General features: G+C 37.7%; 2 protein-coding genes across 2 annotated transcripts; one reads left to right on the top strand and one right to left on the bottom strand.

Annotated features, from left to right (window-relative positions):
* The first annotated feature begins 63,455 nt into the window (after positions 1-63,455).
* Positions 63,456-87,534, top strand: LOC149840032 (uncharacterized). The gene is made up of 5 exons (XM_090003005.1): positions 63,456-63,658; positions 64,193-64,304; positions 64,857-64,971; positions 84,863-85,798; positions 86,887-87,534. Exons 1-5 carry the CDS (start codon positions 63,469-63,471, stop codon positions 87,208-87,210), a joined length of 1,677 nt encoding a protein of 558 aa, XP_089859131.1. The 5' UTR covers positions 63,456-63,468; the 3' UTR covers positions 87,211-87,534.
* Positions 87,535-88,762: 1,228 nt separating this feature from the next.
* On the bottom strand, positions 88,763-121,007 carry VLN1 (villin-like 1). The gene is made up of 23 exons (XM_090004977.1): positions 120,890-121,007; positions 120,094-120,166; positions 118,757-118,856; positions 118,423-118,491; positions 118,098-118,334; positions 117,783-117,960; positions 117,558-117,690; positions 117,241-117,403; positions 116,142-116,289; positions 115,963-116,048; positions 115,737-115,886; positions 100,719-100,787; positions 99,825-99,893; positions 99,598-99,735; positions 97,617-97,745; positions 95,845-95,992; positions 95,670-95,680; positions 93,909-94,049; positions 93,548-93,673; positions 93,269-93,331; positions 92,425-92,719; positions 92,113-92,288; positions 88,763-88,986 (listed from the first exon to the last, which is right to left on the bottom strand). Exons 2-23 carry the CDS (start codon positions 120,147-120,149, stop codon positions 88,873-88,875), a joined length of 2,799 nt encoding a protein of 932 aa, XP_089861103.1. The 5' UTR covers positions 120,150-120,166; positions 120,890-121,007; the 3' UTR covers positions 88,763-88,872.
* Positions 121,008-144,179: the final 23,172 nt, after the last annotated feature.

Below are 144,179 nucleotides of genomic sequence, written 5' to 3'. Positions count from 1 at the left end.
GCCTTTGCCGTCTTCCTGCACAGAAGGAGCCACAAATTAAAGGCAAGCAGAGTCATCCCACAGAATAGTAGCCCCACCCACGTACCTCCAAAACTTTCATTAGAGTGCGGTTGGGTTCAGATAATGCAAAACCCTAATCTTTTTTCATACCATCTTAAAGTAAATTATAATATAATGATAATTTTAACAAAACAAAGAAAAGGTCATATAGCATAAGTTTTTGCTTAAACGGAGAATCTCATGAGCTTTACTTCTTCTTTTTAATATGACCATATGCATGTGATTTAATTACATGACTGGTTATATGGGTGCTGGTTATTGAATAATCCGATTATGACATGTAAGCAATTTTTTTATGACTTTAAAAAATGAATGGTTCAGTTTTTTTTTTTTAATATTTAAGTATTTAATAGTCATATTTTTCAACAAAAAGCCACGATCCAACAAGTGATTCCTAGCAAATGGACCATGCCAAACACATTTGCAAGGTTGAATTTACGAAAAAGTGTTGAAAATGCCTAATTCATATGAAGTTAAATATTTTCAGTTCTCATATATATATATATATATATATATATATATATGTGTGTGTGTGTGAGAGAGAGAGTGTTCCAATAACATTGCCAAAACAGAAGATCCCTGGTCCTACGAGAGTTGGACCCAAGACCAGATGAAGAAACAAAGCATAAAAAATCAAAAACAGGAGTTAAGCATAAACAATCGTAGGCTGCAAACCATGCAGCCCCGCACTCCACCAAATGCGAATGACAACAAGAACATCATAGTTGATCTGGTGCACCAGCGGCATCAAGACTACACACCCACCCCTATAAATCACATTGTTTCGTGTAGTCCAAATCACCCGCCACAAGGTAAACAACCATGTTCTCCGGATAAATCTTCATTTTTTTGCTATGCCTTATTTGTAGGGTACTCCGAATGAGATCTCTGAAAATGAAGTCATTTCTGACTTGCACCTCAGGTGATGGGGCAATACCAAAAGAGGTGCTCCATATATTCTTCTTGTGACCCACACAACATGCATTTACGGGCTAATTGAAAGCCCCACTATTTCAGGTTGAGTTGGGTCTGTACATGTTCATGAGAAGCCATACTAAAATCCTAGATAGTAGGCCCCACAGTTGATCCCTCGGAAACCAATTGACTCCAGGAGGTTGCTGCGATCCATAAACCTTAGCAATGGTAACTGCGCCCGATGTGTCCCACTGAATTATCTTTCCACAATTAAATATTGTAGAAAGACAGCAAATATATGTAAAAGAACAAATAAACGAGAGCGGATCAGGTCCGAGGCACCTCTCACGGTAAGGCACCTTTCATAAAAAAAAATGGACACCCATTAAACACTAAATAAGGTTCATTGTGGGCCGTTCTTTTTAAACCATTCAGATGCCACATGAACGACATCAGGAAAAAGGATGGGGCCCATCCAAGTGATGTACATCTCATTGGTACAGGTTTGGATGCAGTTCATCTTGAGATCAAGACATTCAAAAGAGACTCTGACCTGATCCCATCTCCAAAATAAACAAACTCCAAAATGGTATTCTTGTTCCACATAAAAAATTGTGAATTAATTTGGTAGTAAAGGCCATCAAGGTTCAAACTTGTGCATGCGTTTGTATGAACCATGTCTTTCCATGCTGCACGCTCTTCGAAGGTCAGTCCCATGACAAATAATGAAAAATAAAACATTTTCCAATCTACGCTTTTCTTGCCTGCACGGGCCTGTTCTTCACCATCTGCACAAAAAGGGTTTGTAGAGCTTGCTTGGTACTACTGGTTGCACTTGATGATCGATCAAGGTGTATGAGGAGTACAACTAGATATATATGGTACACAAAAGCAATTGGGTTTGAACCTGCTGGATCTCAAGATCAGATCAAGTGGCCAACTTGCTTATGTGAAGGTTTGTAGTCCACCGATCCCACCCATGTTTACAAATAGGTTCGGGCGGGTCATTTGAGTGGCTAGGTCAAGACCATGGTGCCAATTTGATAATCGAACGGGACATCAAAGGCATGTATGTCACCTTCGGATGATTAACCTTACCAAACATTCTTTATTGAAGCCATGACCGGCACCATCAAGATACAAACATGCATGAATGACCAAACCACTGGCCACTACTGCACTGTCCATTGAGCAAGTTGACCCAACTCACAAAACTCTGTAAGCATGAGTAGTGGTCGGTTTTGGTACAATTGGGGACAACATTCAGATAAAAAGAAGTATATCACTAACAATGGTGGCACTCCCACTAACGAGACACGCCAACCAAATCTCCTTTTCACTTTACTTGGCCAGCACGGCAGCATTCATATGCGTCATTAGTTTGTATAGTATCGGTAAAAAGTTTGCGGATTTGATTCCTAAAAAATAGAGATTCGCAACTAACCAAATTCAAATATTTTTTCAAATAAATGAAAGAAAGCTAGAAATTAGTTTTTTAATATTATATATTTTAACATTTTTTATAACATGTGTCATCTGGTTAAAAGTTAGCCGATGGATTCAGTTGAGAATTTGTATCGGCTGATTCACCTGAATCGTTGGCCAAATGATTCGATGTGAACTGATTTCCGAATCCATCGTATAGATGTTCTACTTCTACATGATTGCAGTGGTGCCCTAGTTTAGGGGCAATGGCATAGGGAAGTGAATAAGTGAATATTTTCAATGCTCCTTCCCAATTTCTCACCATGCCTAAATCAATATGATGCAATGCCAGACTACTCAACACATGACGAATAAGTGTCACTTTAGTTGGTTTAGAAAGATATAACCCGTGCCAAGTTTCGATTCTACTACAAACTTTATCTTAAAGGGGAAGCCACATGTCTTGAGAAGGCTTTTTGTCCAGAATTTTTAGGCCCAAGTAATCCAATGTGAGGGACGAGTTTTAACGAGGAGGCACATTTACAACAACTACCTTACACTTCACTAGTTGTAAGCCCAGAAACCATCTCAAAAGCTTTTAGCAGCACCCCGACTATGTACCCCCCCCCCCGGGGCGATTTTGCCTGATGGGATAAGCAAAAAAAAAAAGAGTTGGTTCCCCATTTGGGGAAACCGTCTTCAATAAACCCTAAAGGGGTGATGATAAACCTCACCCCCAAAATCCACGGGAGGGAGGTGAGGGTTATCCTCATCCCTCACCCTGCGTGAGACAGTCACTCTCCCTCCACCACGCAGTGAGCGAATGACAGAGGGAGGGAGATAGAAAGAGCAGAAGAGAGAGAGAGAGAGTGAGGAAAAAAAGTAAGATCAAAGACTTATTGGTGCCGACAACGAGGTACTCCTCCCTCCTCTTCTCCTTCTTCGTCGTCTTCTTCTTTCTTGTTTTTTTCGATGGGTTGAGGGCCGGAAGCCATGACTGCCAACGATTCATAGAGGAAAAAAAAAACCCAAAGGTTATGGGAGAAAGAGGGGGGCGACCGATCAATGCCGGTGGCCGCTCCCCCTCTATCGCAAAAAGGGAGAGAGAGAGAGCCGGCTCTGATGGACAACCCCTCTCTGACAAGAGATGAAGGGGAGACGGAAGGGGGTGATGCCCTTCCGTTCCCTCCTCCTGTTAGGGTTTTATCGGGGGGATCGGGTCAGTCCAGGTGCGACCCGGACCGAACCAGGTTTGTCTGGGCACGATTCAGATCGAAGACCAAACCCGTCGATCTAGGTCGCGCCTAGACTGAGCCAATTAAAAAAGAATGTAGTGAGACCAGGTCGATCTGGGTGCGACCCAAACCAGACCAAGTTGGTCTGGGTCGCACCCAGACCGAACCTGAGGCCGGGACAGATTAAGTTAGGAAAAAATTTTTAGTCAAACCGGTTCTGGCCGAACCGGTTCAGACTCAAATTGGTTCAAGCCTAACCTATTTAGGTTGAGTCGGTTCAGACCAAACCAGTTTGGACCAAATCGGGTTGGATCAAACTGGGTCAAACTGAACTGGTTCGGTCTGACATAGTCTCAGATCCATTTTGATTGGATTTAAACCAGACCAACTCTGGATCCAATTTGATTCAGTCAATCTGGATAGATCTAAGTTGAACACAATCCAAAGAGATCTGAGTCTGGATCCATACCGATTGCTCTGGATCCAGAACAAAACTGGACCTGGTTCGGATCAGTTCTCGATCTAGATCAGAATTTGATCTGATTGGATCAGTTTTGGATCCAGATCAAAACTGGGTTTAAATCCAGTCAGACTGTTTTGGATCCTGTCAGACAACTTTGGATCCAGATCAATATTTGACCTGAGTTAGGTTTAGATTATTTTTGAATTTTTAGAAATGACCAAAATACACTTTTAGGTACCTAAAATCTATTTTGGTAAAATGGGCATAACTTTGCACCCCAAACTCAGAATTGAGTGAGGTTTGGTGCGTTGGACTCGTATCGTAGAGAAAAATCCAATGATTCATTGGTTTTGGTTAAATTAGTGACACACAAATTGAAGTTTCATGAATCAATTCATGAGGAGTATTTTGGTAATTCTATAAGAAGTTTTGTGCATTAATGCAAATATGTTTATATAATGACCAAATTCTACTATCAGAGTACCTTGAGACTCGATTGCATCTAGAGCATAATATTCACATTTAAGGTAAGGGATATTATGAGCAATTTTATATATGAATAAACATTTTTACGTTGCTTGATATTGTAATATTGTAGATGAATATGATTAGTTTTCAAGTGAGACTATAACATGCATAAAGTTTAACATGCTTGAGATTGAGTTGATTTCATATACCTGTTTATTGTAGTATGGTTGTTATTTATGGCATGTCATGCATGTTAGCAAGAGATTAGATTGTGATAGCATGTTTATGTGATTATCATGCATTGTGATGAGACTAAGTAGATTTGAGTCTCATTTATTCTATTCATGTTGTGTGAGTGGATATATTGAGATCAACATTCATAACCCTTTAAATCCCATAAGTGACGACCTGGTTTGCAGCCAGAGTGCAACCACAATGAAAAGTGGGTCATCGGTGATTTAACAATATGGAGACCCTATATCGTTGCATGCTTAGCGAGAGATAGTGTGGGTTCTAATGTCATCATGAGATTAAAGAGTGAGACCTATCGTGATCAGTTTACAACATCACTCGTGAGAGAACAAGTGAATTATGAGTTTGAGAATGTAGTTCAATGTGTTGAACTTAGATATGACTTAGGGTCACACTCACACAGGGTTTGGGACTCTAGAGGACCATGGATGGTTGATAATTATCATGGTTCATATGTAGCATGAATCATACCTAGATTTAAAGCCCGACCTCCCGGTTAGCTAGTGATGGGGTCTCCATGGTGGTTTCACTGTAGTGCCTGGTGGTCCGGGAACCATTGAGAGTGTATGGTTTATTGTCTGACCAAAATGTAGAATTGCGATGTTCTACGAGGTTGCTATGCCCATACACAACTATGACTGATATAACAGACCTAGTGATAGTTATTGTGAGAGAGTGTTGAGAAAGTTAATGGGGGTAATTAAAATATACAAACTTGTGTGGTGTGTTGAAAACTAAATTAAGACTAGGGGCTTAGAGCCCACTATAGTTGTAAGTTAAGTATTTGTTTTCTTATAATTATTCCTTATTGAGTTGTAGACTTTCCCCCATGTTTGATTACAACTGTAGGTTGTAGGCACATTAGTACATGCAGGACTTGACCAACTCCTTCTTCGACAGAGCATTTGGTAGTTTTTATTTTTATGTCATTGAACAATAATGTATTTATTAGTTGCTTTTATTATGAATGATGAACATTGTAAAGAAAGTGAGTTATTGAAATAAGAATAAAGAAAAAAAATTAACCATGTTTCTCTATGTGAACTTTGAATTCATTCTCTCTGAGAAGTAATACCGACCAAACCTCCCGAGGTCCCAGATCGAGGTGTTACAAAGTGGTATCAAAGTCAGGTTCACACAAAGAAGTTTATCATTCATTACAAGTTCAATGACATAGAATATGATTTAAGTCTGTGCTCGATAAGAACACATTAGTAAATAGATTGTTTGTGATTAGGAAATGACTAGCGAACGCAACAACCATGAATACCCTAGAGCACAAGACCCATCAAAGCCACCTGATGTAGGAAGGGATGAGTTTGTTACTGCAATGGTGATGACGACTGCAGTCATGGCAAGCATGGATCAAATAGTTAGAGACCTGACCCCACGACCCCCCACCAATTTATATCATTGTCGAAGAAAGAAACACTTAGCGATAGGGCTACCCTGACACTACTCGATGGCATCAGACACAATCCTACGGGCGATGGATTCATCAGTCCCACCGTCAGAGAGCTCGATCAGTACATGGCTGGATGAGTTGATATTAGACGGTGGCTCGAGGAGGAGTCAAAAGTAGAGCATCCCTTAGCCCCTACTTTGTATCTCGAGGAGGTTCTCGTATGACCTGTGCATGGGGATGACATATGTCCCGAGCCTGTTATACGACTACAATGAGTGCAGCCAATCGAGGAGCATCACAACAGGGGAGTTTATTTTCGAAGAAACTCAGAGGGCGACGATTTAGGCTACTAAAGCAGCATGGAAAGCTATTGAAGCAAGCAGGCGCGGGCCAGGATTAGGGCACAAATAGGCAGCCTTTGTGAGTTTGGAGGAAGGAGGAGAGGATGAAGACCCCACTGATGATCCTGCCTTACCTACCTATACTCTTGTCTCCCCAACCCAGAGTCCTTCCACACCTACATATACCCATGCGTCACCCCAGTATGACCTAAATGTCCTTCTTGCGAATCACCCTCATCAGACATGAAGATGTTCAGGGAGAGAACCAAGCGTTGGATTGATCGAAGAGTAACATGACAACGTTAGGAATAGTTTGCTTATTTATTTAAATTCTATCTTTTTGTCTTGCATTGTTTTTCTTCTTACTTGCTAGTAATAAGTCTTTTATATGTACTGGATTGATTGTTGAAATAAAATAAGATATTTTTTATCAATGAGTATCATAAGCGTTTGCATGTAATATAATTTCATATGAGTATAAATGAACCAAATAATGATAACCTCATTACGTGATAATTTTAACATAGCATATATGGCCACTCGTAGGGGAACATCTTATCTATCTAAGGACACTATGGCCGCTAGGCGAGAGATGAGTCAACTCAACGCAACAACTAGGATTGGAGGGCGCCTTTCTGGACCATCCCGGAGGGCACCTTTATCACCCCTCACGATAGAGGATGCTCAAGATCATCGAGCGCCTTCATCTGTAGGTGCTCTTGAAAGTCAAGCTCCTTGTGAGGATGAAGAGAATAGTATGGAGATCCCACAGGGATCACCAACAGGAAGCTCAGTAGGAGAGAGAATGAAGATACCTCCTAAGTACACCATGAATCAAATCTTATACGAACTCTTGCAAGCGACCCGAGCTCAGCAGAGTCAACCTCAAATGGTTATTTCTGACATCACCTCTTGGGCTGAAAGGTTCAAGAACATGTAACCTCCGGTTTTCTATGGCACTCCTGATAGTATTACAGCGAAAAATTGGCTAATGCAAGTGGAAAAGGCCTTGGATGCCATACAACGTCCAGAAGATCAAAGAGTATGGATAGTTGTGTCAAATTTGACTAGCGATGCAAAGCATTGGTGGAGATCTATTAGGGATACCTTTGAGTAGGACACATATTTGCCTTGTTCTGCCTTCGTGAAAAGATTCCACAGGCAATTCTTTCTGAAGTGCCAGAGAATGGAAAAAGAACAGGAATTCAGAAAGCTGAAGTAGGGCGATATGACTGTAGCTCAATATACAACACTTTTTGACTCTCTTTCTCATTTTTCCAAGTCCTTGGTAGAAAATGAGAAAGAGAAGTGCAAACATTTTGAGAGAAGCTTGAGACCCAAAATTCTGAGGTTTGTCGGCCCACAACAGATAAAGAAATATAATCGTCTCATGGACTACACCTCCAGATATGAGTTCTGAGAGATGAGGATGAAAGAAAAGCTCCAATAAAAGGAAAAGCCTAAGACTGAAGACAAGACCCAACACAATGGTAGTAATATGGTAGAGTCCTCTCGAAGGAAGTTTCAATATAGAGGAAGATTCAAGCGGGACAACAAGAGGCAATATGGAAGTCAAACTTCTAGTCAGAACCAAGGTAAACAAATCAAGAATGCAGGAGGTCAACAAGCGAAAAGCGAAGAGGCAGAAGATTTAGAAGCCATCCCAGTCAGTCACGCATGCAGGACTTGTGGTCTGTAGAGGCACGAGGGCAAATGTGACCTAAGAAATGTCAAGTGCTTCAACTTCCAACAGATGGGTCATTATGCCAACAAATGCCCACAACTGGATTAGAGGAGCAGTGCACCCCCGAAGCAAAAGCCAGTGGTATTCGGTCGCGCTTATGCAACTTCTCTACAAGAAGCTCTTACTAGTCCATGAGTGGTTGAAGGTACACTCTCTATTTTTGGTATTCTAGCACATGTGTTATTTGACTTTGGGGCCACACATAGTTTCATTACTTTAGCCTTTGGGAGACGGTTGCCAGTGGCACCTTCTCGGTTGAATATTTCTTACGTAATAGAAACACTTCTAGGCGAGTCCATCGTTGTGGACACGTTATATAACAATTGTATAGTGAAAATAGAAAATCGTGAGTTGCCTGTGAACTTATTGCAACTCGATTTAAAGGATATAGACATCGTTCTCAACATGAATTGGTTGTCAGACCATCATGCCGCCATTGACTGTAGAAAGAAGAACCCAAGAAAATAGAAATTGAGAAATCACCCAAGTGTGTCACTTTACCAGCTCACTCCCGCCTAAAACTTTTGAATTACTTTATTGGTCTATACTGGTTGAAATTTTGTTTTATCATTGCATAATTGCAGCTCATTCGACGCTTAAGGACAATAGTGAAAAAGACAAGCATACTTATTAAGACCTCCTTTTCCAAGTGTATATGCTTCAATAATGCTGGTTTTCTCTGTCACTGTCTTGCATCAGTGCCACTTCTAGAATGAGGTTACAATGTCGCTCTAAACCAGTCGAATGTTTGCTTTTAACTCCTTTTTAAGTAAAAATATAAGTACTCAACTGTTGATCTATTTATTTTTTTGCATTGTTGAGATTAATTGTGATTGTGGTGGGTCCCCACTCAGACCTCTAGGTAGCTCCATAGAAAGGCTAATGAACTCGTCAATTTGGTGGTGAGCAAAATAAAATTAAGACACAAATTGAGTTGGTTTAACACCTTTTGGTGGGGATTCCTAGTGAGTGGGTGGCATCTCTTAATCTCACGAGGATCCAACCATACCAAGCTGGGATCTATGACCAAACCACAAAACAAACCATGCAATCATAGGCTAAAGGTTGGTGTCAGCTCACACAAGGCGAGAGTACATGCACAAATACTCAGTCATGCAAGATCGGTGTAAAAGCCCTATAGGACAAGCGAGGGTACCAAGACCCGAATAAGTACTAACCCTTTACAAGATCAAGACGACCCACAATTCCTCCAAATGAGATTTAGCCATGTAGGTTCCTGGTGCAATCCTAGGCCTATGGGTGACTATGCGCAGATGCACACCTGCTGCACTGCTCTGGTTAAAAGCAGATCAGATCATGCTGAACTTGAGCATTTTTGCTCATGCCAACATCGTGGTGATCCGATTTGCATTTTAAAAAGCTCAAAAGTCAACAAAACCACATGGCATTTATCCAAAATGCAAACAGACGACCACGATGTCAGCATGAGCAAAAATGCTCATGTTCAGCATGACCTGATCTGCTTCCGCTCTGGTCCCATGCCTGCCTATGACACCTTTGAAGATGTGCATACACATTGTCTGTGTGCGCCCTCTGAGTTGTGCACGCATCTGCCTGTGCATGCCTCCTGAGTGCGTGCCCCTAAAACTGCTGCTCACGCGCGCTATGGGTGCGCATACTGGGCTGACATCGACCGAGTGCACCACCTGTGCACTGAGAGTGGCTCAACCAACCTATTGCAGGTGGCATGCAGCGCCTATGCACAGGCATGTGCACAAACCAAATGGGATGACCTCCGACGTTGACGATCACTGGAAGAGAATCCTCTGGCGGTGTCAGCTTCAATCGACAGAGGAGAAGGGGTTTGCCGGAGGAAGTGGCGGTGGTCGGTCGGAGCACTGGCTGCTTCTATTTGGGTGCATGTCACCTTTCGTGACAGATGTAGTCTGTGCTGGAGTCGGGGCTGAGGTCGTCGACATTTTGGTGGCAGGTTTCTCCAGCGATGGTTCACCGGAATGATCTGCAACCTCAGGTGTGATGCAAACCCAAGTGAAAACCCACTTGGAGAGTCAAGCCGAGTGCGCACCAAAGGGAACCAACAGGGTTCTGTTGAGCATAGGGACACAACAGTCGAGTTAGTTGAGGTCTACCAAGGGTATTTGGTTAGTCCAGTCAAACAGGCAGGGTAAGCATCACCAAGCCCAAGTCAGTCAGTATGGTGTTAGTAGAGAGAATAGGGTCGACGCCAACCAATTTTGAAGTGTGGGCTACCCGGACCTTGGCACCATGTGCAAGGTCAACCTTATAAATAGTGTGGCTTTTGTAAATTGAGCATTATGTAATCTGATCGGATTTTGGGAAATAAAGCTTTTGTTTTCTTTGGCTCCAATTGGAGATGATCTTAATTGAGAATCAGCCTTTCTAAACTCATTCATAAGCTAACAAAGGATTTTACTTTCACATGTTCACTGTTGAAGTTACATAGTAGCTACGAAGAAGAGCTACAGAGTTTCGAAATGGCTGATCGGATCTGCATTCGGCATTCACATCTAGCCACTGCTAGCTGAAGCACTATCCAACATCTGAACCGCGCCTACCGACTGCTGCACAGGCATACTTTGTGCATAGCCTCAGACGACTCATTGAGCCGACAGCTCATGATCTTCTCCTTAACCTTGATAGATGAGTGCAAGCTCAACAGTTGTATGGATACTTTCTTAGTCACATTTAACACACTTCTTTTGTAGTTGTAGTAGCTTTCCTATTACTCATTGGATATGGAGATCACAATAACACTGCGGCAGCTGACTCTAAGTCACACGTATTAAGCATCCAACGACATGAGTATTCACTCATAGCATCAACATAGCATGTTCAGTTAAGTGTAGTAACACTGACACTTTTAAGATCTGAACTACTAGTGCTGCTGAGTTCTATTTTGATTATAGACTTAAACGCATCTGAGCATAACGTACATCTATGAGTCAACACTATTGTGCACGGTCTCGAGCAAGGAGCTGAGATGCTACGACATCCTGCATGAGCATCTATCAGCTTGCGTCTGTGAGCACTGACCTCCATGCTCCTCTGTGCATAGAGAACTCCCTCGCGTTGCACACACCGCAATACCTCCACGCCTGCATGCATTGAATGGCCTACGCTTGCGAGTGCTGAACGCTCTGTGTCTGCATGCATTGAACGCATTGCGCTTGCATGCGCTGATCATCTTATGCCCTACGCCTGCGAGCACTGAATGCTCTACGTCTACATGCGCTGAACGCCCTGCGCTTGCGTGTGCTGATCACCTTGCACCTACGTGCTCTGAAGACAGAGCGCATGTGTGCGTTGATCATCTTATGCCCTATGCCTGCGAGCACTGAATGCTCTGCACCTACATGCGTTGAACGCCCTACACCTGTGTGCACTGATCATCTTGTGCCTGCGTGCATTGAAGACAGAGTACATGTGTGCACCTTGTGTCATACAGCATTTGAGTGAGCTTTCTCAGCCATGTGTTGCAGTCACTTGGCGAATGCTCCCAAGATCTATGTCATTAACGCCTCAATTGCATTTTCACAAACAGTTGATGTGTGTTGTTTGTTTGAAACTTCAAGAATTGGTTGATTGATAATCTTTAACCATGCAATTTTCCTCAAATGATGATCAATCTGTTGTTCAACCATGGCATCATGCTTGGAATGCTTCAGCACTCCAAATGCTTGTCGAGAAGGAGTTGAACTTGTTGGATGCACGCCTACACTTGCTAGAATGTTGATCAGTCACCTCAGCAAGTAAGGAAAGTAGCTCATGAATGAGCTAACTTGTCCAGCCAAAGCACAAGGTTCAATTGGCTTGAGGCTTGAAGCCGTCTACTCTAATTGAGTAGCCTAAGAGAAAGATACTACAAAAAATTTCCAAAATATTATTTCCAAAAGATATTTCCAATATGTCAAAAGCTACCAAACGGAAGACCTTTTGGTCTATTTATAGGCCCAGCTCGTGAGCACCAGTTAAAGGCACCAAACTAGGTTAACTACTGACGTGGCTGGTCAATGTTGGCTCCTCCTGGCTTCCAATCAAAACGCGTCAACTCTGCATGGCCACCTCGCTTGCTAACTCATAGTCCACGTGCGCAGTTTCCTCAGATGTAAATCACATGCATGCCTTCGCACTCTCGTGCACTGCGCTCTCTTGCATCGTGCCCTTGTGCGACCCGCCCGCTCGTCATGCGCATTTGCACTCTCGCTTGCACGATTAGGCGCTTGGTGGGACCTTAGATTTAGGATCCATTTGAGAAGGCAAAAGACCTTGACCAAGGTATCTCAAAACCTTGAGCGCGGAAGATTGATCTTGTTGAGCTATTTTTCTAAGCACTTCTCTCTTCTTTGATCGTGTGTGTGGTGCCACTTGTGAAGTGTGTGCATGTGATTTGAGTTTCACTATGTCACTACACTATTACAAGGTCGAAAGGGGGTTTTGTCTAGCCCGTGGCTAGTTCACAAGTTCTCAAAACAAGATAAAACTTGAACACTCCTCACACACTAATTACAAGGGAGGTTGCCATCTCTTAGGCTACACTCAGTCTTAATACAATTCTCTGCCACACAACTGACATATCACAAGAATACCAACTGAGGGAGGTTCATAGCCTAAAAGACTGTGATATGACTGCAAGTGAACTCTCTACGATAGCGGTAGGATACAATCCCATTCTTGCACTCTGCACACACTAGATAAGGTGCAACTAGGGATTGTGTGTGTTGCAAGAAAATTGTGTAGATGAGGTCGTGTGTGCGGTGCAGCACTAATGCACATTGTTGTGCAATGACGCATGTCACGGGAGGCAATGCATGCGCTGAGTGATGCTGCACAGACTTGCATGAGCGTGCAACTGCAGTAGTGTGTGAGCACTGCATGCGCTACATGAATGCTGAGCATGGTTCCAGATGATGATCCTGGGCCTGTGTTAGCCCTGACTGTGCGTTGCTCAGCTAAAAGAGTGCGTTTGGCAATAGACGTATCTGCGAGGTGATCTGAGCCAAAAAAAACCTTCACTTTAGTAGAACTAGGACGACCTCTGCGGTAAGCAGAGTGAGTACTTCCGAGTGGCAGTCATCAACGATCGTCCACCTCATGAGTCAGCACATGCATTAGACTGTGTATTAGTGTTTGTGTTGAACATGTAGAACACTAAAAGAGCAAGAGGCGTCAAGTACTCACCTATACAAAAAGGTCAGCACTGCAATCTTGACGTCTTCACTACAATGGAAAACTTCAAAAGAATTCGTAATTCGTCGGATGTGCGATGGACTCGATCTAGACACAAAGTGCTTGATCAAGGCTAAATCCAACTCAGTTAGCTTGAAACTAACTGAAATTGGCCCAAGGATGAATGCTGAGCATCAATCCCAAATTTCTCTGATTAAGGGAATCGAATGCACAAGGGACCAAGAGATTTCTCTCTTCCAAAAGACTGAAGTCCCAATTCTATTCAAATGTTTTCAAAAGTACAATTCAATGAAAATAAAGCCTTATTTATAGGCTGAACAAAACCACAAACCAGACTGTATAAACCACGATTGTTTTCTAACTGTCACAAGTGGTCCCAACTGACCATAGCTCCCATATATTGAATCCGATCTGTTGAAGTGGCGCCCAAGGCTCCCATGCGATGAACCTGGTCATTCTAATATGGTGCACTAACAACTGTGCAACTTAAAAGTGCTATAGGATCGATACAACAAGCACTAGAAGGGGGGGGGGGTGAATAGTGCTTTTAGTCTTCGTCTTTAAAATTTTAAGAAATTTGAATATTGAGCAGCAATCACACACAAAGAACATAAGAATTTTATCCTAGTTTGGTCTTTCAGACCTACATCTAGTCCCCAAGCAAAACCCGCTTGAGATTTTCACTATCACAGTGTCACTGTGAGCACCCCAAATTTTTCAAGATTTGCAAAATGACCCTTTTGCCCCTGACTCCATCTTCTGAGAAAATCAAAGCGATTTCAAAGCTAAATTTCAGTCATTCTTCAGATTTTCTGGATTAAAAATCATATTGATCCATTCAGAATTGATTTCGGGTCCGAACCCAGTGTTTTAAATCCAAATCTGAGTCCCGTTGTCTGATTTCCAAATTAAAATTACAAAAATACCAAAAAAATGGTTCTAAATGGCTCGGGCAATTCATCAGGCACTCTGGTAAATCCCTAACCCAATATTTCTCAGTTCGAGGTTGTAAATCTCGAATATTTCCTAAAAATCCAGACATAAATCCACTTTCTGAAGAAATTTCCCCCAAAATCGCCTTGAGTTCTGAGAAAAACTCCCTTGTGTAAATATTTTACAAAAACACAAAAAAATTAGTTTCGACCTTTGGTTTCTCATAAAGCTCTAGGATTTCTTTTAAAAATACAAAAAAATGGAAAAATAGCATAAAAAAAACCAAAAAATGAAAAAATACCAAGAAAAGAACAAAAAAATAACAAAATCGAAAAAGAAAACACAAAAATGGCCTTTTAAAGGCACCTTTTTGAAAATCGAGTTTTGTAAAAACACTTTTTTTGCAAAAATTTGTTAGGGACCCCCTCTTTGTAAAATATTAAAAATAAAAGGGGCCCGTTGCAAAACCTTTTTTAGGGTTTTTCTTTGAACCCTTCGCAAGAAATGAGAGGGCGAGGACAACGCCTCTCTCTCTCACTCACTCTCAGCCTCCCCTCCTGCGCTACCCTCTGGAAGCACCCATCCTCCACCTTCGATCGCCAACCCTTCAACCATCTCTCTTCAGCCGTCCGATTCCCAACGACATTTGCCTCTTCTAGAGCCATCTCCTCCTTCTTTAAAAGAGTGCAAAGGGGAGACTCCAAGACCATCCGTTCTCACCCCTCCATTTTGCATTCTCCTCCTTGCTTCTTTTCGGATTTTTCGATCGATTGAAGAGAACCCAGTACAGAGCCAAGCAAGCCTGGTGCTCTCCTCTCATCGGCTGAAGGAATCAGACCGCCTCTCACCTCTGTATGTTCCCTTCTTCAACTTCTTTGATATGTTTCCACCAACATCCTCCTTCTCCCTGTTTCTCCTGTCCTCTTCTCATTATTTCTTCTTGCTGGCTTCCCCCATTGATGGAAGGAGCTTCAATCCCGAAGCATCAGCCACGGTAAAGATCCCCTCTCTTATCCCTTTTATTGTTGTTTTCCCTTCTCATATTTTTCTTCTCCCATTGACGCACCCACTGTAGCATCGGTTTGCCTATAAGCAAACGCCGATCTGCATATGTCGTGCAACATTAATGGAATATTTATATTTCGACATCCATTTTATCTTCTTTACAATTTCCCTTCTGAATCTCTTTAATTTTTTTTGTATGTTTTTACATAAATTGCAGTTTACCTCTATATATGTGTCTCCTATGTAGCATGCCTCATCTCTGCTTTTTATTTTATTTCATTTTATTCATTTTTTTTATTATCTTAGCATTTCAACGTTTGGATTCAAACTCTGTATATGATTTCCAATTGATGTGACTGATTTGATCCATATTTTGTATTTTTGTTTCATTAATCGTTGTTTTATCTCACTTGTTTATATTTCTCTTGTTATTCATTACGTTTTGGATCTATGGGGGTTCAACATTTCATTATCCTAGATTTAAACCTTTCATGCAACTTCAGTATATCATTTGCATCAGACCGATGTGCAGCAACCCATTCATATGGATATGTTTGTAATACTACCCGACCTGTGTATCCAAATTGTTGGGGTCTCATAGCAGAATATCAATCACTATCCCATCCCTGTACATTCCCATCCTCATTACATTTCAATATGTTGGGTTTATATCTCTATTTCTTGTTTAGTATTACATATCATCTTGTGTCTATCCAACGCAATCACCATTTCAATCATTGTTTCACTACTACATTTACCTTCAGAAGTATATCAGCAGTTCATTGGTTTAGCATTACAGTGTTTATATTCTGCAACTTTATAAATCTACACAGTGTGTCCCACCCACATCTCTTATTATTTCAAGAATGATGAACCAATTAGATATAAAAAATGGCTCTTTCCGTAATGAATGAACTCTAGAATTTTTTTTTTAATTTGCCATTTGATGTGGGTTGATTTGCTTGAAATCTTATGATGCCAGTATTTACATACGTTACATTCTTTTTGCAATAGTTTATATTAATTTCTTGCTGAAAAAGGAAGAATCTATTGACTGATATGCACTTCTGTAATGGGTGTAAAAAAAAGAAAAGAAAAGAAGAAAACAGTACGTAGGTGCCATTCTCCCACAGTTGATCATCCTAAGTTATCTTCCACTATGAATCCTTTTGAGTCATTTTGCTGGATGTTATCCTGTTAATATTGTTGGTAAATTTCAGCTGGGTTTAGCCAACTCTTTATCTAAGATCTCCTGGAAGGTGGGGAATTTTGAATTAAATTTTACAAGTCATGCAATGAAAAGGAGAGGATATCAACTTCACATTCTGTTCAGGCAATCCCATCTTACCCCTGTGTTTGATATGATAAAATCAGGATCTATCATTTCATGTTTTGTTTAGAGAAGCCGTTTCTGTCTAAACCACATATACTTGCAATGTCTATTACATCTCATGCTCATGGTTTGTCTTACGGTTTTCTGCCATTTTTATCCATGTTTGTTCATTTTTTTTATTATTTCCATATCATGCATATGTTCAGGGGAACTCACTTGGCATCAGTCATTTACAGTAAATATAGGTTAAAACAACAAATCTTTTAGAGGCATGTACTAGCAGATTGATCGGTTCTGATTTCTGGACTGTAGAAGAATTTGATGCTGAAACAATTGGTTGAGCCTCATTTAAAGGGATCAAATCTGTGCTGGTTCCTTGGAAGGGATTTATTGCTGCATTAGGAGGTTTTGGACATTTGGCTCGATACCACCATAACAGAAATATGATCTGGAAATCACCATATAGTAACTGAGAGTGACGTTCATTTTAGCAAATCTTCACTCAATCTATCACCTCATCAATCAGATGTGGCATTTGTCTTAAAATCAATGCCCAAACATGGACATTTATACAGGTTCGTGTACATTGGAATTAGCTTCATCAAGGTTTTTATCACCTTGATGAATGTGAAGGCATGAGGAATTGTTTTGAAAATGGCCCAGGAATGAACCAGTTCATTGACTTTCAAACCTGGCACTTGGCTTCTTCTTTTCTTGTTGCTTTTTTTTGTCGTTCTGTAGGTGGATCATTGAACAAGGTTATTCATCCCTGACTGAAGCTTGAACTCGGTGCAAATTGTGTTGGAGTAAGCTCAAAACAGCGGAGGTCAATTGTGGTGTATTTCCATCTTCAAGCGGCTTCTGCTGTGATCACTCTGAGGTCTTGAGTAGTTAGAATTGAGGAGATAGAGATTCAAGGTTTACATCATTTGGTAGCGAGCATTTGAAGAATCTGGCGTTTCTTTACAATCATTCCAGCAATGCAAGCAATCTCATCAATCATGAAATGGCAGATTGTTGTCACCTAGAGAATTTCATCTAAGAGCTGTGAATCTTCAGGAAGAAAACAGAATATGTGATCTTTTCTATGCACTTTGGGTACATGATCTCTTCATGAAGAGGGTTCAGGACAATGAAACATGGTCACTTTTTTGTTCCAATGAGGCTCCCAGCCTAGCTGATTGCTAGGGTGATGAATTTGAAATGCTATATGCCAAGGGCAAGGCAAAGAAGATTGTGCAGGCGCAAAAGCTCCGGTTTGCTATTACAAACAGAGACTTAACACCCTATATGTATATTTTGTCAATTCCGGTACTGAAGCAAATGAACTGGCGATGCTTATGTCTCGGTTTTACAATGGTAATGTTAGCTTGATTGCCTTGAGAAATGCATATCATGGTGGGAATTTAGGTAAGCTGGGTTAGACAACATAAAAAAAAAACATGGAAATACAACAGGTTGCTATTTGGTTCAGGTAGGTAAGCCACAAATGTTTTACTGTTTGCTTCTTTAGTTGAAGACACTGCATGCTAACTTGTAGATTTATTCTCATGTGCTATTTTACCTTTCTCTTTTCCAATATCTTTCTTTCTCGAGAGGCGTGTTGTTTCTCCTTTATCTTTCCTTTTCTTTATGATGGTTGTGCGAGGTGAGTTGATCTTTCCAAATAAAATTTTACTGTCAACAATGTTTCAGACACTGTTCTCTTTAAAAACCTGTTCAATTTTTGGTTTGCATTTGCTTTTCCCTCTGAACATTACAAATGTGAAATTATTGTCCATTAACATAAAGATAAGGTGTCCAGGGTTGGCCCCTATCTCTGTATCAGTATCAGGTGTTGAAGGGGATTTCAAAGAGGAGCTTCTGAAGATCGTCGTGTTATCTTTGTTAGATTTTAATCTATTTCGGCATACAAAATTTCATTATTTCAATTATGACCTGCAAGTGGTTAATTTCTTAACATTCTTCTGCAAATAGCTGCAAACTCACTTAGCCATTTGGTGGCATTGTTTTATTCTCACCACTGACGATGTATATAATAACCCTGCAGATAAATTCCCTTGATGTTCAGATGTTGCAAGTGCCTTGCTGAGAGTTCTTAGCTCCATTTAGATGACTTCTCCTTTTGAGACACTGTTGAGAGTAGATGGGTTTGATATCTTCATTGATTCCTTGAATTCAGTATTGATTCCTTTCAAGATGCTCCTGCTAGGCTAAGGTAAGAGAGGATGTCCATATATGAAGGTCTGCTATATGCTTTTCTTGTGGTTTGATTTAGTTTCTTTTGTTTTCAAAATTTTTTTTTTGAAAGGGTAGAGATGCAGTGAAAGTTCTGATTTTAGTGCACATTCTTTTTATTTGCTTGGAATGTTTTGCATTGTATTCTCCTTTAGCATACTTTCCACTTGAAAGATGGTAACAGTGAAAGTTTATGTGTTAAAATGTTTCGTGGTTCATTTCTTGGAAACTAAAGAGTTTCCTGTTACAAGTAGTGATGGTATATTATAATCAAGTTATTTTTTTTTTCTCTGTCACTTGTTGAAGTACATAATATGTTGAGACTTAGAGCTCCTTACAGGGAGCCAGGTCACTGGTGTTGTTTTGATTGATGCTCCAGCCCACTTGGTTAGATTTCTGCATTATCATCTTTATATTTTAGCAGAACCCTCAACTTGTATTGTATGAAGAACAATGGTGAACCAAAAATGATACCCATGCTTCATAAATTAAAATGTATATAATGAAACATAAGTATATAGGTGCTTTGTATATACTGAACTTGGCTTAACATAAACCTGTGCAGGGGCTTATTTCTTTTTCTTTTACTCATATTGATGTGCAAGACTTATTCCTAAGACTTGACAATAATAAGCTGGCTTCCATCACAGACCAGTTAGTTTCTGAGGCTGTATAGATCAAATTACAAACAAGTTTATATGTTCTGTAAATTATTGTTGACACTTACCTGCTGCACATGTAGCATTGTCCACATTGCTACACCCTTACAGCAACCCACAGCTGCTCCCATCCATCTTATCACCTACCACCTCTTGCAGTCATATCAGCATGCTCCACCCATTGTTATTACACTAACCACATATCCTACATATACACACCTACAACCATACTGTCAACACTATCCCTTTGGGGGTTATATGTTGCATTAAAACTCCCTTTAGAATCTGACATAGCACCCAACGGCTGTAGCTTCTTCTCCTTCACATCAATCCAATAAAGACTGGGGTGTTCCTTTTCACAACACGTCTTTATCACCCCTAGGCAATCATGTATACACATAGATAACACATACATATTTCCTTCTTGGTCTAGGTGTGACATTTAGCATATTGAATATGTATTCTCCATCTAGAGTAAACATGAGCATTCACATTAAAACAGAATGTCTTCCATTACCTTTTCCTTATGCTAATCTTGGTTTTGGAGGAATTAGGTAGAAAGTTTACTTTCCCCTTTGTAGTTTAGAAATTTTTAATTTTCATTCAAAATCAAGATTGTAATAAGTTAGATCTTAAATGAGAATTTACATTTCCAGTTCAAGGGTAGAATGAATGAGAATTGTAAATGTCATGAATTGCTTGTTTTCATGCATTTTTGCCTTTATTTCTTAAATTCTCACAATGGTGAAACACGAATGGCACGTGCACCATTTCGTAAGAGGTAATTAATCCTAAGTTGATGATTTACATCAATGGCCATAGTCAGGATGTAAACAAGACTTAGTGTTTTTATCTTTTACAAAATAACACTGGATACACACTGCATCCTTTTTTACAAAAATTATCATATTTTCTTTAAATATTTTCGTCTTTTATCAGAATTTAATTTACAATTAATTCAACATATATACCAATGGCCATAGTTAGGGTATATTGAGAATTAACTTCATTTTAAATTCTATAAAAGCACCAAAAATGTATTTCTCTCTTCACTTGAATTTAAATGTGGTTATTATATAATATATTCAATGACCATAGTCAGAGATATATTATATCTTCAACCTCATTCTTAATTCACTTAAAGAATGAAATAGCTTTTCAAAAAACAATTCTTTAAATTCATTCATCATTCAGGATAGAATTGCATCATATTTTCAAAATTCCTTTTAAAAACCCAAGTGATTTTTTGAATATCTCTTCTTTAAATTCCTATTTCAATTCTATCTCATTTCTCAAATCCAAACTTTGAAATCAAATTCAAAGTTTAAATCCAACTTGATTCATTTTATAAATTCCAAATTCAAGTTTCAAAATCAAAGTCCAATTTGACTTTGAAATTCATCCTCAAATCAATTTTTGAAATTCCCAAAATCCAAAGTTAGATCCTAATCTCAACTTGGATCCAGATTTTCAAGTATGAATCTAACTTCACTTTGGATCTCAGACTTCAGATCCAAAATCCATTCTAGGATCCAGATCCCCATTCTACTTTGGATCTCAGGCTTAAGATCCAAATTCCACTTAGGATCTAGATCCCAATTCTACATCGGATCTTAGATTATAGATCCAAATTCCATTTAGGATCCAGAATCCAATTGTACTTTGGATCTCAGAATTCACATCCAAAATCCGTTCTAGGATCCAGATTCCAATTCTACTTTGGATCTCAGATTTCATATCCAAAATCCATTCTAGTATTCAGATTCCAATTCAACTTTGGATCTCAGACTTTAGATCCAAATCCATTCTAGGATCTAGAACCCAATTCTACTTTGGATCTCAGACTTCAAATCCAAAATCCGTTCTAGGATCCAGAATCCAATCTCATCTTGGATCTCAGATTTCAGATCCAAAATCCATTTCTAGGCTTCAGTATCCAATTCCATCTCAGATCTCCAATTCTTAAATCCAATTCCATTCAGAATTTCAGATTCAAATTCCATCTTGAATTCCAAATATTCAAATCAATCCCAATTCTATCTTTTCTTCTGATTTCAAACTTCAAAGTTAGAATTCAATTCCATTTTCATCTCTATTCTGATTCAAAGTCCATTTATGATTTTGAAAATTCCTTTTATCTTCTTTTATCTCAAAATTCAAAATCATCTCTTTCCAAATCCAGATTTATTTTTCCTAAACTCTTGATTATTTCCAAAAACTTAGAACTTTAAATCTTAAGTCCTAAGTTAGAAACCATTTCTTCACTATATCATCAGATTCATCTTAGAAACACTTGGGAGTTCTTCAAAACATTTTTTCAAAAAGAGCATACATCTTTGCATTTGCACAAGCATGATTCTTTGTGCATTTAGACTTAGGATAAATTCTTAGATAATTTCTTAGCAAAACAAAAGGCATAAATTCGACCCTTGGTTTGATTACCCTAGGTAAAGGCGCCAGGAACGGTCGAACCTCGTACCGACGAGCGGATCTCGTCTCCCAGTTTCCCCGCAAAATATTTCAAAAACGGAGGCGAGTTATTTTAAATCTTTTCAAATTAAGGTCAAGTGAAACCCCGCAAAAGAGTTCCTCTCTCTTCTCATTTCTCTTCTCTCCTTCTTTCCGTCTTCTATTTTCTCCCTTCAAAAATGAGGACATAGAGGTAGGAAAGGAAAAAGAGAAGGAAGAGAGAGAATATTGAGGAAAAATTTTGCGATGATCACAGTTTTGGCGACCGAGATGGGACACGTCTCCGTCCGGTCGAATTATGCCTTTTTCTTTTGCTTTGATATTATCTAAGTTTTTATTCTATAAATGTCAGCTTCATTTCCATGCAAACCTTAGGGGCCTAGATTTTGTCCTAAGCTGACATCATTGCATATAGGATCTAAGCATGGTTTGGTAGGACCATATTGAGGAGATTATTTCATGCTCACATTAGACTTAGGTCTGAAGTACAACTCTCCTCAATTTTAGGGATTGAATGCAAAACAATGTATGCAAGTGTATGCTTCTCTTCATTTTAATCTATCTCTTTAGGACTTGCATTAGAGCCATCTGATTTCTTGCATGTTGAGCATATTTTGAAAACCTCCTTACCTATATTGTCCTGGTCTTCACGTTGCTGGGCTGTCTCACTGAACCATAGTTCGGGGGAGAGCCTCACAACTGGACCACTTATTTGGGTTCGCGCCCCCCTACCACGTACCTAAGGGCCATAGTCCGAGGTATATCAGTAGGTGCTCAAGGATGTTGGGAAGCCATTACTTTAGAACCGGAAGAATATTTCTATGTCACGTACTTTGAGCTTCGGCTTGAGTATATCGGCGTATCTTGATTGGAATCAGGTGATTTGAACCCTAGAGTTAGGATTATGGTCCTACAAGCCATTTCAAAACATTGCATTTAGAGTCAGCCTTAGGGAGTGCTATTTGTGCATCCTTGTTTGTCTATTTGTGATTGTGTAATATTTTATATCTCCCTTATATATTTTCCTAACAACCCTGAGTATATATTATTTAAAATTTCCTCTTTGTTTTAAAAACCCAGGTGTATTTTCCTTTTCTTCTAAATTCTTTTTTGATCCTGCCTACAATTCTTCAAAATTTTAAAATCTTTGAAACTCTTTTTTCTATTCCTTACCTTCATTTACAATAAAACATCTTTTGTCAGGATATGTCCTTTTCAAAATTAATCTTTGTTCATGTTTTACCTATTCATCCTTTCAGAAAAACAATGCGGTTGTCGCAAATTTTGGTGACAACCCGATCCCTCGTAATGGGATGTTTTCATTTTTAGATTATGATTTCCTCCCTTATTAAAATTTCTTCCTAGATCTCTTCTAAAAACCCCATTTATGCACTACAGAGAGCATCGGCGTTATCAGTTGAGTCGGGCAAAGCTCAGAGATTACACTGCTCTAACATCCCAGTTACAAGCAGAAAGCAAGGAATGAATTCTCAAAAGTCTGTCAGAAAAGGAGTTCAAGACAGCAAGAGTGAGATTGATCCTGCGATATATCAGTTATTCAAAAAGATGATACTGGAGATATTATCCGAGCAAGCTGAAGCCAGTTGCGGAAAAGCTCCCACAGAAGGAAAGGCGCCCATCACCTTCCCCATGAATGAACGCGGCAATATCAGTGCAGAAAATTCCAAAGCCAGCAGGAGCAACAATCAAGGCAACCAGGGCAGCAACTTGAGAGAGCATAAAAGCCAAATTGGGAAATATTGTGAAAAACATGATAGACCTCTTCAATACAGTCCTCAGCAAAAAGGCAAGAAGCAAGAAGAACCAGAGCGCAAGGATTGGAGCAAGGGTAGAGATTTCACTCCTTTGGATGAACCGCTCGACAAAATTCTCGAATACATGTTATCTAGCGGATTACTCAGGCTCCCAAAAGCCGCCAGCCCTTCCACAGTCATGGGAAAATATATAGACCAGTTCTGCAGATACCATCAAGTAACAGGGCATGAGACTGAGCATTGCTTCATCTTCAAGAATATCGTTCAGGATTGCCTTGATAAAAATATCTTTGTCCAAAATGAAGGAGAAAAGCATCCGAATCTCCTAAACATGCAAGCTCAGTCTAGTTGCCAGATAGGGGTCAGTGCTCAGCGGAAGCCAAACAAATAGAAGAAAGCAAAGCATGAAGGATGGGGTTATGATCGTCAGCTTACCCCTCTAGGTCAGCCGATCGAAGAAGTTCTCCAATACCTGCTCGAGAAAGAAATGATCAAGCTCCCAAAGCAGGATGATCCCTCTGTCACCAAAGGGAAATGGAAGAATCACTTTTGCAAGTTTCATCGAGCAAGGGGGCATGACACGGAGCGCTGCTTCGTCCTCAAAAACATTGTGCATGATTACATTGATAAAGAGCTTCTGGTACCAGAGGAAGGAGAAGAGCAGCCTGCAGTTTGAGCCGGACCATTTCCATACTACTCAGAGAGTTGAAAATACCAAGAGTTTTTTGTTTTCATCCCTTTCTATCAGTCGCTTTGTAGGGGCAAGTCAGCTCAGTCTTTGTGACTACTTTTTAGTTAAAATACTTGTAAATATTCAGTTCTATTATCAACTTTTTGCTTATCAATGAAATGTCTATTTTCTTTATATCTTTGGTATTCAATACTTTCTTCTTTTTACTACATTGGGGCATTAAATTTCTTTTTCAAAATGCGGGACAATCCTGACATCATTCATGAGAGAAATGATATTACCTATGAGGGTCTTTCAAAAATCATGAAAATTTTAGTTCAAATATTTTATTACAACCCTTTTCAAAGATCAACCCTTGTGTTGATCATATTTTTCTAACAAATTGATTTCAAATCATTGCATTTCAAAGATCAACCCTTGCGTTGATCATATTTTCTGAAAATTGATTTCAAATTATCGCATTTCAAAGATCAACCCTTGTGTTGATCATATTTTCCAAAGAATTGACTTCGAATCATTACATTCAAAGATCAACCTTTGTGTTGATCATATTTTCTAAGAATTAGTTTCGAACCATTACATTCAAAGATCAACCCTTGTGTTGATCTCATTTTTCAAAATTTGATTTCATTACATTCAAAGATCAACCCTCGTGTTGATCATATTTTTCTACAAATTGATTTCGAATCATTGCATTTCAAAGATCAACCCTTGTGTTGATCTCATTTTCCAAAAATCGATTTGATTATATTCAAACATCAACTCTTGTGTTGATCATATTTTCTAAAAAATTTGATTTTGAATCATTGCATTCAAAGATCAATCCTGGTGTTGATTATGTTTTCTAAAAATTGATATCAAATCATTGCATTCAAAGATCAACCCTTGCGTTGATCATATTTTCTAAAAAAATTGATTTCGAATCATTATATTCAAATATCAACCCTCGTGTTGATCATATTTTCTACAAATTGATTTTCAAATCATTGCTTCAAAAAATTAACCCTCATGATGATCTCTCATGAATGATCCCCTTTCAAAGATTAGCTCTCGTGGTTAAACCTTCTTTCCAAAAATGATTTTCTCATCTTCTTCTCTCATTTTAAAGATCCCACATGCAGGCAGGATCAAACTCTTTTTCTCAACTTTTATCAACCTTTTGTTTATCCATCTTTATCAGTTTTATCAATTTTATTCATTTTTATTATTCATCCATTTTATTAATTCTTCTTAATTCTTATTTCAAAAATTTCCCTTTCAGGTTAAGGGATAAACCTGATGCCTCTTTCCCATGAGGTATTTCTTTTTCCTTCTTCTTCGCCCACCTCCCCCCCCCCTTTTCAGGTTAAGGGATAAACCTGAAACCTCATCCTACGAGGTCCTTCTTTCTTCAGGATAAGGGATAGTCCTGAATGTCTTTCTCTTTTAAAGCTTCATTAATCTCTGTTAAATCTTTTTCTTTATCCAATTTTATCAATTTTATTTCTTAATTAAATTTTAATTCTTCCAATTCTTTGTCAAAGCTTTTCATCAACTTTTGCCTAAATTTTATTTCTTTCCCATTCAGGATAAGGGATAATCCTGAAACCCCTCATAGGAGCAACAATGCTACCTGTGAGAATTCTTTCCATAAAATTTCCTTGATTCTTCTCTTTTGTCAAATCTTCCAACAATTTCTATCTCTTCTCGTCAGTTCTTTCTCAGATCTTATTTCCTCCCCAGTCAAGATAAAGGGGCAATCAGATCACATGCAAATAAATTCAGTCCTCTAAAATGATCATTCTCAATCCCAGGTCCGGTCCTCGCACTGGCAAATTTTCAAAACTCAATCTTTTGATCAAAAACTTTCTGTCAAAAACCCGAGTTCTCACTTGGGCTTCTCCCTTTATTCTTTCATTCGAAGTTCTGAGTTCCGACCAGGACTTCCTTTTGAATCCAATCCTCGCATTGGAAATCAATCATTTCTTTAAAAAATCCGAGTTTCAGCTCGGGCTTTTTCCTCTATTATCTTTCGTTCGAAGTTCCGAGTTCCGACTCAGACTTTCTTTTGAATCCAATCCTCGCATTGGAAATCCATCATTTCTTTAGAAATCTGAGTTCCAGCTCGGGTTTTTCTTCTATTTATTTTTTGTTCGAAGTTCTGAGTTCCGACCAGGACTTTCTTCTAAATCCAATCCTCGCATTGGAAATCCATCATTTCTTTAGAAATCCGAGTTTCAGCTCGGGTTTTTCTTCTATTATTTTCGTTTGAAGTTTTGAGTTCCGACCAGAACTTCCTTCTGAATCCAATCCTCGCATTGGAAATCCATCATTTCTTTAGAAATCCGAGTTCCAGCTCGGGTTTTTCTTCTATTATTTTTGTTCGAAGTTGTGAGTTCCGACCAGGACTTCCTTCTGAATCCAATCATCGCATTGGAAATCCATCATTTCTTAAGAAAACCGAGTTCCAGTTCGGGTTTTTCATCTATTAATTTCGTTTGAAGTTCTGAGTTCCGACCAGGACTTCCTTTTGAATCCAATCCTCGCATTGGAAATCAATCATTTCTTTAAAAAATCCGAGTTTCAGCTCGGGCTTTTTCCTCTATTATCTTTCGTTCGAAGTTCCGAGTTCCGACTCAGACTTCCTTTTGAATCCAATCCTCGCATTGGAAATCCATTATTTCTTTAGAAATCTGAGTTCCAGCTCGGGTTTTTCTTCTATTTATTTTTTGTTCGAAGTTCTGAGTTCCGACCAGGACTTTCTTCTAAATCCAATCCTCGCATTGGAAATCCATCATTTCTTTAGAAATCCGAGTTTCAGCTCGGGTTTTTCTTCTATTATTTTCGTTTGAAGTTTTGAGTTCCGACCAGAACTTCCTTCTGAATCCAATCCTCGCATTGGAAATCCATCATTTCTTTAGAAATCCGAGTTCCAGCTCGGGTTTTTCTTCTATTATTTTTGTTCGAAGTTGTGAGTTCCGACCAGGACTTCCTTCTGAATCCAATCATCGCATTGGAAATCCATCATTTCTTAAGAAAACCGAGTTCCAGTTCGGTTTTTTCATCTATTAATTTCGTTTGAAGTTCTGAGTTCCGACCAGGACTTCCTTTTGAATCCAATCCTCGTATTGGAAATCAATCATTTCTTTAGAAAATCGAGTTTCAAACTCGGGTTTTTCTTCTATTATTATTCGTTCGAAGTTCTGAGTTCCGACCAGGACTTCCTTTTGAATCCAATCCTCGCATTGGAAATCAATCATTTCTTTAAAAAACCAAGTTTCAGCTCGGGTTTTTCATCTATTAATTTCGTTTGAAGTTCCGAGTCCCGACTCAGACTTCCTTTTGAATCCAATCCTCGCATTGGAAAACAATTGTTCTTTAAAAATTTAAGTTTTCAAAACTCGGGTTTCTCTTTATCTTTTATTTTCTGAAGATTCGAGTCCCAACTCGGACTCTCTTCTTTTTCAAAAAAAAAATCCCAACTGCCAGGCGGGACATTATTCCAAAATCCAGCCTTCCGGCTAATCCATTTCAAATTTCAAAAATCCAGGTTTATTCTCTTTAAAAATCCTTCTGTGTCCCCTTCAGGTTAAGGGATAAACCTGATGCCTCCTGCTAACGAGGTATTTCTTTCTTTCCTTCCCAGTTTAGGATAAGGAGATAGATCCTGAAAACAGACCACACACAGTTAGGGTGTGACGGTCCATTGAATTCAGAATCTCTCATCAAATTTTACTTTCCTAGCTCATCTTCACAACCCAGTCCTCGCACTGGTTATTTCTCAAAATTTTCAATCATATGTTGAGCTCATTTAGAAAATCCGGTCCTCACATCGGTAACCTTCTAAATTCAGTGTTCTGATCAAATTCTTTCTTACAAAATTCAAGTTCTGACTTAAATATGATGTATTTCCAAAAGATCCAGCAACTCGTTGGTCATGTATTTCCAAAAGATCCAACTTTCGTTGGTCATGTATTTCCAAAAGACCCAGCTTTTGCTGGTCATGTATTTCAAATGTTCCAGCTTTTGCTGGTCATGTATTTCAAATGTCCCAGCCTTTTGATGGTCAGGTATTTCAAACGTTTCAGCTTTTGCTGGTCAGGTATTTCCAAAAGATCCAACACTCGTTGGTCATGTATTTCAAATGTTCCGGCTTTTGCTGGTCAGGTATTTCAAACGTTCCAGTCTCACTGGTCATGTATTTCAAACGTTTCAGCTTCTGCTGGTCATGTATTTCGAAGGTTCCAGCTTTTGCTGGTCATGTATTTTCAAAATCAAAAGATTGCAACTCAAGGTCTCATCAAAATCTATATTGAGTGATTATTTCACAAAGAATTCATGAAAACTTTGCCAATTTGCTAAAAGCATTTGTTGATTCTCAATATTCTTACTCCACAAAAAGAATTTTCTCAGATTACCTCCTGTATTTCCTTCAAAAGGTGAATTTTTTTGCGAAAAAGAGGTAAAATTCAAATCTTTTCCTGTTGATCAACCAAAAGGATGTAAGAAATGTCCTCGATATGATCAATGAAAGAAATCTTCAATGATGTTGAAAAGCCAGAAGCAAATTGATATTGATCTTGGCTATGACGCATGTTTTAAAATGACTTTCTGGCAATCAGGCAGTGGAAATATCCTAAGCTACAAAAGAATCTACTTAATCCATATCTTCTCATTTTCTAAGCTGCAATCAAATATCCGCAAAAGGGATCTCTCAATTGTCGTCAAGATGAAGGCAAATTAAGCGAGTAGACCCCCGGGGCCAAAGAAGATTTGAAACATCTCCAAGATGACGGAGTTTGTGACGGATCCTTCCAGGGAAAGTTCGGATCACCGTCGAGATTAAGGCGGATGTGATGGGCCTACCGACAAACCCTAAAAGAGATTTGATTCCAGCTATCATCTAAAGACCTTTTAAGCCAATATCATATATAATCCCTGAGAGAAAGAAGGATCAGAGCATCTCCAAGATGAAGGAGTTTGCGACATACCCTTCCCTGAAAAGAGGAAAAGGTCAGGACATCCAAAAGAAGGATGATGTGAAAAACCGAGAAAGTCCAATGACTCGAAAAGAGTGCAAAAAGATCATCGTAGGGAAAACACCCAGATATCAAACTGCCAAAGTTGCCAAAAGTCATCTTTTCTCATGCAAAATTCTTTTATCAATATCTCTTCATTTTCTGCTTTTATGAAATTAAGAATATTTCTTCTACTTCTTATATCAGGGAAATGGATAGCTTCCTTGAAGAAAATCATCAGCGCTAAAAATTTGAATCTGACTCTTAGAACTGAGGAGTTAACCTCATTTGGGGGAAATACTCTAGGTGAAAAAGAGAATATCTTTTGCACATACATGCACATTTCCAAGTGTTTGAATCAGCTATAATTTTACTTTATTGGCAAAATTTTCTAGCTATTCCAAGAATTAAATAAACATTCAATATTCATTTTTGATGCAACCTAGCGTTGTTTATATCTCCCAAAAAGAGTTGCCTCTGAAGGAAGTATCTCTTCATGTCCCATCGCGATTTTCTCATTAAAGAATTTCGTAGGGACGACCCACTCAGGATAAGGGTCAAACCTGAACCATTTACGAAAGATCATAGATTTCAAAAGCTATTTCAGTCTCAGCAATGAGACACCCAATTTCTTCTCCCTTTTCAAAAGCTTTAGGGACCCTACATTTCCTCCTTTCGGAAAAACCCCTCTCAGATTTGTTCGTCCAAATTCCGAAGGTCCCATCATGCTTTCTCCATTTTTGAGAAACCTGTATGGTAGATTTCTCCCACTCAGGATAAGGGTCAAAAATCTGAACCATTTGCAAAAGATCATATGATTTCAAAAGCTATTTCAATCTCAGCAATGAGACGTCCAATTTCTTCTCCCTTTTCAAAAGCTTTAGGGACCCTATATTTTCTCCTTTCGCAAAAACCCCTTTCGGATTTGTTCATCCAAATTCCAAAGGTCCCATTATGGTTTCTCCATTTTTGAGAAACCTGTATGGTAGATTTCCCCCACTCAAGATAAGAGTCAAACCTGAATCCCCTGCGAGAGATCATAGATTTCAAAAGCTATTTCAGTCTCAGCAATGAGACACCCAAATTCTTCCCCTTTTCAAAGCTTTAGGGAACCCTATATTTTTCTTCTCTCGTAAAACCCCTCTCGGATTTGTTCGTCCAAATTCCGAAGGTCCCATTATGGAAACAGAGCAAAATCGATCCCACTTTCAGCAACAACTCTGTTGAAAGCAAACTTCTCCTTAAAACCAATGAAATTTCCTTTTATAGAAAAATTGAAATAACTAACTTACAATCAACCTACGAGCCTTTCTTATGAATGTAAATGAAGTAGAATAGGCTTCTAAGGCTGCTAAAATGCTCAACTCACAATTTCACTAACTCACAAAAAGAATTGGAGTGAAAAATTAGAGTGAAAATATTCAGTGAGTGAGAAAAAGAATACTTGAATGAATATGAGTGAAAAACAAAGAATTCGATCTTTTAAATCAATGTAATTCGATTCAATTCAATTATTTTAAGTGTAAATCATACTCTGATTTATAACTAAGGAATTCCATATGTTGGAGGTACGAAAGGGTGTTAAAATAGTTACTTTTGAACAGTTAAATCATTTAAAAATTTAAAAACTTGCACCTTTTAAAAGTTTCAGAAAATGGCTATATTGGTCAACTGGAATAGTTATTAGTCGACTGAAATTAAATATTAGCAGACTGAAAGTTAAAGTCAGTCGACTACTGTAACTAGCCGAACAAATTTAAATTTTTGCTTTTAAAACTTAGTCGACTAAGGAAAAGTTAGTTGACTGATGAAAATCATTAGTAGACTGAAACAACTTTCAGTCGACTCCTGCTAAATTTTTTAGAAATCGAACATTATGTCCGGTCAACTAAGGGTCGATTAGTTGACTAATCAGAAAGTTGGTATTTTGCTTTAAAAAATTGGCGCAAAAAAATCAGTCGACTGATGAGTCTATTGGTCGACTAATAAACCTGAAAATGTGAGTAAAGATCTTTCTAAAATGATTTTTGCCAAGGGTTCTTTTAGAAAAGTTTTTCTTAAGTATTTTTAGGTGAAATGCAAGTAAGATATGCAATCAAGGTAAGGCTCTTATAAGAATCTAAGACTTTTAAAGCAATTTATATTTACACACTTGTCTTCACAGATTCTTCAATGAGTTCTTTAATTCTTTTCATCTTTCTTTATTGCCTTAGCTGAAATTCAGTTGTTCTAGTTGTTCATTATCAAAATCTTGTACTTGATTTATCGTGTACAACTTCCTTGTCTTAACAATCTCCCTTTTTTTTATGATGACAAACTAGTCACAGATAGAGCATTGATAAGCAGATAGAAAACTTAAACTTACTCTCCCTATCAATATGTTGTCAAAATATAAGAAGTTAGCATAATATTAAACACATTCATCAAACACATTCTTCTCATGCATATTGACGTTCTTCTCTCCCTTTATCAGGATCAAAAGGAGTAGGTGAAGTCAGCTTTGTCAGGATCAAAAGGAGTAGGTGAAGTCAGAGTATAAAAAAATACAGATACAAGTTCAAAATATTACAACCCAAACAAAATGTTATCAAAGCAATATCAGTAAACAAAGTTCAAGAGAATTGTTGCTTGAGCATCTCTTTAATTTCAGCTATATCAGACTGAATAGATGAAAGTTGTTGAGTAACATCTTCACAAAATGTATGTTGTTGAAGTTCTAAAGCTTTAATGTGTTTCAGAATTTCATCATCATCTTTTCCAGTAGAGAATCTCTTTCTTTTGCCTTGAGATGGAGGCAATATAAGAGATGGTGATGGTTCAGGAGATATAGGAGATCCAGAGGATGAAGGTATTAGATAGGAAAGTTTTATGCATTTAAGAACAATTTCATCAAAGATTTATTTTTGAGTAACAGACTTTTCAGTATCCAGAGGCACTTTGAAATATTTAAAGATTCAAGTAAGGATTAAGCCATATGGAAGAAAAGGTTTTTGCTTCCATAAAGTAGTAAAGAAGACATGTGCTCAGTTTGCAGATATATTTCCAAATAAGACATATAGAGAAATAGAAAGATCAGTGGAAAAATAATCAAAAGATCTTATCTTTGGAAGAACATTGTGAGAAAGAATTCTTCCTGTAATTCATGCGCGAGGTTGAAGGTCTGTATTTTTGAAAGAAGGACAATGAGGAGCGTTTGAAAGTAGTATTTGGTCAAAAAAAATTTCATCCTTAAGTTCAATGGAATTAAAAAGAGTGCCAAAAGATGAAACATTAAGAATCTTTTCAAGATGTTTGTAATCAAATTCGATTTCAACATCTCTAACGAGAGAGAAAAGAAAATGGGTATCGTGATCTATTTACAATTTGTGTAAAACAAATGGATCAATAAAGAATAATAATCACGATCGAAAGAAGCATAAAAAAGATGTGAAATCCCTATAAACAATGCCTTGAGATTATATCGTTCATAGACATGATCAAGAACGTTTCGACTGGGTAAAATCAGAAGGGCAGATATAGATTCAAACCTATCATACATAAGAGGAATTTGAAGAAGGCTAAAAGAGAATCCATATCGAGCCTTGGATGTGGGTGTGGATGAGGAAAAGGAAGCATGTCCAAAGGTTGTTTTCTAACGAGGCATCATTGTCAAGAAAGAGGAAAATAAACTGGAACATGTCAAAGATGGTGTTGCCACATTGAAAACATCAACAGTGAAGCGGCAAAATCAAGTGAGAGGGGACAACATCGGGCCAACTGAGTTCAAGGATTAGGATGAGCATCGGATAGTGTAACAGTTGGGCACGTGCAACGAGTGAACAGGGCCAAATGGTTCCACCAACCAGTTTAAGGTTGACACCAACAGAGTTTGATACTTGTGCCGCTGTCTCAAAGTGGCGCCATTTCATTTTCAACTTATAAATAGTTGAGTCCTTTGTAAATAAGGCATTTAGTCATTTTTGAGATTTAGTGATTTTTTATAAATTTGGAACTTGAAATAAATAAAGTTCAAGTTTCTTTGGCTCCAAACTGGAGAGGCCTCGAAAGAGGATTCTGGCCTCACTAGATCATCCACGTCTAGTGAAGGATTCACTGCAACTTATAATTGCAATCTAGCATGACTCCTGGTTCTTCCTTCTACATTCAGACGAATCTTGAGAGGATTAATTTACCAGTCAAAATGTAATTGAAGTTGCAACTGACGTTGAACAAAAGAAGCCTTTAGCACATGCTGTAGCAAAATCAAGCTTAGTGTTCTAATGAGCTCAACGCTCGTTGACACCTTGAATCTTTTAATAGCTAAGTGCATTAGCACTTGACTTCTTAAGCAGGCACTGCAGGACCTCTAGCAGTATCCGCAATCCTCGAGCAATAATCTGATCTGAAGGTCTTAAATTTTTGGCGACTTCAGCAATCAGCTTAAGCATCGTCAACTCAGAGCTATACTGGCAGAGGAAACACAAGATCCAACAAGCAAATTGCTCGATCAAGCTATCAGTGACTTGCAATTATTCGGTGATCTGTAATCATAAGTTTGCAATTCTGTATTTAAGCAGATTCTGTGTGCGCTAGCCTCAGATCTTGTGTGAGATTCGGTCCATTTGCCTGTGCGCGAGAGAGCTGTAAAGTGCTATTGTGTGTGCTCTATTCATTCACAAAATAATCGTGTCTGCGAATTCGATCTATCAGGAGGCGACAATCGATCCTTAGTGAAGGGCCTATCAACTGGTATCAAAGCCGATGCCGCTGAAGACTCCGTTTAAGGAAGATCTACTAGAAAATTTATAGCAGAGGTTCGACGAGAAGAATGAACAGATTGTGTTACGTGCTACTACGATAGAAACAAAGCTAGAACAGTTGGACACTCGGATGACGACATATCAACAAGATGTGTTCGATAAGTTTGCAGAGATAATGCTACAACTCCACGTCGGCGAGAAACAAAAGCAACCACAAGGAGAGTTAGCAGCAGTTCGATCCCCGACGGGGCAGGTTAAGGTGTGCGAGCCTTCTTTAAGCCACATACGGGAAGTGTTGGAAAGGGAGGATGCAGAGACGCATGTCGCAGCCTATGCACAGACCGATGATGTGCTAGAGACGCGCGATGTGCATGGCGAACGGCAAGTCAGCTATGCACGAAAGCATCATGATGCTTACTACGTTCGCGGGTGGTGCGAGCCGCATGATGCGCGCGATGAGTGCTATGCACGCGGGCCGCATGACGCGCACAATGAGTGTTACATGCATGAGGAGCATTGTGTATGCAAGCTGCGTGACATGCACGATGAGCGCGATGATTGCTACACGCGCGGCCTATGTGACTCACGCGAGAGGGGTTGTGCGTACAAATTGCGTAACATGCAGGAAGAGTGCTATGTGCACGGTTTACGCGATGCACAAGATGAGGGCTATGTGCATGGATCACACGAGGCATAGGAAGGGCAAGGCGTGTGTGGGCCATGCTATGCTCTGCACGGGCACTATGAGCGTGGGGTGCATGACGTGCTGACCATGCGCCATGAGGCAGATGGAAATTTATTGCGCGAGAGGGTGCCAACCGGGGCCAATTTTGTGAATCCAAATGAGTGTGTGCAAAATTATCCGTTTGGGGCAAATTCTTCAAATGATGCACATAACGAAAATGAGTTCATGCATGATTGCGAGGATATGGATGACAATTATAATTTCATGAGAAAACAGGAATATGATGACAATCGCTTTGAGATGAATTTCCCAAGAATGGTGAAGATACTCTTTCCAACTTTTTCGGGAAAAGACCCTGAAGAATGGATCTACAAAGCACATCAATTCTTCATAAGCCATAATGTGAAGTATGAGCACAAAGTAAGATGCACTATTATGAGCTTTGAAGGAGAAGCTCTTAGGTGGTTCCGTTGGAGGGAACAAAGAAGTGGTTTTCCCACTTGGGATATTCTTGAGGAAGAAATTATCAAAAGGTTTGGCCCTACACCTTACATCAACCATGGGGTTGAAATGAAATAACTCCGCCAAGTGGGCAATGTGCAAGAATATCAAGCTCAATTTGAAGACTTATGTTTTTTGTGTGAGCAGTACAATGAAGGAGCTCTCTTGAGTTTTTTCATTGGAGGAATTAAAGATGAGATTCGACATGAGCTCCTACCTCAAAATCCCACTACACTTGAAGAGTGCTATCTTCAAGCTCGAATTATTGAAGAAAAACATAATAGGATGCATGGGACACACAAGGGTTCATGGAATTCAAATTCCAATTTCAAATTTTCTCAAAAACCCCCAATTAACAAGGGAAGAAAGTTTAGAGATTCTCCCAAATCCAGGGTGGATTGTATCTCTAGAGAAGAGATCGATGAATTACGCAAGAAGGGGCTATGCTTTAATTGCAAAAGCAATTGGATGCCCGGTCACAAATGCAAGGCACTTAAGTGTTTGTTTGTAGCCCCACAAGAAGAAGAGAGTGACTTAGAAGATGATTCCCTAGAAGAAGTGAACCAAAAGGAAATTGACGAAAGTCAAGGACTAATTGGCCATTGCTATGCCTTAGGAAGCAAAGTCGCTCCTAACTCTATGAGAGTTTTCAATATTCTTATTGGCAAGAAAGTTGAAGTGCTCATAGACGCAGGGTCTACCCACAATTTTGTAAGAGATGACTTAGTGTCTAAACTTAAGTTCAAACCTCATGAACATCCGAAGTTTGATGTGATGGTTGGAGATGGGAGCCATCTCAAGTGTGGGCACCTTTGCACGGATGTTGAGATTAACCTCCAAGGCTCTCATTTCAAGCTTGACTTGTTTGTCTTGCCTATTCATGGAGTCGATGTGGTGCTTGGAATATGTTGGCTACGCTCACTTGGAAGTGTCATGTGGAATTTCACTAGTATAGAAATGACATTTGCCAAAGCGAGAAAGCCTACGAGCTTAAAAGCTAATAACACTTTGGATGGAAAACTTGTCGATAGCCAAGAGGCATTAAAAATTTTCTGAGCTACTCATATAGCTTTTATATGTTTGGCCCAACCACTTCCATCTAAAAAAGATCCTAAGTTAGAAGAACAAGTTTCGCCAGAAATGAATGATTTACTGGAGTCATTCCAAGATGTATTTGGAGAACCTAAAGGGTTGCCTCCTTCCCGATACCAAGATCATCACATTCTTCTTGTGAAAAGACAAGGGCCTATAAGTGTAAGACCATACCGGTATGCTTTTTCACAAAAAGATGAAATTGAAAAATTAGTGCAAGAGATGCTTGAGAGTGGCATCGTTCGCCCAAGTTCAAGTGCTTACTCCTCACTGGTTCTCTTTGTGCGCAAGAAGGACAACACATGGCACTTTTGTATCGATTATAGAGCGCTTAATGAGGTGACTTACAAAGACAAGCACCCAATTCTGATCATCGATGAATTGTTAGATGAATTGTATGGTGCCAAATATTTTTCAAAGCTTGACTTAAGAGCCGGTTATCACCAAATTAGAATGGCAAAGGAAGACATTCATAAGACCGCCTTTCACACTCATGATGGTCATTATGAATTCTTAGTCATGCCATTTGGGTTGACTAATGCTCTGGCTACCTTCCAAAGAACCATGAATGACATATTCCGGCCATTATTAAGGATGTTTGTATTGGTCTTCTTCGACGACATTTTGGTTTATAGTGAAAGTTGGGAGGACCATCTCAAACATGTGGGAGTTGTGTTAAAGATTTTAAGGGAACATACTTTCTTGGCCAAGCGAAGCAAATGTAGCTTTGAACAAGTAAGTGTATCATACCTTGGATACATGGTTGGAAGTGAAGGAGTTAGTGCCGATTAAAAAAAAATTAAAGCAATGGAAAATTGGCCAACTCCACACACCATTAAGGCTTTGAGAGGGTTCTTAGGCCTTACCGGATATTATTGCCGATTTATTAGACATTATGGTGTCATTGCTCAACCTCTTATGGCCTTGTTAAAAACGAATGCTTGGGGATAGAATAGTAAAGCGAAACAAGCTTTCATTAAGCTAAAACAAGCTATGGTAGAGGCACCGGTTCTTGCCTTACCCAATTTTGACAAAGTTCTTGTCTTAGAAATCGATGCTTGTGACATTGGGATTGGAGCCGTGCTCATGCAAGAACAACATCCCTTGGCTTATTTGAGTAAATCCATTTCCGGGAGGAGCAAGAGCCTTTCGACTTATGAAAAAGAACTTGTTATTGTCTTGGCCTTAGAAAAATAGAGGCCTTACTTACTTGGAAGGTATTTCCTAATTCAAACGGATCACCAAAGCCTTAAATACCTTTTGCAACAAAGAATTTCTACTCCTCTCCAACAAAAGTGGCTTAATAAGCTTATGGGTTATGATTTTGAAATCAAGTATAAAAAAGGGGTGAAAAATGTGGTTGTTGATGCTTTTTCAAGAAGAATGGAAGATGGCGCTCTCTTGGTCATCTCTAATGTTGCTTGTTCTTTCGTGAGAAAAATTAGTCAAGTGCAAATAGAGAATGAAGAGATCCAATGTATCATACATGAGTTGCGAGAAGACCCAACGAGTCATCCTTCTTTCATGGTAAAGGGAGACACTATTTTTCAAGGATAAAATTGTTATATCTTGTGACTCTTCCCTTATCAAAGAGGTATTAAAACATTTTCATGACTCAAGAGTGGGAGGTCACGAAGGAGTTCATAAGACTTGGAAAAGGGTGAAAAATGAACTATATTGGGCCGGAAGGAAAAAAAACATAAAAAATTATGTGAAAGAGTGTCAAATATGTCAAGCGAGCAAATATGAAAGGATTAGACCCCCGATCTACTTCAACCTCTTCCTATACCTTCACATACTTGGACAGAATTGAGTATAGATTTTATTGAAAAGTTACCTTCTTCACAAAAGAAAGAAGTAATTCTTGTGGTAGTGGATCGCCTTTCCAAGAGTGCTCATTTTATACCTTTACCAAGTACTTATATAGTGAAAATGGTGGCAAAAGTTTTTTTGCAAAATGTGGCTAGGCTATATGGAATGCCTAAGACCATAACTTGTGATAGAGATCCGGCCTTCCTTAGTAGGTTTTGAAAGGAGTACTTCACGTTGATGGGCACCAAAATATGTTTTAGTACGGCAAGTCATCCTCAAACGGATGGGCAAACTAAGGTAATCAATAGAACTCTTGAAACTTACTTGAGATGTTTCACAAGTGAGAAATTAGAAGATTGGATGGAATATCTACCATGGTCAGAATGGTGCTACAATACCTCCTTTCACACCACTACGAGAATGACACCTTATGAAGCAGTGTATGGAAGACCTCATCCTCAAACTCTTTTGTACGAAGAAGGGATGACCAATATACCTTTAATTGACAAGCAGTTGAGGGCAAGAGATGAGATTCTAAGGATCTTAAAAAGAAATATTGAGAATGCTAAAAATAGAATGAAACAAGTTTATAATAAGCAAAGAGAGGATAGGGAATTTCAAATTGGTGATTGAGTATAGCTTAAGCAAATCCCTCATGGACAATTCTCATTAAGCAAAAACCCCATAACTAAGTTTTCACCTAAGTACTTTGGTCCTTAGCAAGTTGTGGCAAGAATTTGAGAGGTAGCCTATAAGTTGAAATTACCTCCAAGTGTGCACATTCATATGGTATTTCATGTTTCTCGATTGAAGCAATATCATGGGCATCCTCCAAATGAAGAAGTGATAGAACCTATCACAAGGAAATTGTTGCGAAAAGGAATAAGGAGAATTCAAAAAATTTTAATCAAATGGGACAATGAAGGTGAAGCATCTGCCACTTGGGAATGAGATTATAATATGAAGAACAAGTATCTAGACTTTCATCCTAGAGAACTAGGAAAGTTTCAAGGAGGGATTGATACGAGCCACATTGAAAACGTCAACAGTGAAGCGGCAAAATCAAGTGAGAGGGGACAACATCGCGCCAACCGAGTTCAAGGATTAGGATGAGCATGAGACAGTGTAACAGTTGGAAACGTGCAAAGAGTGAACAAAACCAAATGGTTCCACCAACCAGTTTAAGGTTGACACCAACAAGGTTTGATACTTGAGCCACCTGTCTCAAAGTGGCGCCATTTCATTTTCAACTTATAATTAGCTGAGTCCTTTGTAAATAAAGCATTAAGTCATTTTTGAGATTCAACAATTTTTTATAAATCTGGAACTTAAAATCAATAAAGTTCAAGTTTCTTTGGCTCCTGATCATGCATAATTTCTACACATAAAATCATATATTTTTCATGCATGATCATGTCAATAATTGCTTAAAAAATGCTTGTTTGCGAAGGTTTTCAAAGTTTTTTATCAGATATTAAATTGAGCAATGTGAACCCTTTCTAAACCTTTTTGAGAAATTAATTAAGTTTTTGGAAAATACTTTCAAAAAAATGAAGTTGTTTGAAATATTTGAAAAATATACAGACTCCTTTTGAATTTTTTTTCCCAAAACCTAATTAAAACATTATAAATTAGATGTTTGAGAGAAGAAAAGGGTCTCTCCCTTTGAAACTCACGCCCCCCCCCCCCCCCCTTTCCCTCTCTCTCTCTCTCTTTCTCTCTCTCTCCTTCCAGCCAGTTTCTTTTTTTTTTTCCTTCTTCTTCTTCTTCTTCTTCTTTATTCTACGTCTTTCCTCCCTTCCTCTACCCTTTTTCTTCACCAGCATCTTCTTCATCGTCTACCATCAAGGGGTGCAGCATGACAGGCATAGATCGTGAGAGGCCGCTCTTTCCTCAACCCATCCAGCTGCTCAGGTAAACTTCTTTTCCTCCATCTCCGTAGCGTAAAGTGTTCTTGGCTTTAATTTTTCTTTTATCGTTTTAGATAGTAGATGAAAAGAATAGATTTTCTTAGTGATGTTCTGCATTTTTGTCGTTACTTTGTTCAACCAGTGGCTACATGTTTTTTTTTTGTCATAGGTTTATTTGAGTCGTTCATGATCTAGTAGAGGTCTAGGTTTTTACAAAAGAAAAATTACAGCGTTTCAAGTTGTAGAAAAAAAAAACTTGTTTACCTAACAGCGTCAACCACACATACAACGTGTGATTGACGCTGCTGGACATACAATAGCGTTATTTGATTTTTGTGCTGGGCATACATTAGTTGTTCTGTTTTGTTTTATTGCATTGACGTAGCTGCATTAGTCAGTCATTGTTTAAATGTTGCATTAGTTTTTTTTCTGGATTCATTTTATTAATTCATCATCATGTTAGTTCATTATTTGCTAAAGGCATTAGTTATTTATTAGTACATTGGGTTAGTGTTCCTGTCCACCATTGTTGACAATCAACGTGATAGACGCATGTTACAGTTTTCTTATTTCTTTGTTCAGCTGGTGTAGTCTTTTACATGTAGCATTGTTTTTGTTAATAAATTTTTGATTATTATTAGTCGGTCTTTGCATATAGGATCTTAAATTGTTTTAGTTTTCTTGAATCAACGTCCTTTGCTTTGGTATTTCTGTGTTATTTAGTCGTTGTTCCACATATCAGTTTCACAACTCATTGCATTTAGCGTTTATTCTGTTTGCATTAATCTTAGTGTATTAAATTTTTAGTAGCATATGGCATTAGACTTAGTTGTCAATTTGATTAAGTTGTTAAGTTTTGGTTAATAGTCCACATATATTTCATTAACTAGTTATTATCCTAGTTAGTTCACTCACTGTAGTTAGACATTAGTCATCTCATTGCATTAGATGTAAATTTGATTAGTTTTCTAACTTAGTACTATTAGCATACAGAGTCACGTAAATATAGTATATTCATGGTAAGTCATGTTCCTATTCATTAGTCGTGAGTGATTTCTCCAAACGTTTAGTGTTTCCACCGTATAGGTTCACTGTTAACTTCTTTATGTTGCTGTAGGTAACGTTTAGTTTGTTCTTCCATTGTGTCTTTTAGGGTACTTGTTATAATTAGTATTATAGTTAGTTCGTGTTATTCATTTATATTTTTGTGATTTTTGGCATGTCCTGTTGATATTTTTCGTAGATTTCTTGTTTCTGCTTCGCGTTTGTTTTGTGTTTTGCAAGGAAGTGGGTAAACGTGCGAGAAAAGTGATTTTGACTCTCAGAAGTGCCCTTAGGGAGCCCTCGGAAAAGCAAAAGTTTAAGAAAACATACATTACCTCAAGAAGGGACAAGAAGATTCGAAGCACTGAAGCCTTTTCTTTTCTTTTTAGATTAGGGTGTTATTTCATTTTATTAATTGGGTTTGTAATAAAACCATTTAATTATTTTGTTAAGCCCTCTGCGTAGGGTCGTACTCTCTTAGTTAAGTTAGTTATTTAATTAATTCTTTTTATTTTGGCAATAAAGAGTAGTTTAGCTTGTGTTTGAATACAAGTATTTCTCGTTCCCTGAGATCGACCCGGACACCACCACTTGTGTGAGCCGGTTTTTATTATTTGGTGTCTGGCCTTCACACTTGTTTTTATTAAAAATATTGTTTTAAAAAGCAGTTTTCAAAATTCACACCAGCTCCAATCTGGAGAGGCCTCGAAAGAGGATTCTGGCCTCACTAGATCATCCACGTCTAGTGAAGGATTCACTGCAACTTATAATTGCAATCTAGCATGACTCCTGGTTCTTCCTTCTACATTCAGACTGATGCAATTGAAGTTGCAACTGATGTTGAACAACAAAAGCCTTCAATGCACGTTATAGCAAAATTGAGCTTGGTGTTCTAATGAGCTCAACGCTTGTTGACACCTTGAATCTTTCAACAGCTAAGTGCATTAGCACTTGATTCCCTAATTCCGGTTATATAAACATTAAGTTGTTTGGAATTGACTTCTTAAGCAGGCACTGCATGACCTCCAACAGTATCCGCAATCCTCGAGCAATAATCTGATCAAAAGGTCTAAAATTTTTTATGACTTCAGCAATCAGCGTAAGCATCGTCAACTCAGAGCTAGACTGGCAGAGGAAATGCAAGATTCAACAAGCAAATTGCTTGATCAAGCTATCAGTGACTCCTGCAATTATTCGACGACCTGTAATCATAAGTTTGCAATTCTATATTTGAGCAGATTCCGCGTGCGCTAGCCTGAGATCTTGTGTGAGATCCGGTCCATTGGCCTATGCGTGACAGAGCTATAAAGTGCTATTGTGTGCACTCTATTCATTCACATAATAATCATGTCTGCAAACACGATCTATCAGAAGGCGACGATCGATCCTTAGTGAGGAGCCTATCACTAGTGTTGTCACAATAAATAGTTGTTGTGAAATAATTCAGACCAAAATCTCTTAAGGTTTGCTTCATCCAAAGTACTTCTGAACATGCTAAACTAGTCGCTATATATTTTGCTTCAGTAGTTGAGAGTGATACTGAATTTTGCTTTTTACTAAAGCAAGAGACTAAGGAATGTCCTAAGAAGTGACAAGTTCTACTAGTACTCTTGCAATCAGAGTTGCTTCCAGCAAAATTTGCATCACTATATGAAACTAAATCGAAGGAAGATTATTTTTGGTAAAACAAACCAAAGTTTGAAGTATCTTTCAAGTATCGAAGAATTTGTTTTACAACAATTAAGTGAGATTCCTTCAGATTAGCTTGAAATCTAGCATATATATAAACACTAAACATTATATCAGGTCGACTAGCAGTTAAGTATAATAGAGATCCAATCATATCTCTATAGAGCTTAGTATCTACAATTTTACTGTTTTCATCTTTATCAAGAGAGGTAGTTGTGCTTATATGATTTCTTCTTGATTTAGATGAGTCCATGCCAAATCTTTTAAGAAGTTCTTTTGTATACTTGGCTTGGTTAATGAAGATTCCTTCTTCAGTTTGCTTTATTTGAAGTCTAAGGAAGTAGTTCAATTAGCCCATCAAGCTGATTTCAAACTCCTCCTGCATAGCTTTAGCAAAATCTTTGCAAAGAGAATCATTAGTAGAATCAAATATTATATCATTAACATAAATTTGCACAATAAGAATATATGAATTTAGATTTTGAATAAATAGAGTGAAGTCTACCCGACCGATGGAAAAAACAGATTTTTCTAGAAAACTTCATAGTTTTTCATACCATGTTCTTGGTGCTTGTTTGAGTCCGTACAAAACTCTTTTTAATTTGTAGACTCTTTATGGGTATTTCTCATTTTCAAGGCCTGAAGGTTGTCCTACATAATCTTCTTCATTGATGTATCCATTCAAAAATACACTCTTAACATCAATTTGGTATAACTTAAAATTCATGTAGCTAGCAAAATCAGGCATCATTCGAATTGATTCCAATTGAGCCACTGGTGCAAAGGTTTCATCAAAATCTATGCCTTCTTCTTGGTTATAGCCTTGTACTACTAGCCTTGCTTTGTTTCGAATGACTTCGTTGTTCTCGTCTAGCATGTTCCGAAAGACCCATCTCGTTCCAATTACTGGATGATCTTTTGGTCTATAAACTAGATCCCATAATTCATTCTGAGTGAATTGGTTAAATTCTTCAGACATGACCAAAAGCCAAAATTCATCATCACAAGCTTCATTGATATTCTTTGGTTCTATTTTTGATATGAAAGCAAAATTTGTAATATATTCTTTTAATTGCCTTCTAGTTTGGACACCACACTTTATTTCTCCAATAATCTACTTATGTGGATGATTAAGAAGTTCTTTTCAAACCGGTGGAAGATTTTGAAGAATGTTTTCTTGTGAAGCGCTTTCTATCAAAGGTTCTTTTTGAGGTGTAACTTCTTCTCCATCGCTTAGAGGTATAATCTGCTCACAATTCTCATCAAATACAATATGTAGAGACTCTTCAATGCAAGAAGTTCTTTTATTAAAAACAAGATAAGCTTTGCTTCTAGAAGAATATCCAAGAAATATTGTTTTGTCTGATTTTGAATCAAACTTATCAAGATTATCTTTGGTATTTAACAAGAAGCATTTACTACCAAATTTTTTGAAATATGAGATCTTTGGTATACGATCATAATACAATTCAAAACATGTTTTATGTAAAAATGGTCGAATAAGAACGTGGTTTAAAATATAACATGTTGTATTTACTGCTTCAACCCAAAAGTATTTTGGTAAATTTTTATCTTGAAGCATGGTTCCAGCACATTCTTGCAATGTTCTATTCTTTCTTTCAACAATTCCATTTTGGGGAGTTGTTCTAGAAAAAGAGAAGTTTAGAGACATTCCATGTAAATTAGAGAACTTTAGAAAAGATTCATTTTCAAATTCTCCTCCATGAGCACTACGAATAATAATAATAGAGGTAGATTTTTCATTTGTAATTCTTCTACAGAGTTTAAAAAATTCAGAAAAAGCATCATTTTTGTTTTTTTAGAAAAATCACCCAAGTGAAACGAGAATAATCATCTACTATAACAAAAGCATATTTACTACCATTCAAACTTTGAATTCTAGATGGTCCAAATAGATCTAAATATAAAAGTTCGAGAGGACGATTTGTTGAAACTATATCTTTTACTTTGAAAGAACTCTTGATTTGTTCACCCATTTGGCAAGCATCACATAAATGATTTTTTTATATGATATTCTAGGTAAGACTCTAACAAGATCATTCTTGGATAACTTAGAAATTAATTTGAAGTTAACATGTCCAAGTCTCTTGTGCCATAACCATTGAATTTCATTTGAAGCAATAAAACATTTTTCATTGAAGGTGAGTAACTAATCAAGATAAAGTTCATATACATTGTTCATTCTTTTTTCTTTAAAGATGATCGTTTTAGAATAAAAATCAGAAATTAAGTATAAATGAAGTTCAAAAGAAACGAAAAACCTTTGTCACATAATTGACTAATAGATAACAAATTATACATTAATCTATCTACTAAAAGAACATTTTCTAGTAAGAAAATTTTTGGATTACTAATATTACCAATACCGATTACTTTTCTCTTACTATTGTCACCAAAGGTGACAGTTCCTCCATCCTTACTTTAAAGAGTGAAAAATAACTTTGGCCTTCCAGTCATATGTTTGGAACAACCGCTGTCCAAGATTCACGTGTTCCTTATTTTGTGTACCTACAACAAAATTGAAATTAAAGCATTTGACCTTTTTTTATTTTCGGGTCCATGAGAGTTAGTCTTAGGAACCCAAATCCATTTGGATATTGGTTTCCTTTGAAAATAATCACTCTTTCTAATATAAAATGTTTTAGCATTTTTAGAATAATAAGATGGATAATCATGTTTAGGCTTATATGCATTGGAAGTATCATGATGTGATATATTTTTACCATGATATACAAGTCTAGAAAATTGAGTTCTTTGAACTAATGATTGAAAATTTTGACTTTGATTATTTACCATATAGTTTGGTCTATTTTGAGTATCAAAGAAACTATATCCTAATTCAGTTTTGTTAACCGAGCATCTTTGAGAACCAAGAAGTTTTTCTAGATTTTCTTGACCATTAGTGAACTTAGTCACTATAAAGAGAAGATCGTTAGATTTTTCTTTCAAACTAGATATCTCTTCTTGTATGACATTGGTTCTAATGTCAATTTCTTTTATCTTAGATGCTTGAGAAAAGTTTTCTTTCTTGAGATCTTCCATTTCTTGAAGTAATAAATTGTTCTTAGAGTCAAGAGTCAAATTGTCTATTTTCAACTATTTATTTTTAGAATTTAGACTCTTAAATTTAGCATATAAATAATTAAAAGCTTCTAATAAATCATTATAATCAAATTAACTTACCGAGTCTTTTTGTGCTACAAAGCACATGTTGGCGACTTCTTTATTTGATTCTTCATCGGAAGAAGAGTCACTTTCATCCCAACTTGCTTGAAATGCTTTTTTCTTCTTAAATTGGTTCTTAGGCTTGATTTTGAGAAAAGGACAATCTCTTTTGATATGTTCAGCCTTTTTACAGTTGAAACTCTTGACTTCATCATGACTTAATTATTCAATTTTCTTCACCTTTCTTTAGAATCTTTCCTTTTTAATGAATCTTTTGAATTGCCTAGTGATAAGGGCAATATCTTCATCTTCATCTGAATCTTTAGAGTCTGAAGTAACTTTGAATGTAAGAGATTTCTTCTTTGATTCTTCTTCTTGTCTATCTTGAAGTTGAACTTGATATGTCATCAAATTACCAACTAAATCTTTAAGAGAAAGGGTGATTTAATCATTGGCTTCCTCTATTGCTGTGGTCTTTCTCTCCTATTCAGGAGTTAAACACCTTAGGACTTTTCTAACTAAATCCACTTACAAATATTCTTTCCCAAGGGATTTGAGAGTATTAGTAATATCAGTCATTTTAGTTATCATGTCAGAAATTGACTCATTTTGCTTCATTTTAAATAACTCAAATTTATGAACTAAAGGCAATTTTAGATTTCTTTACCTTTGGCGTACCTTCATGAGTCACAAGAAGAGTATGCCAAATTTTATTTGTAGTAGAATATTGAGAGATACAATTGAACTCTACTTTGTCAACGACACAATATAGTGCATTCATAGCTTTGGCATTGAGTGAAGCAGTCTTTTTTGCTTCATCGGTCCATAGGCTAAAATCAGATGATGGTGCATGTTACTTTTCTGAAACGACTCTTCAAATTTTAAGATCCATGGATTGTAGGAATATTATCATTCTTACTTTCCAATAGCCATAGTTTGTTCCATCAAAGATAGGAGGACGAGCTAAGGAGCATCCTTCTTTGTGCTGAGAAGACGATGTTGTTTCCATGCTAGATGATGATAAGATCAAAAGATAAAAACCTTGCTCTGATACCAAATGAAAGTGTTGTAAGATCGATGCAACGAGCACTAAATGAGGGGTGAATAGTGCTTTTAATCTTTGCCTTAGAAATTTTAAGGAATTTGAATACTGCAAAGCAATCACACACAAATAACACAAAATTTTATCCTGGTTCGGTCTTCCAGACATACATCTAGTCCCCAAGCAAAACTCGCTTGAAATTTTTACTATCACACTTGTGTCACCACAAGTTCAAACAGACCAAAACTGGTCCCACTTTCAACAACAACTGTGCTGAAAACAAACTTCTCCTTTAAACCAATGAGACTATTTTCTTTTGCAGAAAAATTGAAATAACCAACTTACAATCAACCTACAAGCCTTTTTTATGAATGCAAATGGAGTAAAATAGGCTTCTAAGGCTGCTGAAATACTCAACTCACAATTTTACTAACTCACAGAAAGAATTGGAGTGAAAAACCAGAGTGAAAATACTCAGTGAGTGAGAAAAAGAATACTTGAATGAATAGGAGTGAAAAAAAAGAATTTGATCTTTCAAATCAATGTAATTTGATTCGATTCAATTATTTTGAGTATAGATCACACTCTTATTTATAGCTGAGGAGTTCCATACGTTGAAGGTACAAAAGAGTATCAAAATAGTCAGTTTTGAATGGTCAAATCATTTGAAAAATTGAAAAGACACATCTTTTAAAAGTTTCAGAAAATGGCTATATTAGTCGAGTGAATACAAATATTAGCAGACTGACAGTTAAAATCAGTCAACTACTGTAACTTGCCGAACAAATTTAAATTATGGTTTTTCAAACTTAGTCGACTAAAGAAAAGTTAGTCGACTGATGAAAATCATCAGTAGACTGAAACAACTTTCAGTCGACTCCTGCTAAATTTTTCAGAAATTGAACATTCTGTTCGGTTGACTAAGAGTCGATTAGTCAACTAATCAGAAAGTTGACATTTTGTTTTGAAAAACTAGCACAAAAAAATCGATCGACTATTGAGTCTATTGGTCGACTGATAAACCTAAAAATGTGAGTAAAGATCTTTCTAAAGTTGATTTTCGCCAAGGGTTCTTTTAGAAAAGTTTTTCTTAAGTATTTTTAGGTAAAATGCAAGTAAGATATGCAATCAAAGTAAGGATCTTACAAGAATCTAAGACTTTTAAAGAGATTTATATTTGCACACTTGTCTTCACAGATTCTTCAACGAATTTTTTAATTCTTTTCATCTTTCTTCATTGCCTTAGCTGAAATTCAGTTGTTCCAGTTGTTCATCATCAAAATCTTGTACTTGATTTATCGTGTACAACTTCCTTGTCTTAACATAATTGACTGGCCATGGACTACCGACTGATGTGGCATGCTGTGCTGGCCGCCTGCTATGTACAAATGAAAAAACCCATGCTAGTAAGTGTTGTCTTCAACTGCGTCGTTGCGCTATGCGTGGCTGCGATGTCTGATACAACCGCTCATCTCAGACCCGCATGGTTTCACTGTGGGTCGCATCAGTCCACCATGCTCTGCCTATCCTTTGTTCTCAAAGTTATACTTGTCTCCATTATGATTTTCTTCCCCCATGCACGATAGTGCATCTGTTACCTTGTTGCATGACCCCTTCTTATATTCAATCTCAAAATCATAACTTTGCAACTTTACAATCCACCTATGTTGGCTGACTGTGGTTATCCATTGCTCTATAAGGTACTTGAGGCTGTGGTGATCAGTTTGTACCTTGAATCTTATCCCAAGTATGTAAGGTCTCCATTTTTCAATTGCTAATACTATAGCAAGCATTTCTCTGTCATAAGCACTTATGGTGTTCACTTTCTTTGGTATAGCTTTGCTCATAAATGCTATAGGATGTTCATTTTGTAAGAGAATTGCCCCAATTCCATAGTCACTGGCGTCAGTTTTAATTAAAAATTCATTTGAGAAATTCGGTAATGACAAAACTGGAGCATTAGTCATGGTTTCTTTAAGTAATATGAATGCTTGATTTGCTTTTTTGTTTCATTCAAAAGCATTCTTTTTTAACAATTGTGTGAGGGAAGCAACAATCATTCCATAACCTTTGATGAACCTTCTATAATACCTTGTTAGTCCAAGAAACCCCCTCAACATTTTGATGGTCTTTAGCACATGCCATTCTTTCATATTCTTTATCTTATCGGGATCCGACATCACTCCACCCTTTGAAACAATGTGTCCAAGGTACATGACTTGAGGTAAAACAAACTCACATTTAGACCTTTTCACATATAAGGTGTTTTCTTTTAGGATTCTCAAGGCTTCCTTGACATGTCGTAGATGTTCTTTCCAACTTCTACTATAGATGGGAATATCGTCAAAGAAAACCAAAATGTATCTTCGCAAGAATAGTCTAATAATTCCACTTTCCAACATTTCTTTCACCATCTCTTCCATGACTTTTTTCTGAGTGACAACATAATGGTATGGCCAGACACTTATAGGTTTGAAATTTTTATTCAACACAATGTGATGATCTTGTGACCTTTTGTGGGGGGCAATTCCTTATGTTCTTGGAACACCATATGGAATTCCTCAAACACTAAAGCCAAATCACTTGGAATGTTTGTTTGGTTTGGTAATCTTTTGTTTCTATTTTTTTAACCAAACATAAAACAACACTCTTGGATGTTTTCATTATTTGAAGTACATTGTTTTCAACCTCTGTTGAATTACTTGCTTTGAGAATGCCACATTCATTCCCTTTGTTATAACTCAACTCCGTGTTTCCGAAATCCCAAGAAACTTTTCCCAATTGCTTAAGCCATGGGATTTCTAAGACCATATCCATTCCTTGAATAGGAAGTAAATAAAGATCTACCAAGAATTTGGATTTGTTGAACATGAGTAAAACATCTTGACAAACTTGAGAGCATTATAAACTTTCTCTATTGTCGATGAAGACTTAGAACATTGGGTGTTCCTTAATTTGACAACCCATTTTCAACGCCATTTTTTTTTCAATAAAATTGTGTGTTGCCCTGGTATTTACCAACGCTTGAACCTTATGGCCATTAAGCTTGCCTTCAAGCTTCATCGAATTTAGACTTGTGTTTTCAGATAATGCATGATCACTTACTTCTAGTGTTTCCTCTTCAGATTCATCACTCTCCTCCTCCTCTTGGATTTAGAGAATTTTTAGACTTTTACATTTGTGGCTTGGATTCCACAATTCACCGCATCGAAAACACTCCGTTTTTTTTATTTTTTCATCAAGTTGTGCTTGTGTCATAAACTCGGTTTTAGGCTTTGTCAAGCCTCTTTTTCTTCCTTCTTCTCTTGGATTTGATTTGGTATATTTGGAATTATCTTTTCCCTTCCAGTTTTGAATTGAAGTACTTAACCTCATTTTTTCTTCAAAAAGCTTAGCTACTTTGTAGGCCTCTCGAGTTGTGTGCATATTTGTCGTGAGTACTTCTATCCTTAGCTCGTCTTTTTATCCTCCTACATACAAACCAAACAAGGTTTCTTGATCCAATGGTGGGAGCATCGAACTCACTTTGATACTCATCTAGTGTTCCCTTTTGTTTGAGTTGTTTAAGGGTTACACTATAGTTCACCATCAATGTAGGGCCAAATATTTCCATTATCGCTTGTTGGAAGGTTTGCCAATCCGACTTTCCATACATGATGTTGTACCAAGAGTACCATCTTAATGTGTTCTCCTCTAACCTTGATATAACTTCATCAACCTTTCGGTCATTAGGAGTTTGATGGCATGTAAAATAGTGAATGACTTTAAACAACCATTCTCTAGAGTTTTCTCCCTTAAAAGTAGGTAGCTTTACCTTTATCTTTGCTTTTTGAACATAATTCCAAGGTGAAATCTCATTACCCCTTTCATCACCTCTAAACTGTGTTTCATGCTCTTGAATTGGAGTCACTTGCTCTTTTCCTCTCACCATGTTATTGACATTTTAAGTGAGTTAAAATATGAGTGTTTCAAACTTTCTCCATGCATGAAATGGATTTCTCATCTCTTTGAGTGAGTTTTTTCATGAATTCAGTTTGAGTTTCAACATAAAATGATCTAATCAATTCTTCTCCCGCCAAACAAGAGCTATAACCTTCATCTATTCTATGACCTTCATTGGCTTTTTTAAAATTTTTTGCGACCATGATAGGATATTGTACTTTTTAAAAAAATTTGTAGCTAGAATTGCATTGCAGGGAGATTTTGAGCCCTAACAAGCCCAAAATCTCTGTCTTTCAGTTTTTTGTCTATGTTCGGATGATAAACCCTATTTTGTCATTCACTGGGCTTTGATCATCCACATATAGCATCGTCTATAGTAGTGTTGTTCATAGGCCCTCATGTTTGCACGTTCTATCATCTGACAAATAGCGTCAACTGCAACACTGTCGTTCACAGACCCTCATGTCTGCGGGTTCTGCTATTAGATAGATAGTGTTGTCTACAGACCCTCATGTCTGCAGGTTCTACCATATGATAGACAATGTCGTCTGCAACAATGCCATCTGCAGACCCTCGTGTCTATAAGTTTTACTGTCTGACATATATCATCATCCACAGAAGTGTCGTCCGCAGACCCTCATGTCTATAGGTTTTGCTATTTGACAGATAGCATCATCTGCAGAAGTGTCGTTCACAGACTCTCGTATCTGCAAGTTCTATCATCTAATAGACATCATCTGCAACAGTGTCCTCCACAGATCTGTGTCTGCAGGTTCTATCATCTGACAAACAGTGTTGTCTACAGACCCTCATGTTTTTAAGTTCTATCATCTGCTAATAGCATTGTTTGGAGATAATGTTGTTTGTTGTGCCTATAATCTCAACAACTTCTACCATTCGTTAGATCCTTTAATATGACATATTGGTCCTTCCGCAGGTTTTTTCCACCCGAATGACTGACGTTTATGCAATGTGGTATAGATCACCGCTACTTTCTTTTGCTTCTTTTCATTAGATCTCTTGTTTATTTTTTTAGTTGATTTATCTCGTGAATAGATTGTTTTGCATTATATTCATGCATCAACATTAGGTTTAGGCTTAATATATTTTAAAAACCCTTGTTGAAGATTTTTTTTGTCACATAGAAAATAGAAAAGCACAACCTCCAACAAGTTAGGGTTTGTTTGTGACATTGCTTGATCTCATTGTGTGCTCTTTGTTTTTTTATCTTCCTTCATCTTAGGAAAATAATCCTCCTTTTATTATGAATTTTAAAAAAATCTCTTATCCTATCATTTGGATTTTTGGATTCTCCCACGAGTGTCCTTAATTTTTTTTGCTTGGGTATATCGGTGGTGGTACCATTGGAGCAAGATCATTAACATTAGTACCCTTAAGTTGTTAGATTGGGTATATCGGTATGGACCCGAAAGGGAACCTTGAAACCTTAGAACCCAAAGAGACCTCACGGATCAGTGGATACAACTTTCTAGTACCCATTATTTTGAAAATCTCTTATTGCTTGTTGTGGGCTATATGAACCAATTGCTTGAGGAATAATGAATACATAATCCAAAACCTGAAAACTTCAAATTCAATCAATCACAGAGGAACCACCCCTAGAGAATCCCATGTACGGGATGCTACTCCATAGGATGCCAAACATCATATTCGATGAGAATCCAAAATAAATGACCCATACTGACATTCCTAATAAGTCTATGAACAATCGAAAAAGGGGAAGGACCCTGATGTTCTCTGAGTATAACTCACATTGATATCTTCATCAGACTCATAAAGTCCCTCATGTGGGTTACAAGGCGACTAGTTCTAGCACAGATGAGTTTACCAAAAGATGAATTCATAGGATCTCTCATTTCAAATCTTAGTCCGAAGAATGACACACTCACCAGTCTCAAAAAGTCCCTCATGCGGGTTACAAGCTAAATAGTTCTAGCACAAGTGAGTCCACCAAGAGATGAATCCCTTGGACCTCACATTTCAAAGTCTAGTCAAAAGAATTAGATGTCCTAGCATAAGCCAGATAAAACATGGAAAGGATGGAAGAAAAAAAATAAGAGATACAAGATCAATTGGGGCAAAAACATGCATAAGCTAAAAGAAGAGCTCACAAATCAAAATATAAAAAGGCTCGAGCCTATAGAGAGACCAGAACAAGGATCGGATGGGACTCCAAAGCTATAAGAGGACAGAAAGTATAATCAGTGGGGAGAGTCTCAAGTGTTTGATGTGGAGAGGATAGTCCATAGATCTAGGCTGACCCGTCTAGTTTGAACCATGTCATCTAAATCAGACAAAAAATAAATAAATTACTAGAAGACATAGTCTAGAGCCTAACCTCGAGAATGAGACATATGAACATGAATTAGAGAGAATACTCCATGGATGCCTTCCTGCCCGAGGAATACGATGATGAAAACGATAAGACCCCTCTAAAATTCTTAAAGTTCAGCGAAAAGGAAGACTCAAAGACTCACTTGTCTTTATTCATAGGAAGTATGGTCAAATATCAAAACAATGATAAGAGTCTAATTAATTGGTTCCCTAGAAGCATAAAGGGAACACCATTGGAATTGTTTGTCACCTTGAACCTTCAAAATATCAGAGAATTTAGGTAGCTCATCAACTTATTCATGAAGAAGTTCAGATTTAATGTTAAGACCCTCCCTGCCATAAGCCAACTTTATGACCTAAAACAAAAGAAGGTGGAAAGCACCCATGAATCCATCAACAGCTAGCGATCCATGGCCACTAGGATAAAGGAGTCGATCTTAGACTACCATACACTGGTCATCCTGATGGACAATTTCTCTCAACTTGTATGAAGCCTCATCAACATGGCTCATGTTGAAATCTATGCCAAACTCATAAAAAAGCCTAACGCCTTTGAGATAGGCATCAAGAGAGGAATATATAATGGGTTCCTGAAGAACAACAAAGACAACAATATATACATGAAGTCAGATCCATTTAAAGGCCAAGTCAACACAGTGCAAAACACAGAACAAAAGGTCAAGAAAAATGATAGTAAGAAGCAGAAGGCAAATAACCAGAAGGGCTTCCCAAAGAAGCTGAATGAGAACAAATATGGGGGCAATCCCAAGTAGACTATAGATTGAACATTCACCAAGTTCGAGCAACCTCAATCACAGATCCTAGATCTACTATTATAGAATGGCCTAGTCAAGCTACCTGAGGTGTTAGATCTGTCATAGATAAAGGCTAAAGACTCAACCAAATACTACAAATATCATAAAGTTGTGGGTCACAACACCGAAGACTGCTTTATCCTGAAGCATGTCATCCAAGACTATATAGACAATGAGGAATTATTGGTAAATGAAGAACAACTAGAGTCAAGCAACAATAACCGTACCACAGAAGAAGAAGTTTGGTCTTATGAAACAAGAGAGAACTGGTTCTTGGAGAAAGTTATAAAGCAAGAACCATATGATAACTTAATGTTTTGTGCTCCATGCACCCTTATCTATAGTAATTGTTCCTTCTTGATGCCTCTAGTACCCTAGATTTGTTATCAAGGAGAGTGAAAGGTCTAAGAAAGAGGAATTTCATAGGAGAACCAAGAAGCCAGTCAGATAAACATGATTAATTTGGGCCCACCAGACAACAATCATACCAAGGTTCCTCCCCCAGCATCCCAGCACAAAAAGTCTATTATAGAAAAGGAAGGCCTCTCTGTACAACCCATATTGTTCAAACCCGAGGGACAAACAGACACATCAACTATTTGGTTAAAAGAGAAAACAACCTCATCATCTAGCCTAATCATGAATGTGGCGTTATCCAGTTCAGGCCAAGTGTCAGTCATAAACCTCTCTAAAAGGCCCAAGGTCATAAGAGAGCATCTTCTAGCCGCACCCAGAATGAGAACCTAGGGTCTCGGTTACAAATGGCCTCCAACGAAGTAGTGGCCAAAAGATCTTACATGTGTCTTGAAGGACCATTTCACGAAAAGGGCAAACATCATAAGCTCAGTGAAAGGACCAAGCATGACAAATAGCACAGGATTGACTCTTCCCCTATAAGGACTCAACGTAGGATATAAAAAGCTACAAGGTAGCCTAGACTCCTTCGTCTCTCCTTTAGGAAAAGGAAGACATCATCCTCAAAACATGGAGACAAAAAGTCAAGGTAGAATCACAATGATATGAATCTTGTAAAATATACTTTTGAAAAAAAAATCAAAAGAGTCAAAAATCTCAAAAAATAGAAAAGTTTTTAAAAACAAAAAAAAATGAAATATTCAAAAAATTCAAAAAATTAAGAAATGCCAAGAAAATAAAAAAAATTCTTTCTAGGGTCCAAGTTATCTTCTTCGTTGTAGGATCATACTATTCTTGTTGACAAGACTAATAAAGCTTCTGTCAAACCCTTATTTTGTTTTTGAAATATTCTCAATGATGTGTTTCTATCAAAATCACGTGGGGGCATGTCAAAGGAGTCTGAATCTATGCAAAACCTAGGGATAGGACATTGTAAAGTTATCCAAAGTTCAAATTTCTTAGGCATGAATGAACCTCTAGCAACCAAGCATACAAATCTCAAATTGGCTCAGCTTCGTTTGGCGAGACCCAAATGGACTTGAAAGTCTGGTTTACATCTGAATACTGGTATGACCTCGTTCGACGAGACTCACAATGGTCTCTATATTCTAGTTATTATGGACATTGATTCAAACTCATTCAGCGAGACCACCAAATAATTTTCATATCCCAATTGTCTTGAATTGGTCCAATCGTATTCGACAGGACCCATAATAGTCGTGACAGTCCAGTTCACCTTGACTTTCATAGTCATAGTTAAAGGATATAGATTCATCATGATGTCAGGCATTTTATTGAAAGATCATTAAAGGTCACAAATCTTCTCCCAACACGATTTTAGCTCACTTTAAAATGGTCATGCTCTCAAGTATGTGCCTACACTCGAGAGTCCACCACATAAGACATCAAAGTCTCAAGGAAAGATAAGGAAGTGATACAATAACACTAAGGTACTTCAATCTAATGATTCTAGCTCATGAGCATATAAAGATGAATTATAAGGGCATGAAATCATTATCAATGCATAAGTATAGAGCCTGTGGAACCCACCTAGGCAACTGATTCTCCAGAAAAAATGGTTGGGTGTTGAATACCTTCAATGCTAATCTGCATTGAAGGTAGAGGTTAAAATAAAAAAGTGTGTGAAAGAAGAAAGCCAATACTTACTTCTAGACCTATGACAATGTGGCAGGCTCCAATCATATGGCCTTTGACAATGTGGTAGGTTGGCCTCCCTGAGGAGTCTTTTTCATTTATCTCGATAGGGAAAAATATTGAAAAGCATAAAAAAAGAGAAAAAGAAAGCAAAGCAAAAAAAAAGTAGTGCATTTAGGCTAACACCTATTCCGAGTTCATGACGAGGTGGCAGGCTCCGGCCATGAGACTACCTTAAGGCTAGAGATTAAAATAAAAAAGTGTGTGATAGAAGAAAGCCAATACTTATCTATATACCTATGACAATGTGGCAAGCTCCAGTCATATGGCTTTTAAAGGTAGAGTTGGTTAGCTGAGGGCATTCTTCCTAGACCGAAAAGCCATGAGACTTATGGTTATCAGGCATCGGGTCAAAGGATGGCAAAAGTGAAGAATAAAACCCTCTCAAGTTAAAATTAAAGACTCTAAAGAGCTCACGAAAAAACAGATGGTGTGATTGAACATATTTTCATCAAGCCCTAGTCCTTCAGAGTCCAAGCCTTAGTGGGGATAATCAAACCTACCAGAAATGTCCTAAAATTTAATCTCATATCCCTATAATTTGTGGCTTGAAACCAAGACAGAATTTGATAAAAAAAATACTAGTGAAACTGAGTGTCGCAATTTTATATCAGCCTAAGAAAAAGAAAATCTAAAGTGTAGGAATCTCAAGTGCAGGATCCAACTTATTTTAAGGGTTCTAATTTAAAAAAAAAAAGAGCAAAAAATTTATGACCTTATATGATCAGTCATTCATAGCTATCATAGGCTATCCACTCTATTACAAATCCATAAGTCACATTGTATATCCTAAAAGTTCATGTTATGCATCATAATGGACCAAAGCATCTAGTCATAGGGATCCTGAGTCTGAGGAGTACATAAAGAGCATTGTTCTTGTTCCCGGTGCCACTTGACCAAAGTATGCCTGACTCTTTTCACTAGCGGCAAAAAGTCTCATGTCTAAATTGATCATCATACGAAGGGCACATCTGCCCTAAGGCCTTACTAAGACAATTCCATCATATTTAAGACCTTATTGGAGCAGTTCTACCCTATTTATGAACCCACTAGAGTTATTGGGCTCTTGATGTTTGCCCCGTAAATTCTTAAAAGAAAATCACCAAAAGGTATAAAAAATTGAAATGGACGTAAAAGGCATGCAAGGGAGCCACATTTCTCTTGTGTTATCCCTCCCTAAACCTTAATCTTTTCTCTCTCTACTACAAAGAAAGTGGTTCTTGAATTGGTCCGACCTCATTCGGCGATACTCATAGCGGTCTCCACATCTCAGTTCTTTTCCTTTTTGACACTAACACCGATCTCCCTCGACAAGATCACTAAATGGGCTTAGCAATCCAGTTGTCCCTACATTGGCACCAACCTCATTCGGCGAGACCAATCACCATCTTGGCAACCCAGTTTTTCTTCAAACACTAGCCTGACCTTGTTCGACATGACTGAATTTAGTCTCAACATCCTAGTATTTCAAGCCTTGAGTATCTACTTCTTTATCATAAATTGAGTCACATTCGATTAATAACAAAGAGAGGCATTTGTAAACGCCAAAATTTTATGATGTCCAATTGCTAATATCTTTTGGAGATAAGTGTTTGTAGGTACTCAGCGAGAATTGGACACTCTCACATCGAATGGCAGAACAAACCATCGTCTATTACTAAATGGTAGAATGAAATGTCATCCATTATGGGACAGCATAACAGAACCCCATCCACTATGGGATGACACAAAAGCTTCATCGTCCGCTATACTAAATGTGTGGATAAGCCAAATGACTCATCCCTATCTCTTTTCAATGCCCTGCATGTCTTTCAAGGTGGGAACTCTTGGAAGAGCTTCCTTTTGAGAAGTCTCACTTGGATAGGCCTTATCCTCGTCCAAGATAGACCTAGATCTATTTGGGGTTGGATCCAGACCTAAAAAAATTAGTAATCCATATCCTATTCTGAACTCTATAAATAAGGGCTTACCACTATAGCCTGATCATCTGAAAATCACATACCCAAGTGTTGGCCCTGCAAGAACAAGTGTACTCAATCCCTGCTGACATTCTGTCCTGACGCCATTGAAAAAGATTCATACCTACGTGGAGGTGCTAATAGACAAAAATGAGCCTAAAAGCTAAACAAACCCCCAAGTTCGAAAGAGGTATTTTTCAGATCCCTTATCTGCTTATTTCAATAATATTTTGATTGGGTGTTTATATACATTTTTGTATTTGTTTGCATACTTGAATCTGCGATAGTGTGATTTGAGCTATGGAGATCGAAAAACCTGCCCCATTTTTATCTTTCCATCAAGCAAAGGATGGTCGAAGCTTGCAAATGACATCCCCCACACTTATAAAAAAGATTTTGCGTAATCCAGGTAGTCCCATCATTCCCAAACATTCAAATTTTTATCAACACTACTACAAGAAAATGAACCATTTAATATCCAAATGGATCATTTTCCCTTAAAACAAAGCGTGCATCTATTTCACCAGATAACATGAAAAACAACGACCACTTCCCTATGAAAGTGGAGGGGACTGGCTCAAACAAATGTGCTAATAAGGACATGGTGGGTCCATAAATCTAAAACCACTTTTTTCATATGAAAATGGGGCCTGTGAGTTTTTAAAGAGCTTCAAATCTGAATATGTTAAGGAAGAAAAGGGAGAGATAGAGGAGTTAGGAAATCTTTTGGGGATGTTCCTCTATTCTTTCATACATAAGAGGACGTTCTTAGGTTTTTTTTTATATAGAAAAACAATATAAGAAGTTGAGTTACACTGGGACTGTTTTATAAGAATTTGTGACCAAAATTGGTCCAACAATATGACTAAAATACCCTCAACTAGGATGATGTTTGTAATATGAGATTTCAGGGCCTGAATGACTAGAATACCCTCACATGTCTATCCTTAACACTCCCCCTCAAACTGTGTAAGGGTCGTGACCACGAATAGATGCTTTTAAGCATCCAATGATGAAGGAAGGGCAATGGTTTAGTGAAGAGGTCAACCACTTGATGTTCTCCTTAAATAAAGTGTGGTTGTACTTCCTTATCTTCTACTCGTTCATGAATAAAATGTTGATCCAACTTACCGTGTTTTATCTTTTCATGTTGAACGAGATTAGTTTCAACAACCACTTCACTTAGATTATCATAATATATGAGAGATTTATCTATCTGTTGTCGCAAACTCAAGAGAAGATGATGAAGCCATAAAATTGCAGGCGTGACAATAGCAATGGATCTATATTCAGGTTTTGTGCTTGATCTTGCCACTATTCTTTGTCTCTTGCTTGACCATGCAACCAAATGCCTTCCCAAAAATACTCCATAACCTGTAACTGACCTCCTAGTGGAGGGATCAGCTGTCGAATTTGCATATGAATACACAACCACCATAAGGCGCATTGAATATGTACAATTTGTTGTTGTTTTAGAGTATACAAGACCTTCAGTAATCGTGCCTTTGATATTTTTAAAGATTCTTTTCATAGTGTTCATATGGCTTTTCCTAGGAGCATGCATGACTTAAGATACCTTGTTAACAACATAAGCCAGATATGGTCTTGTAAATGTGAGGTATTGAAGGGCTCCCAGTATGCTTTTGAACTTTTTCAGAGAGTCCAACACACCATCATTTTTAAATATCTCCATGCAATTTTGTATTTAATGTCATTGGCATTTTAGCAGCTTTACATTCAGCCAAACCACTACGTTATAGGAGTGCTTGGGCATATTTACTTTGTGAAAGAGCCAAAGAAGTAGGTGTTTTGTCCACTTGTACTCCAAGGAAATACCGAAGAACACCAAGATCCTTCATGAGAAACTTGTGATGTAGGAAGGTCTTGAGATCTTGAATATGTGACTGACTACTCACTATGATAATTATATCATCAACATAAACAAGAATCAATGTCATATCATAATTACCAATACGAGTAAGAAGAGATTTTTTCAGTTATCACATATCTTGCCTGAAGAGAGGGATGAGTGAGACATCCGACGAGCGCTAGTTATCTTCCATCAAGAAAGAGGAAGGAGGTAGACTGGTAAGAAGGTTGTCAGTAAATCGGCAAACTTAGTCTTAATCTGAGGCTTCCACATCCCCCTACATTTCTTCTTCACTCAAGCTATCATTTTCCTCCCGCCCACTTATTGCACACGGCCTGGTAGCAGCAAAGAGGGTAGGAAATGAGAATGATCAATATGCAGAGTAATCTCATTGATTACATGGGAAGCCAATAGATGAAACTGTTGTACTGAATGTCTCAAACCATGCCCTGGATGCCTGCTTGAGCCCATAAATAGCCTTTCTTAAACTCAAGGTTGACTTTGCAATATCACCTTTGGGATACTTGAGAGGATGCTCCATATATACTTCTTCATATAACTTTCTGTGAAGGAATACATAACCTAACCTACGATGCCACATCTCAACATCATTGACAAGATGAGTTACTTCATATAGAAGTAACAAACAACCAGAAGTAGTAGGAGACAAGCAAAAATTCGATGATGGAGATATTTCATTCACTACATAAAGACCATCACATCGCTTTCCTTCAACGAGCATTCACTTCGTAAGAATATCCTTCACAAAAACAAAAGATGAAGAAAATGAGACATGAAAATTCATTTGATCGGACAATTGAGAAACATAAGATTATGCTTAATACCAGGAGAAAGAAGAGTGTTGAACAAATAAAGAGGATCAAAGCTGGTAGGAATCAAGACAATGCCTATATAAGTGATGGGGGTGATGATTACTATCTCCTGTACTAAAGCAACACAATCTATGATAAGGCATAGTATGGACAAATTTACCTGATGTGCTACCCTCAAATCCAAATACCGAGTATTATGAGAGGAAGAAGGAGCCTGAGAAGAGGAAGTAACAATCTGTCCTTTAACATTGTGATGTTCATGTGACCCTACAGTCCACAAATTCATTGATTGGGGTTGTTGCAAGTTAAGCAGGCTGAATGCGGTGCTAAGAGTATCATGATTCTGCCATGATGCAACTGATGTAGGATACAAAGAGGGTGCTATAAAAGATGATGGAGGCTTTGGACGTCCGAAAGGAACACCTGAGAGTGCACAAAAACATGTTAGGGGGTGAGTTTCGCTTGAAACCCACTTCGCAAGGGGGTGCTTGAAACAAACGCCCCCAATGGTTGCAACTTGAAAGGTGAGGAACAAGAAGGCGCTCTGGTATGAAAAGTGCCCGAATTTCTAACAAAGTTGACAAATTCAATGTTTGGTTTGATTCAACATCTGGAATATGCTATTGTAGCAATTTCAAGAGTGTCAAAATTCCATTTTTGAGACACTAAGTTTGAGCCCAATGGGTCAGGTTCAACAACATTTTTAGGGCTCACTGAGATCCATCTCAGGATTCATTTTATATGTTTCTGTTAGAATATCTAATGAGATAGATAACAAAATTACAAGTTTACAAGAGGCTGCCACCGGATGCTGGGCGTCTTCTATTTTATTCAAAAAGCTTGGGGGTCGTACTAATAGAGCAAAACTCTCCACCAATGGTGGAGTTAAAGAATTTAATGTCCTAAGATTCTTGGTAAAGTTTGAGGTCAATGCAGACATATGTGGACTGTTGATAATATTGAATTACATGTGTCATATGCACTACAAATAAAGCAAATTTAGAGAATAAAAAACTAAACCAGTAGATCTCAGTCAAGCTCAAGTAACGTCACTTATTTTTTAAGACAGTAAATATCATCCACTATAGTGCAAAAAATTCGATGCTCTATCCCTGTAATACTATGAGCAGTAATTTCACTTCTAAGACAAAACCGAGAATGAAGATGCGATTGATACTTGTATTGAATCCATGAAATATGTCGCAGGCTGCAGTAACTTGTATTCCATACTATGTATTGTACACCATATCTTCTTTTACAAGTCCTTGAACAGAGTACCAATGGGGGCTCTGATTGTGTGGCAGGAGCAGTTAGTGCACGTCACCTTGTATTGGGGCGTTGCAAGTTCGAATCCCAATGGTAGAGTAGGGGTCTGCCTAACCCCAGCTTTATCTGTCGGAAAAAAAAGTCCTTAAAAAGAGTTTCAAAGTAGTTGTAAAAAGGAGGACACCTATAATGAATTAATCATTTTGAAATGTGTTACAGTATTTATTAGTAAAATGGCTCTTATTTTCAAATAAGGCCCACTTGAAAACAAACTTGTTCATGAAGGGTTGGTTGAATTGAGCACTTTATAGATGGATTAGTAGAGTGGCAATTGGGGAATAAAAATTTACCCACTAGAAAACCTACTAAACCTATTCACTAAGAAACATTTTATCAGATTTCCTGTGTTTTTTTCTAAATTTTGATGAAATTGACACATGAATCATAAATTTTGAATGAAAAAAATGATATTTAAAACCTCTAAAATTTATGAAAATGATAGGCATTTGATTTTTGAAACCTTATAAAAACCTATCCATGCATCAAATCAAATGCTAGAAGAACTGATTTCTATGAAAACAAGTGCATAGATCACATCTCATAAAAACACCAAAAATCTGATGATAAAATGTTTTTTAGTGGTAGTTTTTTTTAGCCTCGAGTGGCAATATCTTTGCTTAGGAGTCGAAATTTCCAACTTTTTTTTTTGGGGCTCTTCGGTCGTAAAGAGATCACGCAGCGGTATGCCTGTACGATATCTCAACAGTTCCACAAACGGAGGGCAGAGGGACGCGCTCGGTCATCATGTTGTGAAAAGGAAGCCGTGGGTGGGACTGGGACTGGGACTGGGACGCGGACGTTTTGATCGCTTCGAGTCCACCCAGCGGCTTGTTTAACACTTCTGGTTCGTGCTCATCTTCCTCTCGGATCTATCTCCGTGTCGCTTCCTCTAATGCACAAAATGGATATGGGCTTTAGGATTTTCTAGCGGATCACCACCCATGAATCGGAGTTTTAGGTCTCCAGACTCGAAAATGCAGGCGTCGCTGCATCAGAGACCGGGGGCGAAGCTCCGCAGCGTCATGAAGGAGAAGGAAGAAGAGCTCTCCTTGTTCTTCGAGATGCGCAAACGCGAGAAGGAGAGGAGCAACCTGCTTCTTCACATCACGGATGGGTTCGATCTTCCTTTAGGCAAGCTAGATTTTGCTCTCTCTCTTTACCTCCATTCCCTTTTTTTTTCTCCTCCCTTTCCTTACGCTGAGAAATGCGGAAACTTTTGCTGGTTTTTCTTTTTTCTTTTCTGCTGTTTTGAGCTTCAATCGGATGTCTGATAATCTAGATATGGTCTGCGAATTCTATAAGGATGAAACTCCTAGATTATTACCTTGTGTTATTTTGAGATAGAGTTATGTTTTCGGCTTGCATTTTTCATTTTTGACCTGATTTGAAGTTTCGAGAGTTTATCCGACTCAATGATTTCTTGTTCAGGTTTGAACAGTTGCTTTACATTCTTGCATTTTTTTGGTTTGAGATGTTTTACCTTTTTCATCTTGGTTTTGATCTCTGTGATTGTAATTTCGCACTAGTTTGGATGCCGCCGCCTCACTCTTTGGAGCTTGCTTGAGAAGTTGTTGTTTTCTCTTCGACCGTTAGATTGATGTGCCTCTGCTCTCTCTGTGCGGTTCTCGTGAATGTTCAAATGTGCTGCCTGTTTGCTTTTCGCAGTCTCAAAGCCCGGCACTTCACCCATTTTCAAGATAGCAACATCAACAGCTTCACGCAAGATTGGGCCTGATGATTTCCTCAACTCGGATGGAGATAAGAACGATTATGATTGGTAATGGCTATACACTTGAGATCCTTGGCGAAACATTTCGGTATTTGTTACACAATTTACATGGTTTAATATCTTGAATCTGTGGTCATCCCCTTGTAATTTTATCTGTCACCAGCATTGATCAATGTTCGTTTTATATGGGGTAGTCTTCCTCCCTGCACAAGAGAGAATATTTCACAATCTTCTTGTTCCACTTAATAGCAGGCTAGCTATCTGTAGCGTGATACCTTTCCTGAAGCAAGCAATTTGGGTTTTTGCTTGATGGAAACCGTTACAGCCTTCCAAAATTTACTTTTTCTTTCCTTGAATTTACTCAATTTCATAATTCAAGCATGACATGATATTGCTCAGTCTACCTGAAGGAACTGTCTTGGTCGGTGTTTTCACAATGTGGTTCTCATTTATGGATTTTTTTTTGTCATCCTCTGTAAGCTGTTGTATACTGAGCTTTGCAATCTAGATGGTTTCAGCTGCATGTTTTAATAATTTCTTGATTATATTTCCCTTTGAGATGTTGCTTTTGAATTATGAAGGGTCCTTTTCTTCCCACAGGCTTCTTACACCACCTGGAACACCTCTTTTTCCTTCATTGGAAAAGGAATTGCATGGGTCTGCAGTTGGTCAGCTTGGGACACCTAAAGTTCATCCAACTGTGCTTAAATCAAGAGTACGTGCTCGTTCTAGTCTCATCCCTGATGCTCTTTTTCCTGAAAATTTAAAGTTCTATGTTCTGTTGCAAAAATACTGAGGGAAATTTGTTATTAAATATAATGGCCACACTTCTAGTTAAGACCTTCTGCTTATTAATTGTAATATTAATGGCTAACTCTAGGCAAAAGCTTTACTTGAAAATATCATTGGAATGATCTACTTCCAGCATATGATCATAATGTCATGTAAATCACACTAGTTCTCTAAGTTGTGACCTCAAGTCCTTTGTTGAATGAAATTCATGTGTGCTTATCCATTTCTATTTCTTGGACTTAGTCATACTAGAAAGTAAGAAGGTTTCCACAAACCTTCCTGGACACAGTCCTATCTTTCTTCGTATCTTTACCTTTTCATAAGTCTACATGTTGTTTGGCTGCATGGTTATTTGACCACATGGCACATTTGCACATTTTCTAAGTCAATTCTGCTGTTGTAACTTATGTTTTCTTTATCGAACTGGCTGTGATCTTTACCATCTGTCTTAGGCAGTCAATCTGAATATGGATTTCAAGTTTTCAACATTTATTGGGTCATAAACGACCCAAAAAGAGGTTTATGTAACAATCTTCCTGCATGTGACTGTGTGTGTGTGTGCCCACACAGGTGCGTGCATGCACATGTGAGATATGTGCAAAGCTGGTAATTGCTTTGTGATAAAGATGTCAATAACTTGGTCCATTTTTTTCTTGGTTTCACACACTATTATCTTCCCTCATTCTTCTTACAGACCAGTAAATAGAATAGCTATAATTTTAATGTGTCTCCAAAAATTAACTTGATGAATTATGCAGTTGGTATTAGAATCAAAAGAAACATATGCAAGCAATGCTATGGATGTGAGTTGCTTTTGAATTACCTTAAAAATATGGAATTGCTACCAAAATTCATGTGATGGCAATTTGTTTCTCATTTATGTCTTTTTTTGGTCAATCGTGTACAATGTCAGCAATTTAGATCTCCCTTTGTTTTTAGGGGTGGGCAACCGGCCCGGCGACCCGATGGGCCAAGCCGACCATGGCCCACCATGGGCCGGTTTTGGGCCATGATTTTAGGCCCGGGCCCGTTAGGTACTAGGCCGAAACCCAGCCCGTTATATACGTGGGCTAGGCTCGGGCCGGCCCGTAGGCTATTGGGTTGGCTCGATGGGCTTGAGTTATTTATTAATTTTTTAATAATATAAAATTTTTAAAATTTAACTATTACATAATAACTTGAATAACTATTATTATTTACCTAATTAGTTGCACTAATTAGGAATTAGTTGCATGGAAACTCGCTATTCTCTCATTAACCGACAACTTCACTCAAGCATTTATGCATTTTAGGATTGGGCCACCATCCGGGCCGGACCCGGCCCGCTTCTCATTTGCCCGTTGGGCCAATGGGCTGGGCCATGGACTTCTCTTTAAACCCGAGCCCGTTACGAACCGGGCCAATACTGCCGAGTCAGCCTGGTCGGCCCAGTCCATTAGCAGGCCGGACCGGGCTGGGCCGACCCGATGCCCACCCCTATTTGTTTGGGAGAACATTGGTCTAGAACAAGCACTTCATTTAATGTACCTTGGTTGGTCAGGTCATCTGGTCAGCTGTGCTTTTAAAAGTCATCTAGCCTCACAACTTTAGAGAGTTTTAAGCAATTTGAAGTCATATATGGATTCTTACTTCAGTTTGCATCTTCTAATGAAGGAAGAGTCACTTCTCAACTCCAAGACTTCAAGTGTGGACCGACACACTTGAAGTGCTTGAACTGTTAAAAAAAAAAAAAAAAATATATATATATATATATATATATATATATATATATATATATATATATATATATATACAACAAACAACAACAACAACAACTACGCCTTCATCCCAAAACAATTGGGGTCGGCGATATGAACCAAAAAAGAAAATCATTCTGGGTCTTCCACATTAATCCTTCTCCTCCAATCATTTCTATCCAATGCCATGTCCTCGGTGAGGTTCAAAGCATTCATATCCTTTCCTATCATCTCCATCCAAGTCTTCTTAGTCCTACCCCGACCTCTTTTAACTAATATATTTTCCCATTTCTCCATCCTTCTAACTGGAGCATCATTAGGCCTTCGCCGAATATGTCCAAATCAGTGTTTTAAAACTCGCTGAGTCAACTCGTTGACTCGGCTCGCCCCTCTAGAGAGTTAACCCGGCAAGGCAAACTCGGTTTGCCAAAACTCGGGCTTGACTCGGCCTGACTCGGGCGAGTTTTGGGATGTTTGAAATTTGTTTTTTGAGTTTCAAATTACAGTTTCGAAATATATAAGTACATATATTTTAACAAGGGTTACCCCCAGATTTTGTATAAAAAGAAAATAAAAATCATTTAAAGATAAAAAAGCATTTAAATCCATAGAATAAAATCGCCATGTTGTTCGAACTACTGTTCACCCTGTGTTATCAACTTATTCTAGCAAAATATTTTAAAGAAATGATTCTCACTATATATGGCGGGTCAACTGTGCCTATGGGAAGTCACATTTAGGTTTCATCATCCATTTGTTATGTGAAGTGTGAACAAGCATTGTACATATTCAAATATTAGTAGTCTTTTTATAGTTGTGCCATTAATATATTTCCTGCATAGTTTTATACATGAGAAAATTGCTTATTTATGTTGATATTGGACATTCTGTAAACTTTCAATATGCACATATATCCCTGTTTTACATTTATGGATTTGTTAGAGAGGGAATTAAAACTTTTAAAACAAGCTAGCATATATGATTGGCCATTTTAGGAACCTTAGGTAGTAGCAGACTGAACTCATGGTGACCAAATCCTCTAATTCAAGTCATGAATTAGTCAAAGTGCTTGTATAGATATCAAATTCAATTATTCAAGCAAACCTCTATAGCTCTTTGCAGTTGTTTTTATATTCTTACAGACATTTGGAGACTATGTTTACTCAAAAACATGGTTTCAGACAAATTATATATTGTTTTTCTTTTAAAATCAAAAGTTAACAAAACCCGGTCCGAGTCACCGAGTTGACCCGCCGAGTCACGAGTCAATAAAGAACGAGTCGAGTTCCGAGTCACGGGTTTTAAAACCTTGGTCCAAACCACCGTAAACGATTCTCTCTCATCTTATTTTCAATGGATGCAACACCTACCTTTTTACGTATCTCCTCATTTCGAATCTTATCTTTTATTGTATTTCCACACATCCATCTAAGCATACGCATCTCAGCTACACTCATTTTTTGAATATGATGTCTCTTGACAGCCCAACATTCTCTACCATATAGTAAAGTGTGCCTAATTGTCGTCCTATAAAACTTTTCCTTCAACCGCAATGACATTCTACGATCGCACAACACTCCAGTTGCACTTTTCCATTTCATCCACCCAACCTTTAACCAAGGGTATTTTTGTAATTTTGCCCAATAGGGGCATTTTAATCTTTTCACTGTTTTTCTTCTTTTTCTTTTCCCTTTATTATTTTTCTTTTTCTTTTTATTTTTATTGTACATGCATTCAATGCATGTTGCATTGGGGGTCCCAACCAAGAGTCATTGGACCCTCAACGGTCACAAATGTGACCGTTGGGGGCCCAACGACTCCTTGTTGGGCCCCCAATGCCCACTCCTCCCTTTTTCTCTCTCTCTTGCCTATAAATAAAGGGTTAGACCCCTTTGCATTGTAAGGCTTCTTAAAGCCCATTTCTTGCTTTTATAACTTTTTTACGTTTGCAAGCCATTTGTGACTTGTGTAGGTCCATTGTGGACTTAATCTTTGCATTCTATGTGTGAATGTCCATTATAAGACATTGTGTTTATTTTCGCGTATTTTATTACATGGTATCAGAGCAAGGTTTATGCTCTTGATTCTTGCTATAGCTAGTTGATTAGTTATAGTTTGCATATTGTATTTTTCTTTCTTGGTTTGTCATCCTTTCTTGAGTTATAATGGAAGGAGAACAAAAGATCGATCTCTCCTTCAAACTTAATGGTACCAACTACATGATGTGGGCCGCCACCACGGAGAACAACCTCAAAGGTAAAAAACTTTGGGGATATGTTATGGGCTCTATTTCGGAACCACAACTCCAACTCACAAAGATGGACGGTGATCAAGAAAAAACACTTGAAGGAAATGCTCGCATGAAGGCCATTGAAGATCGCCAATCTAAAGTTGAAGATTGTGAAAGCAAACATGCAAAGATTCTTGCATGGTTCATGAACAATGTGAAGCTTAAAATTTGTGTCAACATTGCAAAATTTCGAATGGCAAACGAAGCATGGTTCTTTATGAAAGGTATGTATACTCAAAAGGACCTTGCTAGACAATTCTTCCTCCAAGAGAAAATTCGTACTATTAAGCAAGGGAAAATGGGTCTAAGAGATTACTTTAGCACCCTTGGACCCTTATGGGATGAACTATCTCTACTAGAACCAAAATGGGTTTCTAGTGAAGATGTTGAACTACAAAGAGAACAAATGGAAAAAGAACATTTTTTCCAATTTTTACATAGGCTTAGGCCCGAATATGAACAAGTTAGATCTTCTCTACTTCATAGATCTAAGCCTCTTCTGTTAGAAGAGGCCATAGCCGAGATATGCCAAGAAGAAACTCGTCTTGGCATGATTAAAGGAGGAGATGAAGTTTTGGCCGTGTCTAAACACGACAATCATGTGAAAGCTTACAAACCTCCACACTTTGGAAGGCAAAATAACTATAATGGCAACTATAGAAAAGCTATTTGCCATCATTGCCAAGAACGAGGTCACATAAGACCTAATTGCCCTAAGCTAAATGAAGCTCCCAAAAGTAAGGTTGCTTTCGTTAAAGAACCTACTCAAAAGAAGGAAGAGACCATCAAAGGGAAGGATTCCTTCTCTCTTGCTCAACTATCGGAGGCATTTCAAATTCTACTCAAATCACCATCAACTTCGGGTGCCGCCATCGCTTCCTCTTCTCCTCCAGGTATGTCCTCTTGGATCCTTGATTCCGGAGCATCCTTTCATATGACACCTCTTGAGAATGGGCTATATGACTTATGTAATAACTCAAAAACCTCTTACGTTTACAAGTCAAAAGTTTTGGAACGTTAAGTTTTTCCAAAGTTTTGGAACGTTAAGTTTTTCCAAAGTTTTTTTTGTGCCAAATGTAAGGGTGGTATCTAAGCTTAATTTAAACCTTCTATCTGTTTCTCAATTATGTGATCATAGATGCAAAATCTCCTTCTCAACTAAAGGTTGCTCTATATAGGATCTCCAGTCCGGGAAGCAGATTGAGCAAGGCCATAGGAGGAGAGATCTCTATTACATGAACAACTTGAAAATTCCACCCAACTCTTTTTGTAACCATGTCCAAGATAAAAATATTGAAACTTGGCACCAAAGACTTGGACATCTAAGTTTCTTAAAAATGTACTCCTTTCTCTTTGGAAAGAAATTTTGTAATGAGAAACATTTGTTTGCAAGAGTTGCATTTTGGGAAAAATGAAATCTACTCCTTTTCCAAATGGAACCTTTGTGCTGGTCATATCGAAAGAAGAATACTCCTATTATGTTACATTCATTGATGACTACACTAGATATGTGTGGATTTATTTTCTCAACCTAAAATTTGATGTCTTTGCCTTTTTTAAGAAATTTCATATGATAGTCAAAAAACAATTTTTAAGTAATATCTCTACTCTTAGATCCAATTCGGGTGGAGAGTACCTATCAAATGAATTTCAAAATTATTTAGAATTAAATGAAATTTATCATAAAAAATCTTGTCCTACAACTCCTCAACAAAATGGTTTAGTCGAAAGAAAGCATAGACACATTTTGGAAACCACTAGGACACTTCTTATTTCCAAAGAAATTTCAAAAAGCTATTGGGCCGAAGCCGCTTTAACATCAACCTACTTGATAAATAGAATGATATCTTCATCCTTACAAAATACATCTCCTTATGAAAAACTATTTGAAAGAACACCCGATTTTAATAGATTAAGAATTTTTGGGTGCAAATGCTTTGTTCTTTCACATAAAAGAGATAAATTATCTCCTAAAGCTATTGAATGTGTTTTCTTAAAATATGGAGAAAATAAAAAAGGTTTTAGATGCTTTGACCTCAAAAGCAACAAACTATATGTTTCTAAAGATGTAACCTTCCTAGAAAATGAAAATGATTTTGAGAAAACAAAAGATATTGATGAAAGCGAATATGCTTTCTTGTTTGATCTTCTTCCTCAAGAAGATGTGACTCCTCAAGAAGAGGTAATTTCTAATGATTTTGTTGAATGACCAAGAGGATATTCCTCTTAACAATGTTGAAAATGAAAGTGATGTCATTGAAAGTAGACCAATTCAAACCTATGTTAGGCGTGGTCAACAAGCTCCCATAAGTGCCTTAGAAAAATACTCTCAAGGTTCTAACATAGAAGAAACCTCTTTAAGAAAATCTAACCGAATCTCTAATCCTCCTAATAGGTTTGTTTTTTATGAGTCTCTAACACCAAAATATAGGGCGTGTCTAATTGTGTTACACTCGTTTCATGAACCATCTCATTATAATGAAGCCAAAAATATTCTCCAGTGGGTTGAAGCCATGAACTTAGAACTTAGTGCCCTTGAAAAGGCAAAAACTTGGGAAATAACCTCATTACCTACTGAAAAGAAATCTATTAGATGAAGATGAGTCTTCAAAATCAAAACTAAAAGTGATGGGTCATTAAAACGCTATAAAGCCCGGTTGGTAGCCAAATGATACGCCCAAGAATACAACATTGACTATGAAGAAACTTTCGCTTTTGTAGCTAGAATGACTAGTGTTAGGACTCTTATTGCGGTTGCTTCAGTTAAAAAATGACCTATTTATCAATTAGATGTTAAGAATGCATTCCTAAATGGTGAATTACATGAAGAGGTCTATATAGATACTCCACCAAGAATATCTATTGGTAAAAATAAAATTCTCAAACTTAACAAAGCATTATATGGATTAAAACAAGCTCCAAAGGCTTGGCATGATAGATTTAGCAATGTAATGATTATACTAACACTGCTTTGTTTGTGAAAAATGCAAGGTCTTCAGTAGTTATTCTACTGCTTTATGTTGATGATATGATCATCACTGGAAGTGATAAGCAAGAAATTAATGATATTAAGAAAGTTTTAAAAGAAAATTTTGACATGTCTGATCTTGGCTTCTTAAGATATTTTTTAGGTACTGAAGTAGCATACTCTCTACGAGGGTACATTTTATCTCAGATGAAACTTGCTGCTGACATTTGTTCAAAGTCTAGCATTTTAGATGACAAGAAAATAGAAACCCCTGAAGTTATTAATACAAAGTTGTGGTTGAAAGATGAAACTCTTCTCGAAGAGCTCAATCCCTACCGCCGACTCGTTGGGTCGTTGACATACTTATCCATCAGTCGGCCATAGTTCATGTAGTCCACTTAGTCAGTCAGTTTCAACATGCATTTACAACCGTACACATGAGTGCAGTCTTAAGAATCATAAGATACATTAAAAATACTATAACTAAGGGAGTTTTTCTTTTCTCTTCTTTATCACTTGATTTAATTGCTTATACTGATGTTGATTGGGGAGAAAATCCCAATGATAGAGTCTCAACTACTGGTTTCTGTGTATTCTTAGGTGACTCTATGATTTCCTGGAGATGCATGAAGCAACACAAAGTATCGTTGTCCTCAACGGAAACAAAATATCGTGTAATGGCCACTATAACCATGGAGCTTGTGTGACTTATAAGTCTCTTGAGTGATATGGGCATAATCATCTCTACACCTTCGAAGATGTGCTGTGACAATAAAAGTGCCATTTACATCGCAAGCAACTACACCTTCCATGAGCGTACTAAACATATTGAGATGAACTGTCACTATGTTTGTGATGAATATCTAAGAGGGACAATAGCTTTGCCGTATGTTACATATGAGTACTAGTTGGCAGACTTCTTCACCAAGGCTCTTGCTGCTCCTCGTTTTATGTTCCTTCTCAATAAGCTTTCGGTCATGTCCCCGTAAAGCTTGAGGGAGTGTGTGTGTGTGTATATATATATATATCATCATACTCGACCAAGGATATTTCTGTAATTCTACCCAATAGGGGTATTTTAGTTTTTTCACTATTTTCTTCTTTTTCTTTTTCCTTTATTTATTTTTCTTTTTTTATTTTTATTGTACATGCATGTTGCATTGGGGGTCCCAACCAAGAGTCGTTGGACCCCCAACGGTCACATTTGTGACCATTGGGGGCCCAACGACTCCTTGTTGGCCCCCCTAATGCCCACTCCCTTTTTCTCCCACTTTCTCTCTCACTTTCTTGCCTATAAATAAAGGGGTTGACCCCTTTGCATTGTAAGGCTTCTTAAAGCCCATTTCTTGCTTTTATAACATTTTTATGTTTGCAAGCCATTTGTGACTTTTGTGTAAGTCCATTGTGGACTTGATCTTTTCATTCTATGTGTGAATGTCCATTATAGGACATTGTGTTTATTTCCGCGTATTTCATTACATGAACAACTTTTAGATGTTTCCAGTATACCATTTTGAGGCCCTAGCTTCGTAATGTAGAAATGGAATACTTATGGTTGAATGGTGTAGATTCCATTTGTGCAAGTGTTGAAACCCACTTCATCCCTTATTCTCAATGTTTGTGCCTTAAACCATTTTTCCTTGTTTGTTGGAAGGTTATGAATATGAATGACAAGTTGGTATCCATGGTTATGATGATTTCTTCCATTTAGAGTTCTAGTTGGTTCACTAACGTTAGGCTCTATTTGGGAGCTGCGAGGGCGTCAGAGACGGTTACATGACGTGTATGGGTCCAAACCTATGTCACACGGACTCGGCTAGGGAGGCGCTGCACCCGAGTCGACACGCCCCAACACGGGTGCGGCTTCGGACACGGCCCGGACTCGGTCAACGCCGAGTCAGACTCGGTCAACGAGTTGAGGCCGAGTCCGTCCACATTTTGGACTCGGTCAATGTTGACTGAGTCCAAAAAAGTCCATTTTTAAGGTAAAAAACAAAAAAAAATGATCTTTTTATAGAACTTGTAAAGTTAAAAGTCCAAAAATCCAGGACTTGTAACTTTATAGAAAAGTTTAGAAAGCTTTGAAATCATACAATAATCAGAGTTTAATTAATACTTCAGCGGAAAATGATATTTTTAAAACCACAAGTCAATGGACCTTGAGCACATTACAGCGTAAACTTTCCTTTTTGTCAAATCCCGCACAACCATTGAAATCAAATGGTTTAGAAACGGAGTTTCAATAATTGAGAATTTGTTTGTTGAAATCAAGAAGAAGCTTACTAAAACAGTTTTATTAACTCACGGTTTAATAAAAGAGAAATTTTGAAACACACTTTATACCAAATTTACCAACATGTCCTCAGGAGCGAAACGTCAGGGAAAGAGCTGTATCTTGACCTCATCACGCCATCGTGCCATCGCAGACTGTATCATCTATCCAAAACCTGCCCATAAAATGGGTCAGTTTCACTAAAAACCGGTAGGTGCACAGACAGGACAATATAGAACATAATTAAGCAGAATAATTTAATATGTCAAGTAGACAGGCAATTAAATAACAATTTGCTTTTAGCAGTCATAGAGCAAACTATCATGAGCATAATGCTAAAATTATTAGCAGCATTTTACTGGCACAAGCTAACTATTACAAGCAAAGCACTGCACAAGAAAGTTAACTAGCAAAATACAATGCTTCATCAACCACACATACAATTCCATAAGTATTGAACTGGTTGTATCCTATAACTTTCATACGTGCATAACTGAACACATTGTGTGATCGGATTTAAATTATGTTTCGATATTAACTGGCCAAGCGGGTACGCACAAGGCACGACTCTAGAAACAGCCTAGACTGATCCGGGGGTTTATTATGCTATGTGTTTTATGATAACCCGGATAGCTGACTGAGTCCGCACCTAAGGGGACGGTCGGTGACCAAGAGAGAAATCCCCAAAGCAGCATAAACAATGGATGCATCCCAAACATGGAGAGCTACCACCTAGGATAAATATGGTAGTCCCATTCCCCTAACTCCGATGACTGGGGAAGCCGAGTCTTTTGCTCGTAACTGCCATTAATGGCCTGTCCATCGAAGTTTTGTACCTTCCTGTCCTCTCTCCTGACAGGAGTCAGCGATTCGAATGAGTACATCAGGGGTAGTTAACTGAAGACCCATTCTACATACTCTGGTCTTTCGACCAACTCGAGTATCTTGCCGGTGAAGGCGAAAACATCACTTATTTAGGTGATCACAACATTTTGTTATTTTCACTCATCGAGGTTGTCACAACCTACTCATCCAATCATCGCAACGTAAGAAGACGTACTTGTCAAAAAGTACGGTCGTACTTGTCAAAAGTACGACTACGATGAAAAGGAAATGGTTCCACAAAAGAAACCCCAACAGATATTATCTGCAAAAGAATTGATACAACACAGCCTGGCAAGATAAGTTTTGAATTCACTTCAACAACATTTTTCATATTTCATGATGCAAGGTCATCTCGGATCTCTCGTCCGATCAACAAAGTACTTAACATGTTGTGCATGTCTAAAAGTACGCTATATTGAACAAGGGAGGTCTGTGGGCTTCTCAAAAGGAATACCCAACACACAACTTCATAACCATTCAAAGCATATAGGAGTGCTCATTTGGCATGATTAATCCTTAAAAGCCATAATGCCACATTAAGTCATTCACACAAGACACAACACTATCAATCTTACATTAAAAATTTATCTTAGTATCAACATGTGACCCTAGATTGATACATAAAGAATGGGTCCTTCAACAGAACCCCACTCATTCATATGCTCATGCCCCTAATCGGGGTTATTCAAATTGAGCCGCAACTTGAATCAAGGTTATAAAACATTTCTCCCAAGTGTGTGGACTTGGGAGGGCCAAACGTGACTTCGCAATCCTGCGAGACTTAATCATACTTTGCAAAAGTTGTGCATTTTGAAGAGCACCAGGTTCGCAGAAGGAAACTCGTTTTTAGAGAACTGAAATGCACAAACACAACTTCTAGTGTTTTGAAAACAAGTGAAATCATGATGGGCACAAGACTACATTTATGTAGGTACATATTTACCATAAGTGTCAACATATGCAGGTTATAACATGACGACAAACAACTCTCGGCTTGCGATGCCGCACATCGAGGGAAAAGCACATAAGTAATACACGAGGTACCAAAACCATACATTGACCACTTAGACAGGCAAACACATAAGGTCATAAGTAATACACGAGACACAAAGTCGTACCTCACTCAAAGGAAACGTGCAGGCAAAAATGGATGCAAGCAAACAAGGGCATATGTATTTCAAGAAATACGAAACCACACCTCATCTCGTAATCAACTTATGCAAAATAATGATCGAAGAATAAAATTGTACATTGATCCATAGGAACGAACAGGCAAGCATATATGCAAGCAATTAAGGCATAAGTATTGCAAAAAGTACGAAACCACCTTCAACCACATAAGCAAATATGCAAATTAATATTCAAAGAGTAAAATCATACATCGACTCATAAATATGCAGTCAAGAAAATATGCAACGCAGAAGAAATATAAATCTAAGCATATCTAGCATGGGCATCTTAATTGTTTCAACTTAAATACGTTCATCAATTGCCCTTTTGTGCGACTTTACCCTACCTTGGGATGTCGTGCAGCTGCGTACGCCTACGCGTGAGGATAATACGAGGGTTGAGCAGTGGAGCACGATCGGGACCTGTTGCGTAAATAGGCAAGAGTGTTAAATATTCAATTTTGCTAATATAATTAATGGTGCGACGAGGACATGGGTAGGATTAGGCGACAGGGACGAGCCACTCCCGAAAACAGCAAGATGGCAGAGAAAGAGCCATTGCCAAACATAGCGAGGCGGCAGGGGGGCGAGCCCCTGCAGACAGCACTGAAGCGGCAGGGGTCGCACCCTTGCCGACAGCAGCGAAGTGGCAGGGGTGCTAGCCACTGCCGACAACAACGAATCGGCAGGGGGCTAGCCCTTACCGTTCACACCAAAGCGGCAGGGGTCGCACCCCTGCCGACGGCAGCGAAGCGGCAGGGGGCTAGCCCTTGCCGACAGCAACGAATCGGCAGGGGTCGCTCCCCTGCCGACCACACTGAAACGGCAGGGGTCGCACCCATGCCGACGACAGCGAATCGGCAGGGGGCTACCTCCTGCCGACAGCAACGAATCGGCAGGGGTCGCACCCCTGCCGACCACATTGAAACGGCAGGGGGTCGCACCCCTGCCGACGACTGCGAATCAGCAGGGGGCTAGCCCCTGCTGACAGAAATGAATCGGCAGGGGTCGCTCCCCTGCCGATTACACTGAAACGGCAGGGGGTCGCACCCCTGCCGACGACTGCTAATCGGCAGGGGCTAGCCCCTGCCGACAGCAGCGAATCGGCAGGGGTCGCTCCCCTGCGGACAACACAGAGACGACAGGGGGTCGCTCCCCTGCCGACAACACAGAGACGGCAGGGGGTCGCACCCCTGCCGACGACAGCGAATCGGCAGGGGCCGAGCCCCTGCCGTCCGGCGAAAGGACGATGGCAGGGGGACAAACCCTTGCCGAAGTGAGACAGAGAGAGAGATCGGGGCGAAGGGGTGTCGCAGGGGCCCTTGGCCCCCCTGCCGACACTTCGACGAACCCCCAAAAGAGGGAAGGGGACGACAGGGGCCCTGTAGGCCCCCTGTCGGGTCTCCAAAGGCAAGGAGGAAGGTGGGAGGGCGCAGCAGGGGCCGTGTGCCGCCTGCCGGCGTCCTGGTGAGGTGACAGAGAGGGAGATGGGAGGGGGAGAAGAGGGAGGAGGAGACCGAGGTAGAGGGCATACCTGGAAGGGGAGGAGGCGAGGTGGTTGGCGATCGACGGCGTGCGCAGGGAAGGAGGAGGCGTCGGTCGTGGTTGCCGCCTGCAGGGAACGAGAAGGGGGGGCGGGGCATCGTTCCTCCCCTCCCGCAATGCTCTTAAAGAGCTCGGGGAGGGGCGACAAAAGGGGAAACCCCGATGGGTTTCCCTATCGGGCCGAAGGCGCGGTGGGGGGTGCGGCGCACAGGGGGGTTTTGTTTTAAACAAAACCTCTCCTGCGTCGGGTTATGAAACCCTATCGCAGGCGGGCCCGGGTCGGGTCCAGACCCGACCCGGCCTGGGTCCGATAAAATAAATTTTTTTTTTTTGAAAAACGTGGGTTTTACATTGAAAGGGTTACTTATACTTCCAAACAATAGAGGGAATCTATAACTCCTTTGAAATCCATTTTCCTTGAAGTCCAATTTTTGTATTTCCCCGAACTCCTTGTAAATCCCACAGAGCCTTAGATTCTTTGTATTTACTATTTAGAGCTGTTATTGTCTTGTAAGACTTTCTATTTACATGTTATCTTCTTACTATGTCAATTTTCATATGAACATTTAGAGGCTTATTTGCCTGTTCTTTTAGTTTGTCAATCTATATCGTCTCATTTCTGGGTTTAGTGGATGGAATCTCCTTCACAGCGAAGGCTTCCACTTCCAGATTATATACCCATCAGTTATTCATGCACCCTTTGTTGCTCAGTCATTCCTAGCTAGTACCCACCAGGATAATCAACAATGTAAACATGGTCAGAGAACAAGACATCACAAACCCTTTAAAATAAGAGTGCTGATAGACCTGCTTGGCCTCGCCAAATCGCTCTGTTAGAACTGTGAACTTACATCTGAGTTAGGATTCCGCCCTTCTTCTTGACTGTATCTTTTTAGTTTGAGAGTTTTCCAAAATGTTGATTAGGAGTCATCACCAGAAAATTGAAGCAACTGAACTGTGTTGCTAGTTAATAGATTTTAGCCATTTCTTTGAGCTGGTCGTATCCATGGCAAGATGGTTCCAAATCATGAATGATTTATATGAACTATGAAACACACATCCTATTGCACCAGCATGTGGATAGAGTACGAGGTATTAGGTCTCCTCAAAGTTGCAAATATCTATATCTATTGTGGAACGTGAAATAGTTCACGGAGAATAGCCCCCCATGTCAAAGATTCCCAGTTCTGGGCACTTGCAACAATTGTGCCAAGTAGTATTTGTATAGCTGCTCTCTTGGGTACCATCCAATGTCTTTCTGCCAAGGTGTAGCTAGGCATGGATATAAGAACTGTCCCTCTACCAAATAGGTGTAGGCTGGTCTTGCTGGTGCACTTGAGAGAAACATTGTGATGCCATGTATGCCAATTGTCTTTGGTGAGGTTTTGGGTTGGGTCCAAAACTCAGTAGACCCATGCCCAGTATGAGGGCCTGGTAGAGGTAGAGGTCCCCATGTTACATAGGTAAACCTAGTTCCTGCCACCACCCATGGTCATGTCTACTTAATAAAATATGCGAAAATACAAAATGCGGACCTCTAAGGGCTTACAAGATCATAAACATAAAGTGCTCATGCACATACATAAGTCCGACTAAGGGATAATACAAGAGCACAAAGGCACAACGCAAGCGCATTCAAGACATTAAAGAACTAAAGAGAAGAACACGATATAAAAAATATTGATATTATTGAGCATGAATTCTTAAGAGAAGCATTAACCAATGAGGGAGAACAAAACCCCTATTTATACACATCACAAGAGAAAGAGAGACCACATGGAGCTCTCAATAGAGTCGGTCATATTTATGACCGTTGGAGAGCCCCCAACAACTCTATGGTCAAAAGACCATAGAGCTCTTGCTTAAAAGGGCAAAATACAAAATAAATAAAAAAGAAAAAGAAAAATTGTTCCTAATGAACAATCCCTATTACATGAGTAAAATGATGAAAATACCCCTAGAGAATATTTACCTATTACATCATTATAAATAATATATATGTATATATGTACAATATGAAACAAATATATATGTATGACAATATATATAGAGAGAAATGTGTAGGTGCAAAATTGATACATGCTAAATTGTAATATCGTGTGTTTTTTTATACTATTAAATTCTGAAACTTCATAAAATTTGGCTAAGTGTTTCATAAAGTCGATAGAAATCTTCGATTTCAGGTGGCGTCAATTGAGTTTGGGTTTGGCTCAGGTCTCATTGACAAGACCTAAACAAGCCAACTAAGATGTGGTAAAACTTCTTATTTTTGACCTTTAAAATCAAGCAAAATTCGAGTTAAATTCAGACGAAATTCGGAGGCGAAATTCAGATCATATATCATTAGATGCGCCTCAAAATTTTGAAAACACCGATATTTTATTTTTATGAATTCGGGCTACGGTTGGCCCGAAAATTGCATTCTTTTAAAAAAGGTCCACTTCGATGTGATTGGGTCTGGATTGGATCAAACGAGATCCCAGATCCGATCCATATGATCCAAGTTAATATGGATTTGGACCCAGTCCAAGACCCATATTAATTGGGATCTAGTCCAGACTGAGATCCATATAGATATTGGATATGGATCTTGGATTCAAATCCAGATCCCAAATCCACTTACAACCAATCTAAAGTTTTAAATTTAATGTAAAGGTTAAATTGAATGAAATTTGAAGTTAAAAAGACTCCCAGAGGGGTGAGATACCCTTTGAAACTTTCTGAAAAATTATTATTTAATAAATAATAATTAATTAATTAGTCATTAAAAATGTATTTATTCCAAAAATTCTTTTATATAGGACAACTACCTCCTATGTAGGGATTCTAGAAGAGCCCAAATGAGGTTAAAGTAAAATAGTAAAACAAAATAAAATACTAAATAGATAAAAAAGTAGTTAAAAAGAAAATAGGAGATTAGAGATAGAGTTCTACATTAGAAGAACTCTATCTCATAGCCAAATGGGTGAGAATCTCGAGAAGGATGTCACCTTCTCTCTAGAAGACAAAAAAAATTATAAAAGGGTCCAACTCACCCCTCTCTCTAGATTTCATTTTCCAGAGAGAGAGAAGGAAAAAGAAAGAAAAGAAAGAAAGAAAAAAAAGAGAGAAGGAAAAGAGGAGGAAGAAGAAGGAGAGAGATCTCCTTTCGTTTCGGGCATCCGACATATATTTTCGGTCTTTTTCCATCTCTGATTGAAGGTACGGATCCCTCTATCGATTTGAACAAGAAGAAATAGCTTAAGTTAAATTTATGTAATGTTTTTGGTGGAAAAATAAAAAAAAAGTAAAGAAAAGGGGGAAATCTATTTTTTTTATTCGAATATATATACATATAGCTTCAAATTAGCTATTAAGGTTAAAAGAGAGTGTTATAGAAATCTAAGTAAGAGTCGTGATAATGAGAATTTGGAGAAGTATATGATAGCAAAGAAGGAAGCTAAAAAAGTAGTTCAAAATGCGAGGGCTAAGGTATATAAGGAGGTTTATGACAAGCTGGATACCAAAGAAGGCGAGAAGGATATTTATAGGCTTGCAAAGATGAGAGATAGGAAATCGAGGGATTTGGGTATGGTTAGATGTATCAAAGATGAAACGCAAAGGGTTTTAGTCAAAGATGAGGCGATTAAGGAGAGATGGAAAGATTATTTTGATAAGCTATTTAATGATAGTCATGCTCAAGATCTTGGAGACTTCTCCATTCCTTTTCATGAGATAAATCGTGACTTCATGCGCAAGATTCAAAAGAAAGAAATTGCAGAGGCTTTGAAGAAAATGAAATCAAGAAGGGCAGTTGGCCCATATGGTATACCTATCGAGGCTTGGAAATGCTTGAGAGAGAAAGGTTTAGAATGGTTGACAAATCTTTTTAACTTGATTTGGCGAACAAATAAGATGCCTAATGAGTGGAGGAAGAGTACTTTGGTGCCTTTATATAAGAATAAGGGTGATATACAAGATTGCACAAACTATCGTGGTATAAAACTCATGAGTCATATTATGAAACTTTGGGAGAGGGTGATTGAGTCTAGGTTGAGGAAGGTTGTCATGATATCGGAGAATCAATTTGGTTTTATGCCTGGGAGATCAACTATGGAAGCTATACATCTTCTTAGACAACTTATTGAAAGATATAGAGAGAGGAACAAAGATTTGCATATGGTTTTTATTGATTTAGAGAAGGCATACGATAAAGTACCTAGGGACGTTCTCTGGTGGACAATGATGAAGAAAGGTGTTTCTCTCAAGTACATTAGTATAATTAAAGATATGTATGAAGGAGTAGTAACCAATGTCCGCACTTGTGGAGGGGTGACAACCAATTTTCCGATAACGGTTGGGTTACATCAAGGATCTGCTTTAAGCCCTTTCCTATTTGCGATAGTGATGGATGAGCTTACGAGATCAATTCAAGAAAATGTACCGTGGTGTATGTTGTTTGCTGATGATATTGTTTTGATTGATGAGTCTAGAGCTGGGGTTAATGCTAAGTTAAATTTATGGAGACAGACATTGGAAGCTAGAGGTTTTAAGTTGAGTAAGAGTAAGACTGAATATATGGAATGTCGGTTTAGTAAGCAACGAAGTAGTGATGGGAGTGTAGTGAAGCTTGGTGAGCAAAAAATACCGGTGAATGATTATTTCAAATATTTGGGATCCATCATTCAAAAGTATGGGGAAATTGATGGAGATGTAAATCATAGGATAAAGGTTGGGTGAATGAAATGGAAAAGTGCAACTGGAGTGCTGTGCGATCGTAGAATGCCATTGCGGTTGAAGGGAAAGTTTTATAGGACGACTATTAGACCCGCTTTACTATATGGTACGGAATGTTGGGCTGCCAAGAGACATCATATTCAAAAAATGAGTGTAGCTGAGATGCGGATGCTTAGATGGATGTGTGGAAATACAATAAAAGATAAGATTCGGAACGAGGAGATACGTAAGAAGGTAGGCGTTGCACCCATTGAAAATAAGATGCGAGAGAATCGTTTACGGTGGTTTGGACATATTCGGCGAAGGCCTAATGATGCTCCAGTTAGAAGGTTGGAGAAATGGGAAAATATATTAGTTAAAAGAGGTCGGGGTAGGCCTAGGAAGACTTGGATGGAGATGATAGGAAAGGATATGAATGCTTTGAACCTCACCGAGGACATGGCATTAGATAGAAATGAATGGAGGAGAAGGATATATAAGGGGGTCCGGGGGTTCCCCCGACACGGGTCGGGGGTCCAATTTTTTTTGCTGGTGTGTTTGTTTGAAGACTCGTTACCCACGTTCTGCTTGTTGTGTACTTTGAGGCAACGGGACAAAATTGATGAAACAAAAGGATTGGCAATCTGATCAACCCAGCTTGTTGCGTTCTGCTGACTGTCATGATTCAATCATGTCTGAAACTCCCTGGTATTCACGAAAAAAAATATAAGCCCAAGGTTTAATGTGGTTTGTTGGAGAGAGATTCTTCTTGAGGCCTACGACTCCATTGCCACACCATAGGATTCTTCAAATTTCATTTTATATACAGTTGCACGACAGCTAAAAGAAATTTATTGGATTGGACATGTGGAAAAGAGAGGTCTACACAAGGCTACAGCTAGAGCACCCATCTCGTCAGGAGAACAGTGAATACTAATAGCCAGCAAGGCTACCACCATCATTATCATTTATTATGGAGACAGAAAATCCTTTACGAAAAAGAAGGATCTGGATTGAAAAGGCTCTTTAATTTTAGATGGTTTTAAAAGTGCCCCTTTATAAAACAAGAGCAGCAGCAGCAAGCAGCTGTCAGCAGAATTTTTTTTTTAAAAATTCCACAGCCCATTTTATAGGGCAAATTTTTTAAAAAAAAAATCCCCCCAAAAAATGGACCTAAATGATCCTGGGTGCGGTCAACGCACCCAGGATCGGGTTGACCGCACCCGGTGCCGCACCTGCGTCGAGTCGCGTCGACGCGGGTGCGGCACCCTGCTAGCCGAATCCCTGTGACATAGCAAAATTATAAACATAAAGTGCACATGCACATACATAAGTCCAATTAAGTGACAATACAGGAGCACAAACGCACAACACAAGCACTAAGTGCATTCAAGACATTAAAGAACTAAAGAGAACACAAAATATAAAAAAACATTTATATTATTGAGCATGAATGCTTAAGAGAGAAGCATTAAACACTGAGGGGGAACAAAACCTCTATTTATACACGTTACAAGAGAGAGACCAAATGGGAGTTCCCAATAGTTGTTGGGAGCTCCCAACGGTCATATTTATGACCGTTGGAGAGCCCCCCAATGAATTTATGGTCAAAATACCATAACACCCTTGCTTAAAAAGACAAAATACAAAATAAAAGAAAAATAAATAAAAAGTAAAAAACTGTTTATAATGAACAGTCCCTATTACATGAGTAAAATGATGAAAATACCCTTAGAGGATATTTACCTAATATATATATATATATATATATATATATATATATATATATATATATATATATATATATGCACAACTTAACAGTCTAAGGTAAGCTTGAGTCATATATATATTGATGCAAGTTTCTTTTTGAGTCATATACATGTGCTGCTACCCAGCCCCATCCATTACTTCCTGAACTAGACAAAGCAGCAAGGCCTTGTCTATGCTTTGCTATGACTTGTTGGTGAGACTGCAAACAAAAAGTTCACCCATATGTATTTCGTTTTGAATTTTAACGGCACTTTGTTTTTGCAGTTAATTGTTTGAACAGTTTTGTGAAATTGGCAGCTTGATTGGAATTTTTTGTTTTTGCTGAGGATGGCGGATATATTTGCTCAGATTGCTAATATTTATATAGTACTGTTGATTTTTGTATTTAAAATTTTGAATGAAGACTTGAACTTGCTTTTCTCATACGTTTTAAGTTTCTTCTGTTGTGCCTATGCTGTCAGCTTATGTTTCCTATTGGATGCAGTTATCTGTTCCTCAACCTGAATCAGCTCCAAGAGGAAATCTCGTATCAAGGCAACCAATGTCAATGTCTGCCTTGAACACATCAAGCACTGGTCTGCGCAGGACCTCTTCATCAGCAACCACAAGTTCAACAGCATCTAGACCATCAACACCAACCAGACGGTCTACACTGCCAGCAGCTTCTATGCCCTCTAGGTCTTCCACTCCAACCTCAAGGCCAACCTTACCTTCAACGAAACCAGTGACTACTTCTGCAAGACCTTCCACACCTTCTGCTAGATCATCCACACCAACAGCCAGGCCTCTTCCTGCTTCTAAGTCATCCTCAAGGCCATCTACCCCAACAAGACGACCATCAACACCATCCACTGTATGCAGTAATTCGGGTCCACCTGGTCAATCATCTTCAGTTACCAAGTCCAACTGTACAGCATCAAGAAATCCTGTGACCTCGCGTGGTACTTCTACAGTTAGATCCAGACCCTGTCAGCCTTCAGAGATGCCTGGTTTCTCGCTGGACGCTCCGCCAAATTTAAGGACATCAGTGCCTGAAAGGCCAGTTTCAGCCTCTAGAGGTAGACCTGGTGCGCCAAGTGCCCTCAGATCTGGTTTCTCTGAGTCTAATTCAAATGGTAGACCAAGAAGGCAGTCATGCTCCCCTACTGGTTTGAGAGGGAGGGCTCCAAACACTAGTAGTCAGAGCAACGGAAGTTTAACCAAATCAAGTCGATTACATTCCAATGATAGTGATAATGTCAGCCCAGTTGTAATTGGGAGCAAGATGGTTGAGAGGGTGATAAATTTACGGAGATTGGCACCTCCTAGGGATGAGCAACGATCTTCCCAACATAACCCCTTTGGAAAATCTTCTCCAGATAGCACAGGCTTTGGTAGGACACTTTCAAAGAAGTCGTTGGACATGGCATTGAGGCACATGGTAGATCTCTCTATCCTTTTATTTCTTTTTCTCATTTATCATAATTAGTTTCTCTGTGTTAGAAATTAGTGATGCATTTGCAATATTGTCCAGGTACTAGTTATAGCTTCAGACAGTATTATTAAGCATACACTCATTTTCTTCTTTATTGTAATTGTTTTCTCAATTTTAACGTTGCATTTTTCATATTTTTCAGTTACTAGAAATAAATTCATATAGTATTGTCCCATACCTGGCTTCTAATGAGAATATTTCCACGCTCAATTTCTGTAGCATTTTTTGTTCACTTCCATTAAAATGTTTTCAGAAGCTATGTATAATTCTTGGTCGTTTTCATGGAAATATTGCTTTCATCATGCTGTTTCAGGATCTTCTTGTTTTTTGTATTAGGGTGTAACTTATTTATTATATCCATGTTTTCTGATATGTTCGAGCTGCTTAAAAGAAAAGTCAGACAAATTATTAATGTAGTATACCAGTGCATTCTGTTGTAGTGTGGTTCTCGTGCTGGCTTGACACACCGTAGGTGGCGTCCAAGATGTCAGCATTCTCTCATTGTTTCTAATATCATTCTATCACAATATCATAATGGGGCGGTGGGTGTGTGGGACAATTTGACTTATCAAGTTCAAGAAAGTATTGCTGTCCTTACCTGATAAACTTGGTATCTTCATGTTGTCTAGGAAGTTTAGACCAAAACTAGTATATCCAATTTTGGCATGATATTTCGAGGGCAGGCCCATGTTTTCTGAGGACTCATCTTTTAAAAGAAAATGTCAAATTGGGACTCAAGTCTGATCGACTCAGGTTGTCACTAAATTGAGCCCTACTGTATACGAACATATGCTAAACAGACCTTTCCAAGGCATGTTTAGAAAATATGTTTCATATGCATTTTAATCCTGAAATTCGCTTCAAGTCCTTATTTGACAAAATCAATAAAAAGATAAGAGAGCTAAAAGGTCGTTTCTGAGGACATGGGTCTTCAAGTGGGAACTCCTTAAAGAGATGGTGAGATGGTGCGTGTATTAGTTTCCATTTCCCTCCAATCATATGTGACCCCAATTAATGCACTTTTTGTTTTGCAGGATATACGCCGCAGCATCCCTGGGAGCTTGAGACCTCTTATGACAAATGTTCCTGCATCCTCTATATACAGCATCAGATCTGGGCCTGCAAGAAGCAAGCCCGTCAGCATTTCAGATTCTCCTCTTGCTACAAGCAGCAATGCTAGTTCAGAACAGAGCGTTAACTTTTGCTTGGATGTAAGTGAAATTGAAGATGACGATTTAGGCAGTGAAAAAGGGAGTTATTCTTCCCCAGCAGGTCAGCCTGAAAGTGCACCTGGGAAGAGCAGCAATTGGAGTGCTAATTGGCTTCACAATCCAGAAATCAGAGAAAACCATGTCTAATATCATCCCTGACCCCCTCAAAACATGTGAGATTCTCTGCATTGTTGAGAGGTACCTTGTTTAGGTTCAGAAGGTGATGTGTATCTGCATGTTCAGCATTATATGGGTTCTTTTTGTCTGTATAGGAAAAGATGGGTGCTACTTTATGTTTACAGCCCCTTATTTAATGCTGCGCTACTGGGATCTTTCATCATGGATTATGCGTTCATCATTTCTTCAGGAGGGTAACTAAAAACAGGGGTTTACACGTATTATCATATATTGTAACTTGAAAATTTTGGGCATGTCATCTTACTAATCTTTTTAATGCCCCTTAATTGGTTCGTAAATTCTGAAGAAAGATGTGTTATGACTGGCGTTTTAGTGTACAATGATTCATTTGCCTCATAATATTATGATCCCCTTCCAATATCTTGTTTGATAAATTTGTGGGGATTGACATGGACCATGGCACAGCAGTAGCTTTCCCAAAGGAAATATTTATGGTTTGAGTGGGATCTCCGAGCCATGCATTCATTGGGAGTTTCATTGTTGGAAATCCTAGAAGATCCACGTATGTCTCTCCTCTCTCTCTAGTTCTTTTCTGATGGTCGATCTAGGGGTTCCGGTGTGATTAGAAACTCTCTTTCGGTTAAGATAGTACAACTCTAACCGCCCCAGCTATCATATGTGGCTCTCTATGTTAAAGAGAACATATAGAAAATTCTTGCTGCCCCTTCTGCTGTAGAATATTGTTTGCGTTTTTTTACTACACTCCATTTTATGCTTAATATCGCCCCTGTACTTGTATGGAAAACTCGATACTTGGTCCCATTCGCATGCGTGCCTGCCTCTTTTCCTTGCTAAACGCTCCCGTCCACCTACTTGTACGTTGTATGGGGTTTTTCCTGCTGGGGGTTTAAGAGCACGACCCTGTGTCGGGGCCAACTAATTAATGCTTAATATAGGATAATGTACAGCTCAATTGAGGTGCCTGACATCGTAAGGCAACATTGGCTGTCTTTTTTTTTTTATGAGGAACCCTCACCAAGAATCTGACCGCTTAATGGGCCTGCCTCGCTGAGAGGTAAACCCTGGGTGGGGTAACACCGAAGCCCTTATGGATCCCACCAGTTAAAGGCACCCGCACAGCCAGTGGGAGTTGAACCTGGGATGAAGGGGTTAGCACTTTCACCCAAGCCCGCTGCCACTCGGGCAACCCAGGTGGGTGCTAGGCAACATTGGCTGTCAAAACTCCCAACTCCTTTTAACGAGTGATTTCACCTTTACCAGATCATCAACAAACCACTAAAATCTGGGTTCTAATATTTACCAAGAGCTCAAAAGCCAGTCGGCAGTAACGTGGACTGGACCAAGAGCATGATACCCGAAAAGTCATAAAAGTAGAGAGAGAGAGAGAGAGAGAGAGAGAGAGTTATCTTCATAAACCCAACGGATTGATGGCAACACAGAAAAAATGGATTATTCATCAATAGGGTGCCAGCTCATTTGCATAAATCAAATTTTCAAATACAAATGAAAGGAGTGTCCTCAAAAGGTACACATATCCATAGCTTGACGAAGTTCAAATAGGAAAAAACAACTTTCACACGCGCGCGCAAAAAACAGGTACACGCCCATCCTGGCCCATGTACTTTGGATATCGAACAAACTAACTACGGCCTAGAAAAGATCGTGCTGCATCTTAAGCTTGTTCTGCCTCCACTTGGGTAGATTGTAAAATGCTTCTTTGGTCATTCCAAATATTCTCCAGAACTCCTCAGTGGACAAATATGCCTACAGGCATAAAATAGGAAATTGTTGGTGCACGAAATTGCGACACCCAAAAGTAATACATATCATTCACAACTTTCAATCACAAGCAGCACATAATGTTTAATATAAAAAGGTAAACGGAAACCAACATCACCAAGTTACTAGTAAAACTTAGACCACCACCTTCTCCACATCAGACAGTTTAATGTTCCTACGGAACACATTGCTGTAAATTACTCAATTGTTTTTGTTTAATTATTTGCAGAAAAAGTAAAAGATCTTGTTAGATATTGAAACATCAAAGATATCATGCTGCTCTTATGCTTTATGAGAGTTTATTTATAAGATCAAAATTTTCAAATTTGTTCAATACTTGGTCCATGGTTTGCATATGGTTTTTATTGATTTGGAGAAGGCATACGATAGAGCACTTAGGGATGTTCACTGGTGGACAATGATGAAGAAAGGTGTTTCTCTCAAGTACATTAGTATAATTAAAGATATGTACGAAGGAGTAGTAACCAATGTTCGCACTTGTGGAGGGGTGACAACCAATTTTCCTATAACGGTTGGGTTACATCAAGGATCTGCATTAAGCCCTTTCCTATTTGCTATAGTGATGGATGAGCTTACGAGATCAATTCAAGAAAATGTGCCGTGGTGTATGTTGTTTGCTGATGATATTGTTTTGATTGATGAGTCTAGAGCAAGGTTGCCAAACTAGGAAGCGGAAGCGGGAAACGATATGGAAAGCGGAAGCGAGAAACGAGGCATTTTAAAATTTATACAAAGCGGGAAGCCAAGTTTCAATTTAAAAACGAAATATGAATAAAAAATGAAGCAATATGGAATCAAACAATAAACAAATAAAAACTAAAATAAAATTGATCATTCTTATATTTCATGATTTTTCTATAAAAGAGTTAAATTTTTGTTAAAATCTAACAATGATGGTTACCAATTTAAAGGAGATATATGGAAAGTGAGTAAAAGCATGAGAGAAAATACATGAAAAAGATGAAAAGAAAGGTGAGAAAAGTATATACTATGCATAGACCATGTGTATGAGAAGCATAAAAGAAGCGTGGGGGAATCGAGCTTCCCATGAAGTTTCGGAAGCGAGGAGTATCGCGCTTCCGAAGCGAGTTTTCGGAAAGCGAGCTTCCCACCTACCTAAGAAGCTTCCGGTAACTCTGGTCTAGAGTTGGGGTTAATGCTAAGTTAAAATTATGGAGACAGACATTGGAAGCAAGAGGTTTTAAGTTGAGTAAGAGTAAGACAGTATATATGAAATGTCGGTTTAGTAAGCAACGAAGTAGTGATGGGAGTGTAGTGAAACTTGGTAAGCAAGAAATACCGGTGGATGATTGTTTTAAATATTTGAGATCTATCATTCAAAAGTATGGAGATATTGATGGAGATGTAAATCATAGGATAAAGATTGGATAGATGAAATGGAAAAGTGCAACTGGAGTGTTGTGCGATCGTAGAATGCCATTGCGGTTGAAGGAAAAGTTTTATAGGACGACAATTAGGCCCGCTTTACTATATGGTACGGAATGTTGGGCTGCCAAGAGACATCATATTCAAAAAATGAGTGTAGCTGAGATGCGTATGCTTAGATGGATGTGTGAAAATACAATAAAAGATAAGATTTGGAACGAAAAGATACGTAAGAAGGTAGGCGTTGCATCCATTGAAAATAAGATGAGAGAGAATCATTTACGGTGGTTTGAACATATTCGGTGAAGGCCTAATGATGCTCCAGTTAGAAGGATGGAGAAATGGGAAAATATATTAGTTAAAAGAGGTCGGGGTAGGCCTAAGAAGACTTGGATGGAGATGATAGGAAAGGATATGAATGCTTTGAACCTCACCGAGGACATGACATTGGATAAAAATGATTGGAGAATGATTCATGTGGAAGACCCAGAATGATTTTCTTTTTTGGTTCATATCGCCGACCCCAATTGTTTTGGGATGAAGGCGTAGTAGTTGTTGTTGTTGTTTAATGCTTGGTACTTAAAAATTCCCATATTTTCCAGCTATTTTTCCCAAGAGAAACCATAAAAAGGCTCACATGAAATCACATTAGTCAATTATCGCCATACAAATATTGATGACCATGATCAAAAGTAAAACACACATTTAGGGAATCTTAATTTCCAAGAGAAAGGAGGCCATACTTGCCCTATTTCAATTGGGTGCTAGCAATAAATTTATTAGAGCACAACAAGAATGTTTTGTTTAACTCAAGCTTTTTGAGGAATTTATTTTTCAAAAACAAGAAAAAGTAAATGTGTTCAACATAATTTTTATAATAAATATATGTATATTATTGCATACATGTAACTCATCAATGTTATGTCAAAAGTTCATGTACTTGCTCCTTGCTAGTTATTTATGATATCTGATTATTAGCGAGTAATGAATCTTTGCATCACAATATTTTCAAAATATCATGGTTTTATCACGAAATCAAACACATTTTTTAAATTCTTGTATTTTATTTTTAAGTTTCATATATATTTTTAAAATTCAAATCTTATATATGTTTATATTTTCCCAGAATTTCCCCCCAAAACAAATTTTTTTAATCTATCACAACTCACAAGATTTTCCTTTCCACTAAAATCTGAATTACTGAGATTTGTGACAGTGATCTTAAGTGGCTTTCACTTTCAAATATGACCAGGAACTATTACCAGGTTCATCATCTGTGGACAATAATAAACAGAAAAAGCTGATAAAGCCATTCTTCACATATGAGTGCTTACATTTGCATAGTTGATCCTCACAGCATATACTCCACTGCATGAGCACCATGAATATGTGCCCATTTGTGTGTGTGTGTGCCTGCACGTGCATATGCGTGTGCATGCAGAGAGGTCGATAGACAGCAAAAACTACATACAAACCATGCTTTCATTAAAAAGGTAATGGTCAACGCGCGGTTACCAAGGAAGAAGAAAAGAGGGAATCAACAAACAAATATTTGGCACCAAAATGCTACTTATAAAAATGCCTATCCAACCCAAAGATTATCTTCATAGGCAAGGTTTTTGTCATAATAGCATTGCTGGGACGTTTTTTTAAGTTTCTAACATAAAGAGTAACAACATATTTTGAGTTATGCAGTTAGAGTACCTCTCGTTTGGTTATATCGACACCTGTTATTTGTTCATTGCTGGAAACTCTTAGGTTTTCATAAGGGTATATTTTCAAGCCAGCCGCAAAGGTTTCCTTGCCATTCGCCAGGACACCACTTTCTGTTGAGGCTGCACTTGCCTCTTCTTTTGCTGGAACAGGATACAAGACCCCCTCTGCACAATGCATGTATATATGAATACAAGTTATACAAAATGACTTATCAAAAAATAAAGTTTTAAAGAAGGTAACAACACCTCGGGGTGAGTTTATTGACTCGATAAGCAGACGTACGCTAAAAAGTGAGATTACCGTTTGATCGTTTCACTTCATAAAACTGGGAGCCTTCATTTCTTGGTGAAATCTTGGAAGCCTTCTCATAGAAGGTTTTGTCTTCAGAAGATCTAACAAAGAGGTTCCTAACAACTGGAGGTGGAGTGGACAATTGATGGTCAATTGAAGCCTCAAATCTTGAGGTCATTGCACTAAATGCTGGGGATCTGCTTCTTGGCACTATCCTGTCAGAACTGGTGGACTTGCTTCTTGAGCGGTCTGATGAATTTTCAGTGTCAAATGCCCGATATGCTCTGAGACTTCTTTTAGGTGTCTGTCTAGAAGCACTAAAAGTTATTACATCATTTACAGTGTTTCCATTTTGTAACAGGAGAAGCGTCCATCTTTCTGATACTTTAATGAACATTGTAAAAGAACCACAGAATATTAATCAAACAATCTTAGTTTAGGGCTCAGAGAAAAAAATCACTATTTAAAATTTAAACTTCTTAAAAGGATCAAAATCGGGCTACATGCAGTTAGAACCAAGGTCGAACGCTTTTCTTTCTTCTAGATGATTTATATATGGAGAATGCCTGGACCCAGAGTAATCCAAATACACACTCATGATGTGCATTATGGAGCTAGATTTGTACAGGCATTCTAAACTAATGCTGTCAAAAGGAAAAACAAATGGCTGTGACAATTTTCCATTTGAAGAATTAGAAGTTGACTTTCTATGCTATATTTGGCTGGTGATTGAGAGGTGAAAATCTTGCCTTATGTGCCTTTTCAATGTCATTATTTTTGTCAATATCAACTTCAATTGTCACAAAAGAAAGTATTGTTAATCACCACAAATAAGATTCAGTCAATGGCTTACTTCCAACTTTGGACTGAGCCCCTTCACGAGTGCCAGCTTTCTCTCAAATGAGTTCCCATGCATCTGCATAAGTGAAAAAAAAAGCAGAAATTTATTTAACAAAACATAAACATGAAACATTTCAATCTGCAAGTCATTTCCAAGGAACAAAAAATTACTTTGCGATGCCTGCACTAATGAACTGAGATACAACCTCAAGGCATTTAAAGATACAGGACATGCAAATCACTTCCCAAGTAATGGGTTAGCAGTGACAGGAGATAAAGATAACATACTTACAGATGCCTTTGAAGCATCCCATGAAAAGAAACGAGTGAAGAATTTTGGCTCATATCCTTCAGTAACAATATGTATTGCAGTCTCCAAGGACATTCCCTCTAGGAGAATGCCATGATCAATAAATTTCTGTCAGTTGCAGGAAGCAATAGAACATAAGTAGACAGTGGAAGAATGAGACATTCATAAAATGCCAGAAAAGATTTTTAAGTGCGAAATATTTCAGGTACGAACTTTTATGGAAATTTATGCATTAAAATAGAAGACACAAAGATATCACCTTCGCTATTGAGAAGGCTTGTTCTTTTGAAATAATTTTTTTATGGAAATTTATCCATTAAAATAGAAGACACAAAGATATCACCTTCGCTATTGAGAAGGCTTGTTCTTTTGATCTAATTTTCGCATGCTGCCCTATCCATACATAGATTTCAGTGTGGCAATTAAGTATCAACACATCCTCAGTATTTAAGTCATCCTGAGTGAAGTTAAATATTTCTTTGACCTGCAACGTTGCCATTATATTGTCAGCTTTCCCCCAGCATCAGATGAGCACACTTCAGAACGAAATCACAATTAACCCAACAAGGCAATGATATAAAATTGCAAGTAAATTGCGAAAAGAATATGTCACAAATATCGCCAAGATTTTGAAAATCTTGCAATATTTTCATAATATAATACAAAACCATAACAATTCTGATAATATCATGAGATTTTCAAACTATCGCTTCTTTTGAAAAAAAACATGATATTATTGCACTAATATCGCTATATTGACGTGATAGCAGGCATACTTTTTATTAAACAGGGCATTGTGGTAAACTAACCATCTTTAAATTCAAACAGATTTTAAATGAGGCTTACGTGGATAATTCCGCGTGAAGCACTCTTTTCAATGTGAAAAGGGAAGGAGCATGGAGCCCCTGAAATAGAAATGAGAGGTGAAGTTTTCTGCCCTTTTGAGTGATATGGGACTATTAGTTTGTCCCTACTTTCAACCTATGTGAAAATGTGTAAATAACTTAACCATGATATTATTATGTATTTATTTATAAATATTTATTTTGTCTAATATCTTTCTCATATTCAAAGGTGTAATTGTACTATCAATATTATGTATTACTTGTTAAGTTGTACATGTATATATATGTATTTTCATACATATATATTTTTGGTTCATATTGTACATATATACATATATATTCATATATATATTATTTATAAATAATGTAATAGGTAAATACCCATTAAGGGTATTTTGGTCATTTCAGTTCTTGTAATAGACTGTGCCCATTAGGGGCGAACTAGTACTTTATTTTATTCTTTTATTTTTGTGTTTTTCTGTTTTTATAGGAACTATATGGTCAAATACCAAATATAGTTGTTAGGTTCTTTTTTGACTAGTCAACGTAGAGTTGACTAGTCAATAAAGTTGTTGGAATAGTCCAACAGCTCTATTGAGGTCTCTATGTGTATAAATAGGGGCTTTTATCCCCTTTCATTTTTCAATGCTTCTCTTAAGCATTTATGCTCAATAAAGATAAATATTTTTATGTTGTGTTTTTCTATTTAGTTCTTTAATGTTTTATATGCACTTAGTGCTTTTGTTGTTGCCCTTTGTTGGTTATTGTATTGTCCCATAGTGGACTTGTGCTTGTGCACATTGTGATTGTGACCTTGTAAGCCCTTAGTGGCATTGGTTTGTGCTTGTGCACTTTTGTGATTGTGATCTTGTAAGCTCTTAGTGGCATTGTTTTTGCATTTTCCGCTATTTCATTACATTACTAAGATCTTTATAATATTTACTATAAATTTTTAATAACCGATATTTTCCTGAGAATTTCTTAAGAAAAACATGAATTTTTAAAATCTCCTGAGATTTTCTCTTGCTGAAAAATTTCTGAGGACGTTATTTGTGACTATGGTATAAATATAAATTGTGACTTGAAAAAGGAGCAGGGAAACACTGCATGGAACCCATTTATTCGGTTATGGGATGAAATCTCAGAAATTATATCATGAAGGCACTACAGCAATTAACGTGCAGATGACCATCTATAATATTAGTGAACAAAATATTATGTGACTATGAAATCAACAGAAAGAAAGATAATACAAGTACCTCAAGATCACCTGGAAATGGAGAGACCCCGGAGATCCCGGTTGGCAAGCAAAAAGAACCATAATCTTTGTTAGATTCTCCTTGCTCATTTATAATAGGAACAATTCTGAGACAAGGAATTACCATATCATCCATAACAAAGAGGAAACTTCACAATCAAAAGAACCAAGCTAACCTTCTATACCAATACAGACAAACAAATTTGGATCTTCCGCAACTTCTTTCACATCCTTCTCCTTTGGATATTCCATCTTTACACCAATTGCATTCCAAAAGGTATCTGGTTCACTACCCTCCTTCACTTGTATAGGTTGTTTTTTAGGCTGTTGAGGATCACAGACAACAGTTAAAAGTTACAATGCAAATGACAAACTAAAGCATCTTACTATTTATAAAAATCTTTATGAGCCACAAAAAATTTGGTGTCTAAGCATAGATACTGCGAATCAAGAAGTCTCAATCTAATGAGCTTATTACAACAATTTGTCAAATCACTGACCAGAGACAACAAGATAAGATGACAAGATTTGTACTCCAGAATGTATATAAGAACTGATTTCAAGAAAGGAATGATCATTACAACATCAAACTGCAGGTCATAAATTCATTTGTATGAGAACAAATCAATCAAGTAAAATGTTCCATTCCTCTGTTGCCAAATGTATTGCATACATTAAATTGTATTCTCTTTCCCTTTTTTCTCTCTCTAACCTAACATGGTTTCCACAATAAATGCATTTCAACATAAATATCCAGAATAACATACTTTGTTTGCCACAGATTGAGTGAACCAAGACAAGTGTGATCCAAGAGGAGTGACTTCAGGCAGTTGAAAGCATATCAAGATACATCAAAGGTATCTCCAAGAGTAATACTGCTACTTCAAATGGAAACATGTGGTGATTCATATTTGTCTTTGCCTTTACAGATGCAGATTGAATCAGAGATCCTACTTGCTACTATCCAAAAGTCTACTGTAGGCTTTTATCAAAGTTCTTAGCCATGTTAATCAAATTACTAATAGTAGATACAAACATATTCAATATTCATAGTCATCATTACTTCTTAAGACTAAGAGAAAAGGTTCAATAAGTAAAACTGGTGTCGAATTTTATGAGAATCAAGAGTCAAGTTGTCTACATTTTCATCAAGTGACGATCAACCCAATTTTTCTAAGAGCAAGCTGAGCTTGAGAGAAAAATGAAAAAAGAGGCCAACCAAACTAGCAAGTCACCCTGCCACATTGGCATATTGCTGGTAACATCACATCAACATAGCATCTAATGATGGAACCCGTCTTCCCACTCCTTTCTACCATTGTTGTGCTAACATCGTCTCAGTTCATTCATTATACAATGTTTTATTCTTTGTATATTTTATGCATAAGAGCATTTACAGAAACCAGCTTATGATTCCTAAACAATGTTTTGTCTTGTTTCATTCAACCTACAATGTTTTATTCTTTGTATTCATGTCTTGTCCATAAATGCATCTACAGAAAGCTGCTTAAGATTATTAAAGTGACTTGCATATTTTCAGCAATCATGCTACCGTTCTCACTTTACTCAAGAACCTTAATTATTCCTTGCCTTGAACTATCATTGCACTAGGAGGCTTCTCAGTTTATCTATGTGTTGCTTCTATCTATTTGAAATAGGCCTCTAACCAAGTCTTATGTTGTGTCCGGCGTTAATATAAATGTCGTATCATGCAACTGCCGGTAATACAAAATATATTCTGAGTGACGTAGGTTGACAAGATATCCATACTGTCACAGACTCACAGGTTAATTCGCTATGCTATTTTTCTATAGATTTACTACACAATGAGAACAAGATGACAAAATTCTCCTTACCAAACATCCACATATATCAATAATAGCATGCACCAAATTTATACAACCTGCCAATAGCAATCCCAACATAAATTTCCAACTTAAAAACATACATTAACATGGTCCAGCATTCTGTCAACAATATCATGGTCTTTTGAAGAAGAAAGGTTCCCGGTCCAAACGAACATAAATGTTCCCGACTCCAGAATATAACAGAATGATGAATTCAGTGAACTTGAGACCTGAAATTCATGATGACAATACCCTCACAAGTCATAATCTTATGTATGTATAATGTATGCATGCATTTCTCTCTCTCTCTCTCTCTCTCTCTCTCTCTCTCTCTCTCTCTCTCTCTATATATATATATATATATATATATATATATATATATATATATATATATATTCGTGGGTGAACCCCCCAGTAAGGAACTGTAATTTTACAAAAATTCTTGTTGTTTTATATCTGACCCGCCAGATGTGATCTACATGTTTTGTTTGGTAGAAAACAACCTTTAAATCATGCCTGTGTGATGTGTATGTGGGATTTTTAAGGGTTGGAAATCGACGGCCTACAATGTACTGAATTTTCAACCCTCAAAAAATCATATTTCTATGTCAAAAATATGATCCAAGGGCCCAGTCCTGCTATTTTGACCACGCTGAACACATCCATGGGGTTAGATTTGCCCAAAACAACTTCCCCCTATGAGTTCTAATTAGGGGTTTCCTTACCCAGGAGGGTAGCAAATGCTTTCCCTATATATATATATATATATATATATATATATATATATGTGTGTGTGTGTGTGTGTGTGTGTGTGTGTGTGTGTGCATTTGGTCATCTTTGATCACCAAACAGAAAACCCCAAGATTTGCACAAAAGATCATTTTATAAATCCAATAAATTAGCGGATGAGACAAAACCCAACGAGATAAATGCAGAACACAATTGGTGAGACCATCATCAGTGTCATGGAAAAAATTTGCATTCAGTGCAAACTGTAAGATAACCCGCCTATCACTGCCTTCTAGATTTGTAGGTCACTTATTCTCCTGAAGGTGGAATAACAACTTTTAAAATTAAAAAAGGATATTAGGTAACAATTTAGTATGGGATTTATTGTCAAGTGGTATTTTCTTTGGATTTTCATGTGAAAAAACTTTCATGTCCTGAGAACTCAAATATCAAAAAAGGAAACTTTTACTATCCTTTGGTGGGGTCCTTCGTGTGCCCTTTAGTTCCGCGCCTTACATTGTATTTTAAAAAGTCACTGAGGTCACTAAGGTAACTTAGCAAGTTCATGTGGACTCAGACAAAGCCACAAGGAATCCATCCAGATGTTAGGGTTTTGCAGCTTAAGGTAAAACAAGTTTTAAGTCAATTAAAGACTTAAAGGTATAGTCTAACTTAAATATGACTAATATTCTCTGTCCCACATCCATAACTTTATTGAACATTATAATAAGCCAGCACCTTTCAGATTAATAACAGCATGAATCTTTTTTAGAATAATACGAGGAGATTATCCTCTTGTTAGATTTTTTTTGTAAAACAACCAACTCTATTGGAAAATAAGTGAAAATTTCTATTAATTTTAACCAGATAAGTTCAAATTACATCTTAGATTTCAAAATTTAGAACAAGATCATAGATCAGGAAGATACATTTTGCCAGGCTTTGTTTGCGGTAGATTTCATACTCTTATCATAAAATTCATAATACCAGGAGATTATTTTATTGTTTAGCTTGTGCTTGAAGTTCAGTTCCATATATACAGTACATGTCTTCAGCACAGAAACAAATGCTTCAGGATAACTCAAAATGGGACACTGGATCTCATTTGTTTACATATGATGCACTGGCAGCATTTGGTTCATGGAATCGACAAAATTTGTAAGAGAAAATTCAAAACTTTATCCCTACAATAATTCTATTCATGAAGTATACTCACATCAAAATTTATGGCATTAGTTGCTTGAACTTTATTTTGTTCAGCAATTATTATGTCATACTGTTTGGTGCCATTACTGTCTTCCTATTACTAAGCAGTTAATACTTTCCCTATGGAAACTCAGAATTACAACATACCGGATTAACTTGGATGGCTTGCATGTTGTGAGGATCTGTACCTTGAACTCTAAAAAGAGCAATTGAATCCTCATGATATGTTTCATCAGGAATTCCACTTTCTTCAACGTACCTCTTATATCCAGAACTCAGCCCACCCTGCACAGTATGTTAGAGATCATGAAAGTAGAAAATGATGCCCATATCATGCACATTTTGTGTATTGTGTGTGTGCTTCTTATGCATACCTTGTAAATGATCAATGTCTGAAATATGCAAAAGAATTGGACTGTCTCCTTGCCTTCAAAAAGCCAAGCCTAAAATAAGATGGTGTCATCACAATCAATAATAAGCACTTTTCTTATGTTTCATATGTTCCACAAAAGAACAAATTTGACTTATGTGCAGCAAGGAATCGATATGAGCTTATATTCAATATGAATGTTCATTGGTAACATGACAAGAAAATTTAAAAAGAAAAAAAAGGACAGGAGAAAAAGAGATCAGTTGTTGTCCAATGCCTAAGTAGACTTTAAAAATCGGAATAAGCAAACACCTCATAAGTCATAACCAACCCTCATGATACCAATCATGCATTCAATACATCAGCTTGCATATCAGCACGAGCAACCTGCATGGAACTGTCACATAGGTGTGGGTGTTGGTACATGATGCAACAGGGTTACAGCTGTTTCGGCACAAATGTTTTCCAAAATAAGAATACCAGGATGTGGCTGGGGTGTCAATATTGCACATGTACACATATATAACATGCATCAAATATATATTGCAAAGAGAGATCCCTAATGAAATATAAATAAAAAGTATAGAATATAAATCCATCTTATTTGAAAACAATTAACCTATTGCATTTTTATAAGAAATCAAGTAGTTTTTTGGAACACTGACAATTAAGCACTAACATTACCAAACATTGCAAAAGATGCCAAGAAAAATCAAACATATCAATCAGGTAATATCATCAGATGGTAGTATGAGGGACACAAAATTAATATTTTATAGCCATTTTTGTGGCCACATGATAAGAAAGCTGCCTAGGCAGTCAACTAAAATCCTAGTTTAACTTAGAGCATTTGTGATGCATAAACATAGATAAACAAAAAACATGAATAGAGACCAACCATAACTGGCTGACCGCTGACTGAATTAACCTTTGAACACATAAGAGAGACAGCATCAACTCTATCTTCCTGCAGAAAAGTGATTTATTTCAATTAATCACATAACCTAAAAAGCAAAACAGTTATGAGGAACATTTAAACAAATATATTTTCTTTTTCCAATAGGCAAGCTTGTGGTTAACCTCCATGAGGTTCAAACTCGATACCCTCAGTTTGATAGTGTGCCCTTACCAGAGATGAATTGGACATGTCCAAGATAAACACTACTACTTTAAGTCAGTGAAAAGTTCAAAAGAATCTAAAAATAGTAAAATGCAAGCATATGGAAATTAAGTATTGAATAGGCAGTCCATGTGCAATTTAGAAATCAAAAGTTGGATGGGGAAAGACATAGCATATAATATGTGATTTTCAACTGTTGCGACTTCTTATATTGCAGATTTTATAATGTTTCTGTTGATCTGCATCCATGGCTACACATGGTTAGGGAAACTAAAAACTCGATGTTGTTCGCATACTTGGAAAAATTTCACCTTTTATACCTTTGAATGCATATTCAAATATTTTTCTTCATATTTCTCATACCTTTCATCCCACAAATAGTATCTCAATCCAATTTGATTTGTTTGAGCCCCACTTGAGTATCTTCTCCACTCTGTAATCCTAAACCTACTGTTGCTTGCTTTCATGAGACAGATTTTAAAAGTATAGCTTTGGTTTGGATCAACCACACCCTATTGCCAGGATTACTTTGAGATCTAACATAGCTACATATTTTTTGTGATTTCTATGGTACAAAATTCCACTCAGCCTCCAATAGTTAACTATGAGATTACTAAGTTTTGATTTAGTTCAATTAGAAGCTGATGGGTGTTAGTCTTACATTAAAAGCTGTGGAAGGGTGATACAAGTGCAAGCTATGGAACTAGGCAGTAGCACTTGCTAAATTATACAAATTTTATGAATGGAAGTTCCTTTATTCATTTATGCTATGGTTGTTAACTCATACCTTACACATCTTGAAAGTCATCCAATACAGCATTTTTGTTTGCAAAGCATGTCTTGCACATCTTTGTGCCCTTGCAAGCCCTTTTTGCTTATTAAGCAATGAAAGAGTATTTTGTTTCAATATAATACTCTTGCAAAATTTATCATCCGAATCTGTGCACTGAATTGTTAAACATACTTGTCTTATGCAAGAATTGGTTGTAGTTTTTTTATTGGCAAGCTGGGGTTAGGCAGACCCCTACCAGTTACAGATTAGCAGAATCAGACATCACAAATTATATATGGTGGGAAACCAATATGGTGGTTTGTCTTTCCACACCATGCCTCGGTCAAGGAACCCCATATGAGCCAAATTACATGCCCAGAAATTACAATGTTTATCAACATGCACACATTGAACTCAATCAAATCCTAGCAGCCCCATTCTCAACACCATTGAACTCGATCAAATCCTAGCCTTGGAAAACTACCAAGCTGTTAGCAGCTCCGGGCAGCATAGTAGAATCATGGCTAAGGCCATAACTTGTGTTTGGGGCTGTCAACGGGTCGGGTCGGGGTTGACCCAGATCTGCCCATATAACTAATATTTGGGTTTGGCTAATTGTCGGGTCAGGAATTAAAAGCCATATCCGACTAAATGACATTTTTCAAAATCCCAAACCCGGTTAATTTATTAATGGGTCGAGTTGATTTCAAAATATACGTTTAGAAAGTTTAGATTTTTTTTTCACAACAATGGCAACAAAGGAACCTTGGTGTGTTGGCTAGCGCTCTGAGACTGTCTTAATTGGTTGGGGGATCAAATCCCCTTGGAACCATCTACGTTTTATGTAAAATCAAACTTGAACTGTATGCTAGGCGGGTTGGATACCCGATCCGGTGCTTCTTCCACCAGGTCGGGTACCCGATCCAATGCTTTAAAATAAAAACCAAACCCGGACCTGAATTGGGTCGGGTTTTAAAAAACAAAACCAAATCCGCTTAAAATTAAAACTGGCTTCAAATTTTTTGATCAAACCCGGTAATATAGACCCTGGGTCAGGTCGGGTCTCAGAAACAAACACGACTTGTTGACAGCCTAAGTCACAGGGATTCGGCCAACCAGGTGCCGCACCCGCGTCGACGCGACGCGATGCAGGTGCAACACCCAGTGCGGTCAACCTGACCCTGGGTGCGGTCAATGCACCCAGGGTCATTTTTATCCAGTTTTTAGACTTTAAAAAAAAATTGCCTGATGAAAAGGGTTGTGAAGTGGAGGATTAGGGCAATTTTTTTTGCCCTAATACTCCCTTCCTCTCCTCCTGAAGCTGATCGACCTCTTCACCGGACCCCACCGCCGCCGACGACCGCTCCGCCGGACCTCTCCTCCTCAGGTACTCTCTCTCACTCGACTCCCTCTGCTCTCCTTTCCGACTTCCCTCTCTCCCTCTTAGAATGTCGGGGAGGGGCCCCCTGCGCTCTAAGTTGGGAGAGGAACGTCGTTTCCCCTCCCCGTTCCCTCTCTCAGAGGTTGGGGAGGGATGCAACCCCCTCCCTCTTAGAATGTCGAGGAGGGGCCCCCTGCGCTCTAAGTTGGGGGAGGGACGTCGTTTTCCCTCCCCGTTCCCTCTCTCAGAGGTTGGGGAGGGATGCAACCCGCGCTCGAGTTGCGAGGGAGGGGTGTCATCCAGTGAAGATTAGCTCTTCGATCAACAGATTTTTTATATCTAAATAGGTTTTTTCAGTAATCAAGAATTCAACAGCTGCAATTTTTTTGGCTTAAAAAATTTAGTTTTTGTCAAAAACAAATTTGACCTAAGGGCCGATATTCACTAAATAAAACATGTAGATTATATCTACAGTGTCAGATTGAGTCGAAACATATTTTTTAGAAAAAGAAAAGAAAAAGAAAAGGTAAATATTGTGGTTCTAAAAAATATTTTATTCCTGAAGAATATTATCGATATTTAGGATCGACAATTTTAATCAAATGCAGGTGGTCCTATATATGCATTGTTTAGTTAACTCTATAATTATAATAAAGCAGGTAATGGTTAATGAGTTCTTTCTTATTTTGAGTACACTGAATGTTATATATTTTTCTTATACCTTTCAGTATTTATTTATATATACTACTACTATATTTTTTAGAACTTATTGTATATGTTATTGCCTTTGCACTCAATATTATAAATCTTGATTGTGTGCATAATTGATTTTAATATAATTTTTTTTTTTGTGTTTTCAGGACAAAAATGATGGATAAAAGAAAAGTATTTGCGTCATCCTCGTCCCCACATGTGAGTTCTGGTTCTGCTGCTACTGTTGCTGATAATTGTAGTGGGATGATATGGGGCCACTATGGGTACATGTAGATAAGCATGCAAAAACTGGAGAAGGAAGTAGTGGAAATAAGAGATTTCGATGCATGCTATGTGAAAGATTTTGTTGGGTGTTACACAAGAGTTAAGGCTCATTTGTTGAAGATACCAGGACATGGCATTTCAGGATGCAAAAGAGTTGATGAAGCAATGCAAAACCAATACAAGAAAATACAAGAAGAATATGAGAAGAGGAAGACAATGAGTGATTCTTGGGCAATTAGTGTGTCATTTTTAAGCCACCAAGAAGATGCTGAAAAAGAAAAGAAAAGTGAATGTAGGAGGTAGAAGAAAAGGAACGATACAAGCATCATTCAATACATATGGAAGGGAGGAGATAGATAGAAAAGTAATGAGGTATTTTTATTGAAAGTATTTAGTTACTTCTTTGGCAAATTGTAATTTGAGTGGCTATGTACCTCCGAGCTCAGAAAAAATACGAACCACACTTCTTGCAGAAAAGATGGCAAATGTTAAGAGATTGCTAAAAATTAAAAAATATTCATGGGAGCAAAATAGAGTTTTTATTGTTTCTGATAGGTGGACAAATATTCAAAGGCGTCCACTAATCAATTTCATTGCTTCTTCGCTTAGCGACCCAGTATTTTTTAAAGCAGTTGATGCATCAGCAGAATATAAAAATGTTGAGTATTTGAAAGAGTTGTTTATAGAAGTAATAAAAGAAGTGAGTGATCAGAAAGTAGTACAAATCATCACAGACAATGCTCTAGTTTGTAAAAGTGCAACATTGAGTTTGGAAAGTAAATATCCTCATATTTTTTAGACTCCATGTGTAGCGCATGGCTTGAATTTGGCCCTCAAGAGCATCTGCAACCCCAAAGAAGAAAATTCACCAACATATGCTCTATGTTCATGGATTGAAGAATTTAAAAAAATGTCAAAAGCATTAAGAATTTTGTTGTCAACCATTATCATGCTAATGCTATATTTAATAAGCATTCTGACCTGAAATTGTTGAAGGTCACTGAAACACGTTTTGCGTCCATCATTGTGATGGTGAAGGTGATTAAGAAAATGAAGAATGCTTTTGTTAGCATGGTGACTGATGAGAATTGGACATTCTATCGTGCTGATGATGATGTCAAGGCTCAAGAAATTAAGAAATTTATTGTTGATGATGAGTTTTAACTCCGCCTGTGTAGTTATACACTGCCGGTCCCAAGCCCGGATAAAGGAGGAGGGTTGCGGTAGGCCTGTGACAGCCAGCATAAAAACTTTGTCATATCCTATGAAAATGAACCAATATGAGAATTTCGTTGGGGCGTTCCCTACTGAGCGACGCGCTGTACTCTCTAGGCCCGAAGGCAGTGATAAATGTGCAAGGGTTGCTAGGTCGTCGCCCGGAAGCGACGCGTCACACCGGCGCCCGGGTGTGGTGTCAAATAGGCAAGGGTTCCCTCACTTTGTTGGACGGGTGGGGGTAAAGAAGTTAGTCCAAGACCATAAAATTAGGTTAGCCACTTGGAACATAGGGTCTTTAACTGGTAAGTTGGTAGAGTTAGTAGATGTTATGTGTAGGAGAAAGATTGATATTTTATGTCTTCAAGAGACCAAATGGGTAGGTGAGAAAGCTAAAGTGATAGAACCTTGGGGATATAAGATTTGGTATACAGGAATAAATAGGAATAGGAATGGAGTAGGGATTGTTATGAGTCGTCAGTTTATAGATAATGTAGTTGAGGTCCGTAGGAAGGGTGATAGAATTTTACTTATTAAATTAGTATTAGGTACGGATATTATTAATATTATTAGTGTTTATGCACCTCAAGTAGGTTTAGATGATTCCATTAAGCATCAATTTTGGGAAGATTTAGATGGAGTAGTACAAGAGACATCTTATGGAGAAAAGCTTTTCATCGGCGGTGACCTTAATGGACATGTAGGCATTAGTAGGGATGGATTTGAGAATATCCATGGAGGCTATGGTATAGGAGAAAGAAATGAAAGTGGAGAAAGGATTTTAGATTTTTGTTTGTCCTATGATATGATCTTAGCAAACACTTGGTTTAGGAAGAGGGAGTCTCACCTAGTAACATTTAAAAGTGGGGTTAATACGAGTCAGATAGATTTTTTCCTACTTAGAAAGAGAGATAGGGGTTGTTGCATCGATTGTAAGGTTATACCAGGAGAAAGTGTAGCTACACAACATAGAGTCTTAATTTTAGATCTTAGAATTAGACAATGCCGCAAAAGGGATAGACATAGGATAGATCCTAGAATTAAGTGGTGGGCACTGAAAGGAGCTAAACAAGGAATGTTTGTAGAGCAGGTAGTTAAGGAAGTTGATTGGTGTCTCGAGGAGGATTCAGAATCAATGTGAAATAAGATAGCGGGTGGTATGAGAAAAGTAGCTAAGGAGGTATTGGGTGAGTCTAAAGGCGGTGCACCACTAGGTAAGGATACATCATGGTGGAACGAGGATGTCAAATTAGCTATTAAGGTTAAAAGAGAGTGTTATAGAAATCTAAGTAAGAGTCGTGATAGTGAGAATTTGGAGAAGTATATGATAGCAAAGAAGGAAGCTAAAAAAGTTGTTCGAAACGCGAGGGCTAAGGTATATAAGGAGGTTTATGACAAGTTGGATACCAAAGAAGGCGAGAAGGATATTTATAGGCTTGCAAAGATGAGAGATAGGAAATCGAAGGATTTGGGTATGGTTAGATGTATCAAAGATGAAACGCAAAGGGTTTTAGTCAAAGATGAGGAGATTAAGGAGAGATGGAAAGATTATTTTGATAAGCTATTTAATGATAGTCATGCTCAAGATCTTGGAGACTTCTCCATTCCTTTTCATGAGATAAATCGTGACTTCATGCGCAAGATTCAAAAGAAAGAAATTGCAGAGGCTTTGAAGAAAATGAAATCAAGAAGGGCAGTTGGCCCAGATGGTATACCTATCGAGGCTTGGAAATGCTTGGGAGAGAAAGGTTTAGAATGGTTGACAAATCTTTTTAACTTGATTTGGCGAACAAATAAGATGCCTAATGAGTGGAGGAAGAGTACTGTGGTGCCTTTATATAAGAATAAGGGTGATATACAAGATTGCACAAACTATCGTGGTATAAAACTCATGAGTCATACTATGAAACTTTGGGAGAGGGTGATTGAGTCTAGGTTGAGGAAGGTTGTCATGATATCGGAGAATCAATTTGGTTTTATGCCTGGAAGATCAACTATGGAAGCTATACATCTTCTTAGACAACTTATTGAAAGATATAGAGAGAGGAACAAAGATTTGCATATGGTTTTTATTGATTTAGAGAAGGCATACGATAGAGTACCTAGGGACGTTCTCTGGTGGACAATGATGAAGAAAGGTGTTTCTCTCAAGTACATTAGTATAATTAAAGATATGTATGAAGGAGTAGTAACCAATGTCCGCACTTGTGGAGGGGTGACAACCAATTTTCCGATAACGGTTGGGTTACATCAAGGATCTGCTTTAAGCCCTTTCCTATTTGCGATAGTGATGGATGAGCTTACGAGATCAATTCAAGAAAATGTACCGTGGTGTATGTTGTTTGCTGATGATATTGTTTTGATTGATGAGTCTAGAGCTGGGGTTAATGCTAAGTTAGAATTATGGAGACAGACATTGGAAGCTAGAGGTTTTAAGTTGAGTAAGAGTAAGACTGAATATATGGAATGTCGGTTTAGTAAGCAACGAAGTAGTGATGGGAGTGTAGTGAAGCTTGGTGAGCAAGATATACCGGTGAATGATTATTTCAAATATTTGGGATCCATCATTCAAAAGTATGGAGAAATTGATGGAGATGTAAATCATAGGATAAAGGTTGGGTGGATGAAATGGAAAAGTGCTACTGGAGTGCTGTGCGATCGTAGAATGCCATTGCGGTTGAAGGGAAAGTTTTATAGGACGACTATTAGACCCACTTTACTATATGGTACGGAATGTTGGGCTGCCAAGAGACATCATATTCAAAAAATGAGTGTAGCTGAGATGCGGATGCTTAGATGGATGTGTGGAAATACAATAAAAGATAAGATTCGGAACGAAGAGATACGTAAGAAGGTAGGTGTTGCACCCATTGATAATAAGATGCGAGAGAATCGTTTACGGTGGTTTGGACATATTCGGCGAAGGCCTAATGATGCTCCAGTTAGAAGGTTGGAGAAATGGGAAAATATATTAGTTAAAAGAGGTCGGGGTAGGCCTAGGAAGACTTGGATGGAGATGATAGGAAAGGATATGAATGCTTTGAACCTCACCGAGGACATGGCATTGGATAGAAATGATTGGAGGATAAGGATTCATGTGGAAGACCCAAAATGAATTTCTTTTTTGGTTCATATCGCTGACCCCAATTGTTTTGGGATGAAGGCGTAGTTGTTGTTGTTGTTGTTGTATTGTTGATGATGAGTTTTGGGACATGGTCGTATATTTTCTTTATTTTACTCAACCTATTTGGGAAATGTTGGGAGAAGTTGATAAAGATGAGCCCATGCTTCACAAAGTTTATGAAATGTGGGATAATATGATTGAAAAAATACAAGTTGTAGTTTTCAAGCATGAAGGAAAAATCCTGCATTAAATGATTTAGAACTTTTTAACCATATTCATTCAGTTTTAGTCAGAAGATGAGATAAGAGCAACACTCATTTGCATTGCATGTCACATTCTCTTAATCCAAAATATTATGCAAAAAAGTGGCAGGAAGGTGGTATTGGTCGTGTCCCTCTAAATTTAGACACAGAGCTATCAAGGCATAGAAATATGTGTATGACATGACTTTATCCAGAATCACATATTCTAAATCAAGTCACACAAGAGTTTGAAAATTTTGCATCTTCAAGATTATACAGACAAACATTACTCGCGAGAAAGGATGATAATATAGATCCTATTACATGGTGGTCAATATTTGGATCAGAAACACCTCTTCTCCAATGTCTTGCATTGAGATTGTTATCTCAGTCTGCTAGTTCATCATGTTGTGAAAGAAATTGGAGCACATATTCTTAAATCCACAACATAAAGAGAAATAAACTCACCAGCAAGCGTGCAGAGGATTTAGTATATGTTCATTCAAATCTTTGACTAATTTCGCGAACCAATGATGAATACAGGTACTAATTTGATCTCTTAGTTATTTAACTATTTTTTAGTTTTTTCATTTAAATATACTTGTATTTAACATTTTCAAATTGGGTTTGTAACGCAGACAAGGATCATCCAAATTTTGGGATGTAAACCCAAAAGAGTGTGACTTAGAGGGAGAGCATGATTTCAACATTACAAACACTGATTTATCTGAGCTCAATCTTCCTTCTTACAATGCATTTGATGACGAAGAAGAAAATTATTAGGATTCATTACCTCATCGTCATATACATTGTGTAGGATATACTTTTGGTATGTAATTATGCATTTTTTGTTAGTATACTATATAATTTATTTCTTTTCTGCTTTACTTATTTGATTGTTTTTATAATTGTGGTGTTGGTTTTTATGACGTAGAATAAAATTGTAGATTGTTAATTTGATTTATTGCATGCATGATGATGAATTGATTTGATGATATTGCGATAACTGTTTTTTATTTCATTAGTGTTAATGTTGTTAACTGTTAAAACTTAAAAATTATATATATATATATTTTTTTTTTTGCCGCACCCCCGCACCCTCACCCATGTGACATAGTTGACAGCCGTACTTGTGTTTTGCAACACTTCCACTATTTTCCTCTCCTTAGAGGGACGACCAGAGCCTGGTCCCACAGGTTTCTCCATCTGAAGACCAGGTAGCTCCATATTCTCTCCATGACCAGGTGAACTACTAGAATCGTGGATCCTATTTTCTAAGGCTGAAACTATCCGACTAACATTGGGCTGAGTCTTCCTCCTCCTATCCAATCTAGATTCAATTTTGCGATTGGATCCTGTAGGTTATATATAATTACACATACTAGCCATTTAGTACAGAATCGAGGATTTAACAGGATATATGTGTGGCAGCATGTGATCATGAGATTAATGAGCTGAACTTTCAACTTCCAGTTATACAGAATGTTATCTGTTCACTAGTGTAGACAGGAACACAAAGGAACAAGTGGCCTCAACGTTCCCTCATGTAGTAGACCTCCACATTAATATCCATAATTTAGTCTTATACACATTTTAGGCGTTAGATCCGACCTTTCAACAGCAGAGCTCCCTAGTGGTGGAGCCAGGTTTTTCACTAGGGAAGAAACAGTGCTTCGATTTGGGTCAGATCTTTTAGGCTCCAATCAGGGTCTTATGGCTATTGTCATTAACTACATCGCATTCTATTTAATTTAGTTCATTCTATATTTAGCTTAATAAAGGACTCTGACCATATTAATTATAAAACTATCATATAACATTTTTAATTGTAAACATTGCTTGATATGGATATGGCCTTAGAAAAGACTAAATGATGGAACATCAGCAACATATTAAAATTGAAATTGCTGAAAGAATATTAATTTTTACACTAAATTTTCTGATATCTACATAAATCACTATTTAATTAACAGGCACAAAATAACTATAGGGTTAAGCAACAAAATAGTTGTTTTCTTATTACATTCTAAGCTTTTAGAAAAGAAATGTATGAGATTACTAATAAGAAGTCTAAAATAAGTAACTTCAGAATTTACTCATATAATTAAAAGACGAGAAAATCCAATAATTCTCAGGATTCCCATGAATCTTATGTAATAAAATCAAAATATTTTATTTTTTTCTGAGTTCTCAAATCTATTTATTTATTTATTTAATACTTAAATATTGCTGAGATTTTGTTGAGAAAAAGAAAATGTTTTAAAATTCTTCCAAGAAATTGCCTTGTTGATGCTGCCCAGATATGGATATGTAATTCGGTTAGTGTCAAAATACATACGCAAAAGTTTTGAGGAGAGCATATGTGAAAATACCAAAGCTTTTAGTGCCACTGAAAGTTCATAAATATTCCACTTGATGCTTTGAGAAACATAATAAGCTAGCCCATGCAATATGCATTAGAAATTATCTCAACCAGTATGTACAAGTGGAAAAAGCTTATTACATGCATACATGATTGCTAGGATGAAGCATACTGTAGATAAAGAAAACATTATGTTATTAAAAGTGTAAAAATAGCATTGGGTGAAAAACATACAGTAAGAAGAGGATAAGGTCTACATTCATTCAAGAAAGCTCATGAATAGGCAATTGAAAATTTTCTGAGTCATGGTTTTGGAGATCCATGACAGCTGAGATTTCTTTATTTGAGGGTACGACTGATGAGTTGGCCATTTAAATCTTTTGTCCCATACTAATTCAACTGTGAGAAATCCGAAGTATCAATATTTTTTAATTTCTCACTGTAAACTGCCTTTAATAAATCTCTCTTGAACTCCTTGCAAAAATATCACAAGTACTCAAAACTCAGAGATAACGGCTGCTGTGGTTTTTCATGTGCACCACGCAGCTTCTACATTGTAATTGGTTAAACCTATGTTAGCTTCTTAACATATATCTAGTCCAACAGCATCCTCTTTGCATTATTTGGATTAAAAGAATTGAAGATGCAGCTGCACACAGATAAACATGAGCTCTTGTTGATCCAGTTGCAATACAGAAACCCACACTAATACTGCATTTGTAGTTTTCAGACAAGGCCACAAGACAATAATCAAGGAATCTAACACAGCAATTTTCAATGTTCCAGCTAAAAAGATGAAATTGATCGGAAAAGAAAAACAGCCAATCAAAGTATGGAAAAGAAGAACCATTGCAAGGATGCGCAAGGCAAAGAAGAAAACTATTTTTGGGGAAGATGGATGCAAGGGTAATCAGATTTTGGCTATGTCACAGGGATTCGGCTAGGAGGGTGCCGCACCCGCGTCGACGCGACTCGACGCGGGTGCGGGTGCGGTCAACCCGATCCTGGGTGCGTTGACCGCACCCAGGATCATTACGGTCCATTTTAAAAAAAAAAAAATTGCCCAAATGGGCTTACGATTTTTTTTTTTTTAAAAATTATGCAGCTGACAGGATCATTAAGGTCCATTAATGCTGTCAGCAGCTGTGCTGACAGCTGCTGACAGCTGCTGACAGCAGCTGTCTGTCAGCAGCTGTGCTGACAGCAGCTGTCTCTCAGCTCCTGACAGCAGCTGTGCTGACAGCAGCTGACAGCTGCAAAAAAAAAAAAACCCGCCTATTCCCCTGACCCCCTTTATTTATTTATATATATATATATATATATATATATATATATATATATATTACATTTTTGCCCCTGTCGCACCCCCGCACCCGGGTGTTTTGGAAGTGCAGAATCCCCGCACCCGCACCCATGTGACATAGGATTTTGGCCTTACCCCTGTTCATTGTGGTAGCAGCAGTGCCATTTATCTCTCAAGGATCATAAGCTTAACCAGCACAACATAACATATTGAAGTGAATTTTGTCTACATAGAGAACCTTATATCCTTAACTTGCATGCCTTCTTTTTCCCATCTCATCGACTTGTTGCCAGTGCCACTTATCAACGTTTGAGTTTGATTCCATATCTTCATTATTTGGGAATGGATTCTGGCGTGAAGTTATAAAAATTATATACTACACATGAAGGATGCACTGTGCTAAGGACATGCCCATGAGTAATTTCAGGTCATGGATTGTGGATCGCCAAGTGTCCTAGTACTGTAGCATGCTTAGTTAGGAACACACGCACAGCAGCAGCAGCAGTGTGCACTTCTGCTGTGGAGACACACACACACAGGGAAATGTGCATTTTTTCTTGGCTTTATATTTGTCTAGTTATAGTTAAATGCAGTGAAATATCATCCTACAGATTACAAATGAATGTACATATAAATGCACATGCGCTTGTGTGTTCAAGTAACAGGTCACATTGTTTGTTGGATATGGAGAAAATTACCATAATGGAGACCTATAGTCGAAGGCACAGAGATGCGGGCCACATGTACCCTGAAGTAGGGAACACTGTAGCCATAGTTGTGGAAAAAATTGGTTCTTAACTTCTTATACTATGATGTCTTATATAGTATAACAGTGTGGAGTGTGCCTTTTTGCTATTCATGGATAACATACAGCTACTAATTCGAGTAAATTTAAAGAATAAAGCAGTTTACAGTTCACTCCCTAGTTCATAAATCATAGGAACTGATTGTTTTTACATGATACAATGATTCAAAGCAGTGTTGTGAAAAGCGTTGAGGCGTAGCGAGGCGCTCCACCAAAATCTGAGGCGAGGCGTAAAGTGTAAGCCTCAAAGTTTTTTTTTTAAAAACTTAAAAAAACTATAAAAAAATATCTAAAATTATAAATAAATAAGATTCTTTATTGATGAAGCAACAACCAACAAGAAATAAAAAAATCTCAAATAAATACTGAAAAAATATGAGATTAACATGTAAAAATAACATTAATGCAACAACTTGATCTATGTAAGTATCTAAGAAATAAAACATGAGCATTCATTAAATAAAAAATTAACATTAACAACGAAATGCATATTAGCATTAACAATATCATGTCATAATTAGAAAATGCATTTTAGCATTAACAACCAAATGTTAATATATATATATATATATTAGAAAATGCATGTTTTCATTTCCATATATATATAGGGTTGTGACTGCATGTAATTGCATGACTTGATTTTGCCACTAAAAGGGTTTAACGTCACATTCTAGAAGAGATTATTGCTCCTACGAAATTGAATACATTGAACAAGTTGACACGGTGATATTAATTTTCTGTGAAACGAAGCAACTAATCTCAATGACTTCATTAACGTGGTTGCTTTGAGTGTCTATTAGACTGCGAATTGGTGAACCTGCTACTAAGGGTGTCAATGGATTGGGTATGACCCGATCCTGACCCATATTGGATCTTATAGGGCCAAGGTTTGGTTGCAAAGAAGGGATTCTGATTAATTATTCAGGTTGGACCCATGAGGTTCGATTATTATATGGGTTGAGTATGGTTTATAAAATTTTATACCAAACCAGGTCTCACCGGAGTTTCGGTTAAGATTCTCAAATTTTCAATGTAAAATAATTAAAAATTTTATTTTGCCAAGTATGTGATGAGTTGTAGAGTCTGATTCAGAGTTTTTGCCCTTGCAGAAAAGGGGGGCAAGGGGTTCCCCGCCCCCCCCCCCCCCCGACAGAAGAATTTTTTTTTCTTGGGCTTATGTTTGAGACCTGGTTTCTTATGGATCAGACCCGATCTTAGAGATAATGATGAAGACACTCTATAATATCATCCATTGAGTGAATTTAGTGCATAGGAATTTTTACCTGAACATTGCGTATGTAAGTTCGACTCCACAATGGCTCAAAAACAAGATTGAAAAATCTCAGAACGGTAAGATTTTCAATGATGTTTCTTCCCAGTAGATGGTCGATTCTGAAATAAGTTGGGAAAGGAATGAAAACATACTACATATATTTTAGCTTTTGTTTAATAAGGCTCCAGTTAATTCAAGCAATAATCTAATAGAGAGAAGATGAATAGGCACACTTGAAATAATAACAAGCCAACATGATATAGACCTGTATATCTGCTTCTCTTCAAAATTTGAAAGAAGGGACTATGTCAACACAAAGGAAGACTGCAAATCAAAGCCAAAAGGCTTCTCAATTATTACTTTGTTCCAACCTCTTCCAGTTTGAGCATTCTCAGCCAACGATGACGCAACATCCAGAAGTGCCTCTTGTGGAACAGATAGGTAAAATATCTGATTGGCTTCAGAGTGACCCTAGAAAGCAAAGAATAAACAAAATTCCAAAATTCGAGACGTGTACGCCTTGGCTTGAGGCGCGCCTCACCTCGAGGCGTGCGCCTCAAGACGTATGAGGGGCACGCCTCGGGGCTTTTGCACTTTGTACATGCGCCTCAAGGCATAAAGCCCCTCGCCTTAAGGCGAGGCGTGCTTTTTGCGCCATGAGGCGTGTTTTTAATAACACTGATTCAAAGCATAGTTCGTAGAGTCAGTGGCTCACGACTCAACTCATTCAGTCTTGATTTGGGACTCGGTCAAGACAACCCAGTGACTGGGAAAGGTTTTATCAACTCTCTCTCTCTCTATATATATATATATAGAGAGAGAGAGAGAGGTAAAGCTAAGTGATACATAGTAATGAAACTAGTATCTAAGCATCAAAAAATGTAAATCATGCTTAATAGATCCATCATATTTATGTCACTAAACAAGTATATCAAGCATCACAATCAACTAATCACTACCATGCGTAAATTATCCAACATCAAGCTCATTGTGAACTTGTGGTATTTGTAAAATAATCAAGACTTTCAATGTGCAAACATTATCTTGAATTTAAACAGCAAACAATAGTAGTTAGAAGAGCTAGAATATAGAATCTTAATGAAGGTTAACATGACACTAGGCTCTTGTACAAATCAAACAAATGAAATCACATATCTATCATCACAATACCCACAAATGGTGTTAATCAGTGCAGCTTAAACCTAAAAAACTGAAAACGTAAAAGTAGATACATAAGGGCCAGGGGTTGGCTCAGCTAACACAAAATCACATGGTTAACCTGCCAGGCTTTTAAACTATAATTTCAAAATACTGCATTGCTCAAAAGCAAGAATAACATACTGCTGTGCTGTTTTTCCCAAGCCAGGCGTAAAATATGTTCTCTTCATTTTGATCTCCAAGGTACGTGTACTGCACAATATAACAGTCCCCATTGAAAAGCTTGCCTATTTCAGCAACAGGGACAATTGTGTGACATGTAACTTGCCAGACCTAAATCAAGCAAAGAACTTGTGCATCAAAAACTGCAAGTCATTATCATAATGTTGAAATTGCTTATATTACCTACTTTTAGGCTGCCAGTGCAATCTATACACGGTTCACAATCTTCTGATGGAAGTTCCTTCACATCAAAGCCATGCTGCTTAAACATTGCTGTGAACAAAGGAAACACATATTCAAGTCCAACAGATCTCTGAAAAAACAAGCCATTTTATCCATAAAATTGTAGCTCATGTAGAAACTTACCTGCAACTTTTCCTTTTCCTTCCTCATACAGGCTTTGCAAAACTTGAGGCCAACCATCAAAATAAGATGTAAATTTGGCAGTCTCAGAACCTTCTGTCAAAAAAGTCACATTGGTGCTTTTTGACCTGCCTTGAGAACGGACACTATCCTGAAAAGCAAGAAGACAAAATAAAAATGATTGCAAAGAAGAAGGAAACATGAAAAAGGTTTGCACACATCAAGGTTGTGCACAGCTATTATTTTTTATTTGAATAAAAGATCCATTTTTATAAAAGATAAAACATATCATAAAGCTTGATAAAATATATTACATGTTACTATAAAAACAATAAATATTAATGTTTTACTAGAAGATGTTATGACATAAAAGAACATGTAATGGAAACATCTTACAGTAAGGACATACAGACAATTGCGTTCTGTATAAAAAATGTATAGGAACAATTTCAATGTTTCTCAACATAAAAAGATGCGAAATCACAATGATAACCTTTAGAGTGAAAGCAAAACATAATTATAAAGCATATTAAAACATATCAATATGCTTACTAGCAGATCTTTTTCTAGCAAACACAAACATGTTAAATATTTTTTAGTGAATCTATAGAAACATCAGTTTTTTCCTTCAAGGCATAATAGGAAAAGCATAGGAGCAATTATTGGCCCTACTGTTTATTTCAGACATAAAGAGGAGACAAATCATAATTATGCCTTGAGGAAAGATCTAAACCCAAGTCAGGCTTCCTTGCATCCATGAGAACTAGGCAAGATCATATCTGATCATGACTAGGCACTCGCTTAGCTGAACCATATCGGTGCCTAGCTTGAACTCTGGACCAGCACAAGGCTAGAAGACGGACCACCACCTGCATTGGCCTTGTCACTTAGTCAACCCATTTAAGCACCTATAATAATAATTATACGCCTCTTCCGCAACATGTGCATTGTGAAAAATAACAGCATTATGCCTTTTCTACATATGAATCTTAATATAGACAACGTATGAAAGCTTGGACAGGCACTTCCTGATACATTCAGTAAGAATACATCCAAATTAACAACTTAACAACGTATGCATCCATTAAGAATGCTATCTTACCTCAATAGTTATAATAGATTCCTTTCTTTCAGTCAGTGAGGTATTCCTTCCCATCCAAACAAAAATCTCCCTATCACAATCTAACATATAACATTTGTCTGAGCAAAGTGATTCTCTCTTTAATAAATTGTCTCCAATGTGGCACATTTTTTCATGAGTTATCCTGTGAGAAAAGAAAACACATGCCTGTCTAAGTAAAACATAATAAGAATATACATTTCATAAGGTTTAACTTTCAAGATCAAGCTTCAAGTGGTTGCACACAGGACTGTTCTAGAATCAAAATAAGATGTGCGGTTAGCATAACGAAGTCTCACCAAAATAGCTTCACTGAAGAACTTTCAGGTTCTACATTATTCACACAAGCTGAAGCCTTGGTAATGGGAGCATAACCACCAAAAAAACTCCAAAATTCTCCAACATCTGAATCACCAACGAATTTCCCATCCTCTACACAAGACAGTCAAATAATTCCGATCATCTATATATGTATAACGGAATCCGACAATATTACAACCCTGAAAAACTACAACTGAACCAACCGATTGTTGCAACATCACATTTTCCACTGTGATTATTATCTTTGATATATTGAACAACCTCCAATGCTTTGGCTCGCTCTTGTATGATGGAATTGCATCCACTAAAGAGATATATTTTTGACTCTGTGTCCAGTATAAAAACATCATTGTGATTCAAGGAAGACCGTGAGCAAGGCACCTGTTTGTGATGCAAATCAAATCCAATACAAATGATTAGCGAGATAAGTCATGAAGCTTGAAAAAAAGAATCTGAAGATCCTAAAATCGGAACAAATTTTGCTTTTCTGAAACTTTGATTGTTTAAGCAATTCATACTTCATTGACACGGACAACATGATCTCCTTTGCACACAAACAAGGTGACTTGGTAAGTTCCACTGTCAGACCGCCCGGTTTTTGAAGAAAACACTCCTTCAAGAGGTATGATACAAGGTTTAAAATATGACAAGAATTTTTCACTTTCGTGACCTTGAACTTCTCTATACTGAACAGCATGGTAGCCTAGAGCTGCATCTAGTTCAATTGCCTTATCAGATGCCATGATGGAGTCATCCTGCCAGATTGAGAAACACTTGTTAGGCAGTAGCAACACCAAAAACTGAGTTTTCAGGAGATAATGATAATGGGGAGTTGAAACACACCGCTTTGGCATCCTTTCCAAGCCAGTAATGAATATCATGATGAGGAAGACCATTTTTAAGAAAAGTTGTCTGTTAAGATCAGGCAAAATAAGATTAAAGTGGGGAAATGACCAGAACTGAGACATAAAATTATGACTTAAAAGTAGATCCCAACCTGCCCCGTGCTGATACAAAACATTCCACCTCAAAAAAAAGGAAAGAAAATATAGAAAGAAAACTGTCCTGATTTGTGGAAGAACAACAATTTTAATCATGTTACACATTATGCAACAATTTTTAAGAGAGGAGATAAAAACTCAAGGAATAGCTTAGCTGATGAGTGCGGATGACTTACATTCAAGATTATGTATGAGCTTCCACAAAAGAATTTCCCATGAGAAGATTTAGGTACTGGAACTAACTGAAGATTTTCTATACACCAAATTTCCAAGCCACTAAGAACAAGCAAGGTTAAGGGTACAAGCGCTGTCAACTATATGAAAGAAAATACCATATATATATATATATATATATATATATATATATATATAGAGAGAGAGAGAGAGAGAGAGTAATGCAAACATGTGAAATGGGTTTTCAGGCTTTTCCAGTGCTTCTTTTGCAATTCTGACCCTGTAGATGTGTTTGGCATGGACAATTTACTAGGAATTGGCACCCAAAACATGTGTTTTCAATGAAAAAAAATGATATTTGGAGCCTCAAAATTTTATAAAGATTTTTTACCATTGATTTTTCAAACCTTATAAAAAACCACCCATGTGTCGGAATCAAATGCTCCAAGAGCTGATCCCTATAAAATTGAGTACTTAGATCACATCTGTATGGTCAGAATTTAAAAATAAAAAGGCCCAGAAAAAACATTTAACATGTTTCATTTAGCATATTTCACACACACACACACACACACACACACACACACACACACACACACACACACACACACACACACATATATATATATATATATATATATGAGAGGCCTGTAACACTGGATGTACAAAGTGTCCACTGTTAGTGGATGCTTCTCCGCCGCTGATCCGCGGGGATCAGCAGCTACATTTTTTTAAAACGTAAAACGTGAATTACCAGTGGTCACGACTGCCACTAATTCACGATTTTCGCACCAGAGCATTAGTGGCACTCGTGACCACTGCTAATGCTCTAGATTACACTAAATCAGATGTGATTTGCCCATCCCCGATTACAGACTTCTCTCTCTCTCTCTCTCTCTCTCTCTCTCTCTCTCTCTCTCTCTCTCTCTCTATATATATATATATATATATATATATATAACAGTTCTTGGAGCATTTGATTCCAATGCATGGATAGGTTTTTATATGCTTCAAAAATCAACGATGTATAATTTTCATAAATTTTCGAGGCTCCAAATACCATTTTTCTATCCAAATTTCATGAACCAAGTGTTGATTTCTAGTAAATCAAGCATGCTGAACACATCTGTATAGTCATAATTTTGAAAAAAAAAACACCAAAAAATTTCCATTGTGTAGCTTTGGCATGTTTTTTAGTGGGTAGGTTTTCATTCCTATATATATATATATATATATATATATAGAGAGAGAGAGAGAGAGAGAACGGATTAGTAAGAAAAGCAAGGCTCCAAAGCATGAACACGGAAATTTTGCATTAAAAGAAATAATCAAAGGATACGCCTTCGTCCCTGCCCCCTGAAAAGCCACATCCACCTCCTTATCACGAAGCGACATTCTTCAAGAGAATTTATCTTCAAACATCATACGTGAATTAGATATGCATACACTTGCCTCACTCATATGCCTAAGATCGACAATAACAGTTTAATTAGCTTCAGCTGAAACTTTAAAGAATTTCAACACAATGCCATGGCAAAAGGTAGATGAAGAATTAACTGTATTCAAATGCACCAACACAGCGACAATGCCCCATTTCCCATCAGACCAAAACCCCGCATCATTTTAAGAAACTAGAATGATGTATCACCGCAATGGAATCGCTAATTGAAGAGCCCATGCATTTCGTTTGGATGGTCTTCTAATAATTATGTGACTCGCGCAATAAAAGCCCACAGAGACATGTCAGATATCTTCCTTCCGGAGTTCAAAACTCTCTGTTTCGCCCTTCCACGTCTACGATGAACACAATCACCACCCTTTGCCCTCAGCAGAGCAAGTAATATGCACCACACAGTTCGTATCCTTCCCCAAAAAGTCTGCTTCCGTTCAACTACTTCCTATAATTTCAGGAACACGAAGTTCCCTCCGTATATGTTTCGCCTCCTTAGATCCTCGAGGCTTCACCTTGATGATTATTAGTCGGTTCCGCTTCTAAGGCTCGAGGACGCAACTGAAGGATTGTATGAACTCATCCGACGCTATAGAAGCATCGGTTTTGGGAAGAAATGAATGGAGACGAAACAAAATCAAAACATACAAGAGGACGAAAGCACCGAGAAATGATAGATACCTACCTTCTCAACCGCCCGATCTCCCACGTATCGTCTTGATGGTGGGTGGTAGAGTAGATGGGACGCCAGAAACTTACACCAAAACGTAATCCAGATGCCGAAACGGAAGGAAGGAGACGAGAGAAGCGGAAATCGAGAAATGCAGAGAGGACAATGGGAGACGTACGGAGGTTGCAGAGAGGAAGAGGGGAGGACTGGGAGGCGATGGTCGATTAAAGAAATGAAGGGGTGTGACGGAGACGGGTCGCACGGAGGCCAGCATGCGGTGTTGTTCGGTGGCCATCGACGGACCCCACCACTGCCACTGCCTGAAAAGAGAAAAAAAGCGCGGGAGGTGCCGAACAGGTGCCTGCTATGCGAGGGAAGATCAGGTGCAATGCGAGTGCACATTTTTGGTGTGCTGCTCACCTGATCACCCTTCATATAATAGTGTTGGCCCCACAGCTGACAGAATTCTTTGAAGTGTGAATTGGTGTGGGCATCGAGCAGGCTCGGCCCTTTTACTAACCGGCTAGGTTTTGGCCCCGGTTTTAACGGGCTCGGGTTTGAAGATAAAGCCCATGGCCCGGCCCATTGGCTGCCAATGTGCCGGCACAATCTTAAAATATATAAATGCTTGATTGAAATTATAGGTTAATAAGAGAATAGCAAGTTTTCATGCAACTAATTCTTAATTGGTGTAACTAATTAGGTAAATAGTAATAACTAACAAATAATAAATTTCCATGCAACTAATTAAGTAAATAATACTAGTTATTCAAGTTATGTAATAATTAATTTTTAAAATTTTAATAAATAACTCAGGCCAGCCCAAGCCCAAGCCCGGCCCACGTGTATAATGGGTCAAGTTTTGACCCGGTACCTAAACTCAACCCATGGCTGGCCAGGTCAGCGTGGCTCATAGAGCTGCCCCAATACCGTCAAAAGTTAAAAACAACAAAATAATCAGCAGTCAAAAATTTGGGAGATTATAAATTTTTCATAAATCTTGTATTTTATTTTGGCAAAATCTTGACAATAAAAAATAAATTTAAAAATATAAAAAAATACTATTTATAAGAAAATATAAATAAAACACATTTAAAAATAAAAATCTCAAAGGTTTTCATGATAAATATCTGCTAAAAACAAAATTATTAAGATATTTGTCACGGTTTAAAAATCTCACGAGAAATTGCTGTTTTAAACTTTCAGGCAATTTCTCACGATATCATCGCGACGTGATATTTGTCACAGAGGCTGCCCCTTAAAGGTGAGGTGAATGCAATTTACGTTATATCCTTTATATACGGTTGTGGTTAGAAAACTTGTTCTTTAGCGATCGATCGTGTATAAGGTGGGGTCACCGACACCCAAGCCCTTAGAAAGCCCACCAGCTACAGGCACATACACCTTGATGCATAATCTAAGAGGTGCAATGTGTGGCTTTCCCTGATCATTACTGGTATTGTGCCAAACCGCTCTCAAGAACAAAGACCTAACCACGCTGGCTTTGCCGGTAGTACGGGCTTAGAAGCGAAGGCCCCCGTAACGCAGCTTCGGGGCGGTCCGAAACACTGTCATTGCAGCGTAAAAACTCCGAAGGCTTACTCGTTGCCCCTGGAGAGTCGTCATGTTTCAGCTTGCATAAGGGGTGATGCCCATGAGATTTGAACCTAGACCGCCTGCTTAGCGGCCTAGGCCCCATCCCACTAAGCCAAACCCCTTTGAGGAGAGCTGCTTTATTTAAAAAAAACAATAAGAGACAATGGCTTTTCTCTCACACACACATTTTTTGTGATTTATATGTAAAGCTCCTTCCTCAATTATTTAATAGGAGTTGATGAGTTTCCAGCTCTCTCATATTTCAACTTGGTTATAAAAATGGATCCTACTTCTAGATCCATTTAATCCAGATATTAAAAAAATCTCGACTCCGCCTAGGTGTCATAGATATTGGACTTGAACTGGATCATGCTTGATCCAAAAGCAAATTAGTATTTTTGTGCGGTGGGTCTCAATATGAGCTTGAGTCCTAGAGAATTTAGATAACGAAGCATGGTAAAATCCAGTAGAAAATATATAGCTAATAGTGGAGCCTATATAAGAAAAATTGACAAGCTTTTGCATGTAATTAATGAGATTTGATCTGAACTCGAAGATCTAGTATAAAATATTGATCCGAATCAGACTTGACTAAGAGAATAATCTGTCTACCCAATCCAATTGGATTCAAGCCTTCTTCATCGGATCTCATTTGGATCCAAGCTCATATAGGAAAAGAAAAAAAATTCATTTTTTTTTTGTGGTCAGCAAAAAACCGGACCCCCTGGTTTTTTATGAAACTTGCATATCTCCCTCTATTTGCAATCGGACAAAATTCACCATAGAGACAATGACACGTAATCCTAGGTTTTCTTTCTTTTAACGCTACATGACTAATTGAGAGTGGAATTGTACAGCTCAAACCATTGCTTGAGATCCAAATAAATCTCCTTCTCCCATGTGAGATCTCATTGAGATGGTTCATTGCCATGTTGTAATTATATACCACCACGTGAAAAAGGAAGATGTTGGAATGCAGACAATTAGGGCTGGTAAACGAGCTGAAAGAGATGAGCTCGAAGTGTTCAAGTTGGGCTCATTCTTGTGGCAAGCCAAGTCGAGTTCGAGCTCATAGTAAGTCCGAGTTGAGCTGGCTTGTTTGCGAAAAAACGCCCTCTTATGTGAGAACGATGGCTTTCAAGCCTTATGATATTGAACTTATTTTGTTCACCTTTTCAAACAAAGGTGATGCAAATTGTTTGGCAAAATGCCCATGACAGCAAAGAAAGGTAGTATGATCGCTGCGCCTAGCTGGGGTTCCGCAGTTAGTGGACGTCACCTTGTGTTGGGACGTTACAAGTTCAAATCTCAATAGTATCGTTGTATAACTGGTAGGGGTCTTGCCTTTAAAAAAAAAAAAACAGACCACCCTGACTGTTGTTGTCATGTTTTGAGGTGCCCTTGCAACAAGCCAAAAAGGAAAAACCCCAAGTTGAAGGCTGACAGCCTGGCAAAGATCTTTTAAATGAGTCTGACGTGGAGAGTTCCATTGAAAGCATATCTGCCAAATCACTTTAAAAAAGTGATCTGACACCCTCACCATCCATTGCTTCGACCCCTTATTCAAGTTGTGGGTCCACCAAAAATTAAATAATAATGTCATTATTGGCATTCATAATGTGACCATGTATCACCGTAGCCGGCGGTGAGAAAATCAAATCAATTTCTCAAAGTGATTTGGCATATCATAATCAACCCTTCCATGATTCCATCCCAAATTTGAAATTCAGACCTTGGCTTGAGCTCGAGCCAAACTCAACCTTAGCTCAGGCTGCTGCATCCTAAGCTTGAACAGCTTAAGCTCAGACACAGCTCAGCTATTGTGCAACGAGTCCTGCTGGTTGCAGACGATTTCAACCCGATTATATAATGTAGGAAAATTGGTTCCTCCTAACTGTTTATAAAGTGTGGATATTGTTGGATTTTGACGTGTCAGGCCATGTTTGGTAAATCTGACCTTATAGGTGGCCATGTTTGGTAAATCTGACATTATAGATGTGTTCAACATGTTCCATTTGCTAGGGACCAGATATTAGATCATGTTTTTTCAATAAAAAAATATATGCTTTTATGAGTTTTTTCAGCAACAACAACAACTACAACTACGCCTTCATCCCAAAACAATTGGGGTCGGCGATATGAACCAATAAAGAAAATCATTTTTGGGTCTTCCACATGAATCCTTCTCCTCCAATCATTTTTATCCAATGCCATGTCATCGGTGAGGTTCAAAGCATTCATATCATTTCCCTCCAAGTCTTCCTAGGCCTACTCCGGTCTCTTTTAACTAATATATTTTCCCATTTATCCATCCTTCTAACTGGAGCATCATTAGGCCTTCGCCAAATATGTCCAAACCACCGTAAACGATTCTCTCTTATCTTATATTCAATGGGTGCAACGCCTACCTTCTTACGTATCTCCTCGTTCCGAATCTTATCTTTTATTGTATTTTCACACATCCATCTAAGCATACGCATCTCATCTGCACTCATTTTTTGAATATGATGTCTCTTGGCAGCCCAACATTCTGTACCATATAGTAAAGTGGGCCTAATAGTCGTCTTATAAAACTTTTCCTTCAACCACAATGGCATTCTACGATCGCACAACACTCCAGTTGCACTTTTCCATTTCATCCACCCAATCTTTATCCTATGATTTACATCTCCATCAATTTCTCCATACTTTTGGATAATAGATCTCAAATATTTGAAACAATCATCCACCGGTATTTCTTGCTCACCAATCTTCACTATACTCCCATCACTACTTCGTTGCTTACTAAACCGACATTCCATATATTCTGTCTTACTCTTACTCAACTTAAAACCTCTTGCTTCCAATGTTTGTCTCCATAATTCTAACTTAGCATTAACCCCAGCTCTAGACTCATCAATCAAAACAATATCATCAGCAAACAACATACACCATGAAACATTTTCTTGAATTAATCTCGTAAGCTCATCCATCACTATAGCAAATAGGAAAGGGCTTAAAGCAGATCCTTGATGTAACCCAACCATTATAGGAAAATTGGTTGTCACCCCTCCACAAGTGCGGACATTGGTTACTACTCCTTCATACATATCATTAATTATGCTAATGTACTTGAGAGTAACACATTTCTTCATCATTGTCCACCAGAGAACGTCTCTAGGTAGTCTATCGTATGCCTTCTCCAAATCAATAAAAACCATATGCAAATCTTTGTTTCTCTCTCTATTTCTCTCAATAAGTTGTATAAGAATATGTATAGCTTCCATAGTTGATCTTCCAGGCATAAAACCAAATTGATTCTCCGATATCATGACAACCTTCCTCAACCTAGACTCAATCACCCTCTCCCAAAGTTTCATAGTATGACTCATGAGTTTTATACCACGATAGTTTGTGCAATCTTGTATATCACCCTTATTCTTATATAGAGGCACCAAAGTACTCTTCCTCCACTCATTAGGCATCTTATTTGTCCGTCAAATCTTGTTAAAAAGATTTGTCAACCATTCTAAACCTTTCTCCCCAAGCATTTCCAAGCCTCAATAGGTATACCATCTGGGCCAACTGCCCTTCTTGATTTCATTTTCTTCAAAGCCTCTGCAATTTCTTTCTTTTGAATCTTGCGCATGAAGTCACGATTCATCTCATGAAAAGGAATGGAAAAGTCTCCAAGATCCTGAGCATGACTTTCATTAAATAGCTTATCAAAATAATCTTTCCATCTCTCCTTAATCTCCTCATCTTTGACTAAAACCCTTTGCGTTTCATCTTTGATACATCTAACCATACTGAGATCCCTTGATTTCCTATCTCTCATCTTTGCAAGCCTATAAATATCCTTCTCGCTTTCTTTGGTATCCAACTTGTCATAAACCTCCTTATATACCTTATCTCTCGCGTTCTGAACTACTTTTTTAGCTTCCTTCTTTGCTATCATATACTTCTCCAAATTCTCATTATCACGACTTTTACTTTGATTTCTATAACACTCTCTTTTAACCTTAATAACTAATTTGACGTCCTCGTTCCACCACAATGTATCCTTACCTAGCGGTGCACCGCCTTTAGACTCACCCAATACCTCCTTAGCCATCTTTCTCATGCCACTCGCTATCTTATTCCACATAGATTCTGAATCCTCCTCGAGACACCTATCAACTTCCTTAACTACCCGCTCTACAAACATTCCTTGTTTAGCTCCTTTCAGTGCCCACCACTTAATTCTAGGATCTATCCTATGTCTATCCCTTTTGTGGCATAGTCTAATTCTAAGATCTAAAATTAAGACTCTATGTTGTGTAGCTACACTTTCTCCCAGTATAACCTTACAATCGATGCAACAACCCCTATATCTCTTTCTAAGTAAGAAAAAATCTATCTGACTCGTATTAACCCCACTTTTAAATGTTACCAGGTGAGACTCCCTCTTCCTAAACCAAATGTTTGCTAAGATCATATCATAGGAAAAACCAAAATCTAAAATCCTTTCTCCACTTTCGTTTCTTTCTCCTATACCATAGCCTCCTTGGATACTCTCAAATCCATCCCTACTAATGCCTACATGTCCATTAAGGTCACCGTCGATGAAAAGCTTTTCTCCATAAGATATCCCTTGTACTACTCCATCCAAATCTTCCCAAAATTGACGCTTAATGGAATCATCTAAACCTACTTGAGGTGCATAAACACTAATAATATTAACAATATATGTACCTAATACTAATTTAATAAGTAAAATCCTATCACCCTTCCTACGGACCTCAACTACACTATCTATAAACTCACGACTCATAATAATCCCTACTCCATTCCTATTTCTATTTATTCCTGTATACCAAATCTTATATCTCCAAGGTTCTATCACTTTTGCCTTCTCACCTACCCATTTGGTCTCTTGTAGACATAAAATATCAATCTTTCTCCTACACATAACATATACTAACTCTACCAACTTACCAGTTAAAGACCCTATGTTCCAAGTGGCTAACCTAATTTTATGGTCTTGGACTAACTTATTTACCCCCACCCGTCCAACAAAGTGAGGTAACCCTTGCCTATTTGACACCACACCCGGGCGCCGGTGTGACGCGTCGCTTCCGGGTGATGACCTAGCAACCCTTGCCTATTTATCACTGCCTCTGGGCCTATAGAGTACAACGCGTCACTCAGTAGGGAACACCCCAACAAAATTCTCATATTGGTTCATATTCATAGGGTATGACTAAGTTTTTATGCTGGCTGTCACTGGCCTACCACAACCCTCCTCCTTTATCTGGGCTTGGGACCGGCAGTTTATAACTAAACATTTATACACAGGCGGAGTTGATTTTATGAGTTTTTTAAATTTATAAAAATTCTAAGACGGAGATTTTTAAACCCTTATAAATACATAATCACATGTAATAATCAAATGATTCAAACGCCTATTTCTATTAAAAGAGTATATAAATTACGTTAAATTCACAATGAAAAAAGCAAAAAGGTTGAAAATTAAGACGATCTATACCCTCCTACTCTTAAGAAGAACCAATCACTTATATAATGTAAAACAAATTATCTTGAAAGGTGACCATTAAACAAATTATGTAATGTAAAAAAAATTGGGTGATTGCTACTCAAGGACGAAGCTACATTAAGGGCAGGGTGGGCATGTGCCCACCCTGACCCATAAAAATATCTTAAGAGGATATGATTCAGAGTGGGTAGTGCCCACCCAGACTGGGTCAAGGTGGGCATTGTGCCAGATTTTTGGGCGACAACCACTTTTCATTTCCCAACTCCCCTTCACCCCATGCTCTAATCCTCTCTCTCTCTCTCCCCCCCTCTCTCTGCAATGCTCCCCCTTGTCCCCCACTTGTGGTCCCCTTCTCAGCGTTTGGTGAGTTTCATGTTGGTTTTCCTTTTTCTTGGTCTTTTGATATCAATTTCTTGAAGATTTTAGGCTTAAACATCTTGGGTTGCATTTTTTTTGGGTTTTTTGAGACTTTTTTTGCTTTTTATTTGGTCGGGATTATGAAAAGCAGTTGAATAATCACCATAAAACTCGTTTGATTTTGTGATTTGGAGATTAATTAGGGTTTCAAGTTTGATTTGATGCGTTTTTTATGGGATCTGTTGACTTTTTTGAAGGTGCTTCAACTTAATCTCTTTAAAAATGACAAATGACTTTTTTAGAATGATCATTGTGGCTTATGGTAAAAAAAAATAACAAATGACCATATTCTACTATCAAAATGATGTTTTTTCTAAAATGCCCTACAATTTATCAAATTCGTTGAATGAACAATATCTCAGGTTCTCAATTTTTTCTTGTCATTTTTACCTATCGCAAGTGTAAATTTTTTATTAAAATAATATACCCACAAAATCTCTCAACAAAACCACATATGAGGATGCACAATTTCAAAAGAGAATATAAAAATCCAAACAATTTGTGAAATTCTAAATAATTTGTGAAACTCATCATGAGTTTTGAAATGCATGTTGCAAAAATCCTTTCCAGTGTTGCAGAAGTTTATATCTTGAGAATTTCAGAACAATTATCGCATTTGTATTGCAAAATTATTTTTTCTTGCGAAATTTCTTATGAACAGTATAAAAGCAAAGCTAGGGTTTCAAAAAAACTAAGTTTTTATGGTATCCAACAAGTGAAAAATTATGGTCATTTTCTCATAGCCAAGTGGCGGCAGTGAAAAGATCGATGGTGCTTCATTGATGAAAAATCATCGACGACAAGAAGATCGACAAAAAATCATCGATGGTGAGAAGACCGGTGATGCTTTCAATAAGAGCATCTTATGGTATGGGTGAGATAAAAAATGAAATCTGCAGTCAGTGTTCGATCACATGGTATGGGTGGGATATAAAACATTCTTGAGAACATCCAGCTCTAATGAATTGTGATAGCTAGATAGACATGTTTTCTCCCTATCAACACAAAATCAACATATTTCATAGTCAGCATTTGATCAAGTAAAATAGGCGGGATACTCTATTTTCTCTCAATCAAAGATGCAATGAGAACCAACATTCTTATTAAATAATGAAATGAATGCAATATATAAACAACTTCATTTTATGAAAAATAGAATGAATGCAATGTATGAACTACTTTATTTTGTGAAATAATAAAGCGAATGCAATGCATGAACATCTTCATTTTGTGAAAGAATGGAATGAATGCAATGTATAATTGACTTCATTTTGTGAAAAATAAAATGAATGCAATGTATGAGCGACTTCATTTTGTTAAAGTGCATGCTTCGTTTTTCAACTCCTTTTTTGCATCTGAATGACCTATTTTTGCAAACCCTAAATTTCACCCCCTTCTAGCAAATTTTTTGGTGAATTTCTTGCAAAAGAAATGTTATGATTTTGCAAAAAAAATGATTTTTGTAATACCAGCGTGATGCAATTAAGAAAATTTTCAATATCAAGGCCAATTTTTTTTTCTAATTTTAAAACATAATATGAAATTTGTATGTACTTTGCAAAATTCCTTTCTGTTTTTTAAAAAATAGACTGAAATTTGTATGTATCTTGCAAAATTCCTTCTCGATGCAAAAATCATTGTTACATAACATATTCATTCCCTGTTGTATACACATTATACACAATTAATTATAATAAGCAAATCAAAAGTATAATAAACAATCATTGCCTCAAGTATGTCCTCGCATATGAGAGTCTACCATATAGGACATCCAAGTCTTAGAAGGAGATAAGGCAGCAACACAATGAGTCTAAGCTATTTTAATTTAATAATTCTAGCCTATGAGTCTATAATAATGAATTATAGGGGCATAAGATTATTATCGATGCATGAATGTAATTCCAATAAAAACTCACCTAGGCAACCAATTCTCCAAGAAGGAGGTTGGGTGTTGAATACTTTCAATGCTAATCAACTTCATAGGTTGGTCTCCTCATGAGTCTTTTCTTTTATCTCGATAGGAAAAAGCAAAAAAAAAAGAAGGTCAATACTCACCTCTGTATATATGGTGTGGTGGCAGGCTCTCGTATACAATTGCCTGAGGGGTAGAGGTTAGAATGGAATAAAAGAAATAAATAAGAGCTAGAAGAAAACCAATACGTATCTCTAGAGCTATTGTAAGGTGGCAAACTCAAGTCATACGGCCTTTGGAGCTCTGTGACAAATATCGTGATATTTATACAAATATTATAATATTTATAAAAATATCACCGATATATCATGAGAAATTGCCTAAAAGTTTAAAACGATAATTTCTTACGAGATTTTCAAACTGTGACAAATATCATGATAAATATATTTATCATGAATACCCCTGAGATTTTTATTTTTAAATGTGTTTTATTTATATTTTCTTATAAAAATATTTTTTATTCCTAAGATTTTGTTGAAAATATGAGATTTATAAAAAAAATCAAAATCACTTGAGTTTTTTGCCTACCGAGAATTTGCCTTTTTTAACTTTTGTCATTATGCTTTGGAGGCAGATGTTGGATAGCTAGGGGCATCCCTCCTGAACCGAGAAGTCATGAGACCCATGGTTACCAGGCCTTAGATCAAAGGGTGGCAAAAGTGAGGAATAAAACCTCGAGCTAACAACAAAGACTACATAAAACATACCTAGGAGCAAGAGGTGCATTTGAATGCATTCTCATCAAAACCCTAATCCTTCATAGTTCAAGTCTTAGTGAAAATCATCAGAACTACCAAGAATATTTTGAAACTTAATCTTATATCCCTATAACTACTCACTTAAAAACCAAGGCAAAATTAGAGAAAACAAATCAGTGAATCTGTATCCCTATTTTAGACAAAACTGAGAGGAGGAAAGTCTAAAGTGTAGGAATCTCAAGTGCAAGAATCAACTTGTTAGAAAGGTTCTAATTTGAAGAAGGGAGAAAAGAACAAAAATCTCTAACCTTATATAATCAATCATTCATGACTGTCATAGGCTACCAACTCTACTACAAATGCATGAGTCTCACTGCATATCATAAAAGTATATTGCTTGTATCAAAGAGTCTAGCCATAGAGATTCTGAGTCTAAGGAGTAGAAAGAAAGATCTCTCTCCTCAATGCTACCTGACCGAAGTATGCCAGACTTCTCTCACTGGAGTAGAGAGTCTTACACCTAAATTGATCATCTTAGGAAAGGTATCTTCACTTTAAGGCCTTACTAGGGCAACTCTATCATATTTATTAACTCATAAGAGGTGTAGGACTCTTGACGCTCGCCCCTACAAATTTTCAAAAAGAAAATCGTTCATAAAGGACATCAAAAATTAAAATGAGCCTAAAAGCCATGAAAAAGAACCACATTTCTCTTGTGCTACCCCTGCCTAAAGCCCAACATTTTTTCTCTCTATTACAAATAAAGTTGTTTTTAAAACTAGCACCAACATCGTTTGGCGAGACTAAACACGGTCTCGACAACCCAATTGTCTTCATATCCTAGTTCTTCCTCATTTTTAACACTGGCATCGACCTTGTTCGGCAAGACCACCAAAATGGTCTTGGCAATCCAGTTGTCCCTACACTAGCATCGACCTCGCTCAACAAGACCACCAAAATGCTCTTGACAATTTAGTTATCTTCGAACTAATCTGACCTCTCTCGGTGAGACCCATAACGGTCTCAACAGTCCAACACTCTCCTTTAGATGCTGGCACCGACCATGTTCGGTGAGACCATTTATGGTCTCGACAATCTAGTTTTTCTTCAAACACTAGCCCGACCTCGTTCGATAGAACTGAATCCAATCTCGATGACCTGGCGTTCCAAGCCTTGAATGTCTACTTCCTTGTCATAAACTGAATCAAATCGATTAATGACAAAGATGAGCATCTGTAGACACCAAAATTTTATGATGCATAATTGATAACATCTTTTGAAGACAAGTGTTTGTAGGTACCCAACAAAAATTGGACACCCTCACATGGATGACAGAACCAACCGTCGTCTGTCACGGGTTGACAAAACAGATCATCATCCATTAATAAATGGCAGAATGGGAATGTCGTTCATCACAGGATATCAGAACACGAAACATTATCCGCTATTGGATGACAGTCATTTCGTCGTCCGTTGTATCAAACACACAGGTAAGCTTTGAGGGTTATCCCTGTCTCATTATGACCACCCTACACGTCTTCCAGGGCAGGAGGCTCTTCAGATGAGTTTTCGTACGAGAAGACTTTTTTGAATGAGTAATCCATATCTCATTCTGAACTCTATGAATATGGGCTCACCCTTATACCTTGAAGATCTAGAAATTATCAAAAAATCTGGAAGCTAAATCTAGATACCTACATGCTGACACTGCAAGAATACATCTACCCAAGCCTTGCTGGTATATTGTCCTGATGCCATTGAAGAACATTTATATATACATGAAAAGATAATTGGCAAAAAAGAGCTTGAACGATAAAACAAACCTTCGAGTCTGAAAAGTTATTTTTCTATATCCTTAATCTGTTTATTCCAAATTCATATAATCTTTTGATTAGGTATTTATGCATGTTTTTATCTTTGATTCACATAATAAAATCCACGACAATACGATTCGAGCTACAAAAATTGAGAAAACATGCCCCATCTTTACCTTTCTGCTAGGCGAAGGGCAGTCAAAGCTTGCGACATCCCTTATGATTTCAAAGAGAATTTCACGAATCTAGGTAAGTCCTATCTTTTCCAAAATTCTAAATAATTTTATCAACAACACTCTAGAGTCTCCCACCTACACTCCAGCTTCACACACTTGCAGGTCAGAATAGATCTCGTGAGTTACCCCCCTAAATAGATGACATTTTCAGATATTTGATTTTATTTAGTTGATGTAAATAGATTTAGGACATTTCGTACTTTGAATTTTGTATATGCTTGAGTATGTATAAAATTTATTTTTTAATAAAAAGTTGATTGTGTTATGTGCATGTATGCTTGTAAGTGAATTTGAACCTTATGAACACAGTCGACTTTTTATTAAAAATATGAATGAATGACAATGCAATACATAATGGCCACTCAAAGAGGAAATTTGTATTTATTGAAGGATACTCATGCCACCAGACATGAGGTGACATAGCCAAGCAACACACAGAAGGAGAGTGCGAATAGAGGAGGTGCTTTGGCTAGGGGAGTACCCTCCACTTCATACTCCTTTAGTAACAATGTTTCTCACAACTTTTGGAGTGAGGAAAGCGAGGCTTCACAAGTCTCTCGTGAGAGGAGTCCTGCGGTAGGAGACACGGGTGTACCCCCAGAGTACACCATAGACCGAATCTTTTATGAGCTCCTGGAGACCACAAGAGCACAACAGGGTCAAGCACAAACCATCATTATAGGCATTGCTTCTTGGGGTGAGAGATTCAAGAACATGCAACACCCTCTATATGACGACTGGACGTGTAAGATCCATAATTTTTTAGTAAAATTTTAAATAAAAATAAGAGGTATTTTTATGTAATTTCATTGTATTGACCTGGAATGTGAAACAAAGAAATTTCACAGGGCCAATTATACTTAGGATGTACATATCCTCAGGGACATACACTCAAATACTCAGGGGGTCATATCACACTCAGTTGACAAAATAAAAGAATTTTGCAGAGCCAATCTGCTTAATCTCGTCAAGACGAAGAAAATAATATACTCACTTTTTTTTATGAAAATATCAGTAAAACCTCAAAAATGTGTGGGCTCCACATAAATATCTCACAAAAATTCCTTGTAGGACCCATATAAATATCCCATAGAAATATCTAGTGGGCCCCACAAGGATATGCATGTCATTTTATTACTTTAGCCTTAAGTTTGAAACTGGATCGAATGGTCTAAATGGATCAAATCTAGTCCCTATCCACACCTAAGATCCATATTGCTGGCTATAAATAAGAGGAGACCCCCCTCTTAAAAAAGTGTCCCCCTCTCTCTCTTGTTTTCTCTCTCCTCTCTTCCCTTTACCTCTCTTGGTTTTAGCCTGGACTAAGCCCACTAGAGGTGAGCTTGGACCTGCCTGACCTGACCTGAGCCCACTTGGGTCAAGCTTACTTGACCTACCAAGCTAGCTTTTCTCTCTCTTCATTTGTTTTTTATCTTAGCTTGGGTCAAGCTCATTTGACCTAGATCGAGCCCACTTAAGTTGAGCTTGGACCTACAAGACCTAGATTAGCCCAATTGGGTCAAGACGCCTTGACCTTGACAACTTGACCTCCTCTATCTTTTTCTTGACTAGATCCAACCCATCTGACATAGACTAGCCCACTTGAGGTAGGTTTGAATCCAGTTGGACCTAAACTAGGTTAAATAAGTTTTTGGCCTATACCTCTCTGTTTTGCCACACAGACAAGTTCTACACAAGACACTTTTTGTTGTGACCGTACTAGACGTAAGGACATGCCAGCCATAATCTAGGAGTGCCTCTACGCTGCATTAAGCCATCTCTGCCAAATTTTTGATAGGATTGCACGTCGTTCTCTCTCTTTCAAATTATTTTGTTGAGATAACTGTCATGTACAGTGAGATTTTATCTACTGTATACCTTTCTAAAACAATATATGGTTCTAGTCCTTGATTCACACCCTCTAGAGCACTACAAGCTTGCTTCGGTGTTTACGTGCATGCCCTTGCGACTATTTCTCGATATTTATGGTGAATTATGTGTCATAGGGTCTTAGTCCTTAGTTCACGCCCTCTAGGCCACCTCAAGCTTGCTTCAATGTTCATGCGCATATCCTTGTGACTACTTCCATATACATACATACATACATACATATATATATATATATATATGTTGCTTTACACATCTTACTTAACCCGATGTGTGGTTTTATTCATCGGGCCCTGCTTTACATATTTTACTTAGCCCGATGCATAGTTTCGTTCATCGAGTTCTGCTTATGCATTTTACTTAATCTAATGCATGGTTTCATTCACTAGGCCTTGCTTACGCATTTTACTTAGCTTGATGCACGGTTTCATTCATCGAACCCTACTTTACACACTTTACTTTGCCGTCACGCTATTATGTGCACAGGCTCTTTCTTTATGCTATTTATTTTGCTATCGCGTTGTTATGTGCACAAACTCTGGCTTTTAATAAATATAACTGCGCTATAATATGCATACAAATGGTGACTGATCTTTATCACCCAAAAGCGATTCAAAATGCTTTGCCTCATTCAAAACATTGTTTGTCGAAGAAACCCCTATTGAAAAGGTTTTAGATTTGTGCAAAACTGTAATTACGTAAACATCTAGGTCACTAGCGTAAGGCCTAACTAAGGCCTAGGTTTCTAATAAACCATGAAAGATATAATGTATGTAAAGTGATACACATTTATCCAAAAATAAACATAGCCATTTTCCTTTTAAACAAGGGAGATGCTGCTGAAATTTTTGACAAGGTGCTCTCCGAGCTAAAAAGGATTGTCGTGTTTTTCCTGTTAAACAGGAAAGATGCTACCAAAATTTCTGGCAAAATACTTACCTAAGCTAATATGGATGGCATGATGATGCTCTCATTGTTGGAACCTTTCCTTGATAGCTCATTCTATTTCTGCCTTCAAGGACACCATACTCGTAAGGGATGCTACGTCAGAGTAGTCGTTGCACATTGTTAGGCCAGTGCTCATTGCTGTTAAATATGTCGAGCAGTCGATCAAAAGTGATCCTTGATTATGCATGCCTTTGTAAAATATTGTACATGAATAATACTCATAATCTTCGTTATGCTCGTGTTGGTTATCCACCCGTAAGGAGTGAAGCAGTCATGAAGGACATAGATGCCAAGAACAATATTTGCATGCATATAAACAAAACATAACGGTGGTCCCTATCTACATGGAAAACGACCCATGCTTCAAAAAACTGATTGGGGTTGAGTTCATATTCCCTTTCTACAGAATGTACTGGATTGCCTATGTGGTACTCGATGTTCAAATAAGAAAGATTATGTAGTCGAACCCCTTTAGGACTTGCGCTCATCATAGAAGACGATAATGGTACCACCTCGAGTGACATATATTATCTTATGAATAAAAAAGTTCAGGCGGTTTCTTGGTCCCTTGGAAGTTAGGAGGTCAAGTTATCCATAAGATCTAGGGGTAGACCCCGCTACTGCAGTAGAAGGATGCATCCAAAATGACCTGGCAGGGGTCTCCCAACAAGATCTGTCGCCCCACTACAGATTGAGTCACTAAGGCTTCTAGGCATACAAAAATACATAGCATAATAAACACCCAGATGACTTTGTTTGATGCCAAAATTAAGTTCTCCTGCGTATCAGGGGGTGAACTCGTAAATATCAAAACAATATATTAAGGTACACTAATTAATGAATGAATGAATGCATGTTAGTGCTACTCATGCATCACCTTGTATAAGGTACTAATCTTGGTACACTATTAGATTGATCGGGCGAAAGACCCAAATTGTATATGCATGGCTAAACTAGGCTCGAGGAGTTTCTGCTTTGATCTATGGGATACCAATACGCTAAGTTGTGAAGACTTGAGCTATGATGTTTTCGACTGCATCCCTGAAGTGACTTTTTATGTCTTCAACATATTATACTTGTTAGAATTGAAATGCTTTTTTACCAGACCACGAATGGTTCTAACCTCGTTTTATGGGGGATACAAGTACAAAACCTGCAGTTTGATATGCAGAGTAGGGCAACATCAAGATCTAAGGTTTCTCGAGACTGTTGGATATTTCATTTACAAACCCAGCTCATTTAATATTTGCTTTACCAAACAATATTGTTTGTAATAAATAACTCATTTTGGTTCACTTAAATGAAATCTTTTGGTAGACAATGAGTGATTTGCCACATACCTATGACTTTTCTGACATCTTCTAAAACTGATGGCCAACTATTGTCTATTTTTGCTGCTTTGAATTTTGCTGAAAAAAAAAAAAATCTATGAAATTTGGATAAAGTTTTGTTTTGAAAATTTGGAGCGTTATTGATGGTGTCAAGGTTGAAGACTGGGTGATGCAAATGAAAAAGGTCTTGGATGTGATTTAGTGTCTAGAAGATCAACAAATATGGGTGGTTGTATTTAACTTATCGAGCGATGCAGAGCATTGGTGGAGATCCATTAGAGACGCCCTAAAGTTGGACACCTACCAATCTTGATCCACTTTCGTGAGAAGGTTCTACATACAATTCTTCCCAAGGAATGAGAAGATAGTAAAAGAAGAAAAAATTAGGAAGTTGCAATAAGGAGACATGACAGTGACTCGGTACACAACCCGATTTAATTCTCTCTCCTGATTTATGAAATCTCTTGTAGCTGTGGAGAAGAAAAAATGTAGACGTTATAAGAGAAGATTGAAACCGAAGATCTTGAGGATGGTGGAGGCCAATGCAGATAAAGAAGTATAGTTGACTTGTTGATCAAGCCGTCATACATGAGTTTTGAGAGCATAGAACTAAAAAGAAGCCCAAAACTGAAGAAAGATCTAAGTCAAACAATCAGGAAACAACTAAGACATCCCATAAGAAGCACCAATATAAGAGACGATTCCATCCACGATTCAAAAAGTCTTTTGGAAATTAAAAGAACAAGCAAGGTAATGGGTATCAAGGGAAGACTGTAGGCAAGCATCTGACAAAGAGGCAGAAAACACAGGATGAGACCCATCCTCAGAACAAGTGTTGGACTTGTGGTCATGAGAGGCATGAGGGAAAATGCGATATAAAGAATATCAGGTGCTTCAACTGTTGTCAGATGAGTCACTTTGTTAGCCAGTGTCTATAGCTAGATCGGATGAATGGTACGCCTCATAAGCAAAAACCTACTATTCCTGGCCAAGTTTACGCCGCCACACTCTAGGAGGCCCTTGCCAGTCCAGGTGTGGTAGAAGGTACACTTTCTATTTTAGAAATTCCTATGCATGTTTTGTTTGACTCTCGTGCTACGTATAGTTTAATTACTCAATCTTATGCAAAGTTGGTACCTGTTGCACCTTCACAATTAGACACTTCATACATGGTTGAAACACCAATAGGAGGTTCCACAATATTAACCAGTGGGTATAAAGACTGTGTTGTGAGTATAGACAACCATGACTTACTAGTGAATCTTCTATAACTGAAATTTAAAGGGATCGATGTGGTCCTAAGTGTGGACTGATTGTTGATGCACCATTCCACTATTGATTGTAGAATGAGGTATGTGACTTTCCAAAACCCTCAAACTCCAACTTTCACTTTCCAAAGGGTTAAGAAACTGGCCAAGCCAGTGATCATATCGTGCTTGAAGGCCAATTGGAATTTTCGTGATGGATATGTTAGACACTTAGTTTACATGATGACTGATACTAATGATGACCTTCTAGTAACAAATATAGAGATTGTGCGAGAATATGTCAATGTTTTTTTCGAAAGAACTTTTAGGTCTTCCTCTGGACTGAGAGATTGAGTTCCAATTTGATCTTGTTGTAGAAAGCAAACTCATTTCTGAGGCACCTTATAGAATGAGACCCGTAGAACACAGGAAACTCAAGGAGCAACTTCAAGAATGATTGGATAATGGTTTAATCTGACCATCAGTTTTCCCATGGGGTTGTCCAATTTTATTTGGTAATAAGAAGGATGGGTCACTGCAGATGTATATTGACTATTGACAATTGAATGCAGTGACCATCAAGAACAAATACTCGCTACCTTGAATTGATGATTTGTTTGATCAATTGTAAGAAGCTGCATATTTCTCAAAGTTAGACTTGTGTTCAAGTTATCACCAGCAAAAAATCAAAGAAGATGTAGCTAAGACAACTTTTACATCAAGATATGATTATTATGAATTTTTAGTCATGCCTTTTGGGTTAACAAATACACCTACAACATTCATGGACTTAATGAATAGAGTTTTCAGGCCATACTTAGACAAGTTTGTGATGATATTTGTTGATGATATTCTGAATTACTCAACCACATAAGAATAACATGAAGAGCATTTAAAGATGGTCTTGCAGATACTTAGAAAACATTGGCTCTATGCCAAGTTCTCAAAGTGTGCATTATGGTTGGAGCATGTGTTTTTTCTTATTCATATCATATCCAAAGCTAGAGTTATAGTAGATCCTACATAGATTAAGGCAATTTTCAATTGACCTAGACCCAAGAACGCTACAAAGATTCATAATTTCTTTAGATTGACTAGTTATTACCAAAGATTTATGGAAGGATTCTCAGTGTTGTCAGTTCCTATGACCAAACTCACTAGAAAAAATGTTAAGTTTGTGTGGAATGAGAAGTGCAAACAAAGTTTTGAAGAGATCAAGAAGCGCTTAACCACAATGCCAGTTTTAGTTTTGCCTTCAAGGTCAGGAGGTTTCACAGTCCACAATGATGTCTCACATAAAGGATTGGACTATGTATTGATGCAGTATGGAAAGTTGATAGCTTATGCATCACACCAGCTGAAAACCCATGAAATGAACTATCCAACCCATGGCTTGGACTTAGCTATTGTGGTGTTCTCCTTTAAGATTTGATGATATTATCTATGTGGTGAACAATTTGAGGCGTTTACCAACCACCAGAACCTTAAGTACTTATTTTCTCAGAAAGATCTTAATCTAAGACAACAAAGATGGCTTGAATTTATGAAGGATTATGACTTTGAGTTAAAGTATCATCTAAAAAAGGCTAATGTAGTCACTAATTCCCTTAGCAAGAAGTCAGGGGCCTTAGCTACACTCTCAGATTAAGAGTCATTTTCTACCTTTGCCCATTAGAAAGCAGCTCATTGTCTACCTGGTCGGTTACTGTTTGTGCATACTATCCTGAGATCATATTTGTGAGATCAAATTAAGAAGAAGCAACCCTTAGACCCAGAATTAAAAAAGGTGAAACAAAGAATCTATAAGGGTGAAGTTCCAAACTTCAGGGTCTCCTAAGATTCTGAGATAGAGTATGCATTCATGAGGATGATCAACTCAAAAAGCGGTTGTTGGATGATGCACATTACTTGAGATATGTCATTCATCCAGACAGTACCAAGATGTATCAAGATGTAAATGATACATTATGGTGAAGCTACATGAAGATGGATATTACAGAGTCTGTGAGTAGGTACTTGGTACCAGCGACTTGAAGGACTATTGCAATCACTTCCCATACCTGAGCAAAAATGAATAGATATTACTATGGATTTTATCTCAGAGATTCCAAAGACCAGAAATGAGATAAATTCAATGTGGGTCATTATGGATAGACTGACTAAGTCAGGCCACTTCTTGACTTATAAGGCAACTGACTTTTATGACCAGTTAGCCCAACTCTTTATTAGAGAGATAGTGAGACTTCATGGAGTACCTAATTCGATTGTTTTAGATAGGGACTCCAAGTTCGCTTCACGATTCTGGTAGAGTTTTTTGGATGCCGTGGATACACAATTAAAGATGAACATGACATTCCACCATTCGACAGACGAACAACCAGAGCAAACCATTCAGACTCTGGAAGACATTGCGAGTATGTACCTTAAAATATAGTGACTCATAGAATGACATTCTTCCCTTGATGGAGTTGACCTACAATAACAATTTTCAGGCAAGTATAAGCATGATTTTCTTTGAGGCACTGTATGATCATTGATGTCGAACACCATTGTGTTGGGATGAGGTCGGAGAGAGAAAGTTGTTAGGGCCAGAGCTGGTTCAACGTATGACTGAGCAAGTGAAATTCATCAGAGCTGGTTCAACTTAAGATTATGAAGGACTTAGAAATACATGCATGAAAATATAACCTTTGAGATGAGATTTTGAGTCCTATATTAGGTGACTTTGAAATACCTTAGCATGTTAAAAACCTCATAAATTACTAGGAGGTGAGGGTGAAAATGGCTACCTTATAGCTGTGAGCGTGAGAGCCATCACTATCAAGACCCTCATGATTTATTGATGTAGAGAGACTATATTTCTGCATACTTAAAAAATTGGTGAATATCAGAACCTTAGGATTCTTCTTTGAGAACACTTAATTGAAAATGTCTCTTGAGAACACTTTTCGAGAGACTCTGAATATGAACTTGAGAAAGAGTTCATGTGAGAATGCATGAAATGCATATTATATATATCCTAAGGGATTATATTTTCACCTAGAGATTTGAGACTCTAGAGTAATATTAGGATGTAGCATGAGCCATGAACCTTGGAGAAGGTATAACTCTACTTACTAACTTGTCGGTTCACTACTGAGAGTCCTACACTGCAGTAGACAAAGACAAAAAGCGTGGTTCATATTCTAACCAACACTGTACAATTGAGGTATTCTACATGGGTTGTTACGCCTATAGTAGGTTATTACTGGTATAACCGAAGTAGGTAGTGGTTAACATTGAGAAAATGCTAATTTATAAAAATTGAGTAAGAAAATTAGGGGCTTAGAGCCCACTATAGTTGTAAATCTGAGTTTAATTTACTTGTAATTTATTTCTTACTGAGTTTTAAACTCATCCTCTTTAATAATTATAATTGTAGGTTTCAACTGTGTGAGACAGGATTTGTAGGAGGACATTACCAGCTAAGTGAGATTTATGTGATGATTGTTAAAAAAAAAATTATGCTATGCCATTATTTATGTGTGGGTTACTTTGGTATTTTCTTACGAGAAGTAATACTCAAAAACCCGGATGGATTGACCAGAGACGTGCTGAAGAGAAAGTCGGCCTCTCCCACTACTTCCTTCTCCACCGTTCTGGTCAAGAAAAAGAAGAAGAAGAATCACACGTTTTGATTCTTAGTCTCGACTTTTAGCATCCTTGTTGAACGGGAACAGCAGCATCGTTCTAATTCCGCCACAAAGGGTCAAACTTCCCTTGTTCAACTCCTGCGTATTCCTCAACTACTTCTCCTTCAGGGTTTTTACTGATTCAATTTGAATCCCCCTTGCATCCTTCCTTCCTTGAATTGGAACCCTATATAGTTCTTAATTCCAAGTGTCGTGAATACAATTCCAATTTCCAGTGCCGGTACGCCGATTACCTTGGAGGATCTATTTATTCTGTGACGGTATATACCTTTCTTTCTCTCTCTAAATTTGGGTGGCATATGCAGAAAATTTATGTGCATATATAGTCGCTAAGAGTAGAATATTTAAGATAAGAGTTTGGAATCTTTTGATGGTGCTCGTGTTTGTTGCGGTTAGAGACCATAGCTGTGACTTGTAACTCTTAGACTGTATGTGTGTGTTCTCCATCTTTAAGTTGATTCTTGAATTTCCCCTTATTTGAGGCGGCAATTCTATGCATCGTTTGAAAACTTTTTCTGATCAGATTTTACAGTTTTAACGTGCATTACGACTAACCCTTCCACTTCCAGGAATTGAAATTTCAATTCGTTAGCAAGATTGACATTTTTGGAGGTGGGAATTGTTTTCTGCATTATATATATATATATATATATATATATATATATATATATATATATATATATATATATATATATAGTCACTAGAATATGAGAACTGAAATATAAGAATTAGAATACTAGAACTAAAAATATGAGCATTTCCAACACTTTTTTTTGCAAATCTAACCATGTGGATGTGCCTGGCACGGTGAATTTGCTAGGAATCATCCATTGGATCGTGTACTTTTTATGAAAATGTGATTTTTGAATGCTTGAATATTTATGAAGATTATGAGCCATTGATTTTAAAGCCTTGAAAAATCTCATTTATGCATCAAAATTGGATGATTCAAGAGCAGGTTCTTATAAAACCAAGCCTGTACCATACGGTTAGATTCAAGAGAAAGAATAAAAAATCCATGAAATCATGGTTGACACATTAGTTCTCATATTTTCAGTTCTCATATTCTCTCTCTCTCTCTCTATATATATATATATTTATATATATATATATATATATGTGTGTGTGTGTGTGCAGAGTTGCACACTAACTAGAACTGTGTTGAGGAGTAATACTCGATTCAAACGATAGCAAAAACACTCAGAATATCGAAAATCTAAAGTTAACGTGGTTCCGCATATTTGCCTACATCCACAGAAGGAAAAAACTCTCTGCTCTCTCGTTTATTTCTGTTATATCTCACAACTAAGAATACAGGCTAATATATAGACTTTTCAGATTATGAATATAGAAACAAATCAACCGAAAGAAGTAAGTTACCTAAGGTAACTTGGTAGATAAGGATAAGGACACGATAGAGAAGATCTCATTGATTCAAGCACTCGTTCCTTGATTCAATGACTCATATCTCATCCAACTACCAACAATCTCCCCCTCAAGTTGGTTGGCAGCTATCAATCTGCCCCAACTTGCATAAAATGTCACAATGTTCTTCTTTTCTCAAGGCTTTAATAAATATGTCGGCAAGTTGATCTTGGCTTTTGACATGCAGAGTTTTAATAACTCAAGCCTGATTTTTTTTATGAACAAAATGACAATCAAGTTCAATGTATTTTGTCCGTTCATGGAACACTGGATTAACTCCAATATAGATGGCAGCTTGATTATCACACCTCAACTCCATGGGTTCATCAATTTTGATTCACATATCGGACATGTGAGACTTGGTCCATATGAGCTCACAAGTTCCAAGGGCCATAGAGCGATACTCAGCTTTTGCACTTGATCGAGCAACAACATTCTGCTTCTTACTACGCCAAGATACCAAATTGCTTTCAATGAATACACAATAACCAGACGTGGATCTACGATCATTTGGGTCACCACCCGAA

Source organism: Nuphar pumila, chromosome 4 (assembly GCF_984573655.1).
Source record: "Nuphar pumila chromosome 4, dmNupPumi1.hap1.1, whole genome shotgun sequence".
Taxonomy (NCBI): Eukaryota; Viridiplantae; Streptophyta; class Magnoliopsida; order Nymphaeales; family Nymphaeaceae; genus Nuphar; species Nuphar pumila.
Note: the sequence above shows the minus strand (reverse complement) of the source record. Positions and strands in the feature narration are given on the sequence as shown.

Bases quoted from the DNA above. Each gene is read 5' to 3' on its own strand.
- LOC149840032 (XM_090003005.1), top strand. From the start codon at position 63,469: ATGAATCGGAGTTTTAGGTCTCCAGACTCGAAAATGCAGGCGTCGCTG. The intron at 63,659-64,192 runs GCAAGCTAGATT...TGCTTTTCGCAG, and splicing joins TGGGTTCGATCTTCCTTTAG to TCTCAAAGCCCGGCACTTCA. The intron at 64,305-64,856 runs GTAATGGCTATA...TTCTTCCCACAG, and splicing joins GATAAGAACGATTATGATTG to GCTTCTTACACCACCTGGAA.
- VLN1 (XM_090004977.1), bottom strand. From the start codon at position 120,149: ATGTCGCTTCGTGATAAGGAGGTGGATGTGGCTTTTCAGGGGGCAGGG. The intron at 97,746-99,597 runs GTATGTTGTAAT...CATGAATTTCAG, and splicing joins AAGCCATCCAAGTTAATCCG to GTCTCAAGTTCACTGAATTC. The intron at 93,674-93,908 runs GTGATATCTTTG...TGCAACTGACAG, and splicing joins AAGCCTTCTCAATAGCGAAG to AAATTTATTGATCATGGCAT.